The sequence below is a fragment of the Paramisgurnus dabryanus genome, chromosome 18 (assembly GCF_030506205.2).
Source record: "Paramisgurnus dabryanus chromosome 18, PD_genome_1.1, whole genome shotgun sequence".
Lineage (NCBI taxonomy): Eukaryota > Metazoa > Chordata > Actinopteri > Cypriniformes > Cobitidae > Paramisgurnus > Paramisgurnus dabryanus.
Window position 1 is genome coordinate 28481912 of NC_133354.1, and position 144179 is coordinate 28626090.

Below are 144179 nucleotides of genomic sequence, written 5' to 3' on the forward strand. Positions count from 1 at the left end.
ATGTGTTCATTTTGTCAAGTTTACAGAAGTCAAAGGACAATTTCAAGTAGTTTAGTTTGAAGTCATCTAATATGATGATGTTGAGTCAACAGCAACTGCACAAAGGTAAACATTTGCCACAAAAAAAGAAAACAACAAAAACGGACGCATACATTCAGACACAAAGTCATACCCTGTTATGCTGTCAAACACAATGTTGGCGGCAACACGGCCATTTAGAGGAAACGTCCACTTAATGATGAAAAAATACTCATCTTACATTACTTGTGCCGGCACATTTGTGTATTTACCAGAAAAGCCACTCTTGTATTTTACTGGGATTACTGAAAGAGGCTGCTATCTTTTTTTGTATATTACAAAGATTTACTGAATGAAAATATATGCTCTAAAAATTACAGTAAAAGCTAAAGTAGTTCACTTAAAATATTTGACCATTATTTAGCACTGGGAAGAACATCAAAACAAACGAAAATAAGGACACTTAAAGCTAACTGTGGAATGAAGTCTTTACATTAACCTACTATTCCTACACCAGTAAACACAAAAAGTTAAATACTTAACAGTTTATAAAACACACAGACTATTCAGCAATTTAATCCATCCAAAAATGTTTGCTTGGGTAAGATCGCTGCTTGCATCACTAATTAAATCAGCAGATTAAGTGATAAAAGGAGCAGTTTGGAAATCCATTAACAACAAAAGATTTTGTTTCGATATAATATATTCTGCTACGGGGAATGAGTATGTTTACATGCATTTACAAAATTAGATTTTTAGTCAGACTATTATAATTCATTACACATGCCTACAATAAAAAACATTCGATTCTGCATTTTGTCATGCCTTATACTTGGACAGACGGACACAGACTGTAACTTTTTTTTAAGGTGTTGATGAGAGTACTTTTGCAAGACAAAATCATTTAAATTAACCATGTGATGTGTTGCTTGAATACAAACATTGCCCTAAGCCAAAATCCAATTAGTTACATCTCATGCAAATAATGAATGATATTTACTGATGAAGTGGTGTGCACACACCCAAATCTTACCACAGCACTGCTCATTAAAAGTGTGAATGGCTTTGTAATTGAAACCTGTAGGGGACGTCAGTCTGCAGATTCAAGGTTTCTATTTGAATAACATGTACTTTTGTGAACAGAAGATTTATTTTTAAACATTACCAAAAATAAGGAACATGGACAGCACAAAAATGATTATTTTTGCAGAATGAACATAAAGGTTCATTTGAAGGCAAAACTATTAGCCCCCTTGGTAAATATGAGCAAAGAAAGCTGGAAAAATTAATCTGATCGTGGGAGAGCTTTTGTCCACTCAAATTATTCTCCTTGCTGAGCATTAAGACGATATAGACACACGTCCTCTTTCAGGTAGATTTACAGCATTGACCAGTCGATTAAAACCATTATTGTGGAAATAGATGTTTCTATGGTTTTAACTATTTCCTTAAAGCCACTTTCTATTTTGTGTAGCTCAATTTTTTTGCTGCACATCAGCACATCAACTTGTCTTTGGTTTTACTCATTGTAATGAAGGATTAAGGGGTCTTTGTGTTACTTTATATTTATTTTTCTGTGAAACTGGAAGTTATGACTGGAAAACATGGCATGCTTTTAGTCAGCTTGGTGTGCTAAGAAAGTGTTAATATCAATGGGAATATACTTCAGAGATATTTTACTCGTAAAAATGTCTAGGGGGGGCCAATAGTTGTGTCCAGTGTGTATACAGTTATGCGTGGCTCACTGCGCGATATGCGGTTTTACAGTCTTAATTTATTAAAATATTTAAATTATTATTTAAATCCAGACCAAGCGAGGTGCACTACATCAGGGTAGGCAACATCATGGATTTCCCCTTATGAGGAAAAGATTAAAACAAGCTATACTACAGCTAAATATATCTAAAAAAAATTGAAGAACATCGTTTAGGTTTGTTAAGTGCAAATTTACAGAGCCTTGGTCAATAAACAGCGATGTCTTAATGAAATTATCCAATGTAGCCAATATGTGTGCACCTGTAAATGTACAAACGAAAGCAATACAGGAGGCAATGCATATTAATATAGGGCATTTTCAAAAATACATTAGTAGATAAATTAACATGTATCTTTAATTAACGGATGAATCATTAAGTTGAAGAGATCAATTTTAGTCATTTCGATATTGTCATCATTTCAGAAAAAGCTTAAATGCTATCCAGATCATCATAAAAGGACTGCCTGATGGCCCGGGGCCAGCGTGAAAGACGGTTGGGCCAGTAAACAGTATCGTCACTGGTCCGATCGAGACAGTGCTTCGCCCTCAGTCACTAAAATATATTTTCTGCCTGTGGTCGTTTGTATGTATTTTTATGCAGTGTTACCATTGAGACACATTTTAAGCATCGCAAACGTTAACTTTTCAGCAATGTCATGAAGTTTCCCCTACCTTATTGGTTGTTGTGCACATTGTTGCGTGTTATCGGGAAATTTCAGATTTAGAGTTTACATTTAAAATAACCTTAACAAATAATGAATAAAATGTATATAACTACATTTGCATTTTGAATTTTCATTTTAAATATGTGACACTGAAATCTTTTTTTAGTGGGACAAGTGAAAATTCTGGCAGGGCAAGTAAAAACCTCAACCAATGGCCCGACTGGGGTGAAATTCTATTTTGCATTCAAACGAACAGTGCTCTCTAGCGCCTCGCTTTTCCAAATGCGTGTTGCAACTACGGTAGCAGTTATGTAATCTCCTCGTCCGTTTCAGCTGGTTCACGTGTTCTGAATGGAAACGCATTGTGGAAACGCGTTGGTAGGCTAGTGCTTTTTGTCCCTCTCTGCTATTATAGTTTTTCAATATGGCGGAACAACATGGAAGCTTCCTTGGACTTACCCGTTCAATTTAAGTAAAGAGAAGAAATTCTAAGCTTACAAAGAAAAGTCAGATCACTGGCAGGGGTCATTTGACACCAATGAGGACATATTTCTGAATAAAGACATTGATTTTGATTAATAAAACAATCAAAAACCTACTTACAGTCCCTTTAACTGATCAACAAAAATACAAAGTATTTTTAAACTTTAAAATTGCATTTAGAGGTAGATGACCATAATTCTGTTATTGCAGTTTTACTTTGCAAGGCTTTCCACATACACTGTATGATTTAACAAAATAGGAGTAGAATTTTAGAATTGAAAACTCTACGAAAATCAAAATACTTTCTTAACTGAACTCTTGACAATTTATTCAACCTTTATTATACATGTATGATGTGTAAAACAAGAAGGGCATAGCTTCATGAATTTAACGTGAACATTGCGGTTGCTTGACATCCCTGCAGTTGGCTTGTCAGTAGTGCGGTAATTTACGTCACTTTTCCGCGTGACCACGCCGGAGCTCGCCCTGCTAAGTGGCAAAACATTCAACAAAATGGCTGGTTTTCATAGCAGCTGCTGCAAAAACGCCAGTAAAACGGACTATTTTCAGCTTAAATTAAATTTAGTTGGCCTTAACAGTGACCCTAACAACTTGCCAAACAACCAGTAGCCTGTGGACATTGGCATATGGCCAGACACTGCTTTTCCTGACATATATGTTTGTCTTGCCTAACACTATTAAACCATCCCCTTTGTAGAACACAAGTGTTTTTGCAGTCCGTAGTACAGTCGATCGCACAACTACTTTTCCCATTTTAGACGCGTTTTTCATGCTATACTAATGCTGTCGCTCAGATTTTTGCCACTCGGTGGGCATAACCGCAGACACTTTCGTGAAGGTCACTGACGTTCATGCATACCATCTATACGGGATTGCGGTTACCGCAACAGCCCTACTACGTCAGTGTCTAGTAAATGCCTTAAATGTATAAATGCAAAAGGAGTTGATCTACGAAAAAGAAAATGATTATAATTCATGCCATTCCAAACCATATGAATAATTTCCCTAGACGAACCACATCTTATTCGTACTTTTGCATATTCAAACTTACTTAACAATACTGATCAATCATGTGAAAGTTGAGAATCAAAGACAACCCAAACTCTGAAGGCCAAACCTGGCGAAGATCACTGCATGCACCATACTTCAATATACACTAGTATGGAAAAGTGAATAAGATTTGAGAGCTGTGGTAAATTTGATTTTTACAATTTTTCTGTCAACATTCATCTCCACAATTCATGTGCTAAGTTGGAATACAATGAGGGTAAATAAATCACAAAAATCCAAAGTAAACTAACAGGAAAATGTTATTATAAATCAAGTGTGTACGATTAAGTTTATGTAAATCTTTACTGGACTTCTCCAGGTGTCTCTAGGCTGTAAATCCCTCGATGCAAATGTATGGTAAAACGGAGGGCATGATGTTTATTCCAGCGGGTTTAAGGGAGTATGAAAGACAGAAGGTGCTGGGTACAATATGGTCAGACTACAGGATCTTTAAAAAATTTGATGACTAATCTGAACAGCACGAGGTATTAATCTGAATGTGTATTTAGATAATAAAACACATTTTCTACTCAACCTGTTAACCATCTATTATATATAAGCACTGCCTTAAAGATTAACATTCATTTAATTGACTTCAAGTAAGTTTGCTTTTTAAGACAAACCATTTTTTAAACATCTCACTATATTTAAAGGGTGCTCAGACACAAACATAAATTAGATTATCATCTGTTAGGCCTGTCCAGAACATTCTTATTCTTTGGCATTGATCCTACACACAGATTAGAGAGCTGCGGTTGTTTTAAACACCGTCTCTGTTTTGCATTAACCCACGTTTATTGAATTAAACTGATGTTAAAATAATCAAACTACAACAGGATGTAAATGATTGAGAGAAGGCCTAAAGTTTGCCGTGACTGCTATAGGAATTACTCACTGAAAACATGGCTGGTGCTAGGGCTTACCCTGACTGAGAGGCCATGGCCTCAACCAATGAACCATTGGAAGAGGATTGAGAGAAAACTCCAAACAACCCGATGGTGCTTTTCAGCTACGGGTCCCTCTTGTTAAGTACCGTCCACTTTAAGGCACAGTTTCTTGATAGCCAGCTTTCACACTTCAATCGTCACTGCCGTATTTCCTGGGAGTTGAGATAAATCTGACTTAGGGAGGTGCGCTACGGTCTGTCTGCGGACCAAACCACTCAGCTACAGAGAGGAGGCACAATTGTAGGAAACACACGGTAAAACATATGCAGCACATATTTTATGTTACTTTAACTTAAAAAAATAAATGATGTCAATTTTCACAAGCTAAAGCTTCAAATAGTAGGTCGAATTGACCTGCAAAACAAAGTTGTTTTAATTTCATACTGCATTTTTTACAGTGAAGTAAAAAAAGTATCAGATACTATTTTGGTGAACAAAGTATGAGGATTCAGCAGCAATTGTAAAAGTTTATCTCTGACTGCCATACAAACAAAAACTGATAATATATCTGACTAAATGAGTTTAAATGTATATGCTAACAGCAGAATCATTGATTTTACTTGAAATTGACTCCACATAAAGACAAATCCATTTAAACGCAGTCTTTAAGATCAGCTCAACCGAGTAACAAACCCCCTCTGTGTCTGGTAAAACATGGTGCAGTCCACCACTGCCCTTATAAGGAGATGTTATTTTATACCAGTCAGCCACTCCTCTTCATGACACTCTGACTCAGAGCAAAATCCAACCAATCAGCTGCTGCCTGTCAGTAAACATGTGCCCTCCCCCACTTGGCCTTAAGCCAACACAATCAGCGTAAATGTCCTTAAAGGGCCAGCTGCAGTTTTTCAGGTCTAGGGGGAAAGCACGTCAAAAGGATTAGCGCACGCTAGTTCTCACTTGGGTGATGAGGCAATTTGTTGCAATATGGGAATCACCAAAAACAATTTCACTTACCAACCAGGTAGGTGAGGGAGAGCAAGTCTTTAAAAATCTAACTCACTCTCTGTATATATATGTATGTTTAATCTCTATATGCTTGTCTCTGGACTAGGAAAGCACAATGAAGAATTTTTCCATTTGGATCAAAGCATCTTCCAAATGCATAAATGTGAAATTATATTACATTATAAGATGGGTACATGTGACCCAATAAAAATGTTTTATTCTATACAGTAGTACAGGGTTTACTTTTACATTTGCACATGGCAGCATAAACAACAACAGGGGCTAATTGCATACTTAAGCAACTTAGCAACTAAGTTAAGACTGTGTCTTAGTCTGGCCAACTAACAATTAGTAATGCTAATCGGTCTTAACGGACTATGATCAGTGTTTAAATAAAATAAAAAGATGACCAACTTTTAAAGACTAGTCAAAGCATTATATGCAACTGGCCACAGAACATAAGAGATTCAAATTGTCATCATGATTCACGTCACCTGCAGAGCTGGCATTGAACAACAAATAAAATACAAATAAACTAATAAAATAAAATAAACAGGCCTACACAAAATATCTTACATAAAATATTTAACAGTAAACGAAAAATAAAAACACACACTGAATTATGCGCTGTGCTTAACCACCATAAATAGAACAGGGATAGTAGGGCATCATCAGACATAATGAACCATTTAAACCATTTAAAGTTCACGGTGCGCCAACAGACCTGTATTTGCTCACAGGGGCATTTATGGTAATGTTTTTTGGGCGGCCCGCCTAAGCTGGGAAACCCTACCGCCTTAACACGTCAAGTGCATCTCGGAGAATAGTGAGGACGCGCGCCACACGGCAGAAATGAAATAAAGACGTGGTCCGTCATGTCTGGAGGATAGCCAGTTGATTAAATACGTGTCAGTGAGAACTGTTAGGGTGCACTCACATTATCCAAACCAAACCATGCCCCAGCGCGATTGTCACCCCTCCCTACTCCCCCAGGTGCACGCACTCACACTGTACTTCTTATCGATCCGAGTCCGGGCGCGCTTTCGTCATTAAGATGCGATTGTTTTGAAAAAAGCAGGAAGTAAAGCACTCTCTTAACACTGGAACCCACCGAACCCATTTGGTGCGGGATTACAGACAGCCCTCTCACATGTCATCATATTGCTTAGTTGATCTGCCACGTGTGCAGCTCGGACATTCACGTAACCCCGCTGCTCGCATCAAAAGGTTTTTACGGAGGTAGACGAAGGTGAGTGGTCACGCAACTGACATCTTCACCTTTTGAATCACGCTCAGGCGCGATTGCGCTCACACCACAGCCTTCCGCGCCTGAGCCCAAGTGAACCGCGCTCCGGCCCACCTCTGCAACCCGGCCGTGGCGCGATTAACCAATCCGCGCCCGGGTGCAGAACAGAGAGATCACACTAGTCAAACAAACCAGGCTTTGGGGGTCAAACGCGCCTGAGCGGTTTGGATAGTGTGAGTGCGCCCTAAGTGGACTTATGTTTTGGGTTTATTTAAGCCTGTTATTTATTGGTCTATATACAAATTTAAAGTTAGTTAGCTGGTGATTTCTTGTTAGCTGCTAGCTTAGTTTCACGTGCCTGTTGATTAGATATAACGTTATTTATGTGCATTATTAACATGCTACAGTAGTTACACTCCTTTAATAATGTAATTAATAGTGGGAAATAATCAGTTTTTACAATTTTTGCGCTCTCTCTCATCGTTCGCCAAACGTTCTACAACATCTGCTTCAGTTTGTGTTTATTAACCCTTTAGTTTCACTTCATCATGCAGCTATTCCTGTTAGAGGTAAAAACATTTAATTCATTAATTATCTAGTGTGTGTTCATTTTCTGTCATAGTTTCTTCAAAATTAAGTTTTATTTGAGTGTTTTAAAAAAAAAATATTGTAATTTTCATCATAACGCCCCCGGCAACGCCCCCCGCCCAACCCTACCACCTTAACTAACAAATTTTCTGCAGGAAACCCTGAATCTACATAAATATATTATCAGCGGTGTATAAACACCTTACAAAATGAACTGTTTTTTTATTACTTCAGAATGAGACAATTTTGTTAGTGGTCGACTGATATATTGCCGCAAAATCTTTCCGTTTGGCCGCGGTTTGGTCAGGTTAGCGCTTTAGCATTTTGTTTCTTAGGAAAATTAATACACTCAACCTCACACAGAGCCCCGCAGAGTAGACCAGTTGACGCAGGACACCAAAACACCGCGAGAGCAACTCGAGAGCAAACTGCTTCATATGCTTTCAAATTACCAACTAGCTCAGGCGGCACCACGCAAAGTCACTACAGAATGTAGTGGAGTAAAAGTTTGCCAAAAAAAAAAAAAAACACTCTGATAAAGTACAGATAAAAAATATACTTCAGTAAAAATACTTCAGCACTTTAATTCTCCTTATTTTATTTATCATTTCAAATTAATTTATGATTTAAACAAAAACGTGTGTGAAAAGCTTAGGCATTTAGTACCCCATTGCTGATACCACACGGGTCAGGTCGTGTCAGCTCACTTTACTTTGCCTTGGTAAGCTTTTCCATTAAGTTTAGTACAGTGGTGACCAACCCTGTTCCTGGAGATCTACTGTCCTGCAGAGTTCAGCTCCAACCCCAATCAAACACACCTAAACCTGGCAGTCAAGCATTGCAGGGCAACCTAAAAATTTGTGTCAGGTGTGTTGAAGCTGGGTTGGAACTAAAATATGCAGGAGGGTAGATCTCCAGGAACAGGGTTGGTCCCCCATGGGTTAGTACCACTTCAGAGTGGGAGGGATTATAGGCGTGTCGTTGTATTTGCCCTGCCTACTGCTGTGAAATCATAAAAAAGTGGGAGCTAGCATCGTTGGAAGGCAGTGTTTTCCATAGATTCATTTATTTGTCAGTTTGCACATCGTGTTTGTCACTATACCTCTGTCTCACATGTCCGTTTCTGTACAAACACCCATGGCATCAGTCAACGCCCTCAGCCAAGTTGCTAAAATGCTGTGCATACATGCAGAAGTGCGCGTCACGGATGTGCCACCACAAACTGCAAGGAAAACATAAGTATGGTGTTCCTGATTCTTAGCCTGTGGATGTTTTTCACTGCTAAAAGCAGTTTGTGAACTCACAAAGCACAGACGAAAACAGGTTTGCTAGAGACAGCGCAAGCACGAAGGTAAAGGTAATCTTGTGTTAGCAATGACACTGGTAGGCCTTTTCGGAATACCATTTTTTGAGCTTCGAAGCTCTAGTAGAAATCTAATAGAATATTCGAAGCTTCGGAAGGAGGGGCTGAACATAATTTTCTCTTTAATAAAGGCAGGAATCTCTGTGTGTGTGTGTCTGTCTACAGTTTTATCATGTGCCGGATGTGTTGCTGCGGACCCAAGGGAGTGTAGTGCCTTTTTTCGTGCAATATGGACATGTGACACGTTTAGAATTATTAAACTTAAAAAATACTACAGAACAGCGCAAGCCGGAAGTGGCGTGCCTGTCACGCGTCCTGCGTGAACAGCATTTGTGAAACAAAACACGAGCAATACTTTTAATAAGGTAGCCTAACATTTTTCTAACAAACAAACACTCCCGTATCAGAAATTAGCAGCACAGTAATTACTGACAACAAGGGAAGGCTATTTAAATAAAACAACGAAAATAAATGAACAGAGTTCAACAACTGAAATAAAACGGTAGCATACTTTCAAAATCAAGTTTATTTATAACACTTACACCATCCAATATGTTTTTTTCATCCGTAGAACAATAAAGAAGATATTTTGCAGAAACCCCAGTGCTCCGTCATGCAAGTCAACCGATTCGCCACTTTAAGCATATATATCCAATACAAAAGTAATCCCCCATAACTCCGTGTGACATATTGACGTCTTGTGAAGCAAATCAATCAGTTTTTGCAAGACACTGAACGTTATTTACAACACTATTAGCGTGAATGCCAAAGCAGGATGCGCACTTTACGTTCGAGACGATCTTCTTTCTACTGGTGGCGTTTGGTGGCTGTTGACTATGGATTTTTGTCTCTCTGCGCCACCTATAGAGCGGGAGTGTGAAGCGCACTTCCTGCTTGGCAAAAACTCTGCATTAACGCTGTAAAATATTTATATATATATATTATTCGAATCTCAAAACTGAAAATCGAATGTCAACCCACGGAACGAATATATTATATTCTGGTCCAGCCCTAGACACTGGTAGTGACGATTCTCTCAGACCAATCAGTGACCTACAGTGTTTTCGTGTCACGTTTAAGTATCAGCTTAAGTATTCGCTTGGAACTCCAACCGAGGTGGTACTAAAAAAAAAAGTATCGGGTACTACTTACTGTACCCTGTGGAAATGCCCCAAAAGTGAGCGGAGCGAAACCGACCCAATCCGTGGAGTACTATGCAATAGAAAAGCAGCATATAAAGTTGCTCATTAGAAGTCAGAGCCAGGACTTTTTTACAGTTCTGAACTTTTACGATTGCAGAAAGCAACCTGGAATAACCTTGTAAGCAAAAACAACTCCAAAAGGAGCTCAGCTCTCTAGGGACTGTAAAGAGACCTTGCGCTCAAATACAACACCCTGTAAAGATTAACACCATTTTTCAAGGTGACATAAGGCAAAATTGGCCTTTATGTGTATACATTTTCACCTTACTGACCATACTGAGGCATAATGTATGTATTATTTCACATTTAAAATCAGTTTTACATGAACAGCCATAAAGTGAATCCTTCACTTGTATGACAAATATCTTACAGAAGTGTGTGCTCAGGGTGTGTGCCCAGTCACGTATTAGAGCAAACAACCTAGAAGAAGTTTAATCTTACATCATCATCATCATCCAGCTGTGACTCTTAGCAAAATCCCAAGGTAAACAACCGCTACCACAGAGAACACTGACGTTTAATCTTTAACAGTCTATAACAGCAGTCCAAAAATGAATGCTTGTGTGTTTCAAAATCTTATTATGACCGAAAACCCAGCGGTAGCCCTGAGGCAAATGATATCTCTGAGACGAACCTTTGTTCTTTTAACTAATGGAATGTGCTGCAGTAACCGCACGTACCTATTCTGACCTTAAGTGACCTAATGGACTGCTGAGGTTGCAAACAACATAAGTCGGTCCACCAAATAAAAAGCAGTAACTTGTAGCACGGACTGCTGCTAGATCCCTTGCTACAAATCATTACCTAACAAAGTTCACTCCGTTTTACATAAAGACACACATAGTAAAGTGTCAGTCTTTCTAATCATAAACACAGACAGGGGAAACCGTTAACAGAAGCCACAGACCACAAATAAAAACAGGAAGCACTGCGTATAGTCAAGGGCTTTAAATCTTATTTATACAGGGGCCAACTTCTGCTCAACTCACATGTCTTCAGCACTTCACTATGTTACTGGCTTAACACTGAATTTTGCTAGAACAATACGAACTGTGCTTTGGCACACTGCCTTCCTGTGCACGTCTTCCTTGTACAGTGCAGGAGTGTAAGTGTGTGTGTCTGTTTATTTCCATTGTATAAGTGGAACAAGGTCTATCCTAGCTCAAGCCTTAAGCCTGTGTCACACATGTATCTGTGCCAATAGCTTGGCTACGCTGGATAATAATGGAGCACTTAACTTAATGATACATCGGATACGTTCAGCAACTGTATCCTGTTTAAAGGAGTAAGAAGAAAATTTTTTGATAATTTACTCACTTCCATGTCATCCAAGATGTTTATCTCTTTCTTTATTTAGTCGAAAAGAAGTTCAGTTTTTGAAGAAAAAAATGGATTTTTCTCCATATAGTGGACTTCAATTGAACCCAACGGTTTGAAGGTCCAAATTGCAGTTTCAATACAGCTTCAAAGGGCTCTAAACGATTCCAACTTATCTAGCGAAACGATCATAATTTTCTGCAAAAATATGTAGTTTTTAACCAAAACTTCTCATCTTGCACTAGCTCTATGATGCGCATCTGCGACCTTACCTATTACATAATCACGTCGAAAGGTCACGCATGATGTATGTGAAATGTACAGACCATTTTAAACTATAAACTGACACAAAGATATAAATTAGGATCATTCCATATACAACACATCTTCTGAACAATCCTTCTCCACACTTGTAGTGGTATTTTCGCATACGTCACGCGCAGGGCTTGACATTAACACCCGCCAACCAATGCGGGTAGATTTCGGTTGTGGCGGGTAAGACAGCCAATCCCACTAGCCACTTTGGCTGGTTGAATATATTTTTTATCATAGTTTTCTTAAAAGTTATGCGAAATTATAAACAATGCACAATGACACTGGGAAACTTACAACTCCCATGAGCACTCCCTGCACCCAGCACAGCATACTGAGACCGTTTGTTGAGACGCGCCCACGATCAGCGGAGGCGCGTTGTGGACCAAAGCCCCACCTTTTTACCAGAGAGAGCGCGAGAGCTGATGGATTTGCGAATGCACGGGACGCAGTCTCATCGCATACATGTACACTTTGGGAAAGATAAAACAATCGCATGGAAGTGATTGAAGAGATTAAAAGTGCGTGCACACTCTCTGGGCAAGAGCGGAGATTAATTCATAGGGCATATCTGAATGCACACATCTCAGTTTTGTCCGAAATCAAAGGAAACCCACAAGTGGAGAGGTTCGCGCATCATTTTAATGTAGGCTACTTTATGCAATAAATGAAAGTCAATCTGCATCGAATCTAGCTAAATCAAGTACAATTACTCAAATTACAGTCATTTTATGATGCCAAAGTCAAGTTTAATTATATAAATGTATTTAACAAGCAACAAAATTGTGGACAGTGAAAATGCTTAGTGGCTAGTAACTTTGGAAAATAACTAGCCACTTTGGCTGGTGAGCAAAAAAGTTAATGTCAAGCCCTGGTCACGCGTGACCTTTCGGCATGATTATGTAATAAGTAAGGTCGCGGAGGTGCATCACAAGGCTAGTGCAATTCGAGAAGATCGTTTAGCTAAAAACCACCTTTTTGCCTCAGTTGGGAACGTTTAGAACCTACATTTCTTTCTCTAAAAAGAAATTCAGATATTCAAATCGTTGGGTTTCATTGAAATCCACTATATGAGGAAAAATCCTGGAATGTATTCCTCAAAAAACTTCATAAAGAAAGACATAAACATCTTGAATGACACGTGACGGGGTGAGTAAATTTTCAGGAATTTTTCCTTTAAAAATCCTTCAATGTGCATTGCATACTATTTCTTTCACACGATATGTGAAGTGGTGCGCATTACGCAACACAAAATGCTTTCAACAGCAGCACATCAACTACTTTTGTGTGACCTCATCAAATGTTCCATGTTGAAGTGGCATCCAGTTAACCTTAGAAAATGTATGTTAAAAATCTACATTTGTGTAAAACAGTGTCAACATTTGGTTGTCTATGGTTAAATTAAATCAAATGTTTAATACATTGTGGGATACACACACAGCACGTCACGGGATACCCCATGCATACTACACACAGTATACACATTACAGATATAGAAACAGTAAGCATGTTATAGTATGCTATTCCAAACATAGCCAAGCTACAGCTCTGGTTTTAAAATGGCCACCAAACTCTAGGAAACTGCTGTAAAAACGGTTATGCAAATGCCCCCTTAAATATAAATGTTAAGTTTGACCAAAAATACATACAAAAGATGTTCAAGTACATTGTGAACGCAGAAAATATTGACTATTTTGTTACTTGTGTTCGAGTATTCATAAATAAATAGTGTAGGCAAATCAATCAAAATGTGATAGAAATACTGACTACACAAATGTTTGTATTACTCTCCGCTAGACTAATAAACAAGTTCCTTGCAAGATAAATCAGTAATAATTCAGTGAAGTTTTATGTACGTCAATAGTTCACATCAGTAAGTCTTTTGAATGTAGTTAAACTGAGGTTATATTTAAGAGATGATTCACCGAGTTACTGCCATTTTGGCCGTGTTTACATATTGTCAAGATGGTAGACGCCAAGATAAAACTTGAGCTGAGAGTGAAACATTGCGTCCTTTCCCCTCATGAGTACGGTTTTGTTATGGAAAGTCTAGACATTTGACTGCTTGTTTTAAAGAGATGGGACATACTAAATCTAATTTCAACTACTATTTAGTACTGACAGTATGCGAACTGGGACGCAGAGATAACAGTTTGTGCACTGACGTCACGATCAAGAAACATGATGCAGTGCGCGAGTCAAAAGTTCACTAAATATAAATAACCAACACACATTACTAGGAATTAGTTGCTCGCAAAAAAATTGAAAAGTAAAATAAAAGTAATCGACTTAATTAACGTCTTATAAGAGAAACAAGTCATTTTAGAAATAAACTGTTGAAATACAAAACGTATAAATGCTAAAGCGCTAGTTATCATTTCGATCCGGACAAACATAACCATTCATGCTTTAAAACAAAAACCCAACCGAGATAAATACAGCGCACGATTGAGGGCTTAAATCCGAAAATAAAAATAATAATTTGTGCGTTATTTAAAATAAATTAGTGCAGCTTTGTCTAGGCGATGGCCTGTGAGCATGATCACCATTGGACAGCTCGCATTTCAGATACACAAACAGATATTAGATCCTTTGTTCATGTGACAACCCGTAACACGTTACTTTGGTGGTATAAATAAATAATTTTCATGTTCAAACCGTATGCTTTGCCCCACTTACCTCTTGGCTTCTTTTAGGCCCAGAGCATTCTAGCTATGGAAAGCCCTTCTCTTTGTCTCTGTCCGCTTCAGACTGATCTGCTGTAGCGTCCCAATAATAAATGTGTCACCGACCAAAACGCGAAACAGTAAAAAATCTTTAAAAGAGTCGGCTCGTTTAGGTAAGCCATACCGCCGAAGGTCGTTATTATTCTGTCTGACAGATTTGTCCAGCAGACCACGAACATTTTAGTAGAACATCGCGGATCAGGGTGGCTGATTTCGGCTTCGTAAACTAACCTGATCACGTGACGAGAGCGATGTACCGTGTCTCAAAACGTCGCGTTCCAGTCAAGTGTCCCTACGCAGTGTTTACTGCGCACTACATCCTCTGCACGAGGCTATTTACCTCACTAAACTCGTTTATTGAAAACTATTGCTAGAACAATGATACCAAAATAAACATTTAAATAAACAGAATTATTTTTCTTGTAACACACTCTTAGAAATTGCGTTTTGTGGTAATTTGCTATTGAGACACGATATTTACAATCTGCTTAAAAATTAGTGAATAAACGTTATATACATTTAGTAAAAACTGAATCCTAGGTGGTATGTGTATTTTCTCTAATGCATTTTATACATGCACAGTTATTAGATAAATACTCATATTCTAGGTATTATATGTATGTATACACAAACGTAAATATACCTAATATATGTCCTATATATGGCTTTTTTGAGTATTTAGTCACCCCTCTGTATCATATATGATCGTATCATTTTGATCACCTGTTGATGTGAATTTATGCCTCATTTATATTTATGATGTCTACCAGGTTTACATGTCACAAAGGGCACATTTCTATCTTTAAAAACTATTTATTTCAGCAGAACATAGTTCTTAAAACACTGCCCCAGCTTTGTGCATCACAATCCATACGTAACAAAAAATGCACAGAAAATCAAAAAAGAACCAAAATGATTAACTTTAGTATAATATAAACCATGGATGTGAATTTACAATTCTACAAAAAACAAAATTTGTCTCAATTCCTTTAAATACATGCATCACTTCCTCTCAAGGAAAAACATTAGAAAAAGTAGCGAAAGAAAGAGTCCACCGTGACCGTATGAATACAGGTGTAAGAGACAGAGTAGACACTTTGTAGGGTTATTTGTTGGACTGATTTAACCAGGATGTTCTATTACTGTCAATGTATCATATGAATTCTGTTTAAATGAGATGAAAATGGCCTTCATTTCTTCTTCTTTCTTTTTTTTGGTGGACCTTGGTCAGAACTGCTTGAGGAATCCGAATCAGAGTCAGAAGAGGATGATGAAGAAGATGAGCTGGAACTGTCTTCACTGTCACTGCTGCTGTCTTCAGATGAGGATGAGGAGCTGGAGGAATCACTGCTGTCTGAGGAAGAATCGCTAGAAGAGCTTGAAGAATCGCTGCTACTGCCGGAACTGGAAGAGGACCTTAAAGAAAACAGCAAAGTGCTATGATTACTTTTTTATACTATGATGCCATTTATTTTACAATTTAATTGAGATTCAGAATGAACAACATTTTTATTGAAAACTTTATGTTTGCCACTTGATTTTCTTGTACCAGATATTTAAATGTGAAGGAATTTTAGTAAGTACTTAGGGACTTACATTTAATATTTATGCATTAAGTACTGGTCAAAAGTTCACGGTAAGTCAATTGTAATGGTTCTCATGATCTTAAAAATATGTTTGAATAATTAAAATGATTTTTGTAGACCAAAATTTGAATGTGGAAACATATTCAATCTCTCTTCTTAGAAAATATTTTATTTATTAATTTTGGTCAAAACAACACAGCCAAAAAAGCATCAAGAAGCTGCTTGATAAAATGACAAGTACTTTTTTTTGTCACAAATTTTAGGCAAAAGGTGACTACACTGAAGATGAAAAAATACAATTAAATTTTTTTCCAAATTCCATATTCCAGACATTTCTAAGAGCAAACATGTTGCTCGCTTAAGCACATAAATATTAATTTGATGTTACTCATGGGTCTAATAAACAAAAAGCACTGTAACAGTTATTTTATTTATTTTTTACTTGGAAGCGCTATAGTCTAACCAAAACTGGTAGTTTCCAGTTCCCATTTAGCACAACACGATTGTTCTAATATTTTTTTTGCATGAAATTAGAACAAAATAACAGCATTTTACCATTAGAAAAAAGACTTACCTTTTTTTCTTTGTCTTTTTCTCACTTTGTGGTACTATTCCAGGTCTTAAGAAAGAAAATATAGGTACATTTTAAAGAGGCTTTTCAGTAAATTAAAGGGAAAAATTACACAAAAATCTGTCATTTTTGAAAAGGCGGTAGAACCCAGGCTACATTTTACTGTTACACAAACAAAACTATAGGTGCGTTCCAATTGACAGGGGTCCTCCATAGTGTTCACTGCTCTCTACTCCCTGAACACAGGTTTTTCAATGTCATTAAAGCTAGACAATGTCAGGCTTACACAAATAAATAATCATGAAACTGAATGTACATTTAAAACATGTGTTTATCATATGCTTGTATGTTTATTTGAATATTGCATCTATTAATGACCAATGACCTTATATACAGTGGACTAAGAACACACATACACAATTAAATAAATCTAAATGAACTTTTGCACATAACTTTCATCTTAATCCATGCCAAGGTAATAATAACTGCCTGTAATGGGCTCATCCCATGTGCAGCTGGATAGTAAACAATCCTAAGATTTTCTTATGACTGATATGCCTGTCCCCAGTAGATCAAACCTATTATGCATTGCCAATGCAATGCCCAACCAATTTAGCTACAAAAACACTTTTCCCTATGCAGTTGACAATACCCTTCAAATGGATCTTACTAAAGATTACAGAATATCCTGTGAACTTCACTTTGCAGACTAACCCACCTCATAATTTAACTATACAAGAGGAGGTCTTTGTTTTCAACACACAGTGATGGACATGTAGTAATAGTTAACAATGATATGAAATGAAAGAAGTTTGCAGAACTGTATAATATATTACACATCTGGTTCCATATTTGTATGTATATTCATTAATAGCATGGATATAGAGAAAGCGTATTTGAGTTTTCAAAATATAAAAACATGCTTATAAAAACAGGTAGAGGTGGTACTAAGACTGTTCGTCCATGTATACCTCTACAGTACAGTAGTTATTGAGTGTAAATTTGAAATAAAGAGACTTTATTTGTGTGTTTATTTGTGTCTTACCCAGTTTCATCTAAAGCTTTGCTCTCTGTGTCTTTCAGCTTCTTTTTCATCTCAGCTGTCCTGGATGGTCGATAGAGGTATTTTCTTTTCCCTTTGCACTCGTAAGACCAGTGCCCATATTCTAGACATTTCTGACAACGAACACCTTGTTTGTTTGCCTCTCTGTATGAACAATGAAAAATAACACGGTAAATTACCGGTAAAATAAAATAAATACAACAAATACATGCGAGGCTTATTTACGACGTATAATGCGCTCGAGATGAACGACTTGAAAAACTGACATCATCATTAGCAACAAACACAAAACAGTCAACTAATAAGATTAATCTACAATAGATACATTATCAGTAAAAACAACAACTTAACTCAAGTATCATACAATATTTGAACAACTTACGCTTGTCTACGAGCGATCAATCTATGCATGGGAGTCGCCATTTTGGATTCGATGATCTTCTTCTTGTTAATTTGCCAACTACTGCTTATGGGCTCTACTGCCACCTACTGTACAGTATGAGTACAGCATAGCTGTTGCGCCATATGATGCCCATTGGCAAGTCTTCTTCTTCTTTTTCTATTTAATGGCCGATCATATCTTCACGATATTATATATACCGCCATCTACTGGATTACTACACAGCAGTCTGTAAAATGAACGTTGGTAATGACACATTAAATCATAAAATCATAAAACAATAACAAAACCACCCCCCCCCAAACACAAAATATTTGTAATATTACTACTACTACTACTAAAATAAATAAATAACCTAAATTGTATCATTAAGATACATAATGAGATATCTGCTTCTTTGTCCCTGCATTCCTCTCTCCTGTAAAATATTATGAATGTAATTTTCTGCATCTGAGAAAATTTGCATTTGAGTCTTTTCATTTTTGTCTGAGTTTGTCAAATTTCTTATATCTATATAGAACATGGGTGACATCCTCCAAGAATTTACATTTAGAGCAAATGCCACTACTTTTATCTATTAAGGATAATGTGGAATTAAGGCCTGTGAGGCTCAACCTCAATCTGGTTATAATAACTTTTGTATGCCTATTAAGACCAAATGAGGTAATTATTTTCCTCCAACACAGTTCTGGTTCCTATGATAGTGTCTGGCATTACTTTCTGATGCCATGATAAGTCGGATGCAGCGCTGCATTAAACATTTTTTTTACACTGCATCAAAATTGCAACAAAAAGCTATATATTTACTTCATACCAAAACATTTGTTCCATTGGTTTTGTGAAGTGTGTTGGTCCAGATACATCTAAAACATCACATTTAGCTTTCATAAATGTTTACATTTAATTCAATCGTGTGTCAGAGTCTCATGAGATTTCTGACATTATCACCTTTTACCTCTTACTGACTAAAATCATTCTCCAGTTTAATGTGACCTTATGGCTGTGTAATGTACAGTACTTATTTATAATATTAATAAAATCGTTATTTAATAAATGGTTCCGTTGTACCATGTTACCATCTTGTTACCATGAAGGGGAGATCTGTTGCCATAGTTTAATTTAGGTAAAATTGTGTAATTTTTTATTATTATCTTTAAACGACAGATACAAAATAATACAACGGACAATATAAGTTCCAGGGTAACAAAAGATTAAAATAAATAAACAAATAGTAAAATGATAATAAAAACAATATTGACAATTGTGACCTTTATAATACTCAAATAATTTTAAATAATGAGCACAAACAGACCGTTTTGATTGCCTTTCTATTAGTTCTATGTTGGATAGTACACAAGTAGTTTTCCAACTCTTTATAAAACACTGTAAAACAAGTTTTTTTGTTAGAAAACTTACATTTATGGATGTGAAACTTAACCAACAAAATAAATAGATTAATAACAAAAAACTTTGTTATTTACATTCCCATAACTAAAATATCCAAAAACTATATTGTCAAAAAGCAAATTAAATTAGAGAGTACCTTATCTTTGATAAACATAGAGACATGATACCATATTTTTTTAACATCACTACAATGCCAGAAGACGTGGGGTACAGTTTCCAATTGCAAAGCGCAAAAGGAGCAACATCAATATCCTTCTTAAACTTGCCAAGAAAATGTTTTACAGGATAGAATTTATGAATAATAAAATTGTGTAATTTTATTTTTGATTTTTTATTAGACAGAAAAAGAAAATAACAACAATTGTCAAGTCCAACAGTCTTTCAGTCCAAACTAAGTGCCAAGTCCTTAAACACAGCGATTGTTCTCATAGCTTTCAGGTTTTTAGAAGATTAAATAGTGTTAAAATACATTTTCATCTCATGTTTAAATCTTAGAAAAAGGGGTTTGCACTTTGAAAATTTACATTTATTAATATGATATTTGGCTAAAAAAAAAGGTTTATAAAATAAATATAATTTTTCTTTTCATATTCATGAAAGCCAAAAATTACATATAAAATTGTGTAATTTTCCTGTCTATCATTTAAGGCAGAGTCGTATAATAACAGAGTTACGAAACGCTTTGATCTCGCCGCCGCGCGGTCACGTGATTCACGTAACGTTCTACAGTTCCAAACCAAGCAGGGCTGTCAATCTGTTTGCATAGGTTTTCAGCTATTTTAGGTAAATATTAGCTTGTAATGGGAATTGATCACTATACTTACTGTGTTTATAACGTTTTTTTTACTAGGGAGTGATGGAAATACAGTAAATCAGTTAATAAAGATAAACAGTTAATTGTGACCCAAATGTAACTGTGGTTATCTATACCAACTACAGCAACACAGTTTATCTTTTATTTTTGTAGCAAAATATGGCTATATAAATGGCTATCAATCTGCTAAAAACATAATTCCTACACTTTTACTATATCAAAATCACAAAAAAGATCGCCAACGCGGTTATTTGTAACAGTGAAGCATAACAGAAACACACTAAATTCATATTTTAAATTTACATTAAATGTTAATATAATCATACATGATTTTCGAGGATACATCGTATTACTTACCAAACACAATGAAACACATAGCATCCAGCATTGTGAAGCAGTGTGACTTTCTTATAAGGCATTTAGCTTGTCGCTGTTGCCCCCTAGTGTTCAATCAATCAATCAATCAACTTTTATTTCTATAGCACATTTTGCCAACAAGAACAGTCTCCAAAGTGCTGTACAGTAGCAACAATAGACAATAGGAAGGCACACAAGTACAAAATCACAATCATTTAAAATAAATAAATAAAACAAAATAATAAAAGACACAGGACCACATAACTCACGCCGTGTTAAAAGCCAAGGAATAAAAGTGGGTCTTAAGACGAGACTTAAAACATTCCACTGTGGGGGCCGCACGGACCAGAGGAGGCAGAGCGTTCCACAGTCTGGGGCCAACTACAGAGAAGGCCCTGTCCCCCCTGGATTTAAGTCTGGACTTAGGAACCACGAGCTGGAACTGGCCATTTGACCTCAGTGAACGCGCCGGTGTATAAATTTGGATGAGGTCAGTGATGTATTGAGGGGCCAGTCCACTCAACGCTTTAAAAACAAACAATAAAATCTTAAAATCGATTCGGAATCGAACAGGAAGCCAGTGCAATGAAGCGAGGATGGGGGTGATGTGTTCGCGCTTTTTAGTTCCTGTTAAAAGTCTAGCCGCAGAGTTCTGGACTAACTGCAGGCGCGAAAGTGCATATTGAGATATTCCAGTATAAAGTGAATTGCAGTAGTCCAGACGTGAAGAAATAAAAGCATGCATGACTAGCTCAAAATGTTTCAACGTTAAAAAAGGTTTAATTTTAGATAAAAGCCGAAGATGGAAAAAACATGATTTAACGACTTTGTTAATTTGTTTATCCAGTTTAAAATCACCGTCTATAGTGACGCCAAGGCTGGTGGCTATGGGATGCACGTGATTATTGAGGGGGCCCAAATCAACCAGAGTCCTAATGGGACCAAATAACATTATCTCAGTCTTTCCCTCATTTAGAATTAAAAAATTCTGAGCTAACCAAGCCTTGACGTCACTTAAGCACTCAAGTAGGGGTGTCAGAGGAGCATGATCATTTTTAGTCAGTGGCAGGTATATTTGGCAATCGTCTGCATAAAAATGATAAGAGATACCATGTCTTTTAAAAATCACACTGAGAGGGAGAAGATATAAGGCAAAAAGAATGGGCCCAAGAATTGATCCCTGGGGGACTCCACAATTTAAAGGAGCAGTGGACGAAGTGGAGTCCCCCAGTCTAACAGTAAAACATCTCCCAGACAGGTACGACCTGAACCACTCTAGCGCTGTTCCCCTGACACCCACACAATTTTCCAAACGAGATAAAAGTATTGTGTGGTCAACTGTGTCAAAAGCAGCCGTCAGGTCTAAAAGTACTAAAACAGCAGAATCACCCGTATCAGTTATTAAAAATAAATCATTAAACACCTTTAAAAGTGCAGACTCAGTGCTATGGAAGGTTCTGTAACCTGACTGGAAAGTGTCAAAAATGCAATTTGCATCTAAAAAAGGCTGCAACTGTGCAAATACACTCTTCTCTAAAATCTTCGACAGGAATGGCAATTTAGAAATTGGCCGATAATTTGATAAAGTTGTAGGGTCAAGACCACTTTTTTTAATAAGAGGTTCAACAACAGCCTTTTTACAAAAAGATGGCACAATACCAGAAGACAAACTGCCATTTATGATTTCTCTGACATAAGGGCCAATAGTCAACCAAACCTCTTTAAAAAAGCGAGGAGGAACTGTATCAGTGGGAGAAGAGGAGGGTTTTAGTTTATTGACAGTTTCTGTTAGAAATGACAACGACACAGGCTTAAACTGATTAAAACTATCAGAGCATTGTGTCATTGTAGGAAGATGATACAGGGGGGAAGATATATTGGCTCTGATAGTAGCAACCTTGTTGTTAAAAAACTGCAGAAAGTTTTCACATGTTTCACGTGTAGCTTCCAATACAGTGGTAGGAGTGGGATTTAAAACTAGACCAATAGTTTTAAACAGAACTGCGGGCTTATCTATATTATTTAATATGATATTAGAGAGATGTTTTGTTTTTTCAACTTTAACAATATTCTGATAAGTTCTCCATCTATCTTTAAGAATTTGGTACGACACACAAAGTCCATCTTTTTTCCACCTGCGCTCTGCCTTTCTACACTCACGTCTTGCTGCACGCGTGGTGTCATTGAGCCACTTCTCTTCTTTAATTTTGGGGCGAATAGCCTTCTTTGGGGCTACAATGTCCAAAACATCAGTACAGGTGGAAGTAAAAGCTTCCATAAGTTGTTCCGTGTCTAAAGAAGAGGCTTGGCTTATTTGAGCTTGCGCTGACGTAAACAAAGAGGAGAAATCAGCTGCAGTGGAAGGCTTAATAAAGCGCCCAAAACGCACGTGAATGGGCCTTTTTATATCATAGTTTACATTAAAATCAAACATGACAGGACTATGATCAGAAAATACTGCATCGCCCAAAAAGACATTATCTACAGAAAAACCATATGACAGTACAAGATCTAAAGTGTGTCCGTGCATATGAGTTGGACCAAAGACATTTTGTACCAGACTAAAGGCATGAACCAAATCCAAAAAGTCTTTAGCCATAGGCTTGGTTGGACAACAAACATGTACATTAAAATCACCAACGATTAAAATCCTGTCATAGTTAATCCTTATAGCAGCAATGAAATCAGAAAATTCTTTTATAAAGTCTTTGTTGTGTTTAGGAGGTCTATAAACGACAGCACACAACACTGGCACAGTCTGTCGTAATTCAAAACAGCTCAGTTCAAACGAGGAAAATGACGTAATCGATAAGGGTTTGTGAGATAAACAAGTCTTTAAAACAGTAGCTATACCTCCTCCACGACCAGTAGTTCTTGGAGTGTTTAAAAACGTACAGTCCAGAGGTAACAGCTCTGAAAAGGCTGTAGACTCATCAGCATTTACCCAAGTTTCAGTTACAAACAGTATATCCAGAGAATGCGATTTGAAGAAGTCTTGTAAAATGAACGTCTTATTCATCAACGATCTTGCGTTAACAAGTGCACATTTTGTTGAAGCCTGAGTATCAACAGTCGCTAGAGCTGCCCGGCTCAGCGACAAGAGGTGACCGGAGTTCACACCGCCTGCAGCTCCAAACGGAGGGCGGCGAGGGCGCAGCTTATTAAACACCTCGTGCGGTCCTACAACTGGGACCAACCAGGCACCAACAGAAGCGAATGTGCGGCGTGAGATATATCGGTGAAAGCACTCTTCATAATCCTGCGGAATATTCTCTGGGAGCCGGGTTAATCCAGGAAAAACAGCTAGCCAGCATTTGAGTTTCACTAGTCTGCCACCTCGCACTCCTCGGCGTCTACGTTTCCTAGAAACCAGTGCCGTTACCCGCCACAGGTGCGCTGGCACATCCGCCAGGTAAGAGCAACGCGGTTTGTTCGATTTCGATTTCATTGATTCAACACTCGGTCCATAACAGCTAGATTCCGCATATGAATCCACAATGTCTTTGATTTTCATCAATTCCTGACGATCATACACCAGCAGAGAGTCAATAGTCCTTGTAACAAACGTTAAAACTAACATAAAACAAATCAGAGTAAGCTGATTCAAGCTAATATATAAAAAATATATAAAAAAATATATAAAAAAAGATAAGTATAAAGTAGATGGCCACCAGTAATAAAATATTAAACCATTAAATCTATATTATTCACACATTATACACAACTCATTAAAATATAAAAATTTTACTAGTTATTATTAACGATAATCATTACCTACCGCAGAGTTCATAAAATATCACTGTTGACTATATTAATGAAATGTCCGAAAATGTAAAGAGAAACGGTAATTTCATCGATTTACCATCAGGTGCCATTGAAATGAATGGGCTTCAGTGCTGCGTTTGGAACTATGCGTCACTACCGGTCACTACATGAAACGCTGTTACTTCCGCATTCCATTCTTACAACGGACGTCTATGTGAGTGTCGTAACTCTATTATTATACGACTCTGATTTAAGGGTTGTCGTCATGGTTGCGTCACAAAAAGAAAGCTCCAGAGCGAGCTAGAATTTGCCAAATCTCGCGATAAAACAGCGGACTTTAGCGTGAACTTCTCACCCGATTCATGTAGCAGTGAGCCGGTGTGCATTACCTCAGTCAAAAGACAGCAGAGAGCAATGAATTTGCTTTAAACCAGAGTTTTATGAATAAAAAGTTTTGACTGCGCATTTGGGCGACTGTTATACTTGAGGACAAAACGACCCTCCGCTCCAGTGTTCACAGTACCGTTGGCTGTTGTAATCGTTATCTCCAGTGAAGATGTCAGTGGTGGGATTTGATGTGGGCTTTCAGAGCTGTTATGTTGCTGTGGCTCGGGCCGGTGGGATAGAAACCGCAGCAAACGAATACAGCGACCGATGTACACCGTAAGTCAAACACTTTTACTCTCGTAAAACTTAGTTATGATCGGTTTATGCACTATATTTTTACACTGTACATTTCTAGTTCGTTTTAAAGCTGGCCTGTCACAATGAGGCCAGAAATGTGTGTGAAACTTGATTGCAGCCTGTTTTATTTTCATTTCGAAATGTCATTATTTTGTTCAATTTGGTCTAAGTAGTGTATCATATAAATATGTTATATACTTTGTCCCACTGTAAAATACAGCTACTTTGGATCTACTTAATTCACCTACAGTATTTTAATTATCCTTAAGTTGGATAAATCATAATGAAAAAGTACATAATGTCTTTGTAAAGTTATTTTTTTCATAAACGTAGATTATACGTTAGCTAGTTGTTTTAGCGTAATAATGAATGAGAGCGTGCTGCGGTCAGTTAGCCGAATGCTACAGCGCGTGGCTCGTGCTCCTGCTGCTGTGACGACACACCGGCGGCGCGCAAGAACATTCTAGCATATAGACGCGCGCCGAGAGATTCACTTAAGCTTTTGGGAATAATTATACCGTAATATACTACAATAGTGAGTTTATAAACATACTGAAGATATAGGTTAGTTTAAAAATGTTTTAATTTTTGATTAATATTAGATGGAAATGACTTACAATGTTAAGGTGTCACAGAAGGCATAAGAATCTGAGAAACTGATCACTTATGACAGATTTCAGGATAATTTTGTGATATTACCTTCTGATAAACATACAAAAAATCTGTTTGACAGGCTGTCATCATAAACCAAAATATCATATTATGTACAAATATACAATTTATATAGTTTGTGAAGTGTAATTCTCAAATATATTTTTCCCAGCCAGAGGAAGGAGATCACACATTTGCTCTCATCGTATTTTTGTGCTTTAGGTTGAGAGTCACAAGCAACAAACAAACAAAAAAGACATATAGATTAATGCAGATTATAAATAAATTATAAAAAAAAAAAATGAATACTGTGCGATAAGGTTTAGTGTCATAAACATAAAAAAGGAGTAAGATTAGTTTCTTTGTAAAAGTACAAAAGCAAGATGTGACATACAGTGGGTAAGAATAACAGATCCTTTTAAAACAGTTTGTTTCTTTACAGTGTTGTTTCTTTTCATAAGTTCAATAACCTTATTTACATTCTCAAATATTGTTTACCTAAACATATATTTTAGTCTAAATGAATGTCCTATAGGTACTGTTGTGAAAATAGTGCACAACATTCAAAGGTGTTGCTGGCACGCGTAATACAGTTTTTAGTGTAAACATGAATCTTGACGCATGAGCGTTGTCATGCACGTGTCAAATTTAAATAAAAGAAAAGCTTGCCTTTTTTACTACATTGTTGCCATGTAAACACATAGCCTTAGATGGATAATAGCAGGTTATAATGTAGGAAATGCCAATACCCCAAAAATACTAACTACCCAGGTATAAGTATTCAAAAATGTTTAATATTCCTCTTTAGGGGTGGACCGCAAAAATCTATTTCACAGAATAACTTTATTTTACTGTAATGGTATTTTTCACTGTATATATGTTTATCAGTTTATATTGTTTCTGGAAAATAAAAATTTGCATAAATTTGACACCTACTATAGGTTTTAACTAAATGCTCAACACAGTTTTAAAATATGGGCAAATTAGTGTTATTGTTAAAGTGAAAATGCCTTGATAGACAGAATCTTGTTTTTAAATCAGTTATTAATTTTATCGACTATTAAAGATATAGTATGCATGCATTGTTTTTATGTACATTAAAAATAGGCAATATGTCAAATAAACCGGTATGAATATATAAACAAACAAACCTACAGACAGGATAAATACCTGTATATGAGAGATGGATTTCTATATATTGATATTATAAATATGACAGGTGCCACAAGGGGATGACCATGAAGTCTGTTTTAAGGAGGTCCTGTCACTTTTTACTTTTTATTAGACCTTAACCTTTGCGTCTCTTTCTCATATTTCTAATAAAAGATGTTTGAACTATGAGCAAATACACGTCAAACTAAATAGAAATTACTCATTTGTTATGTGGATTATTTCACATGTTTCTCCGTCACACCCCGTCTAACATGTGGGAGTGTTGCTTTGGCCACGCCCACTTATTTACATTCTGCGGAATACACTGAATAGAGAAATCTGTTTCGTCTGACGTTTTATTTCACGGGAACAGAATATCCGTCATACCACCCAGCCCTATTTCTATTCTGTGGAAATGACTTTCTGCTGGTTAATCAGTATTTTAACATCTGGTATAAATATATCAAAAGAGCAAGTATTTCACATTTAATGCCTTTATCTATATAATGTATGTACATGATACAAATTATAATATAGTCACAATTATTGACTTAATCTAATAATGTGAAAAAATATCTAATATCAGTTGAGTTTTTGGCCTGACTGATATATTCATCTATATATGTACCGTATGCATATGTAATTTTACCAATATACATATTTTGCAGGTCATTTGTATCTTTTGGACCTCGTAATCGTTCAATAGGAGCAGCTGCCAAAAGCCAGGTGAACTTTAAGTTAATCTTTAATTTTGTGCAGTAACATATTCTCCATTGAGTAGTGATGGATGGACGGTGAAACTAAAATGTTTTCTCTCAAAACAAGGTGGTCACAAACTGCAAGAACACTGTGCAGGGGTTCAAGCGATTCCATGGCAGGGCATTCAGCGATCCATACATCCAGTCAGCAAAGTCCAGTCTGGTCTATGATCTGGCACAAATGCCCTCGGGGACCACAGGCATCAAGGTATAACCGCATTACAAATAAAATCTGTGTTAGCAGACTTTTATAAACAAAGACATTTTCGGTTATTGCTTTAATACTGTGTTTTCTTTGTTCCTGCAGGTCATGTATATGGAGGAGGAGAAGGTGTTCAGCATAGAGCAGGTCACTGCTATGCTCCTGACCAAGCTTAAGGAAACTGCTGAGTCTGCTCTTAAAAAACCTGTGGCAGATTGTGTCATTTCTGTATGTAATTTACATGTTCAACTTGAATTTACACACCATGGTTTAACTGTATAACTATTTACATTTTTATGTTTAGTTATTGTCACTTTTATGGAATGAGTAATCAGACTGGTTAAATGGTTTTGGTTTTCCTCATCATTTGTAGGTTCCAAGTTTTTATACTGATGCTGAGAGAAGATCAGTCATGGATGCTGCACAGATCGCAGGCCTTAACTGTCTGCGACTCATGAATGACACTACAGCAGGTGAGATACCCACATATGAGCATTCTGTTATTTATTGACCCTCTAGCTATTGCAAACCTGTTTTATTGTTATGACAAGAGAATAGTTTGTTAAATCAGTGAACTGATGGTCCTCTGTTACAACAGCGAATAACATCTTCTATAGTTTTAACACGTCACTCATTTATGTAGTTAGTATATATCATGTTAATGATTGCAAGGTGGTAAAAAGATTAATGGACGAATAACCTCATGAGCAGGGTAGAATATTTTATTTCAAAGCTTGTCATTTTATTCTTGACAAAAATTTTAGGTGTTCTTAAAGGTGCTCTAAGCGAATTAATGCGTTTTAGGCCATAAAACATTTTTGTTTCACAGAGTAAACATTTCCTTACTATCTGCTAGCTACCTGTCCTCTGAACACACTGTAAAAAACGTGGTCTCTGCAGACACCCCAGGCTTCACAAACTGCAACAAAAACACAGTGGTCAAACCTACCACCACGAAACCTAACAAAGTGTTCCAACCAATAAACGACAAGAAGAATTTGGGAGTGGGGGTTGGGCACGTTCATGACTCGTTCAGAAAGCACAGAGGGGTGGGAGGTGTTAGCTATGCTCCGTTTTTTTTGACAACACTTCGAACGTCAACAGGAAGGGACGTCACACAGATTCGCTTAGAGCGTCTTTAAGTAAATATTTGAGAACTTCTTAAGAAATGTTCAAGAATTGCACTTAGGGACATTCTTACAAACTTCTTATAATTTAACTTAAAGCGTCATGAAACCCTGCTGTTTCCGCTCCAGTCTACCTCACTATCAATTTGAAAAATGCCACTAAAATGGGGGTGGACGATGTGAGAAGAACGGCGATGAGTGGGCGGGGCAACTGATATAAGCTAAGATTGTCTAAGATTAGCATAATTACAGAAATAATTAAACTGAATATAATATTTAATTTAAACAAAGGTCAAGTAAAACTGTTATAGTTGAAATAATAGCGTGTTTGAATATAATAAAAAGTCCTCAGGACATGGTACCTCAGTCAGTACAGATCAAAGTCCACCTGTCCCGTAGCTTTCCCGAGCAAATTCAGTTGATGGTGAGTCTAGTCCTGAGAGCATCGTGGAGAAAATCATCCAACGTATTAACAGAGTGCGTAATAGCGCAGTCACATTCACTTTACTATAAAGAACCGTAACTTATCCATGATTGTTAAACAATCATTGGTGGACCATAAGGGGCAAAAGGTTGAGGACCCCTGTGTTTGCTGACAATTGTTTTTTATTGTATCTTTTCCTCTGCTGTATCTTTCAAGTCTCATTTGTGCTTGCATTTCATTCAAAACTTTTACTTGTTGTTAAAGTTCAATGTTTAATGTACAAAGTTGCAAACGGGGCCTGAGGCATATGTTGGAGAGAACGATTCTGACAATGGTCTCGTACACACTGCAAACTTTCGGGAGTGACAACCGCATTTAAATGTGGGAGTGAATCCCCTAAATGTTCGATTCATGACTGTACGGAACAAGACTCACTCCCGAAAATGTGATGATTGACACAGAAATCATCATAGCAACGGTCTGCCATCTCGCGTGCTTATCACTCACAGCTTTGACAAAAATAATTTAACAGCATTGTGTTTTGCAATAAACCTCCGTTTTGGCGTTGTGTATTGTAAGCTTTTGTGAGGCTGCTTCACAGTCTTGCCAGGAACTTTTTTTTAGTGCAAGATCTGGCAACACTAGTCAGCAAACGCTTGTGCCTCTTTCATTTTATGAACCGCCCTTCTAGGAATTAATTTTATAAAAAAATATTTGTACACACTACGCAAAATTTATGTAAATGCGGTTGTCACTACCTGCATTTTGCGGGAGTTAATTTGGTTGTAGGATGCGGTTGTCAGTCCCGTAAATTACTGAAGTGTGTGTGTACAGAACAGGATTAAGCATTAAAAGGTGAAGTGGCAACCAAATTAATATGCAGTGTGTACGAGACCAATGTCACTTAAAAAAAATGCTAATAATTAAGAGTGTTAAAGGAATCATTCTTAAACCCTTTCTGAAGGATAATGGTTTAATATGTGTGATTTTAGTTGCACTGGCATATGGGATTTACAAGCAGGACCTGCCAGCTCCTGAAGAGAAGCCCAGGATCGTAGTGTTTGTGGATGTTGGCCATGCTAGTTACCAGGTCTCCGTGTGTGCATTTAACAAGGGGAAGTTAAAAGTAAGGATTTTCTTTTTTTTACCCTTTGTACCCACAATTTGTCTTCTAATCAGAAAGAAAGAACTGTTGGCTGTTACTGTTATGCCATTTGCTCATCTACATAAACTTTTGTCACTTTTTGGTTTATTGTATTAAACCATTAAAACAGCCATTGGATACATAGGAGCATCTCTTTTAATATCTTTGTTGACTGGCTTTTGCAGGTTCTTGGTTCTGCATTTGACCCTGATCTGGGCGGTAAAGACTTCGATGAGGTGTTGGTCAAAAACTTCTGTGAGGATTTCGCCCAGAAGTACAAACTGGATGTGCGCTCGAAGCCTCGCGCTCTGGTGCGACTCTACCAGGAGAGCGAGAAGCTGAAGAAGCTCATGAGTGCCAACTCCTCTGACTTACCACTCAACATTGAATGCTTCATGAATGACATCGACGTCTCCAGCAAGCTCAACAGGTTGGTAACCACGGGCAACAGCACTAACAGTGTGCCGACATCTAAATCGGGTACTGTGAATCAGTGGGGTAACTTAGGCGCTGAGCTTGAAATGGGAAATGTTTGTGCCCATCCTTAACATGTGCATCATGACGTCAGCCGCTAATTATATCTTCATGACTCCGTTCCAGAGCTACGTTTGAGGAGCTTTGCTCAGGGCTGCTAGCCAAGGTGGAGGGTCCTCTTCGCAGCGTCATGGAACAGACTAGTGAGTAGTAATCTATTTAATCAAGCTTGTTGTTTACATATTACAAATTCAGTAGATTAAAAAAGTGCTTTGAGCTGGTTTGTAAAGCGCCATTATTTTATTTTGCTACATCCAGAGCTGAAGAAAGAGGATATCTATGCAGTGGAGATTATAGGTGGTGCCTCCAGAATTCCAGCTATTAAAGAGAGAATCAGCCGATTCTTTGGGAAGGAGCTGAGTACGACTCTTAATGCAGATGAAGCGGTGGCCAGAGGATGTGCACTGCAGGTCAGTGCTTCAGTCATTTCATCAGCTCTTCTGTAACTGATGACTTTATTATTAGCTGTGTGTGTTTGTACACCTTCATACTCTGTGCTCAAAGTAAGGATGATGTGAACCTGCCTTTTAACAATAACACAGATATTTGTAATCCTGCTGGACCACAAAACCTTAAGGGTCAATAAAAAAAATGAAATGTATACATCATCTAAAATAAAAATGCTTTTTATTGATGCATGGTTTGTTAGGATAGGACAATATTAGGCCAAGATACAACTATATATAAATCTGGAATCTTAAAGGTGCAAAATATTGAGATAATGGCCTTTTAAAGTTGTCCAAATGAAGTCCTTAGCACTCCATCCACTCACAAAAATAAATTTTTGATATATTTATGGTAGGTACTTTATACCGTCAGCTGTGTGATTACGGTCATTTATTACAACACTTCCATAATATTTGTTTTCCTACTATGGAAGTAAATTTCTGGGTGATCTACCCCTTTAAGACTTAAAATGGGCTTTTTTGTCGTGTGGCAAAGTCTCCTGGTTCAATTTTGCCCCATTTCAGAGAAACAAGTGTCAAAATTCGAGTAACATGTTTGACTGTCTGGTGTAAAAACTTTAACCGCCTAAGACCTGAGCTTTGGTTTGTCTTTTTTTTAGATTTCTTCCAGCTATTTGGGGTTAGGAAGGAAAACTAATAAATATAATAACCAAATATTTTTCTCTAAACATGAAGTGGTATAATTGTCCAAAATTTGATGTCCACGTATGTACACATCCAGGTTTTATGGTGCGTTCAGACCAGCCACGGTAGATGCATCAAGCGCGAATGATTTCAATGTTTAGTCATTGTGAAGACGCATTGTCGCGCGTCTGGAGGTCTCGCGTCGCGAATGAGGCGTTTAGCGCGGCATGGTAGACGCGATTCCGCCTCATTCGCGTGTTTAGTTCGCACAAATAGTTCGAGTTGAACATTGTTGTGAGAAACGCGCGAGTTGAAAAATTTGAACTTTGGTGGAAAAATGCGCAGCGTTAACCAATTAGGAGCTTGCTCTTGTAGTGAGGTGATTAAAGAAAGCGAGCAGAGTCGCAGAAGCCGCTCATATGACGCAATTTCCACGTGAATGTCTCGATGACTAGAATTTCACACGTGAATGAAGTAAGTAAACTCAAAATGTTCAAGCGGCAAACTAGACACGGTAGACGCGAATTTGACGCCTCAAACGTGGCTGGTGTGAACCCAAGGTTAGGAGGTTAAGGGCATTTTTCTGAGTTTGCGTAGTTACTGCACTTTGCCTTTGGACGGGAGCATAGTTTATTTGACTCGTACATGTACACGAACATTCGACATATGTGCATTGCTACAAAATGCTATGCTACATACTCCTGTACACGGCGCATACGTGACTTATGGCTGGAACAATGTCACATCTTACAATGACCCAAATGTTAAAATACTCAACTTCACAGCAGAAAATAATGATTACAGCCTGGTACAAAAAGTGATTTTGGTCTGTATAGCTAATTTTGCCCGTCATGAGAGCTGTGAGGGGGTGGGTGAATGTTTTTGGAACTCATTCGTTTAAGTTATATTAACCCTTAAAGTTCTGCATAATTAAAGGTGTAGACACTTAAGCGATGGGTTTACTACCTCTGCTGTCACTAATGTCGACCTTGGCGGGTGTGGTTACAGCAACCAGCCACCTCAGCTTCACCCACTTCCTGCCTCTTTATCCATTTTCAGTGATGCGCAATGACGCACTGCCAAGATGGCGACGGCCAACTATTGGCTTCAAAAAAACTCTTCACAAACCTATTGGTGACGTCAAGGACACTATGTCCATATTTTTTACAGTCTATGGTTTGGACCCAGGGAAAACGCAATACTAATAAAAAGTTTAAGTTTAGGATTTAAATTGATAAAATTCTGGGAATGATTATGTTTTGAGTAATACCTTTTGTCCAAAACAGTGTTTGGTATGACCTTCGTATTTGGAGAGAGTTATGATATTTCACATCATTCTTGATCATTCTGTTTGACCTTTGTTTTTGCTTTATGGTCACTCGATGATGAGTATGGTATTTATGATTCTCTGTTATACCAAAACCTAGTATTAAAACCTAGTAATAAACACATGCATGTTTTTTTATTCGTCAGTGTGCCATTCTGTCACCCGCCTTTAAAGTGCGAGAGTTCTCCATCACAGATGTGGTCCCGTATCCTGTCTCTCTAAAATGGACTTCAGCGGCGGATGAAGGCGTTAGGTTTGTTAGCAGTTCATGACTCTGCACTCTGTTATATCTCTGTTTATTTTAAAGTTCAGCAGTATTGTAATAGCCGCATACTTTTGCCTACTGCAGCGATTGTGAAGTATTCCCAAAGAACCATCCGGCACCGTTTTCAAAAGTACTGACTTTCTACCGGAGGGAGCCCTTCACCCTTGAAGCCTACTACAGCAATCCGAAAGAGTTGCCGTATCCTGATCCGACCATAGGTATGTTGGGAAATGTCCTTAACCATTTGCTGAGAAACATTTACGGCACGGGGCTTGAGATCATGTCAGTCACTGTAATTTTTGGTTGCCCACAGGCCAGTTTAACATCCAGAAGGTTGTTCCTCAGCCGTCAGGTGAGAGTGCTAAGGTGAAAGTGAAAGTTCGTGTAAATGTACACGGGGTCTTCAGCATTTCCAGCGCTTCTCTGGTGGAGGTCATCAAACCCACAGAGGGAGAAGAACCTATGGAGACAGACACATCAGCCAAGGAGGACGAGGTAAAGACATTACTAATGGTTAGGGTGTGCTTAACATATTACAGTCCGACTTATGTCTGACACGTTCATGCAAGCATGTGGGTGTGCATTTGGTGCAAATGATATCATTGAGAAGCTTGTATCAGCATGTATTTTCTCAGCAATGTGCCACCTGTTAATAGTATAAATATCTTCCTGTGTGTACAAAGTACAAACACATTTGTTTCAACAGTTTGAACTCATGTTGGTGTTTATGTGTGTCAGCATGTTTAGCCACAGTTTGGATTTATGTGTAGCTCATTGAACAAAGTTAATAACAAACATGATGACTATATTTACTCCTCAAAGAGCAAGATGCAAACGGACCAAGAAGTACAGAAGAATCAAAGTGATGATCAGAAAGAAAATGCTGACAAGAAATCAGACACTGAGGAGATGGAGGTGTGTGAATTTACACACTTACACACGCACTCCAGATATACAAGACATAGTATTTAAGAACACGTTGCTAAATTGTATTTACATTTAAAGTGTCTGCATGGGATCACACCCCTGACCTCTAAACCACACAATGTATCAGATAATTTCTTATCCAAGTACACAATATTTTAAGATGGCACCAGTGTTCCCAAATTTAAAGTTCCAGTCAAGCCCAATTTCTAATCATTCTAATATTGTTAAGGAGTCCAAAACAACAGGTTTAAATACATGCAAGGTCAAAAAACACTGTCATTTTCTCAAAATATAAATTAAATATTACATTTCTCAAAGACCTCCAAACGATTTGTGCAAAGCCGTTCAAAGATTCAGCCTAAACACCACCTTTCGGCAGCCTACTCTGCTCTGATTGGTCAGCTGACACAGTCAGTTGTAATTGTTTTTTTCGCACCGTAAACAATAACGCAACATGCATTGATGTTGCGACATCATTACACATGTAACAATAATGATAGCAGACTCTTACATTAAGTACATATGTAATGGCGCTTTTCCATTGTATAGTACCCCACGGTTTAGTTTGGGTCGGATCAGCTCACCTCACTTTAGCGTGGTTAGCTTTTCCATCAAGTTAAGTAACACTTTGTAGTGGGAGGGATTATAGGCGTGTCGTTATATTTACGCTGCCTACTGCTGTGACATCATACACATGAGAGCGTTGTTGTACATTCCCAAACATTTATTTATTTCTCAGTCCACCACAAAATTAAAATTGGCCACCACAAATAGATGTTTGCACATCGTGTTTAGCACAACCTCTGTCTCACATGACAGTTTCTGTTCAAACACCCGACCCGTGGCGTCAGTCGACAGCGCTCCGCTGAGCCTCATTCAAGTTGCATTTAAGCATATATAATGCGGACGTGCACGTCGCGAATGTGCCGCCACAAACTGCAAGTCTGGAAAAAACTGTTATGGTGTCCTGGATTCTCAACCTGCGGATGTTTTTCATCACTAAAAGGGTGTTTGGAAACTTATAGCAGAACACAGATAACAACATGTTTGCTTGAGACAGCGCAAGCTAGCAGTAAGCTAAAGCTAATATTTACATTATAGCGATGACGTGACGAATCTCTCAGACCAATCAGTGATCTACAGTGTTTTCGCGTCACTTTTGGTATCAGCTCGGGTCGCTTGGAACCCCAACCGAGGTGGTACAAAAAAAAGTATCGGGTACCACATTGTACACCTAATGGAAAAGCTCCCAAAAGTAAGCTGACCCGACCCAAACTAAACTAAACTGTGGGGTACTATGCAATGGAAAAGCGCCATAAGAGAACCGGGCCACAGCAAAACATAAAAAAATATTGCAACTGCAACATGGGTTAGCATAAGACATTACAGTAAACTAGACATTCAGAACAATTGGAAGAAAATAAACACAAATAATAATACCTATACTTACAGGCTGTGGTTAGGAGACGCAAATTGCTCCAAATAAAGTGGGTACTGAACCATCTTTCATGGCAAATACCACCTTAAACTGGCCTAGATTGGAGAAGCAAACGTCTGTTCAATTACGGGAACACGTCAAAAAGTTTTACTGTAACAGTACTATCGTGGTATCGGGGAAAACTTTGCACATTGTTTACATTCACAGCTACATAACACTGCAATAAAGGTAATTTTCGATACTGGATCTGACTGGCACTCTCTTGCAAATCACCATCCAAAATGAAAATGGACCCTTCAGAAGAGCATCTAGTAGTTAAAGTCAATTAAAAATATTTTACTGTGGCCTCAATTTTAGACCTCGACAGAAGATAACAAACAGGAGAAGAAGAACGATCAGCCTCCACAAGCCAAGAAACCCAAAGTCAAGACGAAGACGGTGGACCTGCCCATTGAAAACAGCCTGCACTGGCAGCTGAGCAGTAATGAGCTCAATATGTTTGTGGAGAATGAGGTACTGCACATAAAACATATGTACCGTCGCCAGTCTGAAGTGTAGATTTGTTTATACTGTTATATAATCACTAGCAAATGCTAAAGTGGATGCAAACCTAAAGCAACCATCAGCATGAATTTTACTCATTGCAAAACTGCTAACCCTAAGTGTTAAAAGTGTGTAGCCTGTCCCAACATCAAATGTGTTTTTGGCATTTTAAGGAGCTTGTAAGGACAGTCCTATAGACTTTATAAGACTCAAGCCATATGTACCCAGAACATCATAGTAGGGTTGTAACGGTATGAGATTTTCATGGTATAGTAATCATCTTTGAAAAGATCACGGTTTCACTGTATATGCCAGTGGTTTTCAAACTGGGGGCCGGGGCCCCCAGGGGGGCCGCGAGATGGTGCCAGGGGGGCCCCAGTTTTATGACATTTTATGAAATACATTAATTTATCATGAATTCTGTGTAATTAAATCTACAAAAAAATAAGGCTACTAACCAAAAGCACTACATTTTGTATAATTTAATGTTTTTTTTTCATTAAAATGTTGAGTTTTAGAACAGTTTTTTGTCACAAATTTTCTTTGGGGGGCCACGAAGGAATGCACCGTACACAAGGGGGGCCGCACGCTGAAAAAGTTTGGGAACCACTGGTATATGCTATTAAACAGTCATAATCATCATCATCATTATTATTATAATCATCAGCTACAGTGACCCTTAAATAAATCAAAACAGATAGTTGAATATATAGTTTATTATATTAATCTTTTTATGTTAAAAAAAAGTTTTTTATGGTATGAGTCTAGCTTTTGGGGGGAAAAAAGATAAAATAAAGCTGCACTTCTCCAAGTTGAACAAAATAAGGAATAAACAATTTCTCTTTAGATTAAAGAATAATAAACCAAACTGTCTTTCCTCTTGAATAGCATAAATGGGAAAGCAAAACATGCAGGGCTATTTTCGGATACCCAATGCAGATTTTAACTTATTTTCGGTTGGGGATAGAGATGAAAATTTCTAGCCTCTGGCTTGTTTATTGTGTCACTGACGTTACGTAATTGTGTCCTACAGGGAAAGATGATAATGCAGGACAAGCTAGAGAAAGAAAGGAATGATGCAAAGAACTTTGTGGAGGAATACGTTTATGAGATGAGAGATAAACTGCATGGAGTTCTGGAGAACTTTGTTAGTGAGGCTGTAAGTGTGTAATCTTATTCCCACCTGTCCATATACAGCAGCAAAACCTGCCGTGATGTGTAAGTTAAGCTCGACTGATGCGTTTTTCATTAAACATAATGCTTTTTGATTCAGGATCGAGATTCTTTCTCCTTAAAACTGGAGGACACTGAAAACTGGTTATATGAAGAAGGAGAGGACCAACAGAAACAAGTGTACATCGATAAATTGGCAGAACTGAAGGTAAATATTAGATTAGATGACATATCGAGATGAATGTATGAATGACAAAACAAACTAATCCTTATTTGTCTTTCTTTATAGAAACTTGGAGATCCAATTCGAAACAGATTTATTGAGGCTGATGAGCGACCGAAAGCTTTCGATGAGCTTGGAAGACAAATCCAGCAATACAGGAAGATTGTAGAGGCTTACAAGGCCAAGGTAACCATTATAAATTGAAACAAAAGTAAACGCTTCTTGAAGTTTTGACTGTCTGTCATAAACCCTTCACCTAAATTAACTCATTTTGTTTATCTCTGAACTCAGGATGAGGTGTATGAGCATTTAGATGAGCTGGAGGTCATGAAGGTGGAGAAACAGGTGACCGATGCCATGACCTGGATGAACAACAAAATGAACCTGCAGAGCAAACAGACTCTTAGCCAGGACCCTGTGGTTAAAGTCCAGGAGATTCAGGCCAAAACTAAGGTACAAACAAAAACATGAAGTCGTTTTATTGTCTAATACAGTGGTCTCCAACATGTCTGTGAGTTGCCTGCCAAAGCACTTTTTTTACTCAGTCCCCACCAGCCTTTTTTTTTTAAAGTTGCCAGCAAGCATTTTTTGTTATTTTCACAAAAGTTTTACAAAATGTCTTCCAGGTTTCTATAAATATTTAAACATACAAATATATCAAATGAAAGAACAGACCCTCTGTTTTCAAACAAACAAACAAAACACCCTATCTTCATTTATTCTCTTTTTATGACCTCTTAAATATGAGTAAGTTTCTCCAAAAATACAATTTTGAACAACAAGCTGAAATAATTGCCTTTTTTTTAAATTAATTTTGCTAGAGATTAGATTTAGAACGACGATCAAAACATACATGGAGTTTAAAATTGATTAAATTCGGTTTTGCATCAGTTTTTTATTAATTGGGTAAGAGCACAACTTGTGGATAATTGAGGAATTGCAGATTATCGTAAAAACTCGTCAGGAAAGCGTCATTGCAGGGAAATGTTTTCTCTTCAATGGCAGGGGAAGAGTTGATATTTTTTATTAAATATTTTTTTATATTAGCTTGGTTTCTTTTATGTATATTAAAATTTTAAATAATAATAAAATGTAAAACAAAAGTTTTTAGTACACTATATCAAACAAGTTATCCCTACAGATTGATTTATCCATTGTGGTAGCAGTTTCTCACAAAAAGTGTGGAACACCCCTGGTTTATTACATAAAGGGGTACATTCAAGTTTTTGAAAAAGTTATTGAAAATGTGGCATGTTCTCATCTCACATTTGCAATGTCTGTCACCTGATTTTTGCGTCTGTGGCATGTACTTGTTTCATGTTTATTCGACTTCATGGGTTTTCTTAGTAATTTTCTCTGCATTTACAGGAGCTGTACTCTGCTTGCAATCCTGTTGTAACCAAACCCAAGCCCAAAGTGGAGCCTCCCAAAGAGGAGAAGACAGCTGAACAGAACGGCCCTGTTAATGGACAGGAGGGCACAGAGGCCCAGCCGGCCAGTCCAGAGAAAGGACAGGCCGCCCCAGAAAACACAGAGGCCAAGCTTCCTGAAATGGACATTGACTAAATCACTTTGACCCCCTTCCTCTCTCAACCCCAGGCTCCAGCCTCACTTGCGCCTCTTATAAACGAACTCAAAAGCTTTCAAAACAAAACAAGCATCTCAACCTTATTGATTTTGGTAATGCTTGTCTTGCTCACTCCAGCAGTATACTCTCTTGCTGCTGGTGGCATGTTTTCTGCTTTGTTTCACATAAACTTAGAAAAAGGTTGTTTTATCTTTTTCGTCTTCAGCTTGGAAACGTGTTACAGGTACAGGATGAGAACCTGGTCTATGTTGCTTTTTGAAGACATCTAAAGTTCCTGTTCTTTGAAAGAACACTTGGGGAATTGTGAAGCGGGATGGACTTGAGAGCTGCATGCTAAACACTGTTAAAATAATGTTATGTTTATTTCTGTTATGCTGTTTGGAGATTCTATTGGCTTTGAAGATTTGTTGTTTCTCAAAAAACTTCATATGTTGTTGTTTTGAATCTTTAAATCCATTATAGTTTCTAGTAACCAGAAAGCACTGAAACGAAGGAAGAGAAACCTTAAACAATAACTGAAAAGAGATGTAGACGCAGTAGCATAAAGTGCAGTATATGTTGAAGTTGAGTTACTGTTATGCAGCATTTCATTGTAAAAGATGAATTATTTTGTGGCAGTAGGTTTGTATGTGTGTGGTCGCTTTTGGGTAAAACCCTGGGGTTTGTGTTTTGTTTTTTTTTACTCTGCAACTAGTGTGAATGGTGGAGAATTATTTTGTTCACTCCAGTCACAAATTGTGGTAAATGGTAATTATAATAAATCAATCAATTTCATAAATATAGATGCAAGAAATTATCTGAATGATGTTTATAATTTTATTAAAGATGTTTCATTAAATCCATCACAGTTTAATCTGATGTTCAGGGACAAATAATGTTCAGTATGGTTTACTGTAAGTGTTAATATTGTGTCAGTTTACTGCGGTACTAGATATTATAAAAAAGAAATCGTAGGAATTTGAAAAACACAAAATTATTCACAAATGCCAAAATTCCTCTGAAAGCAGTTTTTTTTATAATGAATGTTCAGGTATGTAAACACTTATTGTAGATTTGCAAAAATTAGACATGTAATGCAATGATCTTACATGGAGTTATAAATATATAAAGATGCCGGAAATGTAGAGTTTTCCTTTATTTATTCATTTGATTATCCTGCAAATGTTATGATATAAATTGTATATATTCGTATCAATTTAATACATAAGAGAGTGTGATTTTCTGTAGCTCTGGTTAAAAATGTAAAAATGCTCACAGCTAGGGAACCTTGGTCATTTCCATCACTTTTATATACATGAAAATGTAAACATGAACGTGAATGATGAACACAAAGTATTGCATCAAAATTGAGTGATGGAGACGCCAAATATCAAATAAAAATCCCTTCACAAAAAGTTTTTTACACCTGTTTGAGGTGGGTTTTCGACTTATAATAGGAAATGGAAATGCATCTGCCGAATAAATTCTGAAATTGCAAACATTAAACCCACCTGACAGTCAAGCTGTTTCCGCTGATGTTGTCTTAATGCCCTTGCTGCTAGTGCCTGCATTAAAAATACTGCATTCCTTCTTTTGTGCTTAGCTTTTAGATTGGCAAATAAAAAGCTGCACTGCTAGTAAATTAATAATTTGCCCCATCGTGAGTACATGCAGTCCTGTCTCCATTTTTCAAGCGTGCCTTGTTTTGTGGTCACCACCGTCATTCGCTCGAACAACGTGATGGAGACGCACCTAATTCGCATTTGTTTTTCTTTTCTTTGCTAATTTTAAGACATGTTTTTTATTCCGCAAATACTCAATATCTTCAAATACCAGTAAATCAATGAGCGCAATCCTTAGTAAATCGCGTTGCGTGCATTTTTTAAAAACTCTCCACCTCCGATACATTTTAAACTTGTTCGACTTCATGAGGCGTCGCAAGAATCGACAGCTGGATGACGTCAAAATACCGTATTCCAAAAATATCTGAAAATTATGACAGCTTTCATAACAACCATGAATTATAAGGAGGTTGTATTTCATCTGATAAACAGAAACAAAGAAAGCCCCTAGCTGGCTTCAGACTGAAGGCACCACTGGGATTTTAAAATCTGTTTTGAGAGGATGAATCATCCCTTACAAAAATTAACCATGGTTTTATTGTGGTAAAAGTGTAGTAACAATGTTTTTTTGGTCAATTGATTACTATGAGCAAAACCATGGATTTATTACACTAACCATGGTTTAACTATGGTTTTTGAAAACCATGGTTGTCAAAACCATGGTTATTTGGTGGTAACCATGGTTTTACTATAGTTACCATGGTTTTTTGGTCTTAACTGTAGTAAAACCATGGTTAATTTTCATAAGGGATAGTATGAAGAGATACAACAATGTGACAAGAAAGCCACTGAGTGGGGGCTGAGGACCGCAAACATCATAAGAAGGCCCCACTGGGATTCGAACCCAGGATCTCCTGTTTACGAGACATGCTCTGAGAATCTCTTCCTAAGTAAAGTCCTATCAGTGAAGGCTTTAGGCTCAAGGGCGTCCATGAATTGGATTAGATAGGTCCGTTAGGGAGAAAACTAGAAAGTTTTGCCCAAAGTACGGGCCTTTCGCTGAAAACGGACCGCGGTCGTGACAACTCTGAATTATCAGGATACCATATCTCAACTGAGAAACAGCCAAAGAAACAGACCTTAGTTGGCCACATGATAAAGGCTCCGCTGGGATTCGAACCCAGGATCTCCTGTTTACTAGACAGGCGCTTTAACCAACTAAGCCACGGCGCCACCCTCCATTTCTGATTGTGAACATGTTTTCGCGTTCGTTCTCCGGAAGTCGCGTTGCTCGACCGCATATACCTCATCGAGGTTCTCACATTTCAGTTAAAATACATTAGAAAATTAAGATTTATTTATTTTAAGACATACACTGTAGTTTCATTCTTACCTTGAAATGTAACGGTTGCTTTTTTTAAATTAAACCCGAAATATTAAACCTTGATGACATATGCGGTCGACCAACGCGACTTCCGGAGAACGAACCCGAAAACATGTTCGGGACGTGTCCGGCGGAACTGGTACGAATGGCCACCCTATTTGAACAGGAACAACAATGTAAGATGAAAAGCTTTGAGCAGGGTCTTTGGAGCTAAAACACTGCGACTCTGGTGGGACTCGAACCCACAACCTTTGAATTACATCATCTCACAACCTAGAAGTCCAATGCGCTATCCATTGCGCCACAGAGCCTACATGCCAATACTCTGATGTTTTGGATAAAGACAGATTTCAATTATTATTAGCTTTTGTATTTTTAAGCCCAATAGTTACAATAACAATTTTACCTTCTGCGAGAGCGATTTGCGAGATACGGAGGAGTTTGCTTTTAAATCGCTCTCGCGGAACTTTGACGTCATGCTGTCTGTTCCATAGACCGTAAAAAAAGGTGTTTTTGCGGCGGCGCATTAAATCGAACAGGCCTTTTGTGTCTGGAAAGGGAAACTCCTAAAAATGCATATTCAATAAGATTAGTCGCAAAAACAACTGTCCACGCCTTTGCAGCGTTTTTTTTTTAATGTGTGATCTTTAGTAAATCCCGACAGTATTTTTTAACTGTAAAAGTGGCGTTTGCTTTGGCGCAAGCTTTCAGTAAATCTAACCCCATGTGTTATTAATATGATTCAAGGTAAACCATTCGTCGCATTTCGTAGATGTACGAATCCTACTATAATAAAGGATTTGACCATTAATATTAATTAATTGGGACGTTTCAACTGCACAATGATTTGCTGAAAGCCCAACAATAGGAAGTAGACGTCATAGATACTTGACGAATGAACGAATCCGAGAGGCGTTGTGATCCGGGATGGGAATTTTCGACCAAAGGCGCTTTAAGGAAAGTCTCCGCAACCAGCGGTCATATTTACAAAGCGTCCGGGCAACTATTTCAGTCATACAAGACCAAGTAGTCGTATTTATATATACTTGAATCGGGAAGATCGATATCTCTAAATATATCAGTGTTTCTCACAAAAAAACCCCGTATGACTAAATATTAAATCGGACATTAACTGTACCATACATTTGGTTTCTTAAGCTCAAACTGCTGGTAAAAAGCGTTTGCACGCTACTGCGCGTGGTTTTTGCTTCGGCAAACTGTTCAGAGCATTAACATTTAACGTTAAGGGTCTGGAGATAAATAACCATGGTTTTATGTTTTTTCACCATTGGTAAAACCATGGTTGCGACTATGGTTAACTAATAGTTAAACTATGAGTACTGTAGGACAACCATTTTTGTAAGTATAGTAACCATGCTTTGTTTTCATAAGGATAGAGTCATTCGTTTTTAGCGATTGATGATTGGCTCTTTTACTGGAAGGTGGGCCTAAACGTCGCCAAAGCGCGTGCTCTTGCACTTTTTCCGCATTTATAATCAAAGAACTGCAGCGTATTCTTAACATTTATAGTCTTTGGTTTGACTTCACGTGGCGATGCGCAGATCGATTGGCTTATGACATCCCAGTGCCGCGAGAGTGAGTCAGTTTGTAAGCTCTCGAATTGCTCTCGCGATACTTAGGTGTATTCGACTTCGTGCGGTGCCACGCAGATGTATTGCATCAATGACTGTGTATTCATGAGCTATATTGGTTAAGCTCCTCCCCCTGCCCGGCCTGCTTTGCTGTGCGGTATCCACTATCTACTGTCCGCCGTAGATTTACATCTGGCACAGAGCAAGGTAAGTGTTTTAAAGCTTAAATTCCACGTTGTCGCCATTTAGAAGATCAAAAAATGAGAAGACCAAACCAAGTAATCAGCTAGACAGTGCGTCACTAAATGTTTAGATGGCGTGTCATTTTTCTACTTGTCTTTAAGTATCTAGACCCCAGTGAGATTGACAGTAGGTAGCACGGAAGCTAACATTAGTTAAGTACAGTACATCAGCGTGTTGTTTTAGTATGCTAGACCTAACATCTTCAGGAGAAACCTTGGTGTAGAAATTGCTCTGTGTTTACCTAAACAAAACTCTTGACCTACAATGGAGATTATTTAGCATCAATATTTAGCCCCTGTACCCTGAAGTAGGTACAACAACAACCTAAAGACGAGTGACATGCTACAATTTAGACTTGTTTGTTCTGTTTATTTATGCATTGGTTGCCGTCACACATAAAGCTAACAGTATTTGAAAATCAATTGTAACGTATTATAATGTCATTATGAGGCTCTATATGCTATATAGTATAGTAATCATGTGTAAACTAGTATACATATTAATCACAGTATAAATCTTGATCACAGTAATGTTCAGATGTCCGACAACCAGGAAGCACAAGAAGATGAACTGCTGGCTCTAGCAAGCATATATGATGAAGAAGAGTTCCGGAGGGCAGAGTCAGGACAGGAGGGCGAGATCCATCTGTGTCTTGAGCTTCCTCCTGATTTCAAACTAATAGTCAAGGGTGAGATTTTATCAGTTAGTATTCAAACCTAGTTCTAAAATAGTGTTTATCAGCTTATCTTTGTGCATATTGTTACAGGACAGGAATCCACAGAGCGTGACATATCATTTCTACCTCCTTTGGTTCTGAGTTTTGAACTTCCTGTGGATTACCCATCATCATTAGCCCCAGTTTTTACTCTAAGCTCCAAATGGCTCACAAGAGTCCAGGTGAGTGAGTATAACCTAACATTATCCTAAACTTGTCGAATTATTTTCTGAATTGTGGATAATATGTAACATCAAATTATCAGATCGCTGCGCTTTGCAAGAGACTGGACGAGTTATGGGAGGAAAACCTGGGAAATGTGGTTCTTTTCACCTGGATCCAGTTCCTGAAGGAAGAGACTCTGGAATTCCTGGGCATCCATTCTCCACTTGAGATCCAGGGCATTGGTGTTCAGTCTCAGGGTGAATGTGGCCAGAAGCATGGAGAAAAAAGTAAACCGCAAGAATTGGACCCAAGAGCTGTTCAAGAAGTTGATCCTGACACAGACATACTAAACCAGCTGCTGGACTTTGATGAAGCTCAGAAGCAGAAAGTGTTTGATGGAAAAGTATTCTGTTGTGGGATTTGCTTTTCTGAGAAGCTGGGCTCCAACTGTTTGCTCTTCAAAGAGTGTCAACACGTCTACTGCAAGGACTGCATGAAGGAATACTTTCAGATCCAGATCAGAGACGGCAAAGTCCAGTGCCTTAACTGTCCTGAGCCAAAGTGTACGTCCATAGCCACTCCAACACAGGTACTTCTCATGCAAACCTTTCGTTGTGTATTTGTGCTATAATGTGAGTCATAAAGATTTTTTAAGCTATGTTTGCACAGCAGCGACGTTGAGAAAAATGGCAACCTTTTTCCTTTTTGTTTATGAAAAAAATGGATTAATGTGTGCCAGTCCAGTAGGTGGCGATGTTACTTTGTAAAGAAGCTATTTTGCACACATATGTCTACAGAGTGTTAAATACAAACAATCAAAATAGCGAAAGCACTAAGTAGTTTTATTTATACGGACAATGAGGTAGGTTTAATACTAGTGACCCTGGACTATGAAGCGCCAAAATTATATAAACCTGTTGAAGAAGCATTAATAAACAACATTGGAGACGGTTGCTGTGGCAACAACATAAGCAAACGGCTTTTGTGGCCCAAACTTAACTTCTGGTTGACTTCCTTTAATACTTCAGCTCCCTGTTTTAGTTCTGACATCATCAGTGTTTTGTTTTAATAGGTGAAATCTCTGGTTGGAGAAGATGAGTTCGCCCGCTATGATCGACTTCTCCTTCAGTCAAGTCTGGACCTGATGGCTGATGTTGTTTACTGTCCTCGCATGAGTTGCTGCATGGCTGTGATGTTGGAGCCTGACAGTACTATGGGCATCTGCCCTTCTTGTCGATATGCTTTCTGTACCCTCTGTAAGCGAAGCTATCACGGCCTCTCTCACTGCATGGCCACCGCTGGTAAGATCATAATGGATGAATGTTGCATTACTGCTCATGTAAGATGTTAATATTCACATACACTGCATTTATTAAGTACAGACACTTGATTTCTTTTCCTCTGTATAGTTCAATATGTATGCCTTTATTTTTAACAGATCAGCTTCGTGGTCTGCGGGACGAATACCTTTCTGCAACTGACGAGGGGAAGAAGTTTCTCGAAAAGCGGTTCGGAAAACGCATCATTCAGAGAGCGGTGGAGGAGTCGTATAGTACAGATTGGTTGAAGGATAACTGTAAGCAGTGCCCATGCTGTGGCACTCACGTACAGGTCAGCATCTTCTGCTCATTACTGCTTTATAATGAAAGTCTTTTTGCTGCATTTCATAAAATATTTACTGAATTTTTTCTGTGGTACATGCAGATCGTTTTTTGCAGTCTTACAGCTTTTTGTATCTTGTTTATCTGTTTTTGTAGAAAGTGCACGGCTGTAACAAGATGACGTGTTCCTCTTGTCATGGGTTCTTCTGCTGGGTCTGCCTGGGAAATCTCAGTAAAGTAAACCCCTACAGCCACTTTAACAACCCCAATTCACCATGCTTTAATCAGTAAGTGTCCTCATACGCAGTCTTTATAAAGTGTTTGTGTTACATTGTGTCTAGATAGATAGAGCAACTATACCACCATATAGACTAGTAATAATGTCATCTACACATTTGTACAGTTCTACACCATAGCTTTCTTGCTATTTTGTGTATTTTCCAAAATCTGATATAAACACACTTAAGTCTCCATCAGAGGCAGCACACATTTCTCAGTAAATAGGAAAAAAATAATTATGAGCCATTTATTTATCATGAACTAGAACATTTAAAAGATTTCTTTTATGGTGAAATGTGTTATTAAAAGCCCATTCACATTAAGAAAGAAACTGATGACTATAAAGTGATAATGTCCCTTTAGGGAAGTTGTGCCACTTGGTGGCCATGTTTGCAACGCCTCCATGAAGACACCTCCATAACGTTTGTTTCTTAATTGCAAATTGTGCTAACTGCATGCGTACAGGTTGGCAAGCGCCTCATGTGACAGAGCCCGTCCCTAGACGTCTGTGATCTGTTTCGTGCAAAAGGTCATGCCTCTGGATATGCGTGTTTGTGATTAAAATTATTACAGAACATGTAAATTAATCAAATTAACTTAAAAAACCCAAAGAAATCATGATTAATAACAATTTATTATCTTTATTAATAAACATTACCATTCCAGAGTGGACAAAAAAAGAGTAAGAGAGTGGCCAGTCTTAACAGTGTACAAGATTCGCCTTGTCTAGATAAAAAAATATTTATATATACCGCCGAATGGAAAAAACATCCATGTCTCAATGAATGGGACACAGGAAGTACAATATACACACGTTAGTAAGAGCTTTCGGCAGATCATGTTGTCCAAACATGAAAGAGCCGGGTTTTTCAAAAGATATTGCTGGCAAGCGCACATTGGCATTTAGACAGGACTAAATTTCTCAGAGGATCTCTGAGTTTGGGAAAAAACACAGACTTGGCTGAATCGGAAGGGATTAAAAACACAGAGGACCTCTGAGAAGCACGATTGTGTTGCAATTTTCCCTATTCGTAGTAATAGGAGTGCTCAGTCTTGTTATATCTTTATTTCTTCTTTACACTTTAATTGTTCCATTCTTGGGAAATTTGTCTAGGACACCATGACACAGCCACTACACAGCTTTCATCCACACAACACAACACAAAACAAAACAATAAATAGAATAAAATACACATTAGAATAAACATTACTCCATTACTTTTTAAATAAAAAACAATAATTTAAAGCTTTGATTGCAGTTGTAACAAATGAATTTTTTAAACGATTAGACTTGCACATCAAAACCTGGTATTTTTGCATAATTTTGCATGTAATATGTTTCATCAACAACAATTTTCTTAGCATGATTTAAAATTGATGCTTTGTACAAAGTTCATTCTCCTCCAATCCTATAATTTTTAGAGCAGTGTTCACCACTCATCCTAGCTTTTATTTTAACTGGAAGTCGGATTGCCACAGTAATTCCATATCTTATTAAATTCTGATAAAAGAGAAACATGATCTTCTGGTTCACTTCAAACCTTCCCCAGAAATATAATCTGGAATATAGACCGTTAACATGAGAAGACCGGCATAGTAAATTGTCCATATAGACTCCAATATCTCTGCTATACAGTTTTAAAATTAAATTAACGCAGATTTGCTCACATAGTGGCTGATAGCCCCTCCTCTTTTCTGCTACATAAGCAAAATAATGACAGTTGAGTGCATGAAGTGTCCAGCGTTTCACTGTGGGTTTTTTTAATGGGCCTAATTTATCAATGTGACGTATAAACAAGCGCAGATCGCAAAAATCATCTTATGAAAACGCTCACATGTGATTCATTAAACTTTTATATGCAGCCAATTCGGTCGCACAAATGAATGGGTGTTGATAAATGTGGTGGATAAAAGCTATCGTAATTTGAATATTACGCTCATATAAATGAAGCCTCGCCCCTAGAGTTTACGACATAAAGAAACATAACCCGGCCACACAGAGGAACGTCTCAATGGATGCTGAACTTTGACCTTTCGTTCAAACAAAGTAGCTTGAAAAACAATATGGCTGCGCCCGAAATCGCATTCTGTACAGTACGTACTGAATGAGATGAAGTACCTACTTACTGACCGTTAAAACTGTAGGTACGGCATCGTATGAAAGGGTATGGTTGTAATTGTTGCTATTTTATTTTCTCTCTAGATTGTTTCAAGGTGTGGAAATGGAGGAAGAAGAAGAAGGCGGCTTTTGGAGTGATGACGATGAATAATAAATGATATATAGTATATAAAATATCCAGTGCACTTTCTTTCTCTGTACACTGACCAGATTAAACCAAAATATTAAAATCTGAGCAGGGTAAAAACATTAGCGTCTCTACTCATCATTTCTTTATTTGCTCATATTTGCAATATCTTTTAAACTCTACACTTCATTTCACTTTTTATTTTAAGCACTTCAAGTTTAAAGTAACAATATTTTTGTTGTACAAAATAAAGCTTATATTTGTTTTGTTGAACATTGTGAACAAACCTTAATAGCAGTTTTTGTTCATGTTACAGTCATGTATCAGGTTTCCTATTCAGTTTTATTGTTAAAAGTTGGACTTAAACTACTTTGATCTGTTACACAGTCATAAGATTCATAAGTTGAAATAAGTTCATAAGTGTTTGAGATTTGAGAAACTATGGAATGTATCTATAATGGATTTTTTTTCTTCCTTGTAATTTTGGCTTTTATCAAGATATATTGTTTTAGCCAATCTTGTATTTTATTGATTATTATATACAAATGTTGAATGTGTCAATCATGTTGAACTGACTTGACAGTAAATGTTACACCATCTTTGCTTTCTGTGTTTGGATAATTGACACCTACATGGACATTAATTTTAGCTTTAAATATTTGTGACCCCGGACCACAAAACCAGTCATTAGTCTTAAGTATATTTGTAGCAATAGCCAACAATACATTCTATGGGTCAAAATGATAGATTTTTTAATGACAAAAATCATTAAGATATTAGATCATGTTCCATGAAGATATTTTGTACATTTACTACCGTATATATTTATTTACTATATATTTATTTATATAGTATTATGTGTTGCTAAGGATTTCCTTTGGATAACTTTAAATGTGATTTTCTCAATATATAATTTTTTGCTCTGTCAGATTCCAGATTTTTTTTAAATAGTTGTATCTCGGCCAAATATTGTCCTATCCTAACAATCTAACTTTATTCAGCGTTCAGGTGATGTAAATCTCTATATAAATCTCTATTTCAAATGATTGACCCTTTATGACTTGTGGTCCAGGGTCTTATATATTTATCAGGAGTAGAGGTGATTTTAATGAAATTGCAGTAAATTAATTTAATCAATAAGCTCATGCTTGATCTGACAGATTTGAGTCTTTTTATGGAAAGGTTATGTAGGACCTTTTGAATTGCTTGTCCAACCATCTTTTTTAAAAAACCCAGAAAGTCTGGAGCAGTTCCAAGTGTGCAGCTGAAGAGGAAAGATATATGATTAATGTGTTTGATTTGTATTTGGCTTTTATTTTGTAGGTTTTTTGTTTACAGCTTTAGGGTTCATGTTGATAAACACGTTTACTTTTTAGTAAACACATAGCTTTTTATTTAGTCATTTGCTCCGTATTTCAAGAGTTTGTCTTATTCAAAAGAAACAGTTTTTAGGTTTACAGTTCAAGTTTAAATCAGCAAAATAATACATCAGAATTAATAATAAAAAGGTTTATTTCTAGGTCATCGAGGACAAATATGTCCCTTTTGTCAAATAAGTTTTTAAAAATTAAGCCACGCATAAAAGACCTTTCTTTATTATTTTATTAAGTAATATTATTTTATTGCCTGCTGACCTGTACATGTTGCTGTATTACTTTTCAAATCGATTGAAATGATTTTTGTCACTATTTTGTTAGTCAGAAAAGAAAGTTTTTATTACTTTATTTCCGTTTAAGAGAAACCCTTCAGTAGGGCCTGCAAGTATCTCATTAATTATTTGACAGTCAAACTACAGACTGAAGCTCCTCCCACTGTACACGTGCAAACTGAGCTCCGGTGCTGATCTCTTCCTGGTTGATTCTTCATCAATTCTTATTCATTACAAAATGTCATTTTAACAACATAGTTGCATAACTGATTATAAATCATAGGTTTAAAATCGACTACTTCAGTGTCTGCAGGCAATTCGTTAAGTTTACGGTATGTGTGTAGTTTGTTTACTCACAGGGTGAGAGAGAGAGATGAAAGGGCACTTAAAGCCCCGCCCAATTACTTCAGTATTTACAGTAATAAAAATCTCAGGCAGCGGCCAGCCGGTGTTTTGTTGACAGCGCATTCGGTAAGACAAAGAAATAATGATTAACATTAAGACATCATATATAAAACATATGTTCACAAACATTAACATTTGTAATTCTGTAACTCTTAAAGTCATAGACTTATGTAGGAAATGTATCACTACCGGGCAAAATCAGACGCAGTTTCTCTGACTCATATGCCTATCCTAATGTAACGCTGTCATATGATGTACATTAAATATACACTTCAGCCAAATCGTCATCATGCGTCGATCATTTTTTTTAAACATTTTCTTTCGTACCCGTCCGTAAGAGTGAAGTGTGAAAATAATATATGCTTTACTTAATATAAGGATAAACATTTTATGGACAGGTACAAAATGCCTTTTTATTAATGTCTATGTGTGTGTGTGTGTGTGTGTGTGTGTGTGTGTGTGTGTGTGTGTGTGTGTGTGTGTGTGCGTGCGTTCGCGCGCGCGGGTAATGAAGTAAAGCATATAGGCTATTTACATTTCATATCACTTATGAAAACATTCACTGTTTTGTTATTTTGACTTCTTTCCAGCTTACAATTTCTGTTTCCCAGAACAATCCGCTAATGTAATTTTTACGGGTTTGTTTTTGGTTCCCCTAGGAAAGTTTTGTTAATTAAGATGGAACGTTAGTTTTTTGTTCTGGAATCCAAAACCAAACGTTCCCGGAACCTGAAACTAACGTTGGGGGAACATTCCCGGACCGGTACAAAAATCTAATGTTAATTGGGGAACATTCTTTCGTTTTCTAGATTTTTCCTTTAATCTATATTGTTTTATTCCTTAGATCTCTACTGTCTGCTCTAAAATAATTTTTTTGAAATGCTGCATTGTAACAACTGTGATAAGGACTTTAATAAATTAAAACTGAATTAAATGTGAGTGCAAGTCTCTATAGTAATAGTGTATAGCCTGTATGTTGTGTTTAGAATGAGTTATGCCTATAGGTGGGAATAGCATTAGTTTTTAAGAACAAAAGTTTATTAAAATGCAATATTTATATTAAAATATTAATTGGTGGATGTATGTTTTAGAATATAAAATAAAGATATTTTATGAAGTCAAAAGTCATGGCACCAGTTAAGCCCACATCATCTCAGGGAAGTAACAAATCACTGAACTGGTTAAAAAATAAATTTCTCTTTTTATAATTTGACATAAAATTGAAAGTTTGCTCAAAGGATACAGGTTTAATAGGTACCCCCTACACTCTTAAAACGAATGTGTTAAATTAACACATCTTGTGTCTAGTTAAGGACAACACACCTAGTGTGTTGTCCTTAATTTAACACATCTCTGTGTTATTTTTAGAACAACACACTTTGTGTTGTTTTAACACATCTTGTGTTGTCCCTTTTATTTATATGAACTCTAAATCAGCACGAAATAACACATAATGTGTTAAAAACAACACATAATGTGTTAAATAGTTTAACACAAAGCAATGTGTTAAAATTAACACATCCATGGTGTGTTAATTTTAACACATTGCTTTGTGTTAAACTATTTAACACATTATGTGTTAATTTTAACACATTATGTGTCATTTCGTGCTGATTTAGAGTTCATATAAATAAAAGGGACAACACAAGATGTGTTAAAACAACACAAAGTGTGTTGTTCTAAAAATAACACAGAGATGTGTTAAATTAAGGACAACACACTAGGTGTGTTGTCCTTAACTAGACACAAGATGTGTTAATTTAACACATTCGTTTTAAGAGTGTACATGTTTTGACACCACAAAGCAAACACCTCACTTAATTTAAATATTTAAATTGAATTTAAGAATGGGTAGTATGCACTGATCTATATGGTAGTATGTTATCTAAATTTGGTCTATGTAGGTAGGCACATCATGTTTGATAACATGAGTCCAGACATTTATAGTAAAGTTTTGTTAATTGTTACCTGTATCTGTTGACTTTAACTAGTTCCTGATCTACATGATCTTCTTGTAGACAAATCCTTGTGTCGTCATATGCCACCTTTATAGTTCAGCATATGAATCAACTGGTGACATTTTTACAACCAATGAAGACATTTTGAGCTCAGGAATGATCAGATGTCTAACAACCAGGAAGCACAAGAAGATGAACTGCTGGCTCTAGCAAGCATATATGATGAAGAAGAGTTCCGAAGGGCAGAGTCAGGACCGGAGGGCGAGATCCATATGTGTCTTGAGCTTCCTCCTGACTTCAAACTAATAGTCAAGGGTGAGTTGTATTAGTGATTGTTCAAATGTATTGCTAGGTTTTCTATAGTACTTGAGTTTTGTGTATTTGTTTACAGACCCAACATGTATGGAGTATGACATTTCATTTCTACCCCCTTTGGTTTTGAGTTTTGCACTCCCTGTGGATTACCCATCATTGTCAACTCCAGTTTTTGTTCTAAGCTCCAAATGGCTCACAAGAGTCCAGGTGAGACTATCTTTGCATTGTTGGGGCGTTAAAGGGTTTGTTCAACCAAAACTTGAAAATGTAGTTAATTGCCCTTATGTCGTGCAAACATCCATATGGCTCCAATTTTTTGTTATCTAAAACAAAGGTTATTATAAACTGCTCTTGCACTAAAGATATTTCTTATCAATTTCTAATTTATCTTATATCTGAAAAGATCTCTGCGCTTTGCAAGAGACTGGACAAGCTTTGGGAGGAAAACAGAGGAAATGTGGTTCTTTTCACCTGGATCCAGTTCTTAAAGGAGGAGACTCTGGAATTCCTGGGCATCCAATCTCCACTTGAGATCCAAAGCATTGGTGTTCAGTCTCAGTGTCAATCTGGCCAGAAGCAGGGGGTAAACACTGCTGGAGATAAAAGTAAACCGCAAGAATTGGACCCAAGAGCTGTTCAAGAATTTGATTCTCGCACAGACATACTAAACCAGCTGCTGGACTTTGATGAAGCTCAGAAGCAGAAAGTGTTTGATGGAAAATTATTCTGTTGTGGGATTTGCTTTTCTGAGAAGCTGGGCTCCAACTGTGTGCTCTTTAAAGAGTGTCAACACGTCTACTGCAAGGACTGCATGAAGGAATACTTTCAGATCCAGATCAGAGATGGCAAAGTCCAGTGCCTTAACTGTCCTGAGCCAGAGTGTACATCCATAGCCACTCCAGCACAGGTACTTCTTATGAAACCGTTTAGTGTGTTTGTACTATAATGTGAATCATGAATAGTTTACGAATCTTCAAGGAACACGCCCACGTTTTGGGAATTTAGCTTATTCACCGTATCCCCCAGAGTTAGATAAGTCCATACATACCTTTTTCATCTCCGTGCGTGCTGTAACTCTGTCTGAACCAGCCAATCACTCTGCCCAAGAAGCAGTGCTTCGCCTTTTAAAAATATAGTTCCCAGTATGTATACTGTTAAAAGATGGCTGTCTCATATGACCTTGTTATTTGTACACGGTGTGACTATACAAATCACAACACATAAATAGGAAAATGTTTGTGTTATTTTGTCACTTATTGGGAGCAGTATGCTAGCTGGAGCCATTCACTTCCAGTCTTTGTGCTCAGCTAAGCTAGCGGGGTCTGCGTCAGACAGAGTAACTGCACGCACAGAGATGAGAAAGGTATGTATGGACTTATCTAACTCTGCGCGATACGGTGAATAAGATAAATTCCCAAAATGTGGGCGTGTTCCTTTAACAGCTTTAGTTTTGGTTCTAACATCAGTGTTTTGCTTTAATAGGTGAAAGGCTTGGTGGGAGAAGATGAGTTTGCACGTTATGACCGTCTGCTCCTTCAGTCAAGCCTGGACCTGATGGCCGATGTTATTTACTGTCCCCGCGTGACGTGTTGCATGGCTGTGATGGTGGAGCCTGACAACACTTTGGCCATGTGCCCCTCTTGTCGATACGCTTTCTGTACTATCTGCAAGCGAACCTACCATGGCCTGTCTATCTGCAAAGAAGGTAAGATCATAAGGCCAGTTTAATTTATAAACCCCAGTTGACTAGATATAAAATACTGTTATGTTTCACTGTTTTTTCTAGTTTTTTAATGACAGTCCTGTGCCGGGGCATAATGTTTAGATCCTTTTTGTTTTAAGTGTTGATCTTGAAGTCAGAATCTGAACTCATGATTTTGGCTCTTGTTGGTTGTGAGCCCATGAATATTTCTTGGTGTCATGTCTTCTTGTGGTGTTATTGTGGGAGCATGGATTCTGGTTTTGACCATTTCTAGTTTGACTGTTTTGCCTTGTGGTTGGAATCCTGTGGCCTGTTGCACGAAGCAAGTTTGCAGAGTACGTTTTAAATTGGAAAAACCTGACAAATCCAAACCAAATTAACTCAGGTTTAAACCCTTTGATAGTATGCATATTTTCCGGTAATAAAATGTCTCGGGTAACTTATGTAACCCTGGTTCCCTGAGAAGGAAACAAGCCACTGCATCACCATAGCAACGCTTTGGGGAACGCCCTAGCAGGACTGATCTGAAGCATGTGTATCAAATAAACTTATAATCATATAAACTTATAATAAAGTTCCCTTTTCCTGGAACCAAAGCAAACAAATAAATGCTCTGACTTCCTCCACTGAGCAGTCTTGTGAACATATGAATTAGCACTGGTCCACACTCCTAAAGGGGGGGGGGGGGCAAAAGGCCTACAGAACAATGGCCCTCGGCACATTGTTCAATACCCATGGCACATATCCCAGCTTTGGGTACAGTAAGGCCTTCACCGTCCCTGGGTCAAATTCAAGGCACATAGGAGAAGATGCCAACCGGGCCACTTGCTTTAGGGAGGTAGCAGTTCCAGCACAACCGCCAGGTCCCATGTCGGCACCCTATAATTGTCTGTGAGAGAGGGGTTGAGTGTGGCTTTTTTAAGCAGTGGGGTGACTGTTTAAACATGGATGAAAATGTACCGTTGAGCATGGAGGTGTTAACAGCAGATGATTGAAAACAGCTGGAATTGTTTTTACAATTTGCACAACAAAAGGCTAAATGACGTCACGGACATCTGTATCACATAACGCTTTAAGTGCAAAACTAATAATCTGCAACATAAACGAGCAGTATAAACAAGTTGCTAGCCTACAGTTGACAGAAGCTAATCAACACGCTAACATATGCTAACAAACACACAGAAGCAAATGCTAACACTTCAGTCAATCAACGAGTATATTAAAGCAGTCAGTCAATGAGTATATCATACAAACAAGCAAAGTTTAACTAAGAAAACACCAGGTAAAGGAAGATCAAGGAAACAGAAAAACTAGGTAACCTGGATAGAGAGCACACTTATGGCGCTTTTCCATTGCATAGTACCCCACGGTTAAGTCTAGTTTGGGTCGAGTCAGCTCACCTCACTTTGGCGTGGTTAGCTTTTCAATCGAGTTTAGTATCACTTCGGAGTGGGAGGGATTATAGGCGTGTCGTTATATTTACGCTGCCTACTGCTGTGACATCATACAAGTGAGAGCGTTGTACATTCCCATACATTTATTATTTCTCAGTCTGCCACAAAATTAAAATTGGCCACCACAAATAGATGTTTGCACATCGCGTTTATAACTACCTCTGTCTCACATGACAGTTTTTGTTCAAACATCACAGCGTCAGTCGACGGCGCTCCGTTGAGCCTCATTGAAGTTGCATTTAAGCATATATAATACTGACGTGCTCGTCGCGAATGTTCCGCCACAAACTGCAAGTTTGGAAAACTGATTCTCAACTTGTGGATGTTTGTTTGTGAGTTTGGGAACTTATAGCAGAGCACAGATGACAACATTTTTGCTCGAGACAGCGCAAGCTAGCCTAGCACAGGTAAAGCTAATCTACATTATAGCAATGACGCTGCAGTGACGATTCTCTCAGACCAATCAGTGACCTACAATGTTTTCGCGTCACGTTTGGTATCAGCTCGGGTCGGTTGGAACCCCAACTGAGGTGGTACGAAAAAAAGTATCAGGTACTACGTACTGCACCCAATGGAAAAGCTCCCAAAAGTAAGCTGACCCGACCCAAACTAAACTAAACCGTGGGGTACTATGCAATGGACAAGCGCCATTACTAGTACTGTGTTCACTGGATGACTAATCGCCAGACTAAAGTATGGTCTCCACAACCTCAGTTCACAACCCTCATAGAGGCCAGACCCAGAGCTTCCACATCTCTGGGAGGGGGTGACCGACTGCACCCCCTGCCTGAGACAGAACGTCTCTTCTGATTTGAATCTCCCATGAGGGGGTCTCTAGAAGAGACATTAGTTTTGAGAACCAGACTCGGGCTGGCCAGAATGGGCCTACCAACCCCTCCCGATGAACCCTCTTTAGAACTCAGATCCGGATGCCTCAGAGGAAACCACAGTGCACTGTGTGGTGTCCTGAGATGTAAACAGATCCACCTCTGCATGTCCAAATTGGTTCATCACATCTGGGTGAAGTTCCGTTGCCTTGATAGGGCATCTGCCACATTCAGGTGGCCTGATATATAAACTGCCCTCAACGCATAGTTTGTCCTGAAACCACAGGAGAATTTGCCGCGCTAGTTTGTAACACTTACATAATCACACCGAACCTGTGAGGGACGTGCTTGTTTCAGTGTCACACCCCAACACAGGTCCTTGGGACAGAAACCAAAACCCCTTGGTCTTTAACCACCACTGTAGAGGTTTCATATGCAGCAGACCAGCAGAATTCACGTTGGAAGCAGCGGCCATGAGACCTAGCAGTCTATGGAACTGCTTTACAGTGCGCAACTGGCCCAGCTTGATAATTTTTTGGCTGTTATGATCACATCAATACATGCAGGCATAGACGCACCTGCATCATTGTGCAATCCCAAACTACCCCTAGAAAATTGGTTCTCTGTACAGGAGAAAGCATACTCTTTTTGGCATTCAGCCCTAATTCTCTCATAAGGGCAAGAACAACATCTCGATGTTGAACCGCTATCTGTTTTGACTCCGCCAGAGTAACCCAATCGTTTATATATAATATAGAATGCGAATGCCTGTCATGCGCAGGGGAGCCAAGGTTGAATCTACACATTTTGTGAATGTTTAGGGTGATAATGCCAGGCCAAAAGGAAGAACCTGATATTGTTATGATGTGCATTGAAACGCACATTTCCGGAAGTTCCTGTGTTGAGGAAGGATGAAGATGTAACAGATATACATCTTTGAGGTCTAAGGCGACAAACCAGTCCCCTGACCTTATTTGTGTGACATTGTGCTTCAGTGTCAACATTTTGTAATTAAACGGTGACATTGAAACTGAATGGCATAACCACACTCGACCTTGCACAGGACCCATTTTGACAAATTTGGCAGACATTTCCATTCTGCAATGTAATTTACTAAAGGAACCAGTCGCTTGAGACTGGTCATCAGAAAGACCAATAAAAATAAACTTTGTAATATTTGTTTGTTAATATTCGGTAATACGACTTTATGATGTAGTCTACAAAAGCAACCTCTGAAGGATGCAGCCTTTTGTCTGAGAAAGGCCAGCATTTCACCTCCATGAGAAATCTTGTGACATAATGACTCTCGGGAGACACATTTAAGGTTGTACGAGATCTTGTCACACCCCTAGAGAACTGACCCCAGCGAGAAATGACTGCGTCTGCATTGACTATATCGTTGTCGCCCAGCTACTGTAGAGAGTCAGCCTGGAATGCCTGCAACAGCCCTATTGTATGCAGACACGCCCTGACTCCCCACTGTAAACGCCTTGCCCAGCAGGCTGGAGGTGATACGACAATGCTTAGAAGGCAGCATGGGTGCCTTCAGAGAAGATGCAGAAGGAGGAGACAGAAAGCTCACTAGTTTCTGCTCCACCTGTGGTATTGTCCCATAGCCAGATCAGTCACAAAGGCATTCCCCAAAGCAGTGCTGTGGCAACGCAGCTTGAGTTCCCTCAAAAGGGAACAAATTATTATGTGCAAATATGAGGAGGAAAAAACTATATATACTTAATGTATATACTTATATACTCTATATTTTAAAAATCGCAGGATGTCATTCGAAAAAGAGTAGGGGTGTGCCCCGGCATCCTGGCCAAACTTGCCCATTGGCCTACTAATCCCCATATATATTAATTGGCTATATCACTTTGTCTCCTCTCCACTAATAAGCTGGTGTATGGTGGTGTATTGTCAGTGTCTTTTCAGTTGAATGTAGAACTTTTACCTAGAAAGTTGGGTGCATTGTTGCGTTTAACATTTGGCTCACAGCTTTTGTTGTTTTTTCTCATAAGTTTTGTCTCATGCCATTTCTTTCCATGTTAATCATCCAGTTATTTTAGTTTACTCCTTCACATGCCTTCCTGAAAGTGTGCCTGTGATCCGAAAGTGATCCGAATGATATTGTATTAATGTATTTTTATCGTTTTAGTTGTGGTTTGAACTCTCAATACCATCTACAAACAATGAGCCCAGAATAATAAAACATAAATTTTAAAAGTTTCGTGTTAAAAGTTTTCCCCATAAATAGCTATAATAAAGACAATGCTACCAGTGGCTTAATGTACTAAAATAGTAACAAAAAAATCTTAAACAAAGGTGATAGTTAAAATGTTTGAGAACCAATGCTGCGAATAATACCAATGCTCAAAAAAGTTTTATACCTTATGAACAGTTCAATAGTAGTGCCTTTCTTCAACAGTTGAGCTTCGCAGGTTGGAGGAGGAGTACCTTGCTGCCTGTGAAAAGGAGAAGGAACGCCTTCAAATGGACTATGAAAAGCTGCTCATTCAGAGAGAAATAGATGAGACTTTGAGTATGGACTGGATAAAGGAAAACTGCAAACAATGCCCATCTTGTCGCAAGCATATACAGGTCAGCATCGACTGCCCCTGTGCTGGGACACAGAGATCTCATTTCTGTTGTTCAAGTGTGTATTCTTTGGTTAAACGTACAGAATTGAACAAAAAATGACATTCATTGGTTTGGGTTATCTTTAGATCAGGTTACAACCATTTAGTCATAAGTGATGTAATCTATTAAAGGAACAGTATGTAGTAGTAACAGTGATGGAGCTAGATGACATTATTAGGGAGTGTGGAATGATAGAAGTTATAGTCTTTACTTCCACTGCCGATAAACAGATCAACAAGACTTACAAATAATTTTCATGGGTGAGGTAATGAAACAGCTTTATACCTCAACTCTTTTGCAATACTTTGAGGTCATACGCTAAACAGTCTATGCAGTGTCACATGCTGAAGTAGTATTTGCAGGGTTGCCAATTCTCACGCATCTGGCGTGACAGTCACGCATTCAGCCTCAATCTTACGCTCTCACGCTCAAAAAAGAAATATCAAGCTGACATAAACATTCTTCTCTGCTGTATTTTTTTTCACTCATGTGCATGGCCGTACCCATCATCGAGGTCCCCGAGGTCTGGACCTTGGTAATTTTCTGAGATTTTACATATTTAACCCAATGCTCAGTGCTCGTTTAGCTTCCGGCAGCGCAGACAGATCGGCATGTGACGTCTTAGCACCGCGAGACTTTTCTACGTTAAATTGGCTTGTTCGACTTCATGCGGCGCTGCAAGAACCGACAGCCGGATGACGTCAAAGTACCACGAAAACGATTCCAGAAATCATATGAAGTGTAATTTCATCTTGCGGCACTTTAACGCCATCCGCCTAACAGTTCTTGCGGCGCCGCATGAAGTCGAACAAGCCTAATGACTCAGTATGCTTTTATGTCACAAGGCAACAGGTCTGCACTGCGCCCATTAAGTAAGATTAAGGGCCCTATTTTAACGATCTTAGCGCATCGTCTAAAGCGCACGGCGCACGGTCTAAATGGGCCTTTTTTTGCCACTTTTGCTATTTTAACAACGAGAAAAATGGTTTGTGCGCCGAGCGCAGGGTCGAAAAGGGTTGTACATATTTTCCTAATGAGTAATGGGTGTGTTTTGGGCGTAACATGCAGTAAACCAATGAGAGACTCAGCTATCATCCCCTTTAAAAGCCAGTTGCGCTGTCGCTGTGCGTAATCCCTATTTAGATAACGGACCTTGTAAACTGAAGAACTAAGCGGAGGAAGAAAGCCACCAGTTTAAGAATAATGTTAAAAAAGTGTTGTTTTCATTTTTATTGAATTTTTTATTATTAAAACCTTTAAAAGCCTTTTTCTTTTTCTTAGTCAAAGAAGTACAAATATCAGGCTTTGAATTGCTGTCCTAAATGTATTGATATCTTACATAATCAATGTAATCGCATAAAATGATTAGCAAATATGCAAGAAAAGGTTTGTATTCTAAAAATACAAACAAAAGATAAAGGATTTACAAACGCGCAGAGAGCCGAAGCGTTTCAGCACTAGAACAGCGCCATATGGCCGGGATTTTTTACAAAGCATTATTTAAAATGTTTCTCATCTTACCATATCCACAGGTACAGTGTCATCATGTACAATAAATCCGTAAGATAGCATTTAAAAACGTTTAAAAATAGATGCATTTGTTTAAAGCAAAGCATTTATTTACTTACCAGACTGCAGGTGAAGCAGCTCTTTGGGCCTTCTAACGTCTTATAATCTGTCCTCATTTATGTCCAAGAGACTCAATAATAATCTTTTACATTCAATTCTTTAATCTTTCATATTTAAAAGCGTTTTTGTGCTGCTGCCATTCATGTATGTGATAAGCAAACCCGCGTTGTCGTCCCGTTTAGGCGCATATTACTAATGCGCTCTTTAAATAACAAAAAACACTATTGCGCCATTGACTTTAGACTTTAGAGCAGGTTTTTGTTGGTCAATGGCGTAGTCTATTTTAGTTGCCTCAAAATAGCAACGCGCCAACAATGCGCCTGAACACACCTCGTTTTCAGACCAGAACGCCCATGGGCGCAAAAGGGGGCGCAAATGCATTTGATATTTTAACAACGTGGCGCTAAACGTGAAAATTATAATTGCGCAGGGTGGAAACTAGCAAAAGACACTTGCGTCGCACATTGCGCTGCATTGCGCCGGGTGTAAGATAGAGCCCTAAGTAGGCTTGATGAACTTTCAATTCTCTTTCAGCAATGCCCTGATCATAACAATCACATAATAAATCAAATAGTCAAAGTTACAGTGAACTAAAATAAACTTATACAAACAAAAAGAAACCCTTCTGAAAAAAACTATAAAATCATTACAGAAAATTCTAATGGTTTCCATTAAAGTACCAATAGGAACCATTAGCTTTTACCATTAAAACCACTACACTGTAGTGTGTTTTGGGCCATATTCCATTGGAACCAATACATAGAACCAATACATACCATTAGAGACCAACAAAGACCAATACACTGTAGTGTATTTTGGGCCATATTCCATAAGAACCAATAAAATTCCCAATAAAACCTATAGAATTTCTGTGATGGTGTCTATTGGTTTTTTAGCAGGGCTGCCAGAAACAAAAAGAAACTCATAAAAACGAAAACATCAAACATTTGGAAATGAATGTAGTCGGTGTAGGTTTAGATGGTGAGAGGCTTGTGGTGGCGCCAGCAGTGGCAATCACCAAAGTTGGCATGTCGGTGCATCTCTAGTTGTAAGGTAAGGGTTATAAAACTTTATTTCATTACGTCACCCATTAAAATTAGGTTTAAAGCCTTTTTACCTGTAGTTTACATTGATTTACATCTGCAGATTGGTCTGTGCAGCTCTGCGTCACATTAAGTTAAACACACCTATGATTTACACAGCATTAGAAGTGGAAACAGTAATAACGTAGACATGACACACTGACAGAATACAAAGGGACATTACACTGACTAAATTGCGAATTTCTTTGAATCTAATTATTGTTGGAAACCTTTGGGATCATGTAGGTACACTTACGGATTTCTTACATACTGTGCCTTTAATCAATTTTTTAATGACAACATTTTATTTGTGTTTAAAGAACTCATTTGCAAAAACATTTACATAAGATAAATGTTAATGTAAGATAATTACAAATGTAACTTTTTGGATGTTTCCTTAATCTTTATGAATTAAGAAACTTCATTCATAACTTTGTTACCTGAGTATATATATAAAAAATTGCTGTTGATTAAATTATTAACTCTTCCCCACCATTTTCAAATAAAGAGAAAGCACTTGACTGCCAATGACGAGTATTTCCGGCAATCCGTAATACTGCTATTATCCACCAGGTGGCTTCCGCAACTTATAAAACCCAGATGTATCGCCCTAGGGCAAACAGCTGTATGTCTGTATATGTTTTGAGTATTGCTCTGAATCTGCTCTCTATCAAGTCCTTTTACAAAAATTGAATTATCTCAACTTGTGCTCAAAATGTGTTTTTTAAGAAACCTGCCCATATTTGAGAGGTGATAAAAAGAGAACTAATTAAGGTAGAATGAATTTTTTGAAATAACTTTTTCTGGAAGGTATTAAACTTTTGTGAAAGTCATGAAAAATGCTGGCACTGGCTGGCAACTTTTAAAAAAACAGCTGGCGGGGAAAGAGTTAAACTGCAAAGTGGCACCTTTTACAAACCTTTAATATCTCTTAAAAATAACTTTCTGCCATTCATGTGGCTAATATTAATAATTCTATTCAACACAGGTCCTTGTTGTTTGTCACTGTCCTGAACTGCATTTGATGTTTCTCAATATTCAGAAGGTGCAGGGCTGTAACAAGATGACGTGTACCTCCTGTTGGAGTTATTTCTGCTGGATATGCCTAACAAAGCTCAACAAAGTGAATCCCTACACTCACTTCGATGACCGAGACTCACCATGCTATTCCCTGTGAGTGCCTTTATCTAAACAGTCTACAATGGGCTTTAATTATACACTTTCTCTTAGTTTTGTCTTAAAAAGCCATACAACTTGACAGATTACTTTGGTTCACATTAAAGAGCACATATTTTCCTTTCCATGATTTAACATTTCTTTTGGTGTGTAAGTGTGTGTTAGTACATGTTAACGATTTGCAAAATTACAAATCCCAAAGTTATCATCTCCAACTGAAAGTACTACAAGTACTACAATGAATCCAAGGATTGTAGGCAACAGTTTACTTTCCCAGCCAGTCAACGTGGACTTGATGCACATTATCATAATTTCGTCTGCTTCTGACTCACAGTCTGTAATTTGCCTATGTTTTCATATATAAAGAATTTGCTTCTGACTATTCAAACCTTGATTTAAACATGAGTTTTGAGCAGTATATCTAAATATCAGATACTTTGTAGAAAAAGTACATTAAAGATCAAATCCAAACTAAATGATAACAACACAGAATAACATACAACCAGACTAGTGATCATCAAAGTCTTTCACTTTTTCCCCCACAAAACCTTCAGTTTGGTTTGAAATTCTTTGCAATTACCATTACAAACACTGAATCATTACCAACAACATATGAAATTTAATTTGATTTAAGTTTATTTCAAGCAATAAAAAAGAAAGAAAGAATATATACACTATATATATATATATATATATATATATATATATATATATATATATATATACATATATATATATAGACACACACACACACACACACACACACACACACACACACACACACACACACACACACACACACACACACACACACACACACACACACACACACACACACACACACACACACACACACACACACACACACACACACACAAACACACACACACACACACACACACACACACACACACATAATATAAAAACATAGAACACATCTCCCATATACCGACATACAAACTCATATATTATCCTATTATCCACACATAATATATAGGCTTCATATACATACAAATATACACCCATATACAGAATAATCAGAATTGCTTGAAATGGATTAAGTTAAACAAAACAAAAAACAGCCACTGTCCAAATGTGGCAATTATAGAATAACAGACATAGCAAAGCATCATGTTCTATATGATTATCATGTTTGTAGTGTGATCTAGGGGATTAATATGTACAAAATATATTTCATACCTAGTGGAGTTGGTAACTAATAATAATAGTAAATGTTTAAAGTAGCATAAAATAGAATGAAATAATAAAGCAAGAAATAAACTATCTCAAATGTGTTTCTATTTAATGATTGAATTCCACAACTGAGAACAGCAACAACACAACACATACATACAAGACAATACATCATTTACTATAGGTGTAGCAAGTGAACAAAATTTACTGATGGCTTAATTTAAGAAATTATCTGTGCTGTACAGCTGTTGTTCAGTAACTCTTTGGTAACTTCAGAGTTTCATCTCTTGTTCTTCTATAAATATATATAGGCATAGCCCCTGGGTCACCCAGCGTTGATTTTCATCTGGGAATAGTAGAGTGTAGTCGATCTATATGGGCTCATTGGATTGTTTTGGAGAGCGGGGGAAACTCTGGTTGGTGGAGGGCTGGAGGGTAATTTTCTCAGGCACCATGGTGTCATTGTAAGCAGAGAGATGCATTAAATTTTCTGATGATACAGCTATTTTAGGCCTCATATCTGGGACATCAGATGTTGTATATACACATGAGGTACAGAATTTTGTCCAGTGGTGTGATAAACATTTCCTTAGTATCAACACAAAGAAAACAGTGGAGATGTTGTTTGACCCTAAATCCACCGGAGACCACTCACCAGTGGTCATTAACGGTCAGAATATACCCTTACGAAAAAGAAGTTTATTCAAGTGTGCTATAAGTATACTTCTTTTAAACTTAAAATAAAAAAGTATACTTTCAGTTTACTTTTTATGTACCTCTCTACAATGTACTTTAGGTACTTCTCAGAAATATATTTAAATTGTACTAAAGTATACTTGACCTATACTGACCGAAATGTCTAAGTATATTTGGCCTATACTTGTTTACTGACATGTACTTAAAAGTATTAAATGTAAATGGCTAAAAGTAAAAATGCAACAACGAAAGCTACATCAAGAAAGCTGCAAAAAGCCATATGAATAGCCCTGGTGAAAAATAAATATACATTATTGTATTTCAAGTATATTTAACTTTAAATGTACCAACTTTGAATATATTGAAAGTATGCTTACAACATATTTGCTTACAATTAAACTTTTAACATATTTCAAAATAATTATATTTTTATATATTTTTAAAAGTATACCTTAAAAAAATATACTTGGAGTTAAAGTTCTGTGCAATTTTTAAAGTATACTAATTTGAACTTATTTTAAAGTTTATTTTAGGTATACTTTATCTGTTAAAATTATCATTATAATAATGCACTGACAGCATATTTATAAAATACATTATTTAGCATCCTTTAGAAACAGTATATTTTAAGTACATTTTGAAAGTATATTTAGTGTACAAATGTATATTATCTTCATGGAGAATCTTTAGTGTTAGTAAACTAGTAGGTTATTAATTTGGTGCTGCAGGTATACTTGCAAGTATTCTTTTACTATACTTTTAGTTAACTAGTGTACTCATACTGAAAGTGTATATGCAAGTGTTCTGTTAGTGACTCTTAGTAAACTAGTAAGTTACTAATTGTGTGCTGCAGGTATACTTGCAAGTATTCTTTTACTACTTTTAGTAAACTAGTAGTTTACTACTCAACTTTACTTTAAGTGAACTTAACATCATACTATAAATATATATATTGCACTTAAAGTACAATACATTGTTCCTGTGTATAAATTTTTATACTTGACATATACCTTATAATTGTACTTTCAATTTTAAGCTAAATCTTTCGTATGCTATCAGTGAGCTAATCAAACAAAAATAAAAATAAAATATATATATAATGGGACACTACAGTGGGACACTGTAGAAATTGTGAGTAAAAAAGGAATGGAATAATTTGCAAATCTCATAAATTTATATTTTATTCACAATAGAATATAGAATATCTCTGCCCATCTTGACTTCTGAGAGGCACTGCCACACTTTTTAAACCCAATCATGTTGCCAATTAAGTTGCAAATTGGTCCTTTAGTTGTTCCTTATGTACATTTAACTTTTATACTCTTATTGCTACCTGTCCCAACTTTTTTGGAATGTGTAGCTCTCATAAAATCCAAATTGAGCCAATATTTGGCATGACATTTCAAAATGTCTCACTTTCAACATTTGATATGTTATCTATATTCTATTGTGAATAAAATATACGTTTATGAGATTTGTAAATTATTCCATTCCTTTTTTACTCACAATTTCTACAGTGTCCCAACTTTTTCTGATTTGAGGTTGTATATATATCTATATATATGGCTGAACCCCCTGAATATTAACTTTCGTTCTGGACTCCATTTCCCATAATCCCGCATGCCTGGACTGATTAGTCTGCCACCTGAAACTCATTGGACAGCCTATATAAACTCAGTCAGTGCAAAGTCTTGATTTGAACCAGTCATTGCTGAGTGGTTTGCCTGCCTGCATATCTATCTGTATTTATTGATCTTTATCTGTTTTACCCGGTTTATGAGTATGTTGCCTGTCCTGACAATTTTGCCTGTTTCATGACTACGAGATTTGCCTGCCCTACATTGCTGTGTTTGCTGTTGTTTGACCTTGCCTGTTGGAATATGAGTGTGTTTAATAAAAACCTGCAGATGGATCCTCAGTGTCAAAGTGCTTTGTTACACAAGCAGTATACAATAAGTAACATACTAGTTTACTAAGAGTACACTAACAGAACACTTGCATGTACACTTGAAGTATATGACTAATAAACTACTAGTTAACTAAAAGTATATTAAAAGAACACTTGGAAGTATACCTGCAGCACACAATAAGTAACTTCTAGTTTACTAAGAGTACACTAACAGAATATTTGCATGTACACTTGAAGTATAAGTCTAGAAAACTACTAGTATACTCATGAGTTCACTTGCATTACAAATGAAGAACTAATTGTGCACTAGTTGTACACTTAAAGTTGACTACTCTTACACTTATAGTACACTTAGAAGTATACTTTTATATACTAAAAGTGGGCCAATTTAGTCCCAAGCGGTATTCAAGCAGTACACTTACAAGTATACTACTAGAACATAAATGTTAGTACACTTACTACATAAAGTATACTTAAAACTATACTCCAACATTACTTAAGTATTCTTAATAAAATTTACTTGAAGTGTACTTCTTTTTCGTAAGGGTAGCCCAGGTGGATTCTTACAGATATCTGGGCATTCATATTGATAATAAACTTACATGGAATACTCAGGTGGAAAATGTTTGTATTAGGGTCCAACATCTGTACTTTCTTCGAAGGTTAAGAGTCTTTGGTGTAAATCAGAAAGTGTTGCTTCTCTTTTACCATGCTGTAATCGAGAGCATTTTACGATATGGCATCTCAGCCTGGTTGGGAAACCTTGGTGTACACTTAAAAGCCCAGATTACACGGTTAATACAGAGAGCCATGAAAATTATGGGGGTCAAGCAGCATCCCACACTTCAGGCTCTTTTTGAAAAAACCATTACTAGACAGGCTCAAAAAATTATTTCAGATCCTACTCACGTCCTTCACTCCGAGTACCAACTTCTTCCCTCGGGAAGACACTTTCGAGTCCCTCAATGTAGGCTTAACCGCTTTAAAGTTATTTTGTCCCACTGTCCATTAAAGCACTAAACCATAAGTTAGGTAGTGGTCAACAATTATAGTTTTTTTCCATCCCTAGTGTGTGTAACAACATATGTAATGTTGACCAAGGGTGTGTTGAACACTGGGTATGGTTCAACTTAGTTGTTCAATGTACACTGTGAGCAAGGCAGCGTGGCCTTCTCTTTGCACTGTATGAATGTAGTATGTTATTGTGCAGCAGCTGTATTGTGCGTCTAAAACAAATTTCCTTCGGGACAATAAAAGTTTATCTTATCTTATCTTATCTTATCTTATCTTATCTTATCTTATCTTATCTTATCTTATCTTATCTTATCTTATCTTATCTTATGCAGCCGAGGGAGGGGTCCAATCCCTGATGATAGGTGGTCAGTAGAGAGAAGTCAGTCCAACCATTAGCAGCTGCTAATGTATAAAAGGTGTGAGCATAATCCTAAATTAAGCTTTTCCCTTGTTGGAGATCATAGTATACCTGATGTCGCCTTGGCTACAGCAGTTCATTGGAACGAATGAATCAAATGGAGCCGTCATCTTGAAACAGGGGATCCCTGCATCAGCGTCTTTGTAGGCAAAGGAGTAACAGAAATAAAATGATCATAAATCGTCATGAATGAGATTTTCTAGTTTTTTTTGTTCGTTCCAACGGTCAGACATGTATTTAGCATTGAGTCCTGAGGAAATGTAAAGTTTTGATATGAAGAAAATCTTTTTCTAAATGTAATGCATAGTGCTAGTAGGCGTAACATCCAAACACAGCACAAAAGTCCAGCATCGTCCATGAATTCGAAGTACAGGTAATCAATTGCACTCATCAAGAAATCAATTTACCACACAGGTCTATTCTGTGCCGCCACTCCCACCACGTGCATCACGCACCAAAAATGGCCTTATGAAAAAATATATATTGGCGATATTATTTCATTAGTACGGAGCCCTTCTGATGACATGGTAAAACTTTTTTTTTAATCGTGGCAACGAATTAGCAATTCGTTCCCACGAATTATTAAATCGTGGCCACGTTTTAGTAATTCGTTCCCTCCATTAAGTTAAATCGTGCCCACATTTTATTAACTCGTTCCCTCGATTAAGTTAAATCGTGCCCACGTTTTATGAATAAGTGCCCAGAATTTCATTTAAACCATCGGAATAGTGACGCTTATCGCAGCTCAATGCATTAATACATTGCTACTAAGTATAAAATTCATACACCTTAGGCTCGTGTATATATACAGTTTTATTAACTCCTTCCCAGAATTTCATAAAAAATATTGGGACATAACGTGAGCTAACGCATTGATACAGTGCTATATAAGAATCAAATTCATACATCTTGGGTCTTAAACCGTTTTATTCATTCCTGCCCGGAATAATAAAAAATAAACCATCGGGGCATTAACATGACGCTTAACGCATAAATACAGTATGTAAAGATCAAGATTAATCTATATACCTTATTAATGAGCCATACTTCATATACAGTTTTATTAATTCCTGTGCAGAATAAAAAAAAAACTTAACACAACCGACATTTACATGACGCTTAATGCAAAATCACTTTATTAATAAGTCACATAGTCCGTTTTATTTATTCCTGCACAGAATTAAAAAACATATTGGGACATTAACGTGAGCTGGCTCATGATACAGTGCTATGTAAGGATCAAATTCATACACCTTGGGTCTTATACAGTTTTATTAATTCGTGCCCAGTAGGCCATTAAAAAGTAGGGACATTAATGTGACGCCTAATGCATTAATACAGTCAGGGGCGGAGTGGGACCAAAAAATCTATCGGGAAATTCCGTATACCACCGGCCCTCCGTGGTAAAAAAAAAAGTCTTGTATTTAAACTATGGTATACAAATCGTAATCAATCTGCAAAAAAAAAAAACATTTTCATAATAATAATAAAATCATTAAATCATGGATAATTTTCCTAAATGAGTAACTATACAAAATTATACCTGTTCGAAAGACGGAGTTGCGCACCTGTCAATCAGCTATTACATAACAGAGCCAGGCCAGAGATGAACGTGTTCATGAATAATGTGTGCATCTTTGAATAACTTTAAATATAATTTTTGTCATATAAAGTTTTGATAGATAATAAAGTTTTTTCCACTGTTATTGCTCATTTACCTCAGAGTTTATTTCAGTTATTTTGCTGTTTTTCCGGTAATAATAATACAATTTACATGCCAATCCTGCTTCCTTGTCTTTTTATTAATTTCATTATGCTGTTATTTGAAGTTATGTGGATATTTATTGCCAGATAAGACGTTCATTGCTGTTATATACTCTCGACTAATATTTAAATCATATGCGGAATAATGTGTGCATCTTTGAATAACTGCAATAATACAGTTCCTTTGAAAAAAAAAATTTGTCAAAGTTTTGAGAAATAATAATGTTGTGAGGATATTGCCATATTGCAGTTGAATACTCTTGTTTATAATATGAAAATCACTTAGTAGAAAATATATAATGTGATACTGCAAAGTTACCCTTCTTATTTGTATTTATTATATAGCCATATGGAGACAAACCTTTGCAAATGTGCTGATTTGATCCATTCATGTACTGACCACCAAGCTAGAGATTTTAAACATCCTTAATCCACACTTTCTATCAAATAGTCTATCTGCTTGACGGATCAATCCGACCGCATATGTACTACAGTAAACAAGCATTCAGCGTCGCGGCTTTTTACATCAAAGGCCGACAGGCTATGCCATTTGGGGAGGAGCCGTTCAATGATCCCCATATATTTTTTAAAATCCCTATGGTTGGACCTGCCGAACAGGTTGAGCACTTTTATGTTAAGCAAAGAGGCTGCACAGTTTGACCAGCGATGCTAATGCATGCTAATGCATTAAATACAGTAAAAGATCAAAATCACTATTAATAAGTCATATACATATTCTGTTTTATTTATTCCTGCCCATATATTGTCCCAACATATTGGGACATTACCGTGACGCAGTAATTAATTAAACTAAATAATTCAGGGGCTTAAATATCACTAAAATAAAATAACTTAATAAAATCTCTTTATGTCACTTAGGTGATTTTTTAGTTGGACAAACCAAAATAAATGACAAAATTAATTACTGCGTCACGTTAATGTCCCAATATGTTTTTTTAATTCTGTGCAGGAATATGTGACTTATTAATAAAGTGATTTTGATCTTAAAAGCACTGTATTTAATGCATTAGCATGCATTAAGCGTCATGTTAATGTCCTAAAGGTTGTGTTAAGGTTTTTTTTATTCTGCACAGGAATTAATAAAACTGTATATGAAGTATGGCTCATTAATAAGGTATATAGATTAATCTTGATCTTTAAATAGCACTGTATTTATGCGTTAAGGGTCATGTTAATTTCCCGATCCCGATTTTTCCGAGCATGAATGAATAAAACGGTTTAAGACCCAAGATGTATGAATTTGATCCTTATATAGCACTGTATCAATGCGTTAGCTCACGTTATGTCCCAATATATTTTATGAAATTCTGTGAAGGAGTTAATAAACTGTATATATACAGGAGCCATAAGGTGTATGAATTTTATACTTAATAGAAATGTATTAATGCATTGAGTTGCAATAAGCGTCACTATTCCGATGATTTTAATGAAATTCTTGGCAGGAATTTATAAAACTGCATTAAGTATGCGTCATTAATAATGGCTAGAGTGAATTTGATCTTGTTAGCGTTGTGTTAATGTCCAGATGGTTTAAATGAAATTCTGGGCACTAATTCATAAAACGTGGCCACGATTTAACTTAATCGAGGGAACGAGTTAATAAAACGTGGGCACGATTTAGCTTAAACGAGGGAACGAACTACTAAATCGTGTGCACGATTTAGCTTAAACGAGGGAACAAATTACTAAAACGTGCGCACGATTTAATAATTCGTGGGAACGAATTGCTAATTCGTGGCCACGATTTAAAAAAAAGTTTTACCATGTCATCAGAAGGGCTCCGTACATTAGTCTATACTCTATAGGAATATTATTAGGCACTTTTTAGACATGTATATGTAACAAAAAGGGGGTATATAATTTTTATTGTTCTAGTCTAGAAAGTATGCCCCCCAGGCCTTGGACGGTCTGCACCAGTTGATAACGCTGGCGCCTGATGAAGTTTGACAGACAGTAGGACACTTTTATAAAAATGGCCCCAAAAAGACAGCAGGAGTCAGGATCTGCGCAACAAAGAACAAGAAACGGTGCAAGCTAAATTGAGATTTTAGTGTTAAACATTACCTATGCATATGCTTTTTACAAATAACTGACACCAGCTAGCTTTTACTTTCTTTAGATATTAAGCAGTATAGTTTATGATTTATTTTGACATGGTAAATTGATTATTCCTTAAATTCTGTATCTTCGTCTGACACAGACTCAAACTTAAAGGTGCAGTGTGTAATTTTTAGAAGGATCTCTTGACAGAAATGCAAAATAATATACAAAACTATATTATCAGGGGTGTATAAAGACCTTTTTATAATGAATTGTTATGTTTTTATTATCTTAGAATAAGATGTTTTTATCTACATACACCGAGGGTCCCCCTATGTGGAAGTCACCATTTTGTGCCGCCATGTCTCTGCAGAAGCCCTTAATGGACAAACTTTGTTTACTAAGTTGTCTCCATCAATGACATGTTTTTCCGGTGGCGGCTACCATAGCTTCTCTGTGCGTTTCAAAAGCGAGGGGTGAGCAGTGGACTAAGCCGTTGGTTGCAATTTTCAACCTCACCACTAGAAGCCGCTAAAATGTACACACTGCACCTTTAAGGTCTGTTTACCCACACACAGAGCTACAAAAATGAGCCACTCTGAGAAACAGCCATTTAAAGCAGAACTCAACATTATTATTCATGACCCTTTCAAATTAGAAAATAATAGACCATTTCATTCTGGAGACAAATCCTAGGGTTGTAAATGTAAAACCATCTCTGTGTCATTTTTGCACTTAAAAAGGTTACATACCTTCTATGTAGATTTCAGACAACAATGTACCATATTGTATAAATGCATTTTTTGGCACATTTAATACAAGATTATTATTTTTCTTTTTCAGATTGCATGAGGACATCCCAATTGGGCAGCGGGAAGCTGTAGGTGCAGGCAACTGATCCACCATAGTTCAGATGTCTGGATGTACTTCATTTTAGATGTAGTTTTATTTATGCAAACAGTAACCCTTAGCCTTGTTAAACCTCATGAACACCAAAACAACTCAATTTGTTTACAAGTCAAAGATGTTACCTGTCTTTTGATTTTTTACTCTTTAAAAAAACTCAGTGAACCAAAAATTATGTTAGAACTAGGACTGTCAATAGTGATACATTTTACTGATTAATTAATCATATTATATTAATAATAATAATTAATATTAATAGAATAAAAAATATTAAAAATTAATAGAATGTAATATGGATGTCAGATGTGTGTTAGCCTGTTGTGTGCTTTGACTACTGATGTTAAATTTAACTTTACAGTAGTTTGACCAGCTAAAGCATTAAGTATCATACCTGCAAACTCACAAGAGTTGAAAAAAGTGATAAGGTTCAGAATAAAATCTTTGTAGAGGGTCTGCCCCTCCCCCCCTAAAAAAATTGAGAATTTAACATGAAAATTAAGCATTCTGGTTCACTCTGACAAGAAAATAAAGGGAAAAGGCAGCATTTGCTTCAAGTGAAAAAAGCCCTTTTATTAATTATAAAAAACAGCCATGTTTTAATTCTATAAATACAAAAAGTGTTTTTAACAATATTTACATTAATTAAATCAAACAAAGTATAATCAATGTAGATGGACATCTTACATTTAGTCCGTGTAACCCTTGACAATTCAGTTTTCAGACCATACAATGCAAATGCAATGCAAAAATGAAAAGAAAAGTCTAAAGTCATAATTTAGCGAATGTAAATTTGATAAAAGTGTTACACAGACCTTTTTGATTTAATTTAAATTGTGTAGCATGACAACGCTGGCTGCGTTTGAAAACTTAGGCAGCTGACTTGTTGCCTCGCTGCCTCATGAGGCAATGACTTCGGAGGCATAAAGGCATCTCAGAGAAATGCTTTTGGACACACTTCATAGGCACCGTATTTGAAATATAAACAGAGAGCGCCTTTGTGATAACTAATCACATATTAGAAAACTACAATACTAATTTCTAGAATTTTTTTATTTAATAACTCTGCGTGTTGCGATACACTGCTGTTTGTGCTGTACTGCTTAATTCACATCTGAATTTCAGTATATTATATAAGGTTTTGAGTATGGAGGGCATACCAGAGGATTACATAAATAACATTTCTTAGGAGGAATACAATTAGACAAGACAACTGGTGACATAAAGCTATCAAACAAACTTAAAAACTTAAATAAACTATAATTATTTTATTAATTTGTTTAAAAAAATAAATATGTGTTTTGATAGCAGACTTTGGCAAATGTTAACACTGTTTAACACAGTTTTTATTTTTATTTTACTCTCGTCTGAAATCATGAAGTTTTTGAGAAGATGGTCTCCATTTTATTTTCAAATCCCAATGTTAAAAGGTATGTGCTGTTGCCCATCACTGACTTGCATGCTAACAAGCTTAATACCAGGTTGGTAAAAGTTTGATGCGATAATGTTGAGAAAAAAATGTATCAAAACAAACTTAGTTGACTTACTAACAGAATACTCTTGATTTGGCAAACTTTAGCAACTAGTACCTGAGTTATAAGTCAATTTAAAAGCATAACATCATTGCAACATAGGTCAGAATTGACCTATGGCTAAGCCACGCCTCCTCCACTCACTCTGACAAACAATCAACATTTGGTGACAGGCGCTATGGCATCTGTCACAGTAGGAGACATTTCACAGGAGGCAATTGGTGATTTTTGGAGACAGAAAGACTATATATTATCTCAAAGTCAGCATTGGAAGGTTATTAATAATTTTATTGTTGAGAAGGTGAATGGAAAACTTCAGCTCCAGGCAAAAATTTACAGGTCACAGTATAAACGTGATAAATCACATCTCGTTGCCATCATGATCAAAATAAATATGTACAGTTCTAAGTTGCATACGTTTTCAGGACAAGCCTTTTTACCATCTTTACCAAGAGTTCCCTTTGGTTTGGTGCTACAGTATTTACATGTAATTTATCCACGTTTAGTTGGTGTTGTGGTCTACCGCATAACTTAATCCAGAACAGACACTTATCTCAGTTGAGATGTGGCTTGGGAAAGGGTAAAAAATATGGGTAAAAAAAATACACAACGTTGTCCAGAGTTGCATGTACCCATGCACACCGTTTGACCATTTTAAACTTAAAATGACAAGAAAAAACATATCAAAACGAATGAAAACTGACTAACTGCAATGCATTTCAATGGACTTGGAAGCAGAGAATGTCCGAGTGTATTAGGTAGCTATGCGCACTGTGATTGGCTCATTGCATTTGGGGGCATGGCTTAGCCATAGCTCAATTGTTGATGTAGCCTACCGTGAAAACTTGTCCATGAAAAATAAGAGGATGACCATATCTTGGTTTTGAATGTTGATTGGTCAAAAGGCGCAAAGTTGATTAAGACTAAGCTTGAAAGATGGTCTCACTCCCCTCAAAAAAAAAAAAAAAAAAAAAAAAACACTATTCAGATCCACACGATTCACATAAATGACATATTTTGATTCAAAACGACAAATGTTCATGAATGTGTCAATGAACTTTATTTTTATGACATTTGTAAATCTACTATAATGTTTATTTAAGAATATACTATTGTTAATGGTAATTTATGTTTATAATACATGAACTGTAATATACACCAATCAGCCATAACATGACCATCTGCCTAATATTATGTAGGTACCCCTTTTGCCACCAAAACAGGCCTGACCTGTCGAGGCGTGGACTCCACTAAATCTTTCTATCAGAACCAGCATTCACTTATTTAGCTAAAATTGTGATGACTAGACAAATGGGTCAGAGCATCTCCAAAACTACAACTCTTGTGTGGTGTTCCCGGTCTGCAGTGGTCAGTACCTATCAAAAGTGGTCCAAGGAAGGAAAAAGCGGTGAACCGATGACAGGGTCATGGACTACCAAGGCTCATTGATGGCCATGGTGAGCGAAGGCTGGCCCGTGTGGTCCGGTCCCACAGAGGAGCTACTGTAGATGAAATTTCTAAAAAAAGTGAATGCTGGTTCTGATAGAAAGATCTAGTAGAGTCCATGCCTCGATAGATCAGGGCTGTTTTGGTGTGAAGGGGGGAACTAAACAATATTAGGCAAGTGGTCATAATGTTATGGCTGATTGGTGTACACAACTTATATAACTGTCATTTACACAACGTATATGTAGAAATGAATAAAAACTGAGATGAATTAATGCAGTGATAGTATTGTTCATTGTTATTTCATGTTTTCCTTTCTATTGCATTATCTGTGTATGTTTATAAAGTGAACCTTTAAAGTATAATGGCGCTTTGCTTGAAAATAGGGCTAGCTTGACTTCAGATTGTAGCTCAGTTTTATAGCTTAGCTTATATTACTAACAGTATAAAGTATGAATAATAAGTAATACTAATAAAAGTAAACAATTTCCTCCCTGAATGTCTGCAGATACCCCTTATTATTATATTAAGGCTGTTTGAAATCACCCCCTATACACTATTTAAAGGGACAGATATTTTCTAGTTGTGTCTGAAACCATAGTGGACATTATCTTAAAATGCTTTGCTATAATAAGTGTAGAGCAGATGTCAATGGCTAGATAATACCCATAATCCATCTTGAGAGCAATATATATGTAGATAAAGCCTATATCCTCAACCTTTGCACCTGCACAGAGGGATCTGTCACCACCCCTGTGCTTTTTCTAGAGTTATGATGTTAGCCCATGTGTACAGCTCTCATAGTCTAGTCATTTTGGATATACTTGTAAGAACATAAACACATGCAATACAGAACAAATTTCTGTATTGCATGTGTTTATGTTCTTACAAGTATATCCAAAATGATTGTTTAAGTCACAAGGGTTTCATTAAAATGTGGATGTAGCTTCCTGTAGGTTCCCGTAATTACAAAAACCAAGATATATAGAGAGGAGGTTAAAAAGTGATTCTAAATTTCACATTTACGTGACAGGAGCAAAAGAGTAAAGTAGGGTGTGGCATATTGTTCACTGTTTGCAGTGTGAGTCATAATGTAAAGGTAAAGGTCATAATGTAAACAAATCTTTGTGGCGCTCCCAAAATTGTGTTAACACAATTTGTATGCTGTACACTTTTTTTTATAATTAAAGCTTCTACCCAGGCGGATGTCATGTCAAACTGTTTACGTTGCACTATTATGAAATTTGTGAACTGAGAGTGATGTATATCAAACATTTACACATATTTTGGTCCTTTTTATAAAACGACTGTGTCAAAAGCCAGTTCAGTCAGTTCAGATCTTTTCATTTGACTGTCAAATTGCAGCTCTAAGGTCCTCCCACTGTTTGCATGTGCAGCTGCGGACTCTTCGACTTCATATGCGTTGCGCAGACCGATCGACGTATGACATCAAGGTTCCGCGGTACTTTGATGTCATACGCCGATTGGTCTGCGCAGCGCCACAACTCGAACATGTCTAATGTCTTCCTGGATGATCAGTCGGAAAATACCCAAGTAAAAGCAAGGTAAGCGCCTCTTAACTGGCTGATTAATCGGATAATGAACAATGAAAATAATTATTTAACTACTAGAATTACATTACTAAATATAAACATTAACGGAGCCTCTTCCCGTAACTTGACATGTTTTTCTTACTGTAAATCCGTGATCATAACCATTGTATGAGGTCACAGCGCGATCAGGAACTTTGTTATATTTTATATTCTAACGTAAAAGGGTGTAACAATATACATATACATTATATACGCGACAACTGTTAGAAAGCGTCTATATTCATAATGTCTGGAGGTGGCTGGTTTGTTTGGTATCTGCTGTATGTGACAGGAGTTCACAGCCCCTCCCACTCATTACTTGCGTTAAAGACCGTGAGAAATTTCAGATTGCATGCGCGTTATTCCTCGTTAAAACAAATATGATGATTAAGATTATGTGCATAATTTGCTACAGCTTCGTCGCCAAAACATACCGGACAGGAGAGCGGCCGGGGCATTTAATTTTTTATGACCTTATGACTTTTATGACCTAATAAACATTTTTGACATTCCCTAAAAACAATAATTTCCCGTATTTGAAATAGGCAGTCAACCAGTCACATTATTTTATAAAGCACTTTTAAAAACAAGTGTTGGCCAAAGTGCTGTATAAACAATAAAGTTATGACATTTAAAAAACATGGTAAAATTTGCATACACAGCACATTAAAAACTATTAGCTGTAACTATGCCTGTTTATGGCTATACTGTATGCAATAAGAAATAGATTATTTTCAGTTGTGATTTGGTATCCTGATCTTAATGGGGCATTTCACAATACTTTTTTTTAAGATGTCATATCGTTGGTGTCCCCAGAGTATCTATGTGAAGTTTTAGCTGAAAATATCATATAGATATTTAGTTATAGCATGTTAAAATTGCCTCTTTGTAGGTGTGTGCAAAAATTTGCCATTTTTGGTATGTCTTTTAACATGCAAATGAGCTGATCTCTGCACTAAATGGCAGTGCTGTGGTTGGATAGTGCAGATTAAGGGGCAGTATTATCCCCTTCTGACATCACCAGGGGAGCCAAATTTCAATTACCTATTTTTTTCACATGCTTGTGGAGAACAGTTTACCAAAGCTAAGTTACGGGTTGATCTTATTCATATTTGATAAAAGTACTGGGGACCCAATTATAGCACTTAAAAATGGAAAAAATTAAATTTTCATGGTATGTTCCCTTTAAACCATGACTCAAACACAAGTTTTGTGCAGTGCAGAGTAGTGCTTGTTGTTTGTCATTTAACACGTGGTTTTATGTTTTAGTATCCTTACCAATCTTTTACAATCTGTTACACTGTCAGAAATAAAGGTACAAAACTGTATACCTTTTCTGTCACTTGGGCTGAACCCTTTCAAAAAGTACACCTTGCACCTAAGGATTTCATTTTAGTACCTCAGAGGTGAATACTGGGACCAAAGAGAGCTTATTACTACCTCAAAAATACATATTAGTATTTCAAAGGTACATATTGGTACTAAATGTTTACATATCTGTACCTAATGGTCCATACAATTACCTTTTTAAAGGGTGCTGCCCCAATGACAGCTAGGGTACATATTTTGACTTTTTTCTTATAATGTTGTTCCTTAAGGTACATTTTTATTCTGATTTGTATTCCTGTAAAGGAACCAAACGGAAACTTAGGGCACAGCCCCAGTGACAGAAAAGGTACAGTTTTGTACCTTTATTTCTGACAGTGTACATTCAATTAGCGATGAATTAATAAGGTAGTAAAGACGATATTAACTCCTGTCAGTATTACATTGGGAGATAATTATCCAAATACGGTAAGGAGCGTCACATTTCCGGCTGACGTCAGAGGTATTTAGGCCAATTACAACTGTAAGGGAGTCCAAATATGACCCCATCCATCCGTTTGGCCCAACGACGGAATCCAAACGGCATGGCCGGTTTATAGCGCATTCGGTCTTTTCCGGTGCTTCCGGTTTTAACATTACGCAACTTAATATCTGACTCCAAAGATATGAAACGTATTGTAATATGAATCAAATTGATGTAAATATAGAATTTGGATAAACGTTTGATCATTCTATTTAACTCATGTTAACATTGAACTCATTCATTCGATTACCCATGTCGTATCGGTCCACATCGGCCGTTATGCAGATTCCGAACACATATTTGACCGTACTAGAAGTTATGACTAACACAATTTAACAATGCCGCTCCCGCAATCTCTTGCTAAATGTCCCAAAATAGCCTCATGCAATCGTTTGTATACAACTTAGTACAAAATTCACACTATAACCAGAGGTTCGGGCTTAGCACCATCTAGCCGAATATAGTTAAATCATATTACTATATACAACTTAATTATAGCAGAAATCATGACCAGCGGTTATGACTTATCACTCCGATAGCCCACATACAAATACGATTACCCAACAACTTAGTGAAAGTTAAATAATTAATCTACCATGCAATAACTAGAGGTTCATGACTAAAGCAATTTTAACAATACCGCTTCATGTGTACGGACTCTCATTAAAACGTATCCATATAGCCTCACACAATATGTTATATACAACTTAATTCAAAGCCTTACAATGATCAGAGGTTCGGGCATAGCACCGTCTAGCCGAATATAGTTAAATCATATTACTATATACAACTTAATCAAAGTAAAGGCAATGATTAGAGGTTATGACTCATCACCCTGATGGCCCACATATAAACACGACTGCGTAACAACTTAGTTAGAGGTAGAACTTAATTAACATGAATTAACCCCGATCAAAGATATGTGGTAACAAAGGATATCGTAAAACTTTATAGTAACTTAGAAGAGTCAATAATACAGAGCAAATTAGAATGAATGCAAGCGTAACAATTTATTAACCAGGTAGGTAAAACATAATTCAGAAGCCAATTTACATTCCAATTCAAATACGAAACAAACGAAAAACCATTGCATACCTGGTAAGGAGATGAAGATCTGGTAACAGATTCCTCAAAATAAAATAAAATACATGATGCTATATCAAGGATACAGCATCATGGGGGTGCATTTCTTGATATCGAAAGTCCCGCCTGAATCTTCTGACATTTTCCTTAAATATCCAGAGAACAAAGCATTGTGATATGACATACTGATTGGTTCTTGTAAGCCCAGGGGTGTTGCCTAATATACATACAGTGGGTGATTGGTCAACATGTCTAAGTTGGGAGTTGTCTCCCAACATTAGGTTAAATTTACTTATTGTCACAGATTAACATTGAATCCTGTTGTCATATTAATAAACCCAAATGTACCACTTGCATTAAAACACTTCATATAACACCAAACAAGACCAGTTTCAGATACATGTGTTTGCAGAATGTAGCATTCCATATACAGTTTGCTTTGAGAACATGAGGAGAGGGGGATTAGAACGTGTGGTAGGGTGTGTGACTCTTTGAGAGAGGTTTCAGTCTCACACCAATGGGAAGTGGTCTTGGGGGGTAGATGTGAACTCTTTGAGAAAGGTTTCAGATGATAATTCAACAGGGATTAGGAATGTGGATTCAGCCATTTGCTGCGGGCTTTAGAAGTACCTTTTGTCAGGGTTTACAGGTCTTACACAACGTACAGATTAGCAGGCCAATCAGGGACTCAGCGCTTTTCAGAACGATGAGCTTTGTACAAAATCAAAGCATTTCAGGGATGCAGGGCATAGAGGGGAAACAATAATGTACGGAATGTGGAAAATCATGTGTTTTTTTTAACCATAAACCATGGGAACACACTGTATTACACCTAATACACAAAAATAAAGTTGTTTTTAGCAATGTAATAGGGGCTCTTTAACGGTTTTAAATGGGGTGTACATCCATCAAGCCTAAATAATATTTTAAGACATACAATCATTGTAGTTTTATTCTTAACTTGAAATGTAATGGTTGCTTTTCTGAAATTGAACCCGAAATATTAAACCTTGATGACGTATGCGGTTGACTAACGTGACATCCGGAGAACAAACTTGAAAACATGTTCGGGACGTGTCCGGCAGAACTGTCACGAATGGCCACCCTATCTTAACCTCTGGTAAATTATGAGCAGTGTGAAATGTGAAACAGATAACCCAGGATTCTGTTAACCTGGGGTTTAGAAAAACCCAGGGTTACTTATTTCAAGTGTGAAACCCTTCTTAGTCTAGCCCAAAACCTGGGTCCAATTTACATAAGGAGACTCCACCAGGAACTTTTGCTCAGGACAGCACAAACTCTGTAGTCACTAAGGCATTCAGACCCCTCTTCCCTGTTGAGGTAGTGATACTTGGCATTTATGCCCTGAAAATAAAATGGATTAAGAAAGATATTGCTTGTTGACTGTGAAAAAGTTAATATTATACCAGCACTTCCTGTTGATGAGTCCTTGTGTTGCAACGTGCCACTTAAGCAATTAACAGTTCAGTATACCTATCTGTAGACATTTTACAACGCGTTTAACACTTTCTTATTAATCTCAGGATTGATAAAATGTCCGACAACCACGAAGCACAAAAAGATGAACTGCTGGCTTTAGCAAGCATATATGATGAAGAAGAGTTTCGCAGGGTGGAATCAGGACGGGAAGGTGAGATCCATCTGTGCCTTCAGCTTCCTCCTGACTTCAAACTGCTAATAAAGGGTGAGGTTTATTAACTGTGGATTTAAATGTAATGTTAGTAAGGTTTTAAATAGTCTTTCTTAATTTGTTCATATTTTTTGACAGGACCAACATGTGTGGAATATGATTTATCATTTCTACCAATGGTTCTGAGTTTTAAACTACCTGTGGACTACCCTTTATCATCCGCTCCAGACTTTACTCTAAACTCCAAATGGCTCACAAGAGTTCAAGTGAGTTCTGCTTAGCATTCTGAGGTCTTTAATACAATTCTCTTTTGTATTTCTGATACGATACCTGTAAAGTAATTTCTATTTGCCTCATAATTTATCTTGTGTCTAAAAAGATCACTGCACTTTGCAAAAGACTAGACAAGCTTTGGGAGGAAAACCGAGGAAATGTTGTGCTTTTTACCTGGATCCAGTTTCTGAAGGAAGAAACTCTGGAATTCCTGGGCATCCAATCTCCACTTGAGATCCAAAGCATTGGTGTTCAGTCTCAGGGTGAATCTGACCAGAAACAGGGAGTAAACACTGCTGGAGAAAACAGTAAACCGCAAGAATTAGACCCAAGAGCTGTTCAAGAAGATGATCCTTACACAGACATACTAAACCAGCTGCTGGACTTTGATGACGCTCAGAAGCAGAAAGTGTTTGATGGAAAGTTATTCTGTTGTGGGATTTGCTACTCTGAGAAGCTGGGCTCCAACTGTTTGCTCTTCAAAGAGTGTCAACACGTCTACTGCAAGGGCTGCATGAAGGAATACTTTCAGATCCAGATCAGAGATGGCAAAGTCCAGTGCCTTAACTGTCTTGATCCAGAGTGTACGTCCATAGCCACTCCAGCACAGGTACATAAGAAACTTTTACGGTGTTTGTGCTATAATGTGAGTCAACAGGCAAAGGAATAGTTCACCCATGATGAAAAATTGCTTAGAATTTACTTGCACACCTAAGATGGGATGAGAGTGTGATTTTCTTTTTTTAGCTAAATACAATCCAAATTAAATGCTGCACTTTGGGTCCATTACATAGGGGCCAAAAATTTGAAGCACATACATCCATGATTAAAGTAAAGCATGATTTATACTTTTGCATCAGACCTACACCGTTGGCTCTGCATGGCACTGCGTAGCCTGACATGCAACTCTCCAAAAATATTTATACGTGGACCACAAGCACTGTGATTGATCTAATAAAACCTCTTAGACAGGTCAAAAAATTCTGTTTTGCATTTACTTATACGCATTATCGCTTGCGACAGTAAAACCAAAAAAGGACAAGGTATTTAACAACTTAAGCTGCAACAAACATCCCTGTCTATGTACAATGTGGACCAGGGCTCCTCAAATCCTACCCTGTAGTGCCGGGGCCTCATTTATAAAGCGTGCATATGCACAGATTTGATAGTAAAGTGTGCGTACGCAAAAATCCACGTCTTTGGTGTGGAAAAGTGCTTAGGGGGCGTGCACACCAAAGCTTTTACATCCACGGCCGGCGCATGTTTTCAATTGTTTCCAATGGAAGTTCTGCGTTTTCCAAATAACCAGCAGCTAGCGTTTTTTTCCGCGATGAAAGCTGGCACTCGGAGTTGAAAGAGATTCAACTTTGGGTGAAATGCTCCGTTCTTCAATGTCAGTGCTCAAACGCCCTTCCAATCACAGTGAAGGAGGGGCGGGACAAGTATCACAACAACCAACCGGCTCACAGCTCAAGTATCACAGCTACCAAAGCGCTCTGCTGAAGAAAGCTGGCACTCAGCTGAAAAAACTGCTGGGATTCGGCATCCTCCCGGGCGTTTTTAGCCGTGTTTTAAAAGTTTTGGGGCCTCATTTATAAAATGCTGCGTAAAAACCATCCTAAATTTGATCTTGCGATCATTTAACAAAAATGCGTACGTGTGATTCATAAACCGAACGTACGCGCAGAAAACGCGCGTACCCCTTTCAAATCTATAAATCAGAAATGAACTTGAACTTGTGCGCGCAGCCGAGCAGTTTCAGATCTCCGCCTTTAAACGATGCGTAATTAATGTCAGACATATACAAAGCGCTTGTCAATGTTTAAACCCAATTTCAAACAGCAAGAATGGCTTATATTTTCAAAAACCTGCAGCAATCAGACAAGCAAAAGTGCGTACGTCTGCTCAGACACTGACGTGGCGCTAAGCACTTTTCCACGTCAAAGACGGTTTTTAAAAATATGGACTTTGCCGTGGATTTTCGCCTACGCACACTTTACGATCAAATCTGTGCGTACGCAGGCTTTATAAATGAGGCCCCTGGTGTGTACGTCACCTTAGCGCCATGTCTGGGTCTGAGCAGAAGTATGCACTTTTGCTTGTCTTGATTGGTGCAGGAATTTGGAAATATAAGACATTCTTGCTGCTTGAAAAGGGTTTAAACATTGACAATCGCTCTTTTATATGTCCATGACATTAATTAGGCATTGTTTAAATCGTGGATCTGAATCTTCTCAGCTGTGCACAAGTTAAAGATCATTTGCGATTTATAGATTTCACATCTGAAAGAAAGGGGTACATGCGTCTTCTGCACGTACATTCGTTTAATGAATCACACGTACGCTTTCTTGATAAATGATCGTAAGTTCAAATGGAGGATAGTTTCTATGCAGCATTTTATAAATGAGGTGCCCTGCTAAGCTTAGCTCCAACCTTGGTCAAACATCTTAAACACAAAATAAACTTCAGTATTTTTTATGTTTTCTTTTTATTCATCCACCGACACCATCCGCTCCAACTCGAGCTCAAAACAACAACCGCCCTTCCGCCCGGGCTTCATAATAAGAGTCCCCTTTTAGCTTCGGTAAACGGTCATGTGAAATTTTAAACAATATTTAGTATAGAGCTATAATGTACATAAACACATTTTTAATGTCTTAAACTTAACAAAACACACCTGAGTTACGCTAATCAATGTCTTCATGATCACTAGAAAATCACAGGTAGGTGTGTTTGATCAGGGTTGATGTAAACTCTGCACCGGCTCTCCAGGGTAAGATTTGAGGAAACCTGACGTAGACAAAAAGCTGCTTTTTCTTTTGGCTTTTGCCTTGATACTGTAGGTTACATCAGTTACATGCCTGTTGACACTAGCAGTCTGCATGTGTAATTGCATGTCAACGTGATTAAAGATGCAAATGTATAAATAAAAACTGCATAGCCTATGGCTATTTACCTATTTTCTACAAGGTTAGAAAGACCTAGGATATTATTTAATACAACTTAGATTGTGTTCATATAATGAAAGAAAGTTGTATACACCTGCAATGGCATGAGGGTAAATAAATTACAAGCAAAATTTTATGACGGATTGAGCTTTTCCTTTAAAACTTCAGTTTTAGTCCTGATATCACAGTGACATTACACTGCAATAGGTGAAATCTCTGGTGGGAGAAGATGAGTTTGCCCGGTACGATCGTCTGCTCCTTCAGTCAAGTTTGGACCGGATGAAAGATGTTATGTACTGTCCCCGCATGAGTTGTTGCATGGCTGTGATGTTGGAGCCTGACACCACTTTGGCCATGTGCCCGTCTTGTCGACACGCTTTCTGTAATCTCTGTAAGCGAAGCTATCACGGCCTCTCTCAATGCATAGTCACTGCTGGTAAGAGGTGTTTTCTGTTTTGGATGTTGTTGGTCCTGTACACTTACTTATATGTAAATCTCTTACATATTTTAATTATTGCTATACAAGTGTTTTTGCTCATCAGTTTTCTGCATTTTTTTCATCAAAATATTAAATACAGACACTTCAGTATTTTTCTCTCTGTAAAGTTCAATATGCCTGTATCTCTTTATCTTCAACAGATGAAATTCGAGGGTTGCGGGAGGAATATCTAGCTGCAAGTGACGAAAGGAAGAAGTTTCTCGAGAAGCGTTTTGGAAAGCAGGTCATTCAGAAAGAGTTGGATACTTACTATAGCAAAGTATGGTTGCAGGATTACAGTAAGAAGTGTCCATCCTGTAGTGCTCCTGTACAGGTCAGCATCTCATTTCGTGTTGTTTGAAGATGTGTACCGGACGAAAAGCTATGTATAACCCATTCTGTAGTCAGTGCAAAACACTCCATTCAGGACATTATTTGCAATGATGGCCAGCTTTTTCTATCAGTTTAGTTGCCACTGGCCAATCAAAATCAAGCATTATAGAGCTCAGTGTAATAATCAAAGATATGTGACCCAGTCTGTAAAATCCAAGCTAAACTCTTATGATCGAATAGTGAGATTTGATTTCTAATAATGAAAACATCAAAGTTTGATTTCATCCATTGATTTCAATCTTTGACATAACCTTACTATTGGTGCGTTCACACTAGACGCGGAAGAGGCGGCAAGCGCGAGTGATTTATATGTTAAAGCCGCTCTAAGCATTTTCGGCGTTTTTGTCAAACAGCGACCCCTAGAGTCGCTGGAGAATACTTGCAACTGTCGTAATTTCTCACTCTAGTACTCCGAAGATAATGACCAGGTAATGTTTCACAATTTCATACAAATATTAGGCTACTGCATAGTCTACTAAACTACAGATGATGGTAATAGGATAATAAGAAGTATATTCCAAGTGTAGAGTAGGCATATAATAATAAAGTAGCCTATACGTTTGCTGGCTTAATGTTTTTACATGATTGCAGCTAAATCACAAGTAAACATTACAAAATGCCATGACAAAGTTAATTGTGTACGTTGCATTATTTCATAACATTGTTCGTTATAATGTCACTATACATGATTATTGCTATTTATCATAATAGTTAGCAAATTGTGCATGTTTACACTATTTACAACCTCTAGGTTTATTTATGTCCTGATAATTATGTGAGATATTGACAACTGTTGTCATGATAATCGCATGACATAATACAAGCAAGAGCAACAACATACAACATATACCGCAAACAAGTTTACAAATGAGAGATTTACTTACTAGTCCATCAACAAGATCGCCAGATCAGCATCCCATCCAGTGCTGTCTTTTAGCTCATGTCAACGAGTAAAAACCTGACCGAGTGGGACTCTTGTCCGGTTCCTAACGCGGTCAGATTCTCTTTTTCTCTTCCTATTCTCTTCCGAACGCGCTTTCTTAACTTTTAAATCGTTTAGCCTCACGTCTCAAATTCGCGCGTGCAGTTGTTGTTAAAGGCTTGATCGACTTCATGCAGCACTGCAAGAACCGACAGCCGGATGACGTCAAAGTGCCGTCTCGGATCATTCTCGCGGTACTTTGACGTCATCCGGCGGTCGGTTCTTGCAGCGCCACACGAAGTCAAACAAGTCTTACCTGTGTGACGTTGTTGCCGTAAATCAAGTCGTGATTCTCGCGAGATTTGTCAGGGGCGGTTCTCTCAAGCTTGCATTGCTGGTTTTGCTAGCGGCGTCCTCCCCGAGATTCAACAGGAGGATGATTCGCCCTACTATGACTTTGTTTACCACCGAAATAACTTTGAAGCTTTTATATTAAGGTAAAATAACTGCATTGTGTGTCTTTAAATTAATCCAAAGACGCAAATAGGCATCCTGCGGCATGGTAACCGTGAATGGCGTTAACCAATCAGGAGCTTGCTCTTGCAATGACATGATTACAGGAAGTGAGCGGAGATATAAAAACAAAACAACAATGGAGGGCAATCATCATCGCTTCACGAGACATATTTGTACTTTAACAGGAATTAAAAGTAGCTTGTTTAGAAGAAAGTGAGTGGGGAGGTCGAACATTCTGGTAAGTTTAATCAATTTGAGCTATATAAGCCCCTCCCACGACGTGAATTTACGCGTGACTAACACAGTCTCACCCCATTTCGTCAATATTTGACGACACTTGACCATTCGTCATATGTTGACGTGAAGGGTATACCTTTCGCGTCATTTTTTGACGAACTGGGGACTTCAATACTATTACGTCCGTTGCATTCTCTTTCCTATTTTATTACCATTTGCGCGTCGGTTTAGGGTTAGATTACGCGAAATTAAACAGTGTACGCGAAATTAAACAGTGTACGCGAAATTAAACAGTTGTCACCTGGCGTTGGGGTTAGAAACAGTTGTCACCTGGCGTTGGGGTTAGAGTTAGGTTTGGGTAGGGATGTCATTATGTAAATCTAACCCTAAACCGACGCGCAAATGGTAATAAAATAGGAAAGAGAATGCAACGGACGTAATAGTATTGAAGTCCCCAGTTCGTCAAAAAATGACGCGAAAGGTATACCCTTCACTTCAACATATGACGAATGGTCAAGTGTCGTCAAATATTGACGAAATGGGGTGAGACTGGGTTGGCGTGACCCTTTCAAAAATTAACCACGGTTTTACTACAGTTTAAACAAAACAAAAAAACATGGTTACAACACTTTAACTACAAAAAACATGGTTCATTTTCGTAAGGGGAATGTCTCGAATTACTAGAATTTTGCGCATGAAAGAAGCAAGTAAACTCAAAACATCCAACTACGCGCGAGTAGCGTGTTCTTCCACGTCTGGTGTGAATCGTCAATATTAATTAAAGATATCAAGGTTATATTTTCAAAGAATGTTCTTTACATTATGTAGGATGATTTCATGTAGAAAACAGTAAATCAAAATCAAATTGACCTTTGCTGAGATTGGGGCAGATATTTGATTGTGTAATGGTAATCAGAATTGAGTATTTTAAACAGCTGTTTAATAAATACACTTATTTTGTGTGTGTATGGATGTTTATATAAGGAATTTTTTTTTAAATTATAAAATGTTTAGGATTTAGGAAGTTCTAATAACCTTTATAAATAAATTTACATGTATACATTTACATGTATGCATTTGGCAGACACCACAGAGACATACATTGCATACCTATTATATTGATGCACAAATACAAAATTACTGTGTCGATACCAATATTTGATAACTTAAAATGACATCTACTGATCCCAATAGATACCTGTAGTTTTACTTTAACTGCTTGTTCCAAATTATTATGTCATGAATCCTAGAAGTGCAGAGCGTACAAACTGCAATTCTGTTGTCATTGTGACCCAATTCAAAATAATCACACAGTATGAGTTCTGATGCATTTTGATCGCAAGGATATAATCTGCCCTGATCATCAGCATGTTTTTAACAATCGGCCAATGATTAAAGGCCGATATATGAGCGCATCCTTTATTTATATCCATATATATCTTATGTAATAAAAAGATTCAAAATCATAAAACTACATACACAAATTCTTTCTTAATCAATTAATTCATACTTGTAGGTCGCTTTGAATAAAAGCTAAATACTAGATAACCTTGTCTTTTATAAAACCATTATTGTCTGCTCTTCCAGTGGATATTATCATGAGTGATTGTTTAAACATACATTGACTTTAATGCACAAACTTTCATCATTTGCTGTTGTTTGTTTTCTCCATTTTCAGAAAGACATGGGCTGTAACAAGATGCACTGTTACTCCTGTCAGAAGAATTTCTGCTGGGTTTGCCTTGCAGTTCTCAGTGATACAGACCCATACCTCCACTTCCGAAAATCACCATGCACCCTTTAGTGAGTGCCTTCATATAGACAGTCTGAATGTGTTTCAGTGTCTTGATTTATCAGTTTAGTTTTAAGCAGCCGTATGTAATCTACGTTTGGGAGGTCAGTGTCTTGCCCTTTGCATTAAACAGCTATACTGTTGAAAAGACACTCTGAAATACTAAAGCATGGAAATTTACATATGATTGGTTCGTGGTTTTTTTTAATTAATATAAAACTACAACTATATGAAACATGGACAAACTCACCTAAGTTTAAGGTATAGTGGAGGATTTTCTTTTTCCGGGTGGATCATCAAGACTATTGGTCCTCCTAGTTGTCAATCATTCCGGTGATTTGTTTACGTAAGGCTGTCATACACGCTCGTTCCTTGGTAGTTTTTGCTTTCTGCGCATTTGCACTTTCAGGTGTATATGTGTGGTTAGCTACGGTTTCAGCCATTCATTGAAGCTCGCGTTCTCACCGTGTTTTTTCAAAATGTCTGAGGGTCGCAAGAGAAAAAGTGTCTACGAATTATATGACAAGAGAAAGGCCTCTGAAGAAAAAACAAACCAGAGTGTTATTGGGAGAATATGTCACATGCTGGCGTGCGCTAAAAGCACAGTTTGGGCTTCCCACTGATGCATCAGTCGCGAAATTTCTACTCGACAGGTAAAGTTTGGCATGCTATTTGGAGAAATCCATTTAAAATCACTGCTAGTAAAAGTTGATGTACGCTATGATTAGCGATGCTAGCCCTGGCACAATCACACACCGCGCAGACACAGTAAACATCTCAGTATGTCTAAAGGAGCCTTATGACCAAATGGTAGAAGGTATCACGCTGAAATGTTCTAAAACCTTGTGTGTTCATTTTGATAATTCCAATGTGTTCACCATAGTATTTATTACACAAATGCAACAAACTACTTCTCCATTGCAGACCATGTATTGAGTCCTCACCCAATCAATCAGTATAATAAGTAAATAAAACACAGAAGGGCATTTGACATTTTGCCTTGCATGACGATCTCTTGAGCATTCGTTTAATAGGCGTTCCCTCTCGGGAGCAGGTTGAGTGTTGCGCATGTGCATTTTTTCAAAAAGTGGAGAGGGCGGTTCTTCTCTAAAACTCGGAAAAAATCTTCCACTATACCAGGGGTAGGCAAGTTCGGTCCTAGAGAGCCGCAGTCCTGCATATTTTAGCCTAAGCACTGATAATCTAACCTGCTGTCTAAATCCTAAAGACATTGATTAGCTTGTTCAGGTGTGTTTGATTAGGGTTGAAACTAAACTCTGCAGGACTGCGGCTCTGTAGGACCGAACTTGCCTACATCCGCACTATACCTATAAGCGAAAAATGAAACTTGAATCCTATGTATTATTATAACTTTCTGATTTTCACATGAATTTTGTAAGTCAGGAAATTATTTACACAACATGAGTGCAGTATAATTTAACTAGCCTCATCTGCGGAGCTAGTGTGATTATGTTTTTTGCACCACAGACAGCTAAATATTTCAGTCGACCGTTCAGGCACCAAAACGAGGCACCAAAATCTGTGTTCTGATTTGGTCCAGTAGATACTGGCCATAATGGCACAGGGAATCGATACCCAACCATAAAACCAACTGCAGTTTGATTGATATTAAATGAAATGCATAATCAAAAAACAAGTTTTTTGGTCTTTTAATCCAGCAGAAAAAGGGTGCCAGGTCTGCTGCAATGGAAAATTCACATTTGTGCATGTTTTTTATTCTGTGCACTAAGCATTTTGAAATATATTTATGCATTTGACAGACACTTTTATTCATATACATCACTTTTATGTTTATTTTACTCTATTCTACTTTTCATTTGGGTTTTTGTAAACATTTTGAACAAATCTCATGTCAAAGCAAAATATTTCTGTAGAAGGTGAAGACTCTTATTCTGTTTTGACTTACATGAAACACACATTATGGGATGTCAATGTAATTGATTTTACATTGTAATGAATAATCAAATTGATTACATATTGTTTGCTGATTAAATCGCTTAGAAAGATGGAAGATCATTTAAAGCCATTACATTATTGTGCATACATATACTATAAATCATTAATTAGACATGACTAAAAGTCTTTAGTAGAAAGTATATAATTATTTATTTCCATATGATTGAGTCCAGGCCCAGTGATAGACCAACGGGACAATCTGTTTAGTAAATGAGAGAATATGAGATAGGCCACATTAATTATTGTTTTCTTGCATAGTTTGTGTTGAACTATTTATAAATAGTTGGCTTCTACATGTGTCAGATGTTTGTCTTTGGCTATTGCATTGTGTTTAACTGTTGTTTAGCATCTCATGTCATAAGCAACTCACATCATGTGCATTTCCTTGCACATTCTATGCTACATGTTTTGGGTAAATGTGCATTGTCTACATGCTGTGGTAGCAGTTATATCTTATAAGGTCTAATTCTTTAATATTAGTTAATGTTAATAAAGTCATTAGGTGTCATGAATAAACCTTAGTTTATTTAGACTGATGTTAATTTATAAACATACCACAGTTTTTGTTAATTCAAGTTAAATTAACTAATTTATACAGCAAGAAATGCAAAAACAATGTTTTAGTATAATTACATTAAAGGGTCTACTAGAAGAAATCCTGTACTGCATGTTATTAAAATAAATAAGTACTGTAAAAACATTGTTCATCTTTATTTCATGTTTTATTTCACTATTGCGTTAACTTATTAAATGAATAGTTTACCCCGAAATGAAATTAATGAGACCTTATTTTACGCACCCTAAAGCCATCCTAATTGTATATGACGTTCCTCTTTCAGTCAAACACAATCTAGGGGCCCTATTTTAGCCATCTAAGCGCATGGTCTAAAGAGCAAGTGCATTTACAACGTGTCCAAATTCACTTTTGCTATGGGAAACAATGGGAAAAATGGTCTATCCACCTGGAATTGTAAGTAATGGGTGTGTTTTGGGCATAACGTGCAATAAACTAACGAGAGCCTCATCTCCCTTTCCCTTTAAATGGTATTGTTTTGGGTAAATGTAAAAATATTGAAAAATATTGCTTAAAAATGTTTCTCATCCCACCATATCCAAAGGTACAAAGTCATTATATACAACAAATATGGGGGATTGCATTTAAAAAAATCTAAATAAACACAATATTTAAAGAAAATTAAAAGGTGAAGCAGCTCTTCACACCTACTAAAGTCTTAATCTGTAATCTGTCCTGTTTATATGCGCATATTAAATAAAAAAAACAATATTGCGCCATTGACTTTAGTTCAGGTTTTAGTTGGTCAATGGTGTAGTCCAGGGGTTTTCAAACTTTTTGTGTGTGTGGACCACTATTTGTAATCAAGAATTTTCGCGGACCACCTTATATTACTAATAATATTTTATAATAATAAAATATGTCCACACAAAGTCCTGAATTAATCTGCACATCTAAATAGTCTTACTAGCACTAAAACTATAACTGGTCATCACATCAGTAAAACAGGTTTCTTAACCTTATATCATAATTATTTATATACATATTCTTAGTGTTGGGAAAGTTCACTTTCTACATGAACTAGTTTAGTTCACAGTTCACAAATTTTAAAATGAACTAGTTCAGTTCATAGTTCATATTTGAAAATGTTAAACTAGGTCACAGTTCCAAAAATGAAATATTTTATAGTTATTTTTTTCCCATATTATTTTTTTTAAATGATTGCCATTATAGCCCATATAGAACCACCACAGACAGCAATTATTTGATCAGTTTTAACACTGAAGCTAAATGCGTCAGATTTCATCTTCATGTCCAACTATAAATCCTTATCCAACCAGGGTTTACATTAGCATTGACTGTCTTTTAATTTTAGTATTTGCTTACACATACCTTAAGAAGGCTAGTCGGGTGGGGGTCGCACCCCGGGTGAGCGCTGCGAGGCATTGCGTGTATGACAACTCGCAGGTATTGCACACCACACGTGCACGTTAAATAGCGTGAGCTTAGTCAAAGTCTATTTCAAGATCCGGAATATGCGTTAGCAGCCTATGTTAATCGTTAATGATTTAGGATAAATATGATGTTATTTAATGTTAAACTATTTGAGTTGCGCGGCAGGAATTTCAACAGCGTCTGTGTTGTTTTGATGACGTATGCAGCGTGACTGGTGAACACCGAGTGGTGGCGGTGTTGCCAGATTGGGTGTTTTTTCCGCTACACATTAAGGCCTGTTTACAGTGTGTTTTAGTCGGGTTTTCGCCTGGAAGAATATACAAATCTGGCACCCTATTGAACCACGTTAAACTGAGAGAGCGTGCCGTTCACAGGCACCAGAATGAATGAGTTCACAGTAACGTTTATTAGGCAGCAGTACACGTTCGCCCAAAATATGAACGAGTTTATGTATATTTTAATATACATTCTTATTTTGCCTTTTCACGGACCACCTGCAGTACCCTCACGGACCACTAGTGGTCCGCGGACCACAGTTTGGGAATGGCCGGTGTAGTCTATTTTAGTTGCCTCAAAATTGCCAGATTGGCGGAGCGGTGGATTTCTGCAAACCAAATAACAGGCTCTAGGTGGCTCTAATTTATGTTGTTCTATCGGAGCATAATGTTGGTTTCAGCGAATATGATCAAAAATATCTTACCTACCGCAGCTTTAATGTTCATTTTGGGGTGAACTTTTACAAATTGAATATGTTATTACAAGTCGGGGTCTTACAATTGTGATTTGTTTTATGGAATGAAATTTTCATTTAAAAACGAGCTACATCAGATTAACTCATTAAATAATAACCCTATGGTTAGAGCATAGGGGAGAAGCACTTTAACAGTATATAATAATGTCATCCAAACAACAAAAGATTGTACTTTACAGCTTTTAAAAGTTTAGTGTAAAAAAGAATAGGAAAAAATTAAGCTTAGTTTGTATTACTTTTTTAATCATGAGAAGTGTCCAGTCTCAGTGTAATGGGACTGGGTCATGACACTGTTTTGTGGGAAGAGGTACACAGTGTCAGGTAATGAAACAATACCTCACGAAAACATACAAAGAGTTCACCCCCACTGTAGAGATACATTCAAAAGCCTCACAACCTGCTATAATCCCTTTGGCTAGAGTTGCTGACACTGGCTAACCCTTTACAATTTGGCTTCTCTCTCTGTGGTGTTGGAAATCAGCTTCATCTTACCAACCAGTCCATGAACTGCAACAATATTCAGCTGCTGAATCTCAAAATATAACCCAAAAACTGCCAGTAACTCAATCAGGTTAGTTGATCTGTAAGTGCCGTTTGATAAGATAATATATGTGAATTGATTTTTTTTACTTTTATTACCATGACTAGGCTGTAAGCAATTATGCATAATTTTTTTTAAACCAAATGATTGTTAAAACTATATTTGAACACCTAGTGACACTGTGAGATCAATGAAAAGATGATTGAAGGTGATGGAGAACTGTCAGCAATGGTTCAGGAACTCTGGGACAATGACGTCAATCGACTGAGACCTGGGATTGATTATCGTATTTCTCTGCAGGTATTTCTGAAAACTTGATGATTATGAAATAATATTAGACATCTGTTGTTCATTGTGCTCATAAAGTGAAGTGAATTTGCATTTTTTTTTTTTTGTAAACATGAGGTCAGAGCCCACATACGAGACACACAGAAATTGAGCTGAGTATTGTTCTTCAATGCTCTTACGGGAGCGCTGTTCACAGTAGCACTTTTGGGAAGAGCATTAAAATGTAAACAGGAATGCTTGCGGGGATGTATAGGAAGCAATATTTTTTAAATCAAATTTTGTGTTCCACTATTAGCCTACTAATGATTTAGTGAGATGTAATAATATATTACTATATTATTAGTCATTGATTTTGACTTCCTAATTATACAGCAGAAAATCTCTAATGCTTTAGCTTGTGTATAATGCAGTAAATGTCATTGTGTAGATATGCAGAAACACAAAAGCAGGTTGTGGATTTGTTTTATGTCACAGGGAAAAGCGGGTGATCTGAAGGGCTTCGGTGATGACAATGATGCAACTGGCTCGCCTTTGTTTACATTTGTTGATGAAAACATTTTCAAAAAGGAGACTTTCTTAGGTGGGAAATTCCAGACAAACTAGCAAACTAAGTAGATGTATGTTAGATTATGCAATTGTAAAACATTCCCTGTAATAAATAGATCTAGTATGCAATGATGTGTAATGGATACTAATGCAGGGACTTTGACATTATTGTGTCATTTAAGCCTTCATATCACTCCTGGACAACTATATAAGTAATACTGGTGAACCAGAGATTGTCACACCAGAGGAAGAAATAGAGAATCACAAGTTTCTGGATTCAGTTATAAAGACCCCAACAATGAAGGTATCACATGTTTTTTCACAGTAATTTTGTGTATGTAGATTAATGACACAATATTCACCATATTTGCATATAACACATATGTCTAATACAGTTGAGCTCATACCCCTTGCAGAATCCGCAAAATATAATTGTTTTAGAAAAAATGGTAAAACTTTACAATAAGGTTCATTAGTTAACATTAGTTAACTAAAATACAGTAGTTAACATAAAATAATAATGAACTACTTATACAGCATTTATTCATCTTTGTGAATGTTAATTTCAACAATAACTAATACTTTATTTAAATCTTGTTAATGTTAGTTAATGCACTGTGAACTAACATGAACAAACAATTAAAAGCTTTATTTCTATTAACTAACGTTAACAAAGATGAATAATTACCGTAACAAATGTATTGCTCATGGTTTGTTCATGTTAGTTTATAAATTAACTAATGTTAGCTAATGAACCTTATTGTGTTACTGAAAAAATAATTGTTAATTGTTACTTGTTTTTAATTTAGCAATGCCCCAAACAAGATTTTTCACATAACAGCTGTTCACAACAACACATAATAAGTGCATTTACAAAAATAACCCAGTTCCAAAGTTTACATACCCATTACGACAAATAATTTATGATGTTATTACCTGGTTGATCAACGACTGCTTTAATGTTTTGTGATGTTAAGATTCATCTTTTCACACCAAGGGCAATTGAGAGACTCATATACAACTATTACAAACGATACAAAATTCACTGATGCTGATGTACGAAAACGTTTAATCAGGATGATTGTTATTATTTTGTCTTAAGGGAAATGTAAATGTCTTAGGAAGCATGTGAAAGGCATTTAAACAATTACAGAAAAAGATAAGATCTTTAAACAAAATAACAATTTACAATTGATCATTATGTTTTTCATTCAATGTTATTTTACCCCTCGCTCTTAATGTAAACAAGTGGTATGTGAAATTGCTTGCACAGGACAGTACTAAATTAAAGACAAACTACAATTTGCATGATCACTTTTATTTTTGTGTGAAATTCTAAGATTTTGCCGATATTGAAAGGGATATACACTCACCTAAAGGATTATTAGGAACACCATACTAATACTGTGTTGGACCCCCTTTCACCTTCAAGCTGCCTCAGTTCTACGTGGCATTGATTGAACAAGGTGCTGAAAGCATTCTTTAGAAATGTTGGCTCATATTGATAGGATAGCATCTTGCAGTTGATGGAGATTTGTGGGATGCACATGCAGGGCATGAAGCTCCCGTTCCACCACATCCTAAAGATGCTCCGTTGGGTTGAGATCTGCCATTTTAGTACAGTAAACTCTTTGTCATTTTCTTGAAACCAATTTGAAATGATTCGAGCTTTGTGACATGGTGCATTATCCTGCTAGAAGTAGCCATCAGAGGATCATAAAGAGAAGGACATGGTCAGAAACAATGCTCAGGTAGGCCGTGGCATTTAAACGATTTTAAAGAAAACATCCCCCACACCATTACACTACCACCACCAGCCTCCACAGTGGTAAGAAGGCATGATGGATCCATTTTCTCATTCTGTTCACGCCAAATTCTAACTCTATCATCTGAATGTCTCAACAGAAATAGAGACTTATCAGACCAGGCTTCAATTTTGATGAGCTCGTGCAAATTGTAGCCTCTTTTTCCTATTTGTAATGGAGATGAGTGGTACCTGGTGGGATCTTCTGCTGTTTTAGCCAATCTGGCTCAAGGTTGTGCGTGTTGTGGCTTCACAAATGCTTTGCTGCATTCCTGGGAAACAGGTATGCACAAACCCTAGAAATGGTTGTGCGTGAAAATCCCAGTAACTGAGCAGATTGTGAAATACAACCAACAACCATGCCACCTCAATCTGACATTCAGTTTGAAGTTCAGGAGATATGCATCTAAATGCATTGAAGCAACTGCCATGTGATAGGTTGATTAGATAATTGCATTAATGAAAAAATTGAACAGGTGTTCCTAATAATCCTTTAGGTGATTGTATGACCTCAACTGTATGTACAAAATTGTTTATCAGTACTGTATATAATTGTTTAAATACATACTTTATATTGCAATGGCAGATTGCCCATAGATATCTAGTGGAGAAGCATCTTTCTCCAGAGAACACTACAGACTTTAAACAACAGCTGTATCGCATCTGGTTTGAGCTGTATGCTAGGAAAGGATCCAGTAAGTAAGTACTAAGACTTCAAAACAGCTTGCAGAAGACTATCGCAAACCTTTTGAGGAAAATGATTTGCACATGCAGATTTTCGAAACAAAAAGTTTTATGTTTTTCTCTCACACAAGACCAGACTCATCTGGTTTCGAGCATGTCTTCGTAGGCGAGACCAGAGGCGGTCATACTGTAATTGGCTTCCATAACTGGATTCAGTTGTACTTGCAAGAGAAACTTGGACACATTGACTACAAAGGATATAGTGTGAAGGCAAACTCCCCCCAGGTATGCTTCTAATAACAAGACAAATGATCTGTAACAGATAAACGTATAGTTGTTAATTTACTAATAAATCCTAAATGTTAAGTGGTTAACTTAATAAACACAGAGGTCTGTTTTCTAACCCTACAGACTTTTTAATGATTAGGAGTTTTTGTTTTAAATCAGTAGAGAAGAAAGATGTCATGACTCATGACAGATCACCCATTAGGCCATAGCACAGTGTAACTGTCTACCTGTCTCTTTCTCTCTCTCTCTATTCACAACCTATTTTTATATTTCACCTGCAATCTGATTGCCAGCCGGATGACAGCAAGCACATTTTGGCGCTCCAGTTCAGCTGGAGGAACGGAATTAAACCCAAAGGGAGCATTTTTATTGGTGTGAGCCCTGAGTTTGAGTTCGCCTTGTACACTCTGTGTTTCCTCACATCCCCGAATGAGCGTGTGAAGGTCTCCTTCAACATCTATGAGGTGGAGATTGTCTGTCATCACTACAACCAGAAGCACATAGGCACCACCTATCCTGTCCTTCTGAGATACCTTAACGTATAACCGGAAATAAAGGTCTTTGTGGTGAATTAAATCAGCTATGGGTTAAAGAATTGTTTTTATATTTTTACCTCAAAAGCAATAAACCAAATAAGACCAAGAAAGCCATTTCCTCTGCTGTAGTGTGTGATATGTGTTTTGTAGTGCATAAATAAATCTTGACTAGATGAATTAAATATAATGGGATAACTTTTTGTTCAGCTATGCCTAAATATTCATGATTGCATGATGCAGTCGAGTAATCATATTATGGAGCTGATGTATTCTCTGGAGAGGCTGATTTAGATTTATTTAACCAACTAACATTTCAAGTTTCTGTGTTTAAAATGTTGTGATTTCTGTTGTGTAAGTTCTATAGTCAAGGTGTAGTTATGTCTTTGTGGCCCCGCCCTATTTGCGTTTGAGGCGTTGAAATCATGTATGTTGGTGAGAAACTGTGAACTTACTATGATCAGTTGGCGGCTGGTGACTTCTCTTCAGTAGGTCGCAAATTAAATATATGTGTTCGGATTGTCATGTGTGTTGCATCATATTAACCATGTGCATCACATGTCTTGTCAAAATACGTGCCTACTGCATACCCATCAAAACCATTTATGATGAAAGACACCTTCACATTCACAAAATACTTGCAAGACACTCACTTAAAGGAAAACCACACCGTTTTTCAATATTTTACTATGTTCTTACCTCAAATTAGATGAATTAATACATAGCTATCTCTTTTCAATGCGTGCACTTAATCTTTGTACAGCGCGTCATGAACGTGTTAGCATTTAGCCTAGCCCCATTCATTCCTTAGGATCCAAACAGGGATGAATTTAGAAGCCACCAAACACTTTCATGTTACATGCTAAATAAAACGTGGCAATTTTTTGAAGCGAATAAAAATGAAAACTATATTGTATGGCATAAGAGCACTTAGTTTACAGCACTTCAAGCAAAACCTCAGCCCATCTGCACACAACTACAAACACATTTTCAGTCTCACACTTTTTGCAAATCAATACACACAGTGTTTTATGAAACACTAAACACACACCTCGACTTTAAACACAAATCTAACATGATGTCATTCTTGGCCATTTCAAGACACTTTTTTCCAAAATACCACATCTATGATCAATTAATCAAACACTGGAAAGGGATGATGCTTATTGTGAGCCTTGTCTTTCCTCCTCATGTGTTGTTTTTGTCTCCACAAAAGTTTATACAGTATTCTACATATTTAGCATTTTTTATGAATTACAGTGCAAACTTTGGAAATGCACGGATGATTGACTGATTTTTACCGTGTGGAGAGAAACAAACATTCAATGTATTACAGTTTTTCTTGATTGCTTTGACCTGGTTAAAGAAACTAGGATCCACTCAGTTTTTATCATCACTATCTCAGCAGAGCAGAAGACACATCTTGCAAATGTGTTTATCTTTTCTTATTGTATTGATACATTTTCCCACCCTTTTGCAGTTAACACGGATGTCATTAAAGCAGTCCAAACTCCATTGTTTTAGTTATGGTAACCAAACAGAAACCATCTATTCCTAATTATTAGAAAGTACCTCGATCAGTATGAAATCACTGAAGCACCTGTTTGACACTCCTTCACACAAATCTTCAAATGGCAATCAGTCTGAGGGCATTATAAAAAGGTGCCACATCTGTTGTTCTTTGCCAGCATGGATGGAGGAGGTCTAATGCTACATACACACCTTAAGCGGGGCATCGCGTTACTCGCTCTAGATTACTTGCGGGATTTAACTTCGTGTCATGCGAATTTTTCGCTCGAGTTGAATATTTTCAACTTGGGCGAAGATGCGTTTAAGGCCAATAGCGCGTGTTTTCGCGAGAGACGCGCCACCCATATCGCGTCATTTGCATCGCCCCAAGTGAGAACGCGTCTAATCGCGTCTTTGCATTGACTTTGTATGTAATCTACTCGCACAAATCGTTGAACTCCCATCTGGTGTGAACCCACAGTAATGCTACGTACACACCAAACGTGGGACAACACGTTAAGGGCGATTTATAGTCGTGCGTAGGTCCTACGGCGTAGCCGCGACATCGTAGGTTCCGCGCCGGTTTTCATTTATACTTTTGCGTCGCCGTCCGCGTCGACGTGCAAACACACGCGAAACCGCTGGTTGGCAGTAATCACGCGTCTAACCACAGTAGCAGCAGAAGTCGTCACAGAAGAAGAAGCTAAGCAAGTTAACCCACAAACGAAGAAGAAATAGCAACTTGTTGTGTATAATTTGAGAAGACCAGCAATGATGGAAGTAAATAAACAGCGACTTATGTTGCAGTTTGAGTTAAATCACTCCTCAACATGGCTCATCTTTGTTTTCACCGTCTCAAACGGAAATACCTATGACGCAGTTTTTTTTACCTGACGGGAGGGGTTCTGGTGAACCAATCACAGCGCTTGCGGTCCGCGTAGAGCTGACGCGCTGTTAGAAGTTTTGGGAGGTGCTACGGCGTAGGACCTACGCACGACTATATATCGCCCTTTTCCCGCTCTAGATTACTCGCGTGATTTAACTTGTAATGCGTCTTTCACATTCGATGGGGTGTGCGCTGCGCTCGCCGCTGGGTTCAGCGCAGCCAAGCGATTTGTGCTCTGATGGCCAGACCAAAGTAGGCGGGGTTTTCAATAAATTACTACAGTGTTTATATTTGCGTTTAATAGTCGATGAGGAATACAGAGACTGATGTTGCCTGTCTCCTTTTCACGTAACTTTAAGCTGCATACCTACAACAAGCTACCTGACTTAAAACACGCCTGACATGCCAACTTGAATTGCTACGTGTTTCCATGACACGGCTTTCCTTCCGATGTCTCGGTAGGATCGTAAACTTGTATTATAAAGCTTCGGGAATTCTGAAACACACAGTATAAGCTTTTCGTAAATTTACATTTTTGATTTTTTGTTTGGATGCCCCGTTTCTATTGGCCGTGCGGGTAATTGTCACAGAGCGCAGCGCAAAAGTTAAACTATTTTGAACTTTGACCGCTGCGCTCGCGCTTTACTCGCACTGTGTTTTTGGTTTAGATGTATTCTCTGTAATATTTACAGTATTTCAGTTTTTTTTAGATATGGTTTGACAAAAATGTATGTCATGGAAACAATAAAAAATGCATCAAAGCATTTCTTATTCTGGATCCAATTCTTTGCAAAAAGGCAAATTTGACATAGCCAATATAGAAAGACAACAAATGGCACTAGCAACATGCTACAATGACAAGCAATGGTGCACTAATTCGCACTGGGTTCTTTGTATTTTGTTGTCCATTGTGTAATGATTGACTGAAAGAGCTCATATACTTGTGCGCAAGTTGTGTTGTTTGGAAGCAAAATTGCTTTTGTTGCATATTTTAAATGTTTTTGCGTGTTTAGAGTCTTTTGCTAGCAAAATGTGTCATTTTGACAATAAGTAGCTCTGCAGTGTGTAAGACAGAATCTAATTGTATGAAACGTGTGTGCCATGAGGTGTTTTGCTTTGGAAAAGATCTGCTACATCTGTTCTGCTACTTGTGAGTGTGCATGTGTGAATTGTGTAGTGTTTTAACAAAATGAGACTTGATTTCAAATTCATGCCAAAGCAATCGAAAAAAGCTGTTATTGTTTTAATGGGAATTGTATTGTTTGTAATGGAAACTATAATGGTCTCTGTGGGTCTCTATTACTTCAACTTACTATTATTTATCTTGACAAGAGATAAGTTGTTACAACTTATAAAATATAGTTAAAAGAAGTCAACTTCATTGTATAAGTTATAACAACTCATCATTAGTCAAGATAAATAATAGTAAGTTGACATGACTTGTAAATCTGAGTTGATTCAACAAAAAGGCAACAAAGATTTTTTAACAGTGTTGGTTTTTCTCTGGTTTCTTTTTATTTCACTAGCAAGTGCCTGTTTGCCTACCTCATCATTACAGTTACAGTACTATAAAGGGAATAATTAACAATTGTTTGACAGTATCAAAACACTGCTAAAATACTGTTAAGAAAGAATTTGTTTGTGTCAACACATGATACAGTGCTATAGATACACTACACAATATAAACAGGTTATGGATTAAGTACATTAGTACACCAACTCAAGCTTCTGTGTGGTATCAAGTCTGCACTTTAGCCTAATAAAAGGTCATTCAAGTATGGGATAATGTACATAACACCGCTACTTGAGTAAATAATTGGACATGAAATATTGATTTGAAATACAGTACTTTATTAGCTCATTTGTAACAAACCCAAACCTGGCATTAAAAGAGAGAGGTGTAATACATTAAGATGATTCACAGTGCATGATCAATTTTAGCAGATTAGGATAACAGACCTTGGAATGTCCCGACTGACCAATCAAGTATTCCATAGAGCAGTGGTTCTCAAACTGGGGTCCCCCTGAGATGGTGCCAGGAGGCCCCAGTTTAATGACATTTTATAAAATACATTAATTTATTATAAATTCATTGTATTTAAAAAAATTTGAAAAATAAGTCTAACCAACATCACTACATTGTATAATTTAATAGGTTTTGTTTAATTCAAATTTTAAGTTTTATAATGTTTTATGTCATATATTTTCTTTGGGGGGCCATGAAAGCTACTGTAAAGAAAGCTACTGTAAAAGTCAGAAAGCTGTCAGAAAGCTACTGTAAAAGTCTCCCATGTCCAGCAGGTGGCATTCCAGTCTCACCATTGTCCAGTGTCACGTCTTGTTTTGAAGCTCATCTATTTTTCAAATGTGTTATTCTGCTAGGGACATATTTCATATTTCATTCATTTGTAAATTATTTATATATAAAATACTTCTGACCGCTCTTCAGGGCAACAAAGCAATATTTCGCTTACAATAAATCAGTCACAACATGACCTTTACTGTTATTACTGTAAGTCTCATAATTAGGATTAGGAGCATCAAAGTTTAATGTCACTCATCGATTATAATAAGTTACACATTTAATCACACAATGTACTGTATATATTAGCAGCATGTCCTTACCTGGGAATGTCCTGAATGTGACACTTGGCTTATTGATGTGCATGTGTGCATAAGGGAGAGAGAGTGGGGAAGGGTCCCTACCAGCTGTCTTTGAAGTTTTATCTCAGTTCATTCTCATAGGAGCTGCTATAACACAGAAAAGCAAAGTCATCAGGAATTAAAGCAGAGTCGTATTGCTGTGTGCTCAAGCCGCGCTAGACTCTACCGACTGATGTCAGATGTTATAAATGAAAGATCAACCACTGCTCTCATCTCTTTTCACGCTGGGGGTTGTGTATCATCCACATCCAATTGTGAGAAATAAAACCTGCCAACCTTGTTTTTCATTCATTCAGATGAATCACTGCGTACCACCAGTGTGTAGCCACCATATGATTTCTGTTTCAAGTCCTGTCATCTGAATATTCAGAAAATGTTAATAACCATTACAATGATCGATACAGCAAAATGTACAAAATGAGAACCAGCACGCAGCCACTTAGGGGCGCTATTGCTTAACCAGACGCCATTGCAATACCAGCTGTTCAGTGTCGGTGTTGTGTAGCCTTTCACAATCCACCAGATCTTGGAGACCACTTACGTCCCTTTCTAACTAATCCTAATTATCTAAGGTCCATTAAGTAGGAAGCCCAGCATTTAGTTACAGACCAGGATGTAGCTGCTAGAGGACTTTAAACAAAATGATAACTGCTGCATTTAGTAGCAGTACTGTTTCAAAACAGCTTGTTTTTATAGTCTATTGCATTTGTATGTAAATTGTCTATATTTAATCATAGGTAATAAGAATGGTCTGTGTAAACTGTTCCTCTATGTTTGTACATACTGTTACATATGTTTGTGTGTGTAAATAGTCTATAGTCTGCATATATTATTTCTTTATGATCATTATTTATGTAAAATAGTTTTAGTTATTGTAGTGTTATGCAGTAAGCTTACAACATGGCGCCACTGAAAACTAAATGTGTCACTAAATGTTGTATTTGCACCAAGGTTTCCAGGGAAACTGCATTTTGGTTTTCTCTCTGCCCTGCAGAAAATAATGACAATAAAACTAACATTGACTTCCCAGACAGCAATAGATTCCAAGGCAGATCCGCACCAGAGTCTAATGCTGTCTGGTTTATCAATAACTATTGTATTAAAGCAAAGCTGCTTAAATTGTTAACACAAGAGTGGTCTGTCTCTATATGTACACTCACCTAAAGGATTATTAGGAACACCTGTTCAATTTCTCATTAATGCAATTATCTAATCAACCAATCACATGGCAGTTGCTTTAATGCATTTTGGGGGTTGTCCTGGTTAAGACAATCTCCTGAACAAAAGATGATTTAAGCAATTTTGAGCGTGACATGGTTGTTGGTGCCAGACGGGCCTGAGTATTTCACAATCTGCTCAGTTAGTGGGATTTTCACGCACAACCATTTCTAGGGATTACAAAGAATGGCGTGAAAAGGGAAAAACATCCAGTATGCCTGGGCGAAAATGCCTTGTTGATGCTAAAGGTCAGAGGAGAATGAACCGACTGATAGAAGAGCAACTTTGACTGAAATATCCACTCGTTACAACCGAGGTATGCAGCAAAGCATTTGTGAAGCCACAACACGCACAACCTAGAAGCGGATAGGCTACAACAGCAGAAGACCCCACTGAGTACCACTCATCTCCACTACAAATAGGAAAAAGAGGCTACAATTTGCACAAGCTCACCAAAATTGGACAGTTGAAGATTTGGAAAAATGTTGCCTGGTCTGATGAGTCTCAATTTCTGTTGAGACATTCAGGTGGTAGAGTCAGAATTTGGCGTAACAGAATGAAAACATAGATCAATCATGTCTTGTTACCACTGTGCAGGCTAGTGGTGGTGGTGTAATGGTTTGGGGAATGTTTTCTTGGCACACTTTAGGCCCCTTAGTGCCAATTGGGCATCGTTTCAATGACACGGCCTACCTGAACATTGTTTCTGACCATGTCCATCCCTTTATGACCACCACATACTCATCCTCTGATGTCTACTTCCAGCAGGATAATGCACCATGTCACAAAGCTTGAATCATTTCAAATTGGTTTCTTGAACATGACAATGAGTTCACTGTACTAAAATAGCCCCCACAGTCACCAGATCTCAACCCAGTAGAGCATCTTTGGGATGTAGTGGAACGGGAGCTTCGTGCCCTGGATGTGCATCCCACAAATCTCAATCAACTGCAAGATGCTATCCTGTCAATATGGGCCAACATTTGTAAAGAATGCTTTCAGCACCTTGTTGAATCAATGCTACGAAGAATTAAGGCAGTTCTGAAGGGGGTGAAACACAGTATAAGTATGGTGTTCCTAATAATCCTTTAGGTGAGTGAACATGAAATGTATCATGCATCAAACATAACAAAATAATTCCTCACATTCATACAAAAATAAATAAATATTGGTGATAAATAAATAACACATAAGATTTTTTTAAATTTTTTAAAAAATTTTATGCTAGACATACATGTTTCAAATGATCTGTGTATTCACAGATTTATCTTTATTATCTCAAAACAAACTTAAAGGGATAGTTCACCCAAAAATGAAAATTCTGTCATTTTCTCACTCTCATGTTGTTACAAACCTGTAGAAATGATTTTGTTCTGATGAACACGAAGGAAGATATTTTGAAAAATGTTTAAAACCAAACCGATCATTGACTTCCATAGTAGGAAAAAAGAATACAATGAAAGTGAATGATTAAATCATAATTATGATCAAAATCCAATTTAGGATGGAGTCGCACTACAGGGCCACTTGCTTCCCAAAAATGTTACCCTATGACAAGCACAAAAGCTTTGGCTGATTCACAGTTAGAAGGGGCCTCGCTTATAGTATAAATGCTGCGTAGAAATCATCCTAAATTTGATCTCACGATCATTTCTCAAAAATGCGTACATGTGATTTTAAAAAGCGAAAGTATGCACAGAAAACGCGCCTACCACTTTCTTTCAGATGTGAAATCTATAAATTTGCAAATGAACTTGAACTTGTGCGCAGCTGAGCAGTTTCACATCTCCGCCTTTAAACGATGTCTAATTAATGTCATAGACATATAAAAGAGTGCTTGTCAATGTACAAATCCATTTCGAGCAGCAAGAATGGCTTATATTTCCAAAACCTGCAGCAGTCGGAAAAGCAAAAGTGCGATAAAAATGATAAAATCTGTGACGCACACTTTATAAATGAGGCCCCAGCTTTCAGAACCAAGACTTTCATACTGTTGAAAATAAAAAACCTCCATAACACTGCAGAATTAAACAATAGAACAGTGCTTAAAAACAGTAGAAACCATCACAATGAATGTAATGGTAATAATGGGAATTGTATTGGTCTCAAAGGAAACCATAATGGTTCTTTTGGTGTGATGCTATCTGGTGGATGGGAACCAACAGAGCACCATTAAATCCTGCTGGAATGTGGCCTAAAACACACAGCAAAGTTGTAATTGGTTTAATGGTACAGCTGATGGTTCATAATGGAATGGAAGCCATTATAATTTGTTTTAAATCCATTAGAATTTCTGTCAGTGTTTCTCTTTTTTTTTTGTAGGGAATATGATAGACTAAGTGTTTTATTTTTTATATTAATATTTTACATTATAACTTTCTGTTTATTCTTTAAAGTTGTGTTTTTTCTCAGTTGCTGTGTCACGTGTTGTCTCACACTCTTCTAGCCTGATTAGTCCTACGCGCTTATGTAACACCACTGGAACTATTTTTATCTTTTAAGCCAGCAGGGGGAACCATTGCATTAAATATTACAGACGTGTCCTTAACACACCCAAAGGATTATTTTCCCCACTCATACTCTTAAAATTCCTTGACAAAATCTTGACAATATTCAGAAGAGCTACAACACTGACAAATGAAATATCTGTCGTCAAAAACGACTTGAAATAGAAAAGCCGTCTTTTCCTTATATAAATAATACGTTTATATAATACATCTGAGCTGTGGCTTAGTTTCATTTAATGTGTCAAACAGACCAAAGCTTTAACTAAAAAAGCTTTGATATTTTAAAGGTGACCTAAATAGCAAATGCTTTGCTGGTGGATAAAGTGGATGCACAAGAATTATGTGACCTGCCGCCATATTTGCTTCCAATCTAAAACATATATTATATGAATACTCACTTTTTTGACAAGGCTTATTGGTACTACAGGAACCTTGACCCTATTCCTGTAACATGGTTTTAGTGTTGGTTCCTGTTTGAATTTTTTATTTTTTCCATATCCTCGGCAGAAAAGATGTCTCGTACGGAGAAAAATCGATGCCTCTTCGGTGTTAAAAGCCTATCTCTACTGACGATCCTAAGCTGACAACAAAGCAGACAAGGAAAAATACAATTTCATTTCATGCTTTTAAGAACTTAGCAGTGTATAGTTTGTGTTTTCAATCCCAAGGGAACACACATATTGAAAAAAAAAATGTATAGCTCATAATGCACTTTAAATCGGATCAAACCTTAAATGCATATAAATGGGAGAAATATTAGACATTGCTAACACATCTAGAGCTGCTGACAACAACACTAAATCAATAGCTACTTGTATATAAAACAAACCTGAAAACACTTCTCCTGTTACTGCCACTTCTACCCCACCTTTCCCCCAAAGTCTGGCACAAACTGGTATTCACAACCTGCAATACAAGTACACAACATTGAATACATCAGAGGTTTTAAACAAACAGAGCAATGTTTTGAAAGTGTTACAGAGCCACAGGATTTTCACTCCTAAGGATAGCTCTTTGAATAGCTTATATCTCTAAACATTACGCTGGGACAGGAGAAAGTATTTGGATAATAAAAATATTACAGTGACGATGGGCACTAGATCCTATAGTTCAAGGTGGAGGGGTTAAAACAATCATATATTGGCAAGATGAGTAGTGAAGACTTAAAATCCTTGAGTTCATACATCTGAAACCAAATATAGCCTTGAGAATATGGCAGTCAGCCACACACCCTTACATCTTCATTTTCACAGGCAGACCTTGGCAAGCAGCTTATTCATTTGAAACGACTTCATTCATGCTGACTAAATCCAATGCTGTGACGATAACTGTCTTAATAATAAAGTGTTGATAATTGGGATACATAACAAAAGCTCTCAGACAGAGCAGCATGAGTCATTTATTTTCCTTTGCTCAGTATTCATAAAGAGAGGCCGTTTTGTTGGGTCAGAATAATGCAGTGTCGGTCATTGTACCTACCTTATTTTTGAACGAGGAAGTAAGTAATGTATTTTCTTTATGTGTGCGAGACTTCGGTAGAAAGTAGAAAACAATGTCATGGGAGCATGCACAAAACAAGATTAATACAGTTATACCCGTGATGTATAACAAGTGGGAGGATGAAATTAAAGGGGCGGTGAATTTGTCGATTTTATTGTTTTATACTGTTGTCTGAGGTCTACTTATGATGTTCGCGTGGTTTTTACATTCAAAAACATCAAAAGCAATAAGTAATAGGCTATTTTGTAACATGGATTTGTGGCTCTCTGGAGAAAAGCTTCGTTTGAAGGGGCGGGCCGCATTGAAGACCTGGACGTAAACGCCCATTGCTATGATTGGACAGCTTCATTCCCCGTCATTGCATGTGGGGAAATGTTTTAAAAAAATTAATGTGTAAAAATAGCAGCCGAACACATATATGTTTGAGCCACAAAATATTCAGGGTGCTAAATATGATACACATAAATGACAATACGTATATTAAAGAGTAACTAAACCCCTGGTCAGAGCCTGACTCCACCCACTGGCAATATTTGAAAAATGCAAGAAAAGTGGGCAGACCCCAACGGAGATAGAGGGGAAGAACTAAGTGTGTGGTGAGATCGTAACGAGGGCGTGGTGAGCTTGAACCTGCTTACGTCACAAGTCATTTTTTGGACCCAACATCCAATAGGAAAATTCAACTGCAGTAGCCACCATTCAACCTGCAGAGGGCAGCACTCAGACGTTTTTACACCATATATTGTATTATTGAAACACTTTATATCCAAATGTCAAAAAACTTACTAAAATCAATGAACAGCACTAATAAAGCATCATTCTTACAGATCATTAACTAAAAAAAGTTGGTTTATGCTTAAGTTACTCTTTAAAGTAGAAACAAAACTCGACGTGACTAAATTACCGTATACAACACAGTAAGCGGGCATCAAAATCTAAATTGCGGCTGGTAAGTCCTTCTTTATCACTAACTTTGTATATTTCTATCGTTTTATATTACAGTTGTATTGTTAAGTGTTGTACCTTTATTAATCGTTTAATGTTTTTAGTAAATTAAAACAGTCAAACATACGTGTTTAGACACTGATATTACAACAGGACATATCAAGCGATCTCTTTTAACAAAGCAATAGTGAAACGCAGTAATTTAAATAAAGTAAAATGTTTTACTTACTTTGTATACTGCTGTGTCATTTTTGTCAGATCCAATATTAGTGGTGCTTTTAATCCCAGTCTCTCTGCAAATCCAGCATCGGCTTCTTTACAAATGAATCAGCGTTACACAAAGTAAACAAACACTTCCCACGTGAGCTGGAACTTAAAAACAAACTTTATCCACGCATTCCTAATGTTATGTTCTGAGCCTCTGTTATCCAGCATCTGTGTTCTTCCCATAGACGGTTCTTCCACAACCGAAAACTGTGTTTCCATGGTTACTCTATCGCAGTGTTTCCCAATCCTGGACATCGAGTAGCCCCTTCCAGAAAGTTTTAGATGTCTCCTCCTTTAAAAGACCTGATTCAACAAATCAGTCTCCTTCCAGAATGGATAACATGTCTCCCTAACAAGCTGTTAAGGAAAATCAGGTGTGTTAGATAAGGAGACATCTATAACTTTCTGGAAGGGGGTACTCGAGGACCAGGATTGGGAAACACTGCTCTATCATAACAGATCACTGCGTCAAAATAAAAGTTTCTCAGAAAAACATGTATTTAAAAGTCATTTTGGTTACATTTGGCAATCTTTAAAGACATGTTTACTGATTGTTGAGACACACGTGTGTCACGCGAAGCTGTGGGCGGGGCTACAAAAGTGGTCATTGTATTTGGCTTTGGGGAGGTGCTTCAATTCTACTCTAATGTCATATTTCTATGAATTCCTCACTCGGTCGTTATACTGGTTTGGTGCCAAAAACTGTTATATTTCAGTAGCACGGACATTTTCAGTTCTGAAACTTGCAGGATGTTCATTTAAGTATGATGACCTCTTATATAACAAATTATCAAGTTTAAATTGAGTATTTGATTCACCACTCCTATGGAAGTGGCCTGAATATATCAAATGAAGATATATTTGATCATTTCTTTGTTGTTGCTCAGAGTTGGCAGCTCTTCAATGCACAACTATAAAAGCAAAGAAGCATTCCAGTATCTGTACAGTCCGTTGAGAGTTTGTACATGATATAGACCACACATTTGTGTTTTTAACCCTTTCAGGCATATGTTTACAATGTCCCAACTGACCCCCTGGTGTGAGTTTTTTAAAGGAAGTTTTTTAAATGAAGTTTTTCGAATTGGGACGGCCTTGACCTTCAGTCGTGTTGCTGTGACCCAATGGGTCTTAGAATGCAGCCTTCAGAGGTCACAGCCTTCGAATTAGGACACAGCTGTAATATTTGATTTTCTGTGGACACATGTCAAGCTTGTCACATGAACGTCAGCGGTTTCTTTCTCATTCAACACATTTAAGTTATTTGAAAACAAGGACAAACCATAATAAGCATAATAAGCAATTAGATTTTTTTTAGTTTTGTTTTGGTTTTATGCAAAATAATGCAAAATTACATTGCTTCTTACGCACTAAAGGGAGAATTTAGCAGGTAATTTAGGTAATTATGTGGTTTTTCATTTAAAACATAACAAAAATATGCACAAAGACATTAAGAACTATTATAAACATTAACTAATAAGCAGTTAGTCATATATATTCTGTGCTGTAATCTGTTTTGGAAAAAAAAACATTTTTGTTGCAATAAAGCAGAATAAATAAACCAGCTAAATCAGCATATTTTTATCAGTATAATATTAGTTGCTTTTAAACAATTGTTGTATTTATTGTTTACTGGCAGTCTGGTTTCACTGGATGGATGTGTGGATACAGATAATGGTTGCGCGTGTACCACATTCAGCTCTTGGATTATGCGTGGATTATGGTCATACAAATGTTTTGTAAAGTTGTACTGCATTTGTACCAGCTATTATGGCAATCCCTAACTGATGATTAGCAGTAACTAGCCAGTCAGTCGAAAACGGCACATTTGTTTCACTCCCAATACGACTACCATTAGCTGAAATGGCTCTCACAAAAGTCTCACATAAAAAGCTTAAAGATGGAGGCGCCCACATTTACGTCAAAAAATAAGGTGGATACAGACACTGAAGATTGGGGCATCTATGGGCTCTCTGGCCCTGACAGATTTTGTCAGGATAAATAAGCTTTGAGGGCTGCAAGGTATCAAAACTGATTTCATCATGGTCATCCGAGCTGCTCAGAGGCCGGAGATAAATGCTCATTTTCTCTTTCTTATAGATAGGGTGGGCAATTTCAAAAAGGCTAGCCAAGGCATGCTTTGAAAGCATAAGATCCTAACCTCCCTTCAGAGCATCTCCAAAGCCATCTTCTTCAAAACACACGAACTCTGCCTTTAGCTATTTCTTGATCCAGACGCTTTTTTCTTCATAGCCGTTTTTAAGACTGTCTTTGATTTTATATCCTTTTTAGTGCCATGTTTTGTCAGGTCAGGAGGAACGTAAGGTTGCCACGGTTTTCCTGCCATACTCGTTTGGTCTGCATGGCGTAATGGAACGTGCAGGGTTGCCAAATCCTTAACAAACCCAGCCCAATGGCTAATCAAAAACCTGTCCAATGATCCTACCCCAAATACAGAAACTTTCAATATATTTCAGAATATATAAAAGATATATTTAGACCACTTTACTTATAGTGCTTTTCCATTTCATAGTACCCCACGCTCACTTTTGGGGGCTTTTCCACTGGGTGCAGTACATAGTACCCGATACTTTTTTTAGTACCACCTTGGTTGAGATTCCAAGTGAGCTGAGCTGATACTAAAACATGACATGAAAACACTGTAGATCACTGATTGGTCAGAGAGAATCATCACTACCAGTGGCATTGCTAAAAGCAAGATAAGCTTTACCTGCGTGCTTGCACTGTCTCGAGGAAACCAGTTGTCATCTGTGCTTTGTTGTAAGTTCCCAAACTTCCTTTTAGGCTTGAAAAACATCCACAGGTTGTAAATCAAGAACACCATACCAGTGTTTTTCAGACGCAAACGTTTGCATGCACAGAATTTTTGCAACTTGGCTCAGCGGAGCGTGTCGACTTATGCCACAGGTCATGTGAGACAGAGGTATAGTGATAAATGCGATGTATAAATGTATGGGAATGTATAGACCCTTTTACTGTTTGTACACAATGATGACGTGGCAGCGTATGCGCGCGCATTTAGGCAACGGAAGTATCGTAAGAATCAACAGTGAAGCAACACAAACAGTAAGTTATTTTAAAAAAAATGACTTTATCAACATTTTCAACACAGCTACCAGATCCGTGTACTATAGTGGAGTGGATAAAAGACGTTAGCAGATGGCCAAAAATAAAGTTGCCAGATACATATATACGTATATTAGTATATTATATTAGTGCAACCAAACGCAACAACGGGACATTTTGATGTTGAGAAACCGTTTTAATAAACTTTCTGAGTTGCTACCACGTTAGAACCAATGGGGAATAACACCACTTCTGTTGCCCAAATGCGCGCGCAGGCTATTTGATCACGTGAGCTGTAAAAGGGTCTATAGCATTCCAACGACGCTCTCACTTGTATGATGTCACAGCACTAGGCAGTGCAAATATAACGACACGCCTATAATCCCTCCAACTCCAAATTGTTACTAAACTCGATGGAAAAGCTAACCAAGCCAAAATGAAGTGAGCTGACACGACCTGACCAGACCCGTGGGTTACTATGCAAAGGAAAAGCGCCTTTAGTGAATACTCTCAGGATGTGAAGAGATTTGTGAAGAAAACCAGCATAATAGAAATGTTTTTAGAAGAAATCCTGCCTTTAATTTCAGGGGCTTGGATTTTAGACTATATTAGGTTTTATATATATATATATATATATATATATATATATATATATATATATATATATATATATATATATATATATATATATATATAATTATGTTTTGAGTTGTCTAAAATAAATGCATTTTAACTTTAAGACACAGTGACAATCATTTTTTCTTAATAAGTCTAGACAACATTGAAAATGCTTGTCCAGTTTGATGAAATTCAATGTAAGTCTTGAATATAATAGCCAGGAATAACATAACTGTGGGGGTGGCTGCAGTTTTTGGTGCTGTGAGGGATCAGCTTAGACAAAAATACATACACCCAAATTTAAGGAATATTAAGCATTGCTAAGCTGACAGTATGTTTAAAGAAGAGAAGATTTATGACAAAAAATGTTGTGAAAATGTTGATGCTGGATATTTTTGACTCTGGTTAGTGTTCAGCAACTCCAGTAGACTCATTATTAACACATTCATTACTTTTCCAACATAACATATTCATCCAGATTCAACTGAAGATAAAACAAGAGCTATGAAGTCAAGATGAACAATAAAAGTTCAAAGATTTTCAGAGGTTAAGCTGATTTTGGTGCCTAGTAGGATAGGCTTTAACTACAAATAATAATAATAATAAGTCCTCGAAGAACAATAGGGTCCTCACACCTCGGTGCTTGATGGGCCCTAATGAAACATTTAAACAAATGCAACTCTGATGCTATCAATGTTCAAATGCCCTACTTAAAGTTTTGGTGACTTCTTGGTTTATGTTGACATCTGTCTTCTGCTAGGTTTCAGGTGTCATCCACTGCTTGAGCGCTTTCTTTTTTTAGCCCTTAAGCATGTGTCTCTAGAAAGGCTCTGTGTATGGGTTTGGTGTTGGTGCTTAGATCTTTGTCGTCTTCGGCCAGATCAGCAAACCAGTTTCTTAACTCGATGGGAAACTTGATCGTTTTTAGGCATTGTAGCTTATCAGTATTTAGATTTTTCTGGGCTGTTTCTGTTGAAGATTGATTGATCGAGGCAAAAACTAGTTAGTGGTCACTGTTGACACTGGCAGTATGACAAACTTGGATATTTTAAATATATCCACTTCTTGACATGAATTATAATGTAGTCTATCTGGTTGACAGAGATGTTCTTAGGTCATTTCTATGTTAACTTATAAATATCTTTATGTGGGAAGATGGGAGAGTTCTCTGCTATTCTTTCTATTTAAATGTTGTGTAATGTGTGACCTCCTTATTGTCAATCCACCATAAGGCACTTTTAACTACTCTTTACTGAATTTGTCCACCTTAGAGTGGCAGATCAAAGGATGTTTTCAATCAGGGTCTCTTTGGACATGTCACAACATCTTTGATCCTTAAAGCAGAATTTCCTTACATATAAAAAGTTATATAGTTATATTTAAATGTGCAGCAAAGTTTGACTTGGAGTAAAGTTTAATCTGCTTTCACTGCGTGCTGTTAATAAATACAGTCTGTTACATAGGTTCTCAGGATGTACTGTTATTATAAAGGCAATAGTTCTTACAGGAAAAATCATTTTATTTATGGCAAAGCCTAGAATGTGCCTACACATCCTGTCCTCCTGTCATTGTCTCTTGTGACTTGTTAGTTTCACTGTGGCTGAGGCTAGAAAATCTCATTTAGTAGCACCACTATACAAACGCATGGATAATGTGCAGTGATTTGTGCTTTAGGTCAACATAAATAATGTCAGATGAATTAAACAGTTTAAAGTGTAACTCCAGCCACATATTAAAATTACCCCATGATATTCTTACCCTCAAGCAATCAGAGATACATATGTCCATCATCATGTCCAAGATGGTGTTGTCACCGGAAGCTAGTTATTATAGTTTATAAAGTTTTAAATATGGATTTTTTTACAATATTGTATCGATTAGCTACAGAAGACCTTTATTAACCCCCTCGGAGGCATGTGGATTACTTCTGTGAAGGACGAATACTTTTTTGGGCTTCACAATCAGAAGTTGTTCCCGATTCCTGTTTTCTCCCATTATAAGCCTGGAAAAGCAAGGACATTTACTAAAATAACTCTAAATGTGTTTGTCTGAAAGATGATGGATGTGTGTATCTCGGATTGCTGGAGGGTGAGTACATCAATGGGGTAATTTTTTTTATTTGGCTGGAGTACGCTTTAACTGACTTAATAGGTTCTATAATCACTTTAACTTTTTAGGTGTCAGTATTGTCCCCTTTACAAACACATACTGTAGAAAGATTTCCCGCTACCTGTACTTTTAATGTGTCTCCTGGCAACAACCTTCAAAATTAATTGTTTTTTATGCGGTTACATTCAGAAACTTACTGTATGCGAGATTTGGCAGCCAATGTGAATAATAAGTAACTATAGCATTACCTAATTTATTTTGTATTTAGACAACATTGTATTACATAACTTTAAAGAGTAACTAAACCCTAAACCAACTTTTTTTAGTTAATGTTTTGTAAGAATGGGGCTTTAATTGGTGCTGTTCATCGATTTGAGTAACTTTTTTGACATTTGTTTGTGCCGTGCCCTCTTCAGGTTGAACGATGGCTACTGCAGTTTAATTTTCCTGTTGGATGTTGCGGTACTGCGTGATGTAAGCGGTACGATCCTACGTAAGCAGGTTCAAGCTCACCACACCCTTGTTACGATCTCACCACACTCTTCTCATTGGTACCTGCCCACTTTTCTTGCATTTTTCAAACATTGCCAGTGGGTGGAGTCACGCCCGGCCAGGGGTTTAGTTACTCTTTAAACTGAACTGTAGGAAAAAAGTCACAAAACATTAAACAATAATGTCTAAACCTAAGCCTTTACAGAGAGATAGGACTTGGGCAATTCAGCAAATATATAGTAAACTGTTTTAAACAACTCTGGTGAAAAGATTTGGCCAATATAGAACAATCTGGAAAGAAATTTTTGTCAACAGCTACGTTCCGTAAAAATTCTGTCAGAATGTTATGATTTGCCCGAAGCTGACGTTTTTTTTCACACAAAGCATCGTACCATTAAATAACTAATAATCTTAATGATAATATTTATTTTTAAAATATCTCTGTTCACACACAATCTCTTAACTGCAATTTAAAGACTGTATGTGTTAAAGCATTTAATAAGTCTTAAGCTTTGTGTGATTTCGCACTATAGGGTTTCGGCCATTTTGTAGTGTTTTCTAAAGTCTGAGGGAACAACTTATTCCCTTGTTCACTACTTTTTACCCACAATGCTCTCTGGTTTTGTGTGTACAATCGAGGTACCCTTACTCACTATTTCCCAATAAGTCCCTTATTTCAACTTTGCCAGCCCAAAATAGCTTGATGTTAGTGTAATCTGTACACACATAACCCACATTTGTTCTAGTAATGGATATGGTCATACATTTTTAAATTATGAATATATTTATATGCGATCACAACTTCATCAAAACCTTTATTTTGCTTTCATGTATTCAAAAACTTTATTGAAAAATATGATTTGCTGCATAAATATTTTCTACTGCAAACAAACGCATTCAGTTACGTTTCCTACAGCTGGTGATCTACAGCCAACCACGTTGTCCCATCATTTGGATTTTGAGCGAAGAAAACTGATCCTAGACCAGGAGTTATAGACAGCTTTTTCCTAGCAGTCAAAACAGCTGCATGCAGTGGTTTGAGTCAGGATTGGAATCAGTTTAGGAATTTTTCATAAAGTGTAATATCTTTTAAACTTTTAGACTTTACTGGGCAAAATAAAAAAGTCTGAAAATTGCGCCTGCTAGGGTACAGAAGATACAAAGCTTTGTGAGAAAATGAATAAAAAATATATTAGCTGGTCTATGCTGATTCCAATGATATCTCATTTGTCATTTTTTTATATTTTGCTCATCCACCATTTTGAAGTGTATGACAAACATTTTTTTACTTCCACTCCTACAAATCTTGTCCAGTTTTGTTGAAAATCAGCTGAGAAGATCTCTGGATTCTGCTGCACAGAAATGACTGATAATTCTTGTTTAAATAGTTGCCGTCAGTTTTGAGAAACAGCTTTTCAAAGTTTCTTTTGTGGATTTTAGCCTAACCTGATAGCTAGAACTAATTTAGCTGTATTTTATTTTTTGCTAAAACTCTCTCCAAACTCTCAGATGATCACTGGACCGAGCTACACAAGAATGGTCTAACAGACTTTTTAATTTTTCCTGCATTCAAAAGTTACAATGATGTGATTAAATTAAAAAGAGATTAAATTTCTCTGCCAAATCTGGCAACACAAAAATTATATACTTCTTCAGTAATATCACTGCAAAGTACTTGCCAATTTTGATAAAAGCAACTTTATCATCATTATACCAGCACAATAATATATCACAATATTTGACAAATGACTATTATTGAAAAAAAAAAGTTTTTCAGAAAATTATAGTTGGTGTCTCAGAAGTGATACTGATACTGCTGGGATTAGATAAACTTTCTTTCAATTTTTCATTCATTATTCATTTCTTGTTAAACCGAATATTGTCTACTTTTGTGCAAATTCTGCGCTAATGGTGTTTGGACCTCCCAATGGCTCTTTCCAGATATATTATTTTTGCTGCTGCTCTAAGAAATGCCCCTTTCTGTGTTAAACAATAAATAAGACCAGCCTGAATAGATCAGAGATCTTGTTAAAAAAAACCTTTCACCCAATTGTTTCTAACATGGCTGTCTTTCAGAGCCAGATAGTTTTTTGTTACTGTGATGAAGCTGCCCAAACAAACAAAATGTCATAAGGAAATTCACAACAACAAATTTTCCATAAAAGTGTTTCCATAAAACACCCATTATGGGCTCTGAAAAATACCCTTTTTTCTTAAAAGGTGAAGGAAATATTGATTGCTCAGGGTTACTCTTTGAAAACAGCTATTTTTAATGTACAACCATTATATCACACCACTGCATTAGAGTTTCAAACAGACAAATTACATTCTGTTAAATACTGGGAGCTGTACCAATTAACATTGAGACTATCACATCTTTATTGTCCATTTACTAAACATTACCAACATTTGCCATTAGGGCTTGACTGCCTGCTTTATCGACCCACTCAGGTTAAAATGACTTTGACTAAGAACCTGTTAAATCATTATCTACTTTTGGTTTACAGTATGATGAAAAATTGCCAGAACAGTGAGGGTAATTAGAGAGTGCTCAGTATAAATGAGTTCCTCCTCCTCTTCTTTTCTCTCAACTCTCCCCTGATCTGCAGTGTCGGCTTATCTCAGTAGTTAATCAAGTAAGGAGCTGTGGATGATGGATATCTCACATCAAACATTGTGTTTTGTGTAAATCTCCCATTAATCTAAACTATGGCCATATGTGGCTTCAGGCAGTACTGTAGATTAGATAATGGTTTCTCTAATTTATATACCTTCATAGCAAATGTAAAAATAGAATAGACATTGTCTAGATAATGCAACTACAGCTGAGAGCATTCTTGCGATAAATAATTTAGTGACTTACTGAGACTCTGCAGCATTGCTCTATAAACATTTGCTTTAGTACAGTGCATTTTGTTTAGTTTTTTAACATTTTATTGTATCTTTTCTTTTAGATTTAGATGGAGATTTAGATTAGGATACATATGTATGGCAATGTGTTGTAGCATGTTGAAATTTACCATTCATTGCTAGCTAATGTTAGGGCGTGCTCACACTATCCAATCCAAATCAAACCGCACACAGGCACGTTTGTCCCCAAAAGCCTGGGGCCTCATTTATAAAATGCTTCGTAGAAACCATCCTACATTTGATTTTACGATCATTTATCAAAAATGCGTACGTGTGATTCATAAACTGAAAGTACGCGCAGAAAACACACGTACCCCTTTCTTTCAGATGTGAAATTTATAAATTGCAAATGAACTATAACTTGTGCGCAGCTGAGCAGTTTCAGATCTCCGCGTTTAAATAATGCCGGTGAACGCGCAGTGTGATCCCAATTCGAGCTAGAGGGCGGTTCAAAAGGAGGGATGTCAATTGCGTGACCACTCACCTCCAATCTACCTTCAGAAAGACCTTCTGGTGTGCGCGCAACAGATCTATACAGATCTTGTGTAATCTATACACAAGTTGGGGGAGAGAAATTTAGTCTTTGGACTGTGGGAGGAAACCGGAGTACCCAGAGTAAACCTACACTGACAGCCCTGTTTACACAGAGATAACGGAAAATACATGGAAAAACTGAAAATGCATCTGGGATTTGATATTTGTTTTTTTTACACTGCCAATGATTTTCCGTAAGGATCCCATAAAGACTCGTGAGGTATCCCTATGCTTCAGTCCAGCTTGCAGACATTTCTCAATGTAAATGTTGATCTGCGTTTAAATCCCTGTGTCAAAGAGCTGTACCATAAGTAAAACATGTGCGTCCTCCCAACGGCACGCCCCAACTTCATTGTTTTTGCATCTTGTTCATACAGAATGCTTTCTTGGGTCCTCTTTACAGAAGTGATCCCAAAATATTTACGGTATGTGTTTATATTCACACAGAAGCCTCTTAGCCAATTTTATGGAAATTTTATTGGACCAAAGTGCTGTGTGAATGTAGTTACATAAAAATCATTCACAATCACAGAACCAGCCAGTGTTCAAATTGGGAATCTTTTTGCTGTGAGGCAACAGTGCTATATATGGGCTATTATTTTACAATGGCACAAATTTATGGACAATTAACATCAGACAACAGATAGTACAGCATGTGATAGTTACTAATTTCCTCATAATACTGACATTTCTTTTTGACCGGAAACAAATCAACAAAAGTTAACCCTTAACAGATTAATTTTCATTGATGAAGTATGATTTATAATGTAACTTAATTTATGTGGTTTCTTGGTAAAAACTGGTGTGTTTTCCAATTTATTGTAAATGTGATTCAACTTTATGATTTTAATTCAATACAAATTGCTTAAAGTGCTTATTTTTTAAACAGTCAAAAGGAGGTAAGAAATTGGATGATTTTTAATTGTGTTTCAAATACTGTAGTTAGTGATACAATAGTACTGTTTTATTAAACATGACAAACTAAAATGACCTCTAGGAAATACATTCATGTCTTCATTTGATAGTGTGTAAAGTTTGTACTTTGATGACTTGGTCCCTCATGAATCGTTTCAGGATTCAGGTTGCCAATTATTCTTGATGAAAAACACTTGGGCAAAAATGCAGAGTTAAGGGATTTAGGCAGTGAGCAGAGAGGGAGAGAGAGAGAGAGAGAGAGAGAGAGAGAGAGAGAGAGAGAGAGAGAGAGATGCAGTCTCTGTCCTGGATGTGCACATCATATTTCCATAATAAACCTGACATCAGCAGTATTGTAGGTAGTGACTCCACAGGAATAACATAGAGATTAAACAGTCCAGCAGGTTGCTTCATATGCACATTATCCTCTGGAACCCACTTAATTTGCACTGTCATTGATTTTATTTCCAGAGAAATGAACACCAAAGTGATTAAAGGTATAGCAGAGTTTCATTAAAACTCATTATGATGTACAGAGAGCAATTTCACATGAGAACCTGCCTGCTATCTGTGACTGACCTTTTAGTTTTTCAGGTTAATTGGGGTCATTCAAATGAACGTGACTACCTGACTAACAATGAGCTTGTTTGTTATAATCAATGAAATCCCTTGACATCTTTCAGTTATATTCAAGGTTGACCTTTTTAACACTAATAGATAACCCTGTCTTTGTGCAAAAATGTAAAAGGCTTTCACAAACAAATGAATGATATAATAGACTAAACTACTTCTACTTATGGATTTTAAGGATATTAAAGAAATTAAATTGCCTTTAGTTGGATTAATTTAAGCTTTACTGAATTAATCATATTTTACTGCACTAAGATCCTTACGGTAACTTTTAAAAGGATCTCTTGACAGAAATGCAATATAATATACATATCTATATTATCAGTGGTATATAAAGACCTTAAATAATGAACTGTAGTGTTTTTATTATTTTAAAATGAGTCGTTTTATCTACATTCACCGCGGATCCCCTTGGAATGGATGTTTATACAGTAGGCCTAAATGGACAAACTGCTCTATAGAGTGCATTTCATCCCTATGTTGTCTCAGATGACGACATGTTTGTCCTGTGGTGGCTTTCATATAAAATTGAGGGGTTAGCTGTTGGTTGCAATTCACAATCTGACTACTAGATGCTGCTTAAATTTACACACCACCTTTAAAATTACACATAATCATAATTTCAGATTTTGGCAGTAGCTTATGTAAGTAACTTAACATTACTTAAACTATACTTAACTTACTGTTTTGATGTTTTGTTTTACTTTTGCCAGCCTACTGTTTTTTCAGTAATACATCAAGCTAATTTGACACAACATGATTAAAAAATCCCACACAAGAAACAACTGCCACAGCTAAGTCAAGTCTCTCTCTTCTGTGATTCCAAATTCTAGGGCATAAGCAGTGAATCATAAGGTATATACGCTGACGAATGGGCCGGGCTTCTCCGAAATTAACATCATGCTGAATCAAATGTGGATGGAACAAACTAGGAAATTCATGCACCAACTTTTCAGTTTTAACCTTTGTAAACTCTGACAAATGTAAAAACAGAACATTTAAATTCTATAAAAAAGTCTCTGAATTTTTCAATAATGAAAGCAAAACACAACAGCTGGGGTTAATAATTTTAGTTTCATAATTTTGGGAATGATAAGGTTTAAGTAAGTTTACATGAAACCCTGTATAACCCTCCGCTAATCTTGTACAGTGCACAGACCTCACAGAAAAAGGAGACCTAGGTGAAGGAAATAAAACAACACCTGATCGCCTGGTATAAAAACACAACATTCTGCACGTTTATCAAAGTGCCTTTTCATTTAACTCTGTGCTCCGATAAGATTTTCCTAAGCAACTAATCCGGCAAAAACATATTTTAAGCATCTAAAAAAGCCATTTCATCTTCCTCCCCTAATTCCTCCTGCGAAACAGAAAGAAGACCAAAAAGCCAAAATAGGGCAAAATCCCAAACTCTGTACTTCCAGAGTAACACTTTTTTCTACTCACGGTTTAGCTTCACACAATAAGAACGTAACAAGTATTTTAATGTTTGGTGGAACCGTTCAAGGGCCCCTTCACTTTGAGGATGATAAGCACATGATTGATTGTGTTTTACTTTAAGCACTCTCAAAATATCTAAAAAATTAATCCCCTTGTCATTTTGAGAAGTTTTAGAAACAGGTCAAACCGCTTTAGTGGTAATTTTTATAAAAGGATAAGCTGCTGGATACAAAGTTGCCTGACACGTCACGTCAACATATATGCATTACCCGATTTAGCTGTAGGTAACGGACCCACACAATCAATTATTAGATGCTCGAAGGTTTGCATGTGACAGCTATAGGATAAAGAGGCACTGGTTTCAACAGTTGATTGGGCTTCCTTGTCATTTGACATACAGTGCAGGTTATAATAAAGGCAGAGACAAGGGCGGATTTAGTGATTGGGGTCCATGTGTCAGGGCCCAATCTATACGCCTTTTACCTAATGCAACCCTTACTGTATTTTTCTGTCTGTCTATCTCTAAGCACACAACCTTTAATTTCTAGAGGTTACCCAAGTTTCAGCTTATATATATACATATATATATATATATATATATATATATATATATATATATATATATATATATATATATATATATATATATATATATACACACATATATACATATATATATTTGAATACCATGATATATATATATATATATATATATATATATATATATATACATATATATACATATATATATATACATATACATATATATATATATATATATATATATATATATATATATATATATATATATATATATATATTTGAATACTATGATTGAATTTTAAACTAACCTTATTGCAGTACTTCATGGTATTAAAAAGATGGGCATAACATTTGTGTACTTTTTACTTTTCTTTTTTTGCACAAAATTTCTTTAATATATTTTCATCTAATGCCACCTCACATCCACAATATGTTTGAAATTAAAAATACTTTATATTAAACTGAACGTAATATGAAGCGTCAAAACATAATATGGTTTTTAAAGAATGCATTAATGGGCATTAAGAACTCTATCACTGGAGATAAACAAGGGATGAATACTTGACTTTATACAGTAGATGGGAAAGCATCTGGATTGCTCCTGTCATCCATCAGTTAATGTTCACATCTGGTACTATGACGTTTGCTCTGCTTTATGCAGTGGCTGTGAAATCTGAATGAGCTTAATAGGAAATTTTCTATTCAATAGTCAATTTTTCTGTCCCTAGCCTTTACAGAAACACCCTTTAGGATTACAATTGGTTTATATTTTAAAATGAAACAATATGTTATTTGAACAATTAAACCTTCTTGAGCCATCAATGTAGGAATATTTGATTTTTATAAATTAATTAGAATTCCAAGCACCACAGAAGTGCTCGTCCCCACAGTCATGTACAGAGGGAAAAGGCTTTATTTTGAGATCAAAAACAGTGTTTTCTTCCATTTAAAATACAATAATGTGTCCATAACTATCAAATATATGATGTAAATTACATTAAAAAACAAAATTCTAAATAAATATAAAATATATAATGAAAGTAGTGGTCCCCTGGAGTTGTCACTGGTGTTACCGTTTAACAATAAGCTCTTATTTTTAAATCAAAATCACACTGATGACATCACATGACTTTCTTCTTTCAATTTCCTGGAGATCTATGAAGAGACGCCCATATAAGTCACTGTCTCTTTTCAGTTATCAAAAATCTTCTCATTTATCTCATGATTTCATATGAAAATGCTATGACCTCATATGAAAATGCTATGACCTCATTTATTGTTGCGGAATTGCAAAAAAATAGAATACAAATGGATTAAACTACTTAATTTAGTGAATATACAATGATTGACAACATGTGGTTTGATACTTTGCAGCAGAAATTTTGTAAAATGCAGGTTTTTTTATGAAAATTGTCACTGGTGTTACTGTCACTGATGTTACCTTCCTTATGGGTAACACCAGTGAAGATCAGTAACACCAGTGACTGGTAATTTGTTGTGTCACTGGTGTTACTCTGTTTTTTTCTTTCACATTAAATACAATCTTTTACATGTGTCATGATGATAAATTTGAATTCATTGAATTCTGCTACACTTAAGAATAAAGCTTTAAAGCTGAAAAAATGTAAAAATAATATTTCATAAACGCCTTTAATATTGCTAAAGAAGTAAGGTAACACAAGTGACAAAAAAGGTCTATGCAGTCTTGAAGTACATGCACACAAAAAATAAAAAATCATTAAGCTGTCATTTATGTTTACTTATAAAGTCAAAGAGTAATCTAATAATGTGGTCTAAGTTAAAATATTAGAAAAAGAAATACATTTTAAGACATCTTGCCATACAGTGGACGTTTCTGTAGAATGACCCAATAACAGAGTAAACAGAGTTGAAGCATGCTGCCATTTTCATGTGAGGTTTAAACTAGACTAAAGCGATCACGAATTTGTGTACAGTTGGGGGGATAAATTACAATCTTTAGTAGGTGTGGGCAGAAATTTCGTCAGACCAAAGCTTTCCTAAAGGGCTACTGTATCTGAGATTACACTCTGATATTATACCTACTGTGCAACGTGTATACTCAACGGCACACTATCACTGTCCGTGGCCGAGAGAGGGCTGTGTCTGGTGGAAGAGAGGTTGCTGAGAGCAGGGCAGACAGACAGTGGTGGTGTCTGTGTGGAGAAAAGCAAAGACTTTGACTACATTTTTGTGTAAATCATCTTTTCTGCTCCACTGGTGTAGCTACGTTTCGCTTTTACTTTATTTCCTTGCAGCTTCGCTCTGCTGCTAATGTTCCACAGTCGCTCGCTGCAGCTTTACTACTAAATCAGTTTTTAGCTGCTAACGCATGAAATTATCCACTTCACACTGTAATGGGGGTGTATTTGTGCATATGTAATAATAACAAAGACTTTGATGGGGACATAATGAAAAATACAAAAGATAATTAAATAGAACATGTAATTAAATATAATTCAGATAATCTTGATGATTACCAGGGGCAATCTTGGGCTTCCAAGGGGCCACAAAACACAGGGGTGTAATTAGTGTGCTGACATTGTTGACCTTTGCCCAATAAGTAGCTCTGCCCCTGGGCAGAGACATCCTTTTTAGGCAGGGCCAATAAAATTGCATCAATTGCGTTTTATTTACTCCTAAATGACCCCTTACTTTACTGCAATTTTCATTACTACCTCTCGAAATTGCTTCGGCACCACCACTTGAATTATTGATTTCAATAATGCTTCTCAGCTCTTAGAACGAGTTTCTGCACAAGCTGTAAAAACCTTCGGGAACCTTTGATTTAGAACATCAGACTTTACAATTAGCAGTGTGGACACTACAACTGAGGATGGAATTACATTTCGCAATACTCTACCTCCACCCAAATTATTACCAACCCCATCTACAGGGAATGAGGGGCTCACTCCTAGGGTTACTTCTCCACAGACCAACTCGGATGTCACAGACCAACTTGATTCATCAGAGAATAGCAGAACAGATTAAAGAATAGTTGATTCCGAAGACCCTGTATCCCTCAAGATCTTGGAATTTTATCTTCAGAATCAAAGAAACCTAACACTGATAAATAAAAGTGCAAAGTTTGTTGAACTTTCAGACTCTGACTCATGCACCACACTCTCTAATTCCATAGTTGTAATATGTTCAGAATCATTAGACGTTCTTATAGTGTCAGTCATCGAGGCTGGGCTAGCATGGTTGCCTCTTGACTTGTTCTTTTGACTTCAACTTTCCAGCCAAAATAGCAAGTTTTCCAATGACCAAGGTTAAAACAGTAATTGCACATTACATCTCAGTCAATTTTCCCACTACAGTTTTTGTCCAATTTTGAAAAATAGAGTTGTTAAAATGTATTTTCATGGAAGTTACCATAAAAGACAACCTGATTTATCTTCTCTGTACACAGGCTTCTTTTAATTTATGCATGTAGCAATATGATTAAGCACGATGTTCTTAAACTGTTCTAAAATAATTAGATCATGTAACTTCTCAAAATTATCAACATCAGAAGCAATACACCAACAATTTAAGTCCAAAACAAGTTTTCATACCACCTCAGAATGTGTCTGGCGCTAACCTTTCTTCAGATCCCAAACCAGTGGTAGTACACCTCTGGAACTAATTACAACTTTCAATAATCTTTTCAGTCCTCCATTGCAAATGCTGCGTATGCCTCCTGTGCCTTAAATCACTGTTTGAAGCATAACTCGAACAGCATTTGGCCAATTTTCTTCTTCAGCTTGTCTTAAATAAAGAGATAAAACATCAGGGTCATGTTCATTAAATTTAGGGGAGCAGTCTTAACTTACTGGCAAAGTCAAAACCTCCAGATAAATGTCAATTTCTTTCACCACCTTCTGAGAATAGTTTACCTTCCCTTACTCATTTTAAATGTTCCACTTGCAGTTTAAACTCCTGAGCTGACTTTGCAGCCTCTAATCTTTTCACATTGCCGGAGAGAATTTTTTGTTCTTAATTTTTCAATCTCAAAGTCATATCATTCATAATTCTTTATCATAAATCTGTTGCCTTTTTCAAAACTCTTTTTCTCTGTTCAAAAGACAACCCTGAGAAAATATCCACCAAACCCAACTTCATTATTTTTCCTGCATGGAAACAATCAAAAGATTACTTTTAAACAATCAATTTTTCATAATAGAATGAAGTTTAGTTTTTGTTATTTGTTCACCAATTTTATTTTAGCTCCCATAGTAGACCCTTCGCTAAGCCATGCCCGAAAACCGCCACAGGCCAATCGTGGTTTAGCAATCGTAACTAAGCACGGGAGGTCTGGCTTTCAAGAGAGGGAAACATGCTGAAGGATTGTGCGTATGGATTGTGTAAATCTGATACCCATTATCCTAAAAGTTTAGACAGGGTGGTAAATTTTTTTCCCTTCCGGAAACTTAAAACCCAAGGCGGACATTCAAAACTAAATATCGACAGGTGCGGAGGTTAGATGAATACAGTTCATACTTATTTAGTGTAAGTTTCAGTTTTACAAGACATGAATTACACTTGTGATTAACAGTAGAATGCTGCAAAAGTTGTTTTCTTACAACTGCAACTTGATTTATACCTATTCAAACCGCAAATTTATTTCATGCTTGCAATGTCTTATACATATCCACAAATTTTATCTTGCGCATGCATGCAAATCTTTTTGGCGCCATTTTACATTCAAACTAATGGAGCTTTGAATAATTCTTCAATGGAAGCGACTTTTCATTTTCAAAATGTTGGCTTTCATTTAAACATAAAGGTGCACAGAATGTAAAACTGTATTAATCTAGGCATATATGAATAATAAATAAATAGATTAATAAAGTTCTGTACATGGTAGGGGTGTAACGGTACGTGTATTCGAACCGGACCGTTTCGGTTCAGGGCTTTCGGCACGGTGCACACGTGCACCGAAAGGCCGAATGCATTTTGTGTGCGCCTGTGCGGAACATAATACGTGCGTTTCCGCACGAACATATTAAGTGGCGGAAGTCTCCGCGTTCAGCGCAAGTCTTCTGTCAAACATATAACATAATTCGGCCCACAGAAAGATTTTTATTTACTTAGTTGTATATCTGTTTGATTATTGATGTAAACGTTTACGTGTCATATCTAAAAGCGCATGTTAAACGCGTGTCAACGCGCTGCTTTGTTCTTTCAAAAGTGCGTGAGAGGATGCACGTCTTTCGTTGCTACGCATTCATGAGACGCGGTTTCTGTGACAGCGAGAATAAGGAATGCGTGATCAGATTTTTCATCTGCACATCACGTCAATCATATCATTGTCACAATGCGATCAGCTGGTCGGGACAGAGAAGAGCTGTAACCCGGGCTTACTCAGCTACGGAGGCAGGGGCGGCGTTTGCGTATGGCAGGGTATGGCAGTTGCCATACCCTAGCAGTCAGACAAAACACCAGAAATCAACAGGCTATAATGAAGCTCATTAAAAATAATATTAAATATTTTCAGTAGAACATATCTGAACATTGGTACATCACTAATATGGATAATTTACGCGTGTGCTCGACTTCATGCTATAATACAGGAACCGACATGTGGATGACATCAACGTGCCGCGAGAGCGGTTTGAAAGCAAACTCTTCCCATGATTTCTCACCTCACCCTCGCGGTACTTTGATGTCATCAGCCTGTCATTATTGCAGCGCAGCTTGAATTGTGCAGGAGGTTTCATGATGACCGCTGTTGTTATAATCTTTATTTTCGCAAGTAAATTTATTTTCGTTTTTTGTTTTAACATTCAAACAGACTCACGGTTCTCCCCCACACTCGCGCAATGCATATTGCATACATTATTCCAGACGTAATATGATTTGTTCTCTGTGGATAAATAAACATGTTCTCTTACACTGGGAAATTGTAGCCCAGTCGAAGTGTATTAATTATTTGCGCGCGTTTTTGAATATGGCGACTTGTGGAATAAAAACTGCACGACGACAAAAGGTAAGACTTGTTTTTGCATTTAGCCCTGTTTTACTAAGAGTTTTATTTAGTGTTTTAGTCTTTGGTTAGCTGGCTGGGTTAACTACGTGTGCTCTATCACATCATTAAAAGTCTTTATTGTGTTTTTATAAGTGTTTATTGGCGGCTGTCATGACAAGATTTGTGAAGGGATGTTACAGTATGTTTTGATATTATCTTGTTTAAGTTTATCTGTTGCTGGAGTTGCACTAAGTTAATGACAACATTTGAAAAGCATTTTAAACAACCATGATTTCTATTTTTGTTTTTCATTTGTATTGCAAATACTTCCGTATTGTTGTCAGTAAGTGTACATCTGTGCAATTATAATATGATTTTATACAGGTTGGTGGAGTATATACACATATCGATATAATGGTTTCATAGATTCGTTATTTAAATGGCCTTCTTGTACGAAGAATTTTTGCCATACCCTAGGTTTTCTTGAAACGCCGCCACTGTACGGAGGGCTTCATTAGTAAAGTCACAGGCAGCTTACATTGACGACACAAGCAAAGATTAGGATAAACGTGCAAAAGATCAAAGATGGCTATGTATGCAGCTCACTAATCTCAAAATGAGTGTATAATAAGTATATCATCATGTTGCTTGCAGTTACACATAGAGCAGTAATATTATTTTTTATACAGAGATGGTACATAGCCAATTCAATACTGTGAGTTAAACAATCCAAAATAAATCAAAACAGAAAATTTTTGGTGACAAAAATGTAGGCTAATAGTTCATTAATGTATTCAGGAATTGAATTTGTTAGTTCAAGGTTTTAGTAGAAAAAGTTTAAGAGAAGGTTAAGAAAAGAGTTACCTTCTGTTATAAAATAATGTAAAAAAGAACTTTGCAGTAGTATTTTATTTATTATTTTTTCATTTTATATATATTTTATGTGTTATATTTTAATAAAAACTGTTTAAAAAAAGTGTAATCAAATTGTAAAAAAAAGTTTATAGTAATAAACAACCTGCAGTTTAATGTTTGCATTTTTCCCTTACTGTACCGAAAATGAACCGAACCGTGGCTTCAAAACCGGGGTTCGCACCGAACCGTGATTTTTGCGTACCGTTACACCCCTAGTACATGGTAATGATATACCGTGAGCCTCAAACACGTTTGTTTCCTCATTCTTATGTAAACCTTGCGCATGCAAAAGACTGCTGGAAAACCGGCCAATCTCAACAAAACACAGACTGTACGCCCCAACATGTTTACTAATGTGAGCTATTGGTATGAGCCACAGAGCCAATCAGAGCAGAGCTCAACTTTATTATTCATAACCCTTCATAATTGGGCAAAAATAGACCATGTCATTCCAAAGACAAATCCTAGGGTTGTAAATGGACATGTAAAATCGTTTCTGGATAATTTTTAGAGCCCGACCGATATATCAGCAGGCCGATATTATCGGCAGATATTAGGCATTTTCCAAACTATGGGTATCGGCATTCATAATAGCCGATAAATTAATATAAAATTTTAAAAAATTGATGAAACAGCCTTCAACCATGTCATGAGTGTTGCCGTTTTATAGTTTGTCCAACAGAGGGCACTCTACAGCCTCCCTGTTGGCAACACTCGTGTATAAGGCGTCACACATCCTGCAACCTGCTGATCCAGCCAGAGTCGGGCAGAGAGAGCAACGGTTAAGTGAGTTCATGGTGAGTTGGTCACGAGACAATAAAGAAACAAGTTTCTTTTTAAAATGCATTATCATTTTATTTTAGTTAAAACTCATAAATACCCAACCTTTTGTTGCGCGTTTCTGGAAAAATATCGGCCGATATATCGGAATATCGGATTTTAAAACCAACAAACATTTGTATCGGTATCGGCCTTCAAAATCCTTTATTGGTCGGGCTCTAATAATTTTTTCACTTAACAAAGTTACAAACCTTCTATGTAAATATCAACTAACAATTGAACATATTATTACAATGCATTCTTTGACACCTTGAAGGCAAATACATTTAACAACATTGTACAAATAAAATATATATTCTATTTCTTCCCTTCTATTCTACCTATGAAACCTCTAATGTATTCTATGCCTAGTCTTCACACAACTTTCAAGAGTAAAGCAACATTAAACACCAATATACCAAATCTGAACAAAACAGTCCAGTCCCCGGTGGTGTGCTTCACCCAAATGCCTGCACATAAATAAATAAAAATAAATAAGTTTATGGATTTTGTAGGTTAAAAGGTTAATTGTCCAAAACACAAACTTTAAGTAATATTTACTTGACTGTTTTAGTAAAGACAGCATTTGAGTTTACAGTAAATGTGAAGTGTTTTATTTTTACTAACTAGAACATGTTTTTTGGACAAGCATAAGTAGATTTGCACCTGTGTTTTTGGGTTTATGGGTCGGGTTTATTTATATTTTTTATTAGAATTGTATGTTTTTGTATGATTTACTTCAAACATATGCATCTGAATTAGTCAACTCATTTAAAATGTACAAATTTCTGTGAGATTGGTTTGTTGTGTTTATGTTACAGGACCAACAAAAAAATTGATCAAGCAACTTCTATCTATTGTCTAGGGTTGCCAACTTTCTCACTCTGAAATACGGGACAAAAGGTGGCCTTAAAAAATCTACATCTTAAAGTCTTGTGAAATGTCTCCATTACTAAAGGTCCCTCCTGTGGAACTGTGTTGCAAGAAAATCACAGAGTAGTGAATGTGTGTCCTGCACTTTTTGCCCAAGTCTGTCTCTCCACTATAGTTATCTCCCACCAGCTATAATGCGGCTTTCACATAGGATGCGGTGTGCGCTGTGCTATGAACCGCATTCATTTTAATGGCTTGCGCTGCGCGAGGGTGTTTTTTTGTTGCGTCGAGCAAAGCATGAGCGCAAGCGGTCAAAGTTCAATGCTATGCAGGCTTCTAGCCTCAAACAGGCTTAGAGATTACTATTAATCTTTTTAGAGATCTCTGCCCCTGTAGATGTGATATGATAGCACTAACCCAAGGGCTCAAGAAAAAAATCTTCACATTTTTAATCTTTGGAGGAAGAACAAACAAGAATTAAAATTTCTTTCAGACAGTCTAAAAACATCTCACAGTCATTTTGACGTGCTTGTGAATCATCGTTGTTCAGCCAAACATTAAGGGGATAGTTCAACCAAAAAATGAAATTCTGTCATCATATTCTTCAGAACCCAAATGCTTATTTTTAAGTGGAGAATGAACTGTTCCTCTTTTTAGTTGATATTCTCTGTATGAACTGTTGTTTAGTCAGTTTTAGGATGTTTAATTTTTAAAGGTGCCAAAGACTGCATTGATACAATATTTTACATTGTTTTCTGATGTGTACATAAAAGGTACAGGTATGCAGTGTTGGGAAAGTTCACTTTATAAATGAACTAGTTCAGTTCACAGTTTACAAATTTTAAAATGAACTAGTTCAGTTCATAGTTCAAATTTCAAAATTTTGAACTAGTTCACAGTTCCAAAAATGAACTAATTTATAGTTCTTTTTACCCATATTATTTAAACAAAATTATTGCTATTATAGCCCATATAGAACCACAGACAGCAATTCTTTTATCAGTTTTAACACTGAAGCTAAATGCGTCAGATTTCATATTCATATCCAACTTTAAATCCTTATCCAACCAGGGTTTACATTAGCATTGACTGTCTTTTAATTTTTGTATTTGCTTGCACATTCCTTGAAAGGCTAGCCTGGTGCTATCAAGGGGGTCGCACATTGGGCGAGAAGCGCTGCGAGGCGTCGCGTGTAGTACAACTCGCAGGTATTGCACACCGCATGTGCACGTTAAATAGCGTGAGTTTAATATGTGTTAGCAGCTTATTTTAAACGTTAACGATTTAGGACAAATATGATGTTATTTAATGTTAAACTATGTGAGTGGCGTGGCAGGTATTTGGATTTCAGCAGCGTCCAGTCAGTGTTGTTTTGATGACACATGCAGCCTGGTGGCGGTGTTGCCAGATTGGGTGTTTTTTCACATTAAAGGTGCAGTGTGTACACTGAAAAAAATGATTCATTAAATTTAATCATTTTTTTTAAGGTAAGTGGTTGCAATCAATTTATTTAAGCTACATTTAAACAAAACAGATTAGTAAAGTAAAAGAAAATATAAAACTTTTGTTTAAATGTAGCTTAAATAAATTGATTGCAACCACTTACCTTAAAAAAAACGATTAAATCCAATGAATCATTTTTTTCAGTGTAACTTTTTGTGGCATCTAGTGAGGTTGCGCATTGGCTTTGTCCACTGCTCACCCCTCGCTTTTGAAACGCATAGAAAAGCTACGTTAGCCACCACAGGACAAACGTATCATCGTCGGAAACAACTTAGTACAAAAAAGTTTGTCCGTTAAGGGCTTCTGTAGAAACATGGCTGCACAAAATGGTGACTTCCATGTAAGGGGACCCTCGGTGTATGTAAATAAAAACATCTCATTCTAAGGTAATAAAAACATAACGGTTCATTATAAAAGGTCTTTATAAACCCCTGATCATATAGTTTTGTATATTATTTTGCATTTCTGTTAAGAGATCCTTCAAAAAATTACACACTGCACCTTTAAGGCCTGTTTACAGTGTGTTTTTGCCGGGTTTTCGCCTGGAAGACTCTATAGAAATCTGGCACCCTATTGAACGACGTTAAACTGAGAGAGCGTGTCGTTCACAAGCACCAGAATGAACAAGTTCACCTTGCGTTCATCAGGCAGTAATACAGTACGTTCAGTTCACGTTCGCCCAAAGTATGAACAAGTTCATGAACTTGTTAGGGCTATTTATACACATGGGTTAACAAGATAACAAGACACACCTGTCAGGAAATTTGATGTGCTTTTTGGTATTCTAATAAAAGACGCGATTGCAAACATCACATCTTAATTCTTATTTACTCGCGTATGTGTATATCTCTGCACAGGAAATTTATTAAACGCAGGATCAAACTCATCTTTACGTATTTCTTTGTGTTGCTTTCACAATCAACATGTGACAGAGCAATGGCAACTGTTAACAAACACTGATAAGTTCGCTTGTCCCTTGTTGTGTTTCTATTATAATGATTACAAAAACACAAATAAGAGTCCAGGCAATGATAGGCAGTTATTCTTTTGAGCTTTTTACTGCGCAAAAGTAAACTCTCGCTGGCCAACCAAAAACTAACCCTGTGTTCATTTTTAAACTGACCATGATTACTTTTGTATTTGTAGCCAAAAACATGGTTGCACTTTTTTGTAGTAAAAAAACTGTTCTTAGAAAAATCTGTCAGATTTAATAACCAAACAGCAGATTCCACTTGATGACATGTAATAAAGAGGTATATTAACCCTCTGGGATCTAAGGGGTTTTTAGGGTCATGGAGAAGTTTTGACCTGCACTGACATTTGTGCTTTTTTCAGTTGTTTAAAAACATAATAATGGCAAAAGTCTCATAACACTACGTTCAGCACAAACTGGCCTACAATATTATATGCCAAAATGTATGTACATGTTTGTATTTTTGAGAAAAAAAAATTATGCATGGTTTTTGAATAAGCAAAATTTTAAAGTCATTGATATAAGTCCAGAAAGCTCATTGTAAACATGTGAAGAGTTTGGTTCCGAAACGCCATAAATCCATTTGACAAACCTCGATTCATCCATAATTTGATTTTCAAAGATTTATTATAAAAACGCATTAATCCATGACAAGTTTTTTTTTCAAAATGCTATAAATTAATTGAATCAATATATTAATGTGCATTCATCTTTGCCATGTTATATTCATTTAGTTGACTAGTGGTATACACTGATTAAACATTAATGGCATTAATCAAAACACTTACTTTGTCATATTAAGAGCACTGCAGGGGCGTAACTATTGGTAAGCAGGGTAAGCGTTGCTTACGGGCCCGGACCAATCAGGGGCCCGCCCGACTGGAAAAATTTGATTGACAGTCGGCGGGCCCTATCACATATTCGTTACTATCCGCTGTTCCCAGGCTTTCTCATGGGTTTTCAATAGGCTTGTTCGACTTCATGCGGCGCCACAAGAACCTGCAGCCGGATGATGTCAAAGTTCCGCGAGAGCAATTTAAAAGCAAACTCCTCCGTATGGTTTCGCGAATCACTTTCGCGGTAGTTTGACGTCACCCGGCTGTGCACTCTGTGCACGTTTGAAATCGGCTGGTTTGTATCTTTTGGTTTCTTAGCACAAACAAGAAACTATAACGCTTTAAATACCCAAACACTACACCAGACACCTAAAGCAACACACAAAGTGCAGCAGTAAGTAAACACTTGATTTTAAACAGTATGGATCGATCCTGCGTATGTAATGATTGAGCTGTGTTTTGTCTGAAGTATAGAGCTGCCATCCAGAACTGAAGCCCGGAAAATGCCGCTATAAATCATAATGTGGTTATAATGTAACGCTATAGCCTATAATGTAAGTGAGCATCTTTTATATGTATTTAGACCTAGGTGTATGTGTGTGTGTAGTCATAGCAGTGAGTAACAATATGTTATAGTGTGCTGTCACCAGCTGTGTTTTTTCATATGTTATTGTGCGCTGTCACCAGTGTTATGTTTTTGTTGTGGTGCGCGTAGGCTATTTCTGATTTTGTCAGTCATCTAATGTCTCTATGATCCTGTCCTATAAATTGTAGCCTGCTTGTGGACATTGCATCATCACGTGCTGTAGTAAAGGACCTGCCTTGATAATCCTGCTTAGGGGCCCGGTGTTGGCTCGTTACGCTGCTGGAGCACTGTCATTGCTGCGGTTATACTGGGACGTCGTCGCTGAACTTTTTTGACAGTGATCAGCTGTACAATGTTTTGATCCTGCTCGATTTTCTTTGACTTAGCTTAAAATAATGGAAAGTTTTTCTTACGACTTCCTAGGGGTCAGTGTGTTGTATGACAGAACCCGTTTAACATCGCGAGGGGCTGCTTACTTTAATTTTTGATAATTTGATGTTATGAACATTTAGATATACTTTGTCAGGCCACCACGGACATGCCCTTTAATGATGAGTCAAGGTATTAGCCTGGTAATACCATCCTCTGCTACTTTGCTCTGCTTCATAGACAGAGTCTGGCTGGGCATAATTGATAATTTGCCAACGAAAAGTCAAGATCCTTAAGATCAGTCTGACTAAATATGATGATGATATGATTAAAACTCTAAGAGCAGTAAATCATAGTGTATAACATGGCATTTCCTGTTTCCTCTGGGTGGCCGCTATGACTGTAGCTGGATATTGGCATTGAAATGTGTTCAGCCCAGGACTCTTATGAAACTTTTGAAGCGTGGGTCAGATTGGACATTTTAAGCCTGAGTTTAAACAACGTACTGTTTTATGGCGAAAACGTTGAAATTTGTCTTTGATCTGATTAAATCTCTAGGAGGAGTTTGATAAAGTATGAAGCCTTGAAATGCCAAAATTTGCACAGAAGTTTGACAGCGAAAATTCAAAATGGCTGACTTCCTGTTGGGTTTAGAGCTTGGCTCCAGGAGACTTTTTTTAGTTATTGGGGTGAAATATGATCCTACCAAATTTCGTACCTGTACGTTTAACGGAGCAGGCGGGGTGTTTTCTTGAATATTTGTAGGTGGGGCTCTCAAGTCATTCTTACACACCCAGTTGTGCAACCTATACCACATGTAAATTTTTGCCACTACTGACACATGTCCACATTTTCAAGAGTTTTTGGGCATGTTTAGGCCCTTAAAAATGCGATTCATTTCAGAAAATAATACTAAACCGAACAAAAACAATAGGACTTTGCACCCACGGTGATCGGGCTGTAATTAGTTACTGCCAGAATATCCTGGAGTTCTTATTAAAATATTCATTTTAGTATCTCATTGGAATCGGAATTGCCTCGGGCATGACCAGTTCTAGAAGAATCAATTACACAGGTTTGGGTAAATAAACAGGTTTGGGTAAATAAGGTTTGGGTAAATAAACGCCTGTCTCAAATAAAGACCTGGTCTGTTTTTTAGTTTCGGGTTGTATTTAATCTTCTAAAACCCATCAGATCGTCTGTTTAAGCCATTTCTATGGTGCAGATTGCACACGCTAAAGTTTTTATTACCGGTAGATGTCACATGACAGAAGCAGTCGTTTCATTACTCATCACTATTACAACACAACAAGGTTCGTCGTCAGGATTGAAGTGATGATGACATTAGCGAAGTGGCAATCGGGAGAGTCAGGACTTTTCCCGGTGGGCCGGTAGTGTTTTGAGGCCGCTGATAATAGCTGGGCCTTCAGTCTTTTGTCATGCATGCACTCCCGCCACACATTGAATTTCTCACGCGGAAACACTATTAATCATATTTAATATGCTGCAGCGTCCAAAATGTATCTGGCCGCACTGCTCTCTCTATCAAGCCCGTCTCCCCTGGAGTTCTAGTCGAGCGAGCCAATCAAAAAAAAAGAAAAAAGAAAGAGGCTCCACAATAGCCAATCAGAAAATAGCACTGTTATATCTGGGTAAGATTTCACGCAACAACCAATAAAAAAGCATCTCCTCGTTTGCTTTATTTATGCTGCCAATAATGTAAGACTGTTATTCTTACACAAACTAGTTTGTTAAACACATTCAAATTATAAATAAAACGTAATATGTGGTGGTAGCCTCCTGCTGTCATGCTGGAACAATTAAATTAAAAGCCGATCTCTTATAGACGCCTGTCTCTTTTAGACGCTTGGTGTGACGATAGGTTTGGGAAAATAAAAGCCCGGGCTATTATTTGAAGTTTTACGGTAATAGGTTAATATATAATAGGTCCTCCTACAGCTGCAAGGCAGCCTGTTTTAAGGAGGTGGACAAATTAACATCATGGTGCCAGTCGAACTGTCTCTCTCTAAATGTCACATAAACCAAGGAGCTTTTTGTTGACTTCAGAAGGAGGCAGCAGCGGACGTACCCCAGCCTCATAATAAACGTAACACCAGTAAAGAGAGTGAGCAGCTTCAAGTATCTTGGAATGCACATCTTTGAGGACCTATAATCTGGACTCACCACATTGAAACCCAGGTTAAGAAAACCAGACAACAACTATACCACCTGAGATTGCTGAGGAAATTCAAGATCTCACCTGGGATTTAAAAAACTTTCTGTACTGGGGCTATAGGTAGTATACTGACTTAGTGCATCTTGTCATGGTATGGAAGCTGTTCAGCCCAGGACCACAAAGCTCTGCAGAAACCCTAGGATATTGCCTCAGCTGTCAATCCAAATAGAGGTTAACCAAGAACAGGTAAGGCCTATTTTGCGATAACCAGCAGATAACCATTGGATAACTTTATCCCTGGTCTATCTTTAAATCAGGAGAGGGGCTACAGTAGTCATGGAGACTCTGTTTCACTCTGTATTACAGCACAGCCATTTCCCCCCACTGACAAAGAAGCACTCGGGTGTGATTCAAGAAAAATATCTGAAGATAGGATGTTCTCTTGTGGAAAGTTTTCATCCAATGTATGCATGTTGTTTCTGCCATCTTCAATCATGGTTTTATGCAAGAGAGAGGAGGGGAGTTTACACAAACGCTCTTACACAAGAGAAATAAAAATGTTTTCTGTGCATCTAGGCAGTGGGCCAAGGGTGCAGAAGTGTAAAATAATTTATCCACATTTGCAGTACACCTGTGGGATCTATTCACAACTAAACCACTATTTTCCAAAAGTGTGTTAATATAAGTGGCAGAAGAAGAGTCATCTTAAATATTGGATGGAGAAACTCTTACTCTTGAAAAAAATCAATCTAGGTTTTGTATCGTTTATTATAGTGTATTAACAGAAACAGAATACAGTATGGTTAACTTGTCTTTTATATCAACTTAAAAAAATTTAGGTTACAACTTAAATTAATGGAAAAGCCTCTAAAAAAAGCTTCAAATATTGCAAATAGCAGAAGCAATTTTAAAGCTCCACTGTGTAAGATCTACTCCCATCTAGCGGTGAAAGTCTATATGACAACCAACTGAATATTACTTTCTAGCCCCCCCCCCATTCGGAATGCGTTTTAACACGTACGGTGGCCCGGCCGTGTCATGCCAAGGTTAACATGGCTTCCAGTAGCTACAAAGCAAAAGCAATGAAAAAAATGAACAATTTGCAATGTACTTTGCCTGTGATCCATCAAAGCACACAGATTTATGTTTAACATGGAAAAAGTCTGATTGTCATGATATGTCCGCTTAAAATCACATACAAAAAGCAACCATAAACGTAGCTTAGACACTCCTTTTTCATCGACGCGAGGAAAAATATCACAGGGGCTGTTACACTTTGTATTAAGATGTGTTTTCGTCGATCAGATCACAAGTGGACGAGAGAGACACATCACGTTTACACTTGGTGTTTAAATCCGTCTCTTTTTGTCCATTTTCGACCGCTTCTCTCCAGAGTACTGAGGAGATGGTCTGTGGACGAGTCCCTCTCCTGTCATTTAATCATGAGCGGGAGTAATGACGGGTTTAAATGGACGCGAACTATGTTTATGTTTTAAGTAAACGTTACATGTCTGTGTATATGTAAGAGCTTTCTCTGATATTGGTGAAATAAGATCGCTCAACTTTCACACGCTTGTAAAATGAAACGAAAGACGCGCAGATCAGCAGCGTTTTATCAATGAAAGGCTAAAAATGGGGCTGTCACCGTGTGTTTGTGCTAGAGGTCAGAAAAGATGAAAAACATCTATCTCAGTACCTCAGATTACATAAATGGGTGGAGAGACGGCATGTGGCTGTTCGAACACATTAAACCACATGCATGTTTACACTAACTGCATAACCATGCTATAGTTAGCCAAGGAACTATAAAACTTCAAGTTTACAAAATAGACTGTATAGATGTAAACGAATATGCTGAATTACCTGTGGAGAAGATATAAAGTGCAACTTCTGTCTCCCTTGAGCCCCATCTTGGAAAACTAACTCCAATATTGACTTTGGTCTTGATGTTTTTCCTGTCGCGTTGTCGTTTAAAATCCCCGTTTTCGCTTCCTTGGCGACTTGTTTTAATTTCCTCGAGAATATGTCGTCAACAGGCTTTCAAATCAAAGCATTAGATCGCAGGTTCATCACGGTGTGCGGCTGTTGTAAAATCTGAAGGATTCAGCTACGCAGGTCACAGGCTGCATACGTCATCAAGCCTGGTTTATTTAAATTAACTGAGCATTACATTCGCAAGTCATAAGCATATTACATCAATTTACAATTATCTAAGAATAATTGTCAGCTTTATAATTGTTAATATTCTGAAATAAGCAGTCTTGATGATGTATACCGCCTACACATGCAACCTCCGGAGGCTTTAGCTAGCGGCCAGCGTGAGTGTAGTTTGAAAGCGCGAAAGGCGGAGCTTGAATTTCAGGAATGTCCCTCTTCGGCGAATGTATTTCAAAGATGGAGGCACAACATGGATTCAGCCAGAGAGTGATTCGACGGTATGCATTTTAAATAGCAGATTCTACACTTATGTGAATACTTTGATTAGTGGGGTGGAAGTAATTACACATGAATGAGCACATACTTTTGAAATAAAACATGGGTTTTTGCTAAGAATTAACTCAAAAAAGTACACAGTGGAGCTTTAAGCAATTTTTGAAAATCGAATTGTTTTTCATGAATTGTTTCTGTCTTTTCCTAATTTCATTTGTAGTCAGATAATTGATTTGTATGTTCACATCAACAACACAAGTATTCTTTTTTTAAGACCAATTTTATATCAATGATTTTATATGAAAATAAAATAGCATAATAATCAGTCCCTCCAGTTTTCAGAGATTATGCAAAATTTCCCGCCCGTCAGCGTGTGATGTCCGAACTGTTCTCCTTTCAGGCATTGTTTTTGAACGGTCACATAAACGCATAATAAGTAAAACACAAGTAAACACACAGGCGACCCAGTTTTTAAAACCACTTTGTGACAGCTGTCTATGTTAATCAAAAAACAAATTGTTTCTGTATCTTGAAGTTGTATTTATTTGTAATATTTTCATTTCCTTTCTCTGTTTTTATTATATCACTGACAGTTTAACTAATTATTGAATTACTTGAGAACTTCTCAATAATAATTTAATATTAGACAAACATTGGTATCCTTATTAGAGACAATTTTCTGAAAATAAATGACTGCTGCAAAATCATTTTGATAGCAAAATAAATCGCAAAATCCTGGAGGGACTGAATAATGCAAGTACATCCTTTTTAAGAACACAACTTTGATTTAAAAAAATTATGAAAATATAAAATATAATTATGAAATTGATATGAAAATAATCAAAATATTTAAACATAAATAAATATGATAAAATATGCATTTCAACTTCAGTATATATACCAGCTTCACAGGGTTTATTTCTTTAGGCTAGTGTTACTCTGATCGCACCTGTGAGAATGCGCCATAATGTGTTGTCACATTTATAATAGTTACACCAAAGATAGCTCTTTTCATTGCCTCTGTTTTTTAAACATAGTAGACATGGCGGCTTGTTTACGTAAATTTCCTCTACATGTCTCATTCACGTCAGACATACGAGTTGTAGCATGTAGGATTTATTCTTTCAAACTGTATGTATTCACAAGAAAAACAGGAAATTTCAGCTCGAGTAATGCTCTTTTTTTGTTTGGTTTTGTGTTTAGGTCTTTTATTTTGAAGTAATGTCTCTGGTCTTTTATTTTGATATCTTGTCATGTCACACTTTTAGCCCAATGTTACAGTGTGTGTGCTAATTAATTTTTATGGAAACAAACACACGTGTAAACACTATGGCAATATAACGCCTCTCAATAAAAATAAAAAAATTACAGAGGTCATGGTCACTTATTGTGCAATAAGTCGAAAAAGTCATTATCGCAGCAGGCCTAACAACATGAAAGTAAGTAAAGTAAGTGA

General features: G+C 37.0%; 7 protein-coding genes, 1 long non-coding RNA gene and 2 other non-coding genes across 15 annotated transcripts in view; 5 read left to right on the forward strand and 5 right to left on the reverse strand.

Moving 5' to 3' along the window:
* Nucleotides 1–14873, reverse strand: part of aff4 (AF4/FMR2 family, member 4) — a 41024-nt gene extending 26151 nt beyond the window's left edge. The window contains exons 1-2 of one of the 5 annotated variants that reach the window (XM_065287557.2): nt 14596–14873; nt 4917–5159 (exon numbers count right to left, since the gene is read on the reverse strand). In XM_065287557.2, the coding sequence (XP_065143629.1) occupies nt 4917–4933 (17 nt within the window). In that variant the 5' untranslated portion in view covers nt 4934–5159; nt 14596–14873. The remainder of the gene's footprint in view (nt 1–4916; nt 5160–14595) is intronic. The other 4 variants (XM_065287560.2, XM_065287561.2, XM_065287559.2 and 1 more) reach the window with 4 other exon arrangements.
* A 929-nt stretch (nt 14874–15802) lies between these two features.
* zcchc10 (zinc finger, CCHC domain containing 10) lies at nt 15803–18338 on the reverse strand. Its single transcript, XM_065287875.1, has 4 exons — nt 18245–18338; nt 17845–18006; nt 16803–16847; nt 15803–16058 (listed from the first exon to the last, which is right to left on the reverse strand). The coding sequence occupies exons 1-4, from the start codon at nt 18283–18285 to the stop codon at nt 15833–15835; spliced, it is 474 nt and encodes a 157-aa protein (XP_065143947.1). The 5' UTR covers nt 18286–18338; the 3' UTR covers nt 15803–15832.
* Nucleotides 18339–24936: 6598 nt separating this feature from the next.
* hspa4a (heat shock protein 4a) lies at nt 24937–40980 on the forward strand. The gene is made up of 19 exons (XM_065287563.2): nt 24937–25268; nt 27761–27818; nt 27918–28058; nt 28158–28280; nt 28426–28525; nt 30596–30729; nt 30933–31177; nt 31348–31424; nt 31540–31691; nt 33846–33952; nt 34049–34182; nt 34278–34459; nt 34787–34879; nt 36687–36842; nt 37906–38031; nt 38146–38253; nt 38335–38454; nt 38560–38721; nt 39637–40980. Exons 1-19 carry the CDS (start codon nt 25162–25164, stop codon nt 39832–39834), a joined length of 2523 nt encoding a protein of 840 aa, XP_065143635.1. The 5' UTR covers nt 24937–25161; the 3' UTR covers nt 39835–40980.
* A 1576-nt stretch (nt 40981–42556) lies between these two features.
* On the reverse strand, nt 42557–42630 carry trnat-agu (transfer RNA threonine (anticodon AGU)). The gene has a single exon. It is a non-coding gene; the product is annotated as a tRNA-Thr (tRNA).
* Nucleotides 42631–43002: 372 nt separating this feature from the next.
* On the reverse strand, nt 43003–43092 carry trnar-ucu (transfer RNA arginine (anticodon UCU)). The gene is given in 2 exon segments: nt 43003–43038; nt 43056–43092. It is a non-coding gene; the product is annotated as a tRNA-Arg (tRNA).
* Nucleotides 43093–44445: 1353 nt separating this feature from the next.
* LOC135776703 (E3 ubiquitin-protein ligase RNF14-like) lies at nt 44446–50221 on the forward strand. The gene is made up of 8 exons (XM_065287564.2): nt 44446–44580; nt 45144–45304; nt 45383–45513; nt 45597–46085; nt 46569–46797; nt 46935–47107; nt 47254–47384; nt 49580–50221. Exons 2-8 carry the CDS (start codon nt 45154–45156, stop codon nt 49644–49646), a joined length of 1371 nt encoding a protein of 456 aa, XP_065143636.1. The 5' UTR covers nt 44446–44580; nt 45144–45153; the 3' UTR covers nt 49647–50221.
* A 1188-nt stretch (nt 50222–51409) lies between these two features.
* On the forward strand, nt 51410–74592 carry LOC135776704 (E3 ubiquitin-protein ligase RNF14-like). 2 transcript variants are annotated; one of them, XM_065287566.2, is made up of 8 exons: nt 51410–51602; nt 53729–53948; nt 54025–54155; nt 54352–54855; nt 55431–55653; nt 60354–60526; nt 64319–64449; nt 74352–74592. In XM_065287566.2, exons 2-8 carry the CDS (start codon nt 53798–53800, stop codon nt 74404–74406), a joined length of 1368 nt encoding a protein of 455 aa, XP_065143638.1. In that variant the 5' UTR covers nt 51410–51602; nt 53729–53797; the 3' UTR covers nt 74407–74592. The 2 variants fall into 2 exon arrangements, with proteins under 2 accessions (XP_065143638.1, XP_065143637.1); XM_065287565.2 differs by lacking the exon at nt 51410–51602 and adding an exon at nt 51675–51741.
* Nucleotides 74593–78886: 4294 nt separating this feature from the next.
* Nucleotides 78887–93778, forward strand: LOC135776705 (E3 ubiquitin-protein ligase RNF14-like). The gene is made up of 7 exons (XM_065287568.1): nt 78887–78954; nt 83458–83618; nt 83703–83830; nt 83944–84447; nt 86993–87221; nt 87425–87597; nt 91010–93778. Exons 1-7 carry the CDS (start codon nt 78902–78904, stop codon nt 91133–91135), a joined length of 1374 nt encoding a protein of 457 aa, XP_065143640.1. The 5' UTR covers nt 78887–78901; the 3' UTR covers nt 91136–93778.
* Nucleotides 93779–95851: 2073 nt separating this feature from the next.
* On the forward strand, nt 95852–100676 carry endou2 (endonuclease, polyU-specific 2). The gene is made up of 7 exons (XM_065287876.1): nt 95852–96391; nt 96536–96661; nt 97124–97229; nt 97378–97499; nt 99586–99698; nt 99815–99968; nt 100265–100676. Exons 2-7 carry the CDS (start codon nt 96560–96562, stop codon nt 100514–100516), a joined length of 849 nt encoding a protein of 282 aa, XP_065143948.1. The 5' UTR covers nt 95852–96391; nt 96536–96559; the 3' UTR covers nt 100517–100676.
* Nucleotides 100677–105161: 4485 nt separating this feature from the next.
* On the reverse strand, nt 105162–109823 carry LOC135776976 (uncharacterized). The gene is made up of 3 exons (XR_010544257.2): nt 109687–109823; nt 105525–105650; nt 105162–105277 (listed from the first exon to the last, which is right to left on the reverse strand). It is a non-coding gene; the product is annotated as an uncharacterized lncRNA (long non-coding RNA).
* Nucleotides 109824–144179: the final 34356 nt, after the last annotated feature.

Bases quoted from the DNA above. Each gene is read 5' to 3' on its own strand.
- zcchc10 (XM_065287875.1), bottom strand. From the start codon at position 18,285: ATGGCGACTCCCATGCATAGATTGATCGCTCGTAGACAAGC. The intron at 18,007-18,244 runs GTAAGTTGTTCA...TTGTTCATACAG, and splicing joins TTGATCGCTCGTAGACAAGC to AGAGGCAAACAAACAAGGTG. The intron at 16,848-17,844 runs GTAAGACACAAA...TTCTTTCTTAAG, and splicing joins AAAGCTTTAGATGAAACTGG to ACCTGGAATAGTACCACAAA.
- hspa4a (XM_065287563.2), top strand. From the start codon at position 25,162: ATGTCAGTGGTGGGATTTGATGTGGGCTTTCAGAGCTGTTATGTTGCT. The intron at 31,425-31,539 runs GTGAGTAGTAAT...TGCTACATCCAG, and splicing joins CAGCGTCATGGAACAGACTA to AGCTGAAGAAAGAGGATATC. The intron at 33,953-34,048 runs GTTTGTTAGCAG...TGCCTACTGCAG, and splicing joins GCGGCGGATGAAGGCGTTAG to CGATTGTGAAGTATTCCCAA.
- LOC135776703 (XM_065287564.2), top strand. From the start codon at position 45,154: ATGTCCGACAACCAGGAAGCACAAGAAGATGAACTGCTGGCTCTAGCA. The intron at 45,514-45,596 runs GTGAGTGAGTAT...TCAAATTATCAG, and splicing joins AATGGCTCACAAGAGTCCAG to ATCGCTGCGCTTTGCAAGAG. The intron at 46,798-46,934 runs GTAAGATCATAA...TATTTTTAACAG, and splicing joins TCACTGCATGGCCACCGCTG to ATCAGCTTCGTGGTCTGCGG.
- LOC135776704 (XM_065287566.2), top strand. From the start codon at position 53,798: ATGTCTAACAACCAGGAAGCACAAGAAGATGAACTGCTGGCTCTAGCA. The intron at 54,856-55,430 runs GTACTTCTTATG...TTGCTTTAATAG, and splicing joins CCATAGCCACTCCAGCACAG to GTGAAAGGCTTGGTGGGAGA. The intron at 60,527-64,318 runs GTCAGCATCGAC...CTCAATATTCAG, and splicing joins CTTGTCGCAAGCATATACAG to AAGGTGCAGGGCTGTAACAA.
- LOC135776705 (XM_065287568.1), top strand. From the start codon at position 78,902: ATGTCTAATGTCTTCCTGGATGATCAGTCGGAAAATACCCAAGTAAAA. The intron at 83,619-83,702 runs GTGAGGTTTATT...ATTTTTTGACAG, and splicing joins CTTCAAACTGCTAATAAAGG to GACCAACATGTGTGGAATAT. The intron at 84,448-86,992 runs GTACATAAGAAA...ACACTGCAATAG, and splicing joins CCATAGCCACTCCAGCACAG to GTGAAATCTCTGGTGGGAGA.
- endou2 (XM_065287876.1), top strand. From the start codon at position 96,560: ATGATTGAAGGTGATGGAGAACTGTCAGCAATGGTTCAGGAACTCTGG. The intron at 96,662-97,123 runs GTATTTCTGAAA...TTTATGTCACAG, and splicing joins ATTATCGTATTTCTCTGCAG to GGAAAAGCGGGTGATCTGAA. The intron at 99,699-99,814 runs GTAAGTACTAAG...CTCTCACACAAG, and splicing joins GCTAGGAAAGGATCCAGTAA to ACCAGACTCATCTGGTTTCG.